General features: G+C 42.2%; 1 protein-coding gene across 2 annotated transcripts; it reads left to right on the forward strand.

Annotated features, from left to right (window-relative positions):
* Nucleotides 1-43366: 43366 nt before the first annotated feature.
* Nucleotides 43367-107339, forward strand: FSCN1 (fascin actin-bundling protein 1). 2 transcript variants are annotated; one of them, XM_075830021.1, is made up of 5 exons: nt 43377-44412; nt 77659-77815; nt 90831-90952; nt 100642-100806; nt 105004-107339. In XM_075830021.1, exons 1-5 carry the CDS (start codon nt 43611-43613, stop codon nt 105204-105206), a joined length of 1449 nt encoding a protein of 482 aa, XP_075686136.1. In that variant the 5' UTR covers nt 43377-43610; the 3' UTR covers nt 105207-107339. The 2 variants fall into 2 exon arrangements, with proteins under 2 accessions (XP_075686137.1, XP_075686136.1); XM_075830022.1 differs by lacking the exons at nt 77659-77815; nt 90831-90952 and having other exon boundaries at nt 43367-44412.
* Nucleotides 107340-144179: the final 36840 nt, after the last annotated feature.

Here is a 144179-nt window from a genome sequence, read left to right on the forward strand (position 1 = left end):
CAAGTGGTTTGTATATTAAGTGGAGTTCCAAAAACCGGATTGATTTACTGTGTTGTGTGTGACAAAGTGGGGGGCCATTGTATGTGATATATGTATTGATTGCTTGCTTGCTACAAAGTTTGCAAAAGTGACATAATTTGTAACCATTTTTCCTTTGCAGTTTCCTGAGTAGCTGAGTAAGGGGGAGGGGTTAGCTGCTACCAGGTGGTATAAATCAGGCCTCACTACTCTGTAGAGCCTGCTCTGTGGCTTGAATAGCAAGTGGTTTGTATATTAAGTGGAGTTCCAAAAACCGGATTGATTTACTGTGTTGTGTGTGACAAAGTGGGGGGCCATTGTATGTGATATATGTATTGATTGCTTGCTTGCTACAAAGTTTGCAAAAGTGACATAATTTGTAACCATTTTTCCTTTGCAGTTTCCTGAGTAGCGGAGTAAGGGGGAGGGGTTAGCTGCTACCAGGTGGTATAAATCAGGCCTCACTACTCTGTAGAGCCCTGCTCTGTGGCTTGAATAGCAAGTGGTTTGTATATTAAGTGGAGTTCCAAAAACCGGATTGATTTACTGTGTTGTGTGTGACAAAGTGGGGGGCCATTGTATGTGATATATGTATTGATTGCTTGCTTGCTACAAAGTTTGCAAAAGTGACATAATTTGTAACCATTTTTCCTTTGCAGTTTCCTGAGTAGCTGAGTAAGGGGGAGGGGTTAGCTGCTACCAGGTGGTATAAATCAGGCCTCACTACTCTGTAGAGCCTGCTCTGTGGCTTGAATAGCAAGTGGTTTGTATATTAAGTGGAGTTCCAAAAACCGGATTGATTACTGTGTTGTGTGTGACAAAGTGGGGGGCCATTGTATGTGATATATGTATTGATTGCTTGCTTGCTACAAAGTTTGCAAAAGTGACATAATTTGTAACCATTTTTCCTTTGCAGTTTCCTGAGTAGCTGAGTAAGGGGGAGGGGTTAGCTGCTACCAGGTGGTATAAATCAGGCCTCACTACTCTGTAGAGCCTGCTCTGTGGCTTGAATAGCAAGTGGTTTGTATATTAAGTGGAGTTCCAAAACCGGATTGATTTACTGTGTTGTGTGTGACAAAGTGGGGGGCCATTGTATGTGATATATGTATTGATTGCTTGCTTGCTACAAAGTTTGCAAAAGTGACATAATTTGTAACATTTTTCCTTTGCAGTTTCTGAGTAGCTGAGTAAGGGGGAGGGGTTAGCTGCTACCAGGTGGTATAAATCAGGCCTCACTACTCTGTAGAGCCTGCTCTGTGGCTTGAATAGCAAGTGGTTTGTATATTAAGTGGAGTTCCAAAAACCGGGATTGATTTACTGTGTTGTGTGTGACAAAGTGGGGGGCCATTGTATGTGATATATGTATTGATTGCTTGCTTGCTACAAAGTTTGCAAAAGTGACATAATTTGTAACCATTTTTCCTTTGCAGTTTCCTGAGTAGCTGAGTAAGGGGGAGGGGTTAGCTGCTACCAGGTGGTATAAATCAGGCCTCACTACTCTGTAGAGCCTGCTCTGTGGCTTGAATAGCAAGTGGTTTGTATATTAAGTGGAGTTCCAAAAACCGGATTGATTTACTGTGTTGTGTGTGACAAAGTGGGGGGCCATTGTATGTGATATATGTATTGATTGCTTGCTTGCTACAAAGTTTGCAAAAGTGACATAATTTGTAACCATTTTTCCTTTGCAGTTTCCTGAGTAGCTGAGTAAGGGGGAGGGGTTAGCTGCTACCAGGTGGTATAAATCAGGCCTCACTACTCTGTAGAGCCTGCTCTGTGGCTTGAATAGCAAGTGGGTTTGTATATTAAGTGGAGTTCCAAAAACCGGATTGATTTACTGTGTTGTGTGTGACAAAGTGGGGGGCCATTGTATGTGATATATGTATTGATTGCTTGCTTGCTACAAAGTTTGCAAAAGTGACATAATTTGTAACCATTTTTCCTTTGCAGTTTCCTGAGTAGCTGAGGAAGGGGGAGGGGTTAGCTGCTACCAGGTGGTATAAATCAGGCCTCACTACTCTGTAGAGCCTGCTCTGTGGCTTGAATAGCAAGTGGTTTGTATATTAAGTGGAGTTCCAAAAACCGGATTGATTTACTGTGTTGTGTGTGACAAAGTGGGGGCCATTGTATGTGATATATGTATTGATTGCTTGCTTGCTACAAAGTTGCAAAAGTGACATAATTTGTAACCATTTTTCCTTTGCAGTTTCCTGAGTAGCTGAGTAAGGGGGAGGGGTTAGCTGCTACCAGGTGGTATAATCAGGCCTCACTACTCTGTAGAGCCTGCTCTGTGGCTTGAATAGCAAGTGTTTGTATATTAAGTGGAGTTCCAAAAACCGGATTGATTTACTGTGTTGTGTGTGACAAAGTGGGGGGCCATTGTATGTGATATATGTATTGATTGCTTGCTTGCTACAAAGTTTGCAAAAGTGACATCATTTGTAACCATTTTTCCTTTGCAGTTTCCTGAGTAGCTGAGTAAGGGGGAGGGGTTAGCTGCTACCAGGTGGTATAAATCAGGCCTCACTACTCTGTAGAGCCTGCTCTGTGGCTTGAATAGCAAGTGGTTTGTATATTAAGTGGAGTTCCAAAAACCGGATTGATTTACTGTGTTGTGTGTGACAAAGTGGGGGGCCATTGTATGTGATATATGTATTGATTGCTTGCTTGCTACAAAGTTTGCAAAAGTGACATAATTTGTAACCATTTTTCCTTTGCAGTTTCCTGAGTAGCTGAGGAAGGGGGAGGGGTTAGCTGCTACCAGGTGGTATAAATCAGGCCTCACTACTCTGTAGAGCCTGCCTCTGTGGCTTGAATAGCAAGTGGTTTGTATATTAAGTCGAGTTCCAAAAACCGGATTGATTTACTGTGTTGTGTGTGACAAAGTGGGGGCCATGTATGTGATATATGTATTGATTGCTTGCTTGCTACAAAGTTTGCAAAAGTGACATAATTTGTAACCATTTTTCCTTTGCAGTTTCCTGAGTAGCTGAGTAAGGGGGAGGGGTTAGCTGCTACCAGGTGGTATAAATCAGGCCTCACTACTCTGTAGAGCCTGCTCTGTGGCTTGAATAGCAAGTGGTTTGTATATTAAGTGGAGTTCCAAAAACCGGATTGATTTACTGGTGTTGTGTGTGACAAAGTGGGGGGCATTGTATGTGATATATGTATTGATTGCTTGCTTGCTACAAAGTTTGCAAAAGTGACATAATTTGTAACCATTTTTCCTTTGCAGTTTCCTGAGTAGCTGAGTAAGGGGGAGGGGTTAGCTGCTACCAGGTGGTATAAATCAGGCCTCACTACTCTGTAGAGCCTGCTCTGTGGCTTGAATAGCAAGTGGTTTGTATATTAAGTGGAGTTCCAAAAACCGGATTGATTTACTGTGTTGTGTGTGACAAAGTGGGGGGCCATTGTATGTGATATATGTATTGATTGCTTGCTTGCTACAAAGTTTGCAAAAGTGACATAATTTGTAACCATTTTTCCTTTGCAGTTTCCTGAGTAGCTGAGTAAGGGGGAGGGGTTAGCTGCTACCAGGTGGTATAAATCAGGCCTCACTACTCTGTAGAGCCTGCTCTGTGGCTTGAATAGCAAGTGGTTTGTATATTAAGTGGAGTTCCAAAAACCGGATTGATTTACTGTGTTGTGTGTGACAAAGTGGGGGGCCATTGTATGTGATATATGTATTGATTGCTTGCTTGCTACAAAGTTTGCAAAAGTGACATAATTTGTAACAATTTTTCCTTTGCAGTTTCCTGAGTAGCTGAGTAAGGGGGAGGGGTTAGCTGCTACCAGGTGGTATAAATCAGGCCTCACTACTCTGTAGAGCCTGCTCTGTGGCTTGAATAGCAAGTGGTTTGTATATTAAGTCGAGTTCCAAAAACCGGATTGATTTACTGTGTTGTGTGTGACAAAGTGGGGGCCATTGTATGTGATATATGTATTGATTGCTTGCTTGCTACAAAGTTTGCAAAAGTGACATAATTTGTAACCATTTTTCCTTTGCAGTTTCCTGAGTAGCTGAGTAAGGGGGAGGGGTTAGCTGCTACCAGGTGGTATAAATCAGGCCTCACTACTCTGTAGAGCCTGCTCTGTGGCTTGAATAGCAAGTGGTTTGTATATTAAGTGGAGTTCCAAAAACCGGATTGATTTACTGTGTTGTGTGTGACAAAGTGGGGGGCCATTGTATGTGATATATGTATTGATTGCTTGCTTGCTACAAAGTTTGCAAAAGTGACATAATTTGTAACCATTTTTCCTTTGCAGTTTCCTGAGTAGCTGAGTAAGGGGGAGGGGTTAGCTGCTACCAGGTGGTATAAATCAGGCCTCACTACTCTGTAGAGCCTGCTCTGTGGCTTGAATAGCAAGTGGTTTGTATTAAGTGGAGTTCCAAAAACCGGATTGATTTACTGTGTTGTGTGTGACAAAGTGGGGGGCCATTGTATGTGAATATGTATTGATTGCTTGCTTGCTACAAAGTTTGCAAAAAGTGACATAATTTGTAACCATTTTTCCTTTGCAGTTTCCTGAGTAGCTGAGTAAGGGGGAGGGGTTAGCTGCTACCAGGTGGTATAAATCAGGCTCACTACTCTGTAGAGCCTGCTCTGTGGCTTGAATAGCAAGTGGTTTGTATATTAAGTGGAGTTCCAAAACCGGATTGATTTACTGTGTTGTGTGTGACAAAGTGGGGGGCCATTGTATGTGATATATGTATTGATTGCTTGCTTGCTACAAAGTTTGCAAAAGTGACATAATTTGTAACCATTTTTCCTTTGCAGTTTCCTGAGTAGCTGAGTAAGGGGGAGGGGTTAGCTGCTACCAGGTGGTATAAATCAGGCCTCACTACTCTGTAGAGCCTGCTCTGTGGCTTGAATAGCAAGTGGTTTGTATATTAAGTGGAGTTCCAAAAAGCCGGATTGATTTACTGTGTTGTGTGTGACAAAGTGGGGGGCCATTGTATGTGATATATGTATTGATTGCTTGCTTGCTACAAAGTTTGCAAAAGTGACATAATTTGTAACCATTTTTCCTTTGCAGTTTCCTGAGTAGCTGAGTAAGGGGGAGGGGTTAGCTGCTACCAGGTGGTATAAATCAGGCCTCACTACTCTGTAGAGCCTGCTCTGTGGCTTGAATAGCAAGTGGTTTGTATATTAAGTGGAGTTCCAAAAACCGGATTGATTTACTGTGTTGTGTGTGACAAAGTGGGGGCCATTGTATGTGATATATGTATTGATTGCTTGCTTGCTACAAAGTTTGCAAAAGTGACATAATTTGTAACCATTTTTCCTTTGCAGTTTCCTGAGTAGCTGAGTAAGGGGAGGGTTAGCTGCTGCCAGGTGGTATAAATCAGGCCTCACTACTCTGTAGAGCCTGCTCTGTGGCTTGAATAGCAAGTGGTTTGTATATTAAGTGGAGTTCCAAAAACCGGATTGATTTACTGTGTTGTGTGTGACAAAGTGGGGGGCCATTGTATGTGATATATGTAATGATTGCTTGCTTGCTACAAAGTTTGCAAAAGTGACATAATTTTAACCATTTTTCCTTTGCAGTTTCCTGAGTAGCTGAGTAAGGGGAGGGGTTAGCTGCTACCAGGTGGTATAAATCAGGCCTCACTACTCTGTAGAGCCTGCTCTGTGGCTTGAATAGCAAGTGGTTTGTATATTAAGTGGAGTTCCAAAAAGCGGATTGATTTACTGTGTTGTGTGTGACAAAGTGGGGGGCCATTGTATGTGATATATGTATTGATTGCTTGCTTGCTACAAAGTTTGCAAAAGTGACATAATTTGTAACCATTTTTCCTTTGCAGTTTCCTGAGTAGCTGAGTAAGGGGGAGGGGTTAGCTGCTACCAGGTGGTATAAATCAGGCCTCACTACTCTGTAGAGCCTGCTCTGTGGCTTGAATAGCAAGTGGTTTGTATATTAAGTGGAGTTCCAAAAACCGGATTGATTTACTGTGTTGTGTGTGACAAAGTGGGGGGCCATTGTATGTGATATATGTATTGATTGCTTGCTTGCTACAAAGTTTGCAAAAGTGACATAATTTGTAACCATTTTTCCTTTGCAGTTTCCTGAGTAGCTGAGTAAGGGGGAGGGGTTAGCTGCTGCCAGGTGGTATAAATCAGGCCTCACTACTCTGTAGAGCCTGCTCTGTGGCTTGAATAGCAAGTGGTTTGTATATTAAGTGGAGTTCCAAAAACCGGATTGATTTACTGTGTTGTGTGTGACAAAGTGGGGGGCCATTGTATGTGATATATGTATTGATTGCTTGCTTGCTACAAAGTTTGCAAAAGTGACATAATTTGTAACCATTTTTCCTTTGCAGTTTCCTGAGTAGCTGAGTAAGGGGGAGGGGTTAGCTGCTACCAGGTGGTATAAATCAGGCCTCACTACTCTGTAGAGCCTGCTGTGTGGCTTGAATAGCAAGTGGTTTGTATATTAAGTGGAGTTCCAAAAACCGGATTGATTTACTGTGTTGTGTGTGACAAAGTGGGGGGCCATTGTATGTGATATATGTATTGATTGCTTGCTTGCTACAAAGTTTGCAAAAGTGACATAATTTGTAACCATTTTTCCTTTGCAGTTTCCTGAGTAGCTGAGTAAGGGGGAGGGGTTAGCTGCTACCAGGTGGTATAAATCAGGCCTCACTACTCTGTAGAGCCTGCTCTGTGGCTTGAATAGCAAGTGGTTTGTATATTAAGTGGAGTTCCAAAAACCGGATTGATTTACTGTGTTGTGTGTGACAAAGTGGGGGGCCATTGTATGTGATATATGTATTGATTGCTTGCTTGCTACAAAGTTTGCAAAAGTGACATAATTTGTAACCATTTTTCCTTTGCAGTTTCCTGAGTAGCTGAGTAAGGGGGAGGGGTTAGCTGCTACCAGGTGGTATAAATCAGGCCTCACTACTCTGTAGAGCCTGCTCTGTGGCTTGAATAGCAAGTGGTTTGTATATTAAGTGGAGTTCCAAAAACCGGATTGATTTACTGTGTTGTGTGTGACAAAGTGGGGGGCCATTGTATGTGATATATGTATTGATTGCTTGCTTGCTACAAAGTTTGCAAAAGTGACATAATTTGTAACCATTTTTCCTTTGCAGTTTCCTGAGTAGCTGAGTAAGGGGGAGGGGTTAGCTGCTGCCAGGTGGTATAAATCAGGCCTCACTACTCTGTAGAGCCTGCTCTGTGGCTTGAATAGCAAGTGGTTTGTATATTAAGTGGAGTTCCAAAAACCGGATTGATTTACTGTGTTGTGTGTGACAAAGTGGGGGGCCATTGTATGTGATATATGTATTGATTGCTTGCTTGCTACAAAGTTTGCAAAAGTGACATAATTTGTAACCATTTTTCCTTTGCAGTTTCCTGAGTAGCTGAGTAAGGGGGAGGGGTTAGCTGCTACCAGGTGGTATAAATCAGGCCTCACTACTCTGTAGAGCCTGCTCTGTGGCTTGAATAGCAAGTGGTTTGTATATTAAGTGGAGTTCCAAAAACCGGATTGATTTACTGTGTTGTGTGTGACAAAGTGGGGGGCCATTGTATGTGATATATGTATTGATTGCTTGCTTGCTACAAAGTTTGCAAAAGTGACATAATTTGTAACCATTTTTCCTTTGCAGTTTCCTGAGTAGCTGAGTAAGGGGGAGGGGTTAGCTGCTACCAGGTGGTATAAATCAGGCCTCACTACTCTGTAGAGCCTGCTCTGTGGCTTGAATAGCAAGTGGTTTGTATATTAAGTGGAGTTCCAAAAACCGGATTGATTTACTGTGTTGTGTGTGACAAAGTGGGGGGCCATTGTATGTGATATATGTATTGATTGCTTGCTTGCTACAAAGTTTGCAAAAGTGACATAATTTGTAACCATTTTTCCTTTGCAGTTTCCTGAGTAGCTGAGTAAGGGGGAGGGGTTAGCTGCTACCAGGTGGTATAAATCAGGCCTCACTACTCTGTAGAGCCTGCTCTGTGGCTTGAATAGCAAGTGGTTTGTATATTAAGTGGAGTTCCAAAAACCGGATTGATTTACTGTGTTGTGTGTGACAAAGTGGGGGGCCATTGTATGTGATATATGTATTGATTGCTTGCTTGCTACAAAGTTTGCAAAAGTGACATAATTTGTAACCATTTTTCCTTTGCAGTTTCCTGAGTAGCTGAGTAAGGGGGAGGGGTTAGCTGCTACCAGGTGGTATAAATCAGGCCTCACTACTCTGTAGAGCCTGCTCTGTGGCTTGAATAGCAAGTGGTTTGTATATTAAGTGGAGTTCCAAAAACCGGATTGATTTACTGTGTTGTGTGTGACAAAGTGGGGGGCCATTGTATGTGATATATGTATTGATTGCTTGCTTGCTACAAAGTTTGCAAAAGTGACATAATTTGTAACCATTTTTCCTTTGCAGTTTCCTGAGTAGCTGAGTAAGGGGGAGGGGTTAGCTGCTACCAGGTGGTATAAATCAGGCCTCACTACTCTGTAGAGCCTGCTCTGTGGCTTGAATAGCAAGTGGTTTGTATATTAAGTGGAGTTCCAAAAACCGGATTGATTTACTGTGTTGTGTGTGACAAAGTGGGGGGCCATTGTATGTGATATATGTATTGATTGCTTGCTTGCTACAAAGTTTGCAAAAGTGACATAATTTGTAACCATTTTTCCTTTGCAGTTTCCTGAGTAGCTGAGTAAGGGGGAGGGGTTAGCTGCTACCAGGTGGTATAAATCAGGCCTCACTACTCTGTAGAGCCTGCTCTGTGGCTTGAATAGCAAGTGGTTTGTATATTAAGTGGAGTTCCAAAAACCGGATTGATTTACTGTGTTGTGTGTGACAAAGTGGGGGGCCATTGTATGTGATATATGTATTGATTGCTTGCTTGCTACAAAGTTTGTAAAAGTGACATAATTTGTAACCATTTTTCCTTTGCAGTTTCCTGAGTAGCTGAGTAAGGGGGAGGGGTTAGCTGCTACCAGGTGGTATAAATCAGGCCTCACTACTCTGTAGAGCCTGCTCTGTGGCTTGAATAGCAAGTGGTTTGTATATTAAGTGGAGTTCCAAAAACCGGATTGATTTACTGTGTTGTGTGTGACAAAGTGGGGGGCCATTGTATGTGATATATGTATTGATTGCTTGCTTGCTACAAAGTTTGCAAAAGTGACATAATTTGTAACCATTTTTCCTTTGCAGTTTCCTGAGTAGCTGAGTAAGGGGGAGGGGTTAGCTGCTACCAGGTGGTATAAATCAGGCCTCACTACTCTGTAGAGCCTGCTCTGTGGCTTGAATAGCAAGTGGTTTGTATATTAAGTGGAGTTCCAAAAACCGGATTGATTTACTGTGTTGTGTGTGACAAAGTGGGGGGCCATTGTATGTGATATATGTATTGATTGCTTGCTTGCTACAAAGTTTGCAAAAGTGACATAATTTGTAACCATTTTTCCTTTGCAGTTTCCTGAGTAGCTGAGTAAGGGGGAGGGGTTAGCTGCTACCAGGTGGTATAAATCAGGCCTCACTACTCTGTAGAGCCTGCTCTGTGGCTTGAATAGCAAGTGGTTTGTATATTAAGTGGAGTTCCAAAAACCGGATTGATTTACTGTGTTGTGTGTGACAAAGTGGGGGGCCATTGTATGTGATATATGTATTGATTGCTTGCTTGCTACAAAGTTTGCAAAAGTGACATAATTTGTAACCATTTTTCCTTTGCAGTTTCCTGAGTAGCTGAGTAAGGGGGAGGGGTTAGCTGCTACCAGGTGGTATAAATCAGGCCTCACTACTCTGTAGAGCCTGCTCTGTGGCTTGAATAGCAAGTGGTTTGTATATTAAGTGGAGTTCCAAAAACCGGATTGATTTACTGTGTTGTGTGTGACAAAGTGGGGGGCCATTGTATGTGATATATGTATTGATTGCTTGCTTGCTACAAAGTTTGCAAAAGTGACATAATTTGTAACCATTTTTCCTTTGCAGTTTCCTGAGTAGCTGAGTAAGGGGGAGGGGTTAGCTGCTACCAGGTGGTATAAATCAGGCCTCACTACTCTGTAGAGCCTGCTCTGTGGCTTGAATAGCAAGTGGTTTGTATATTAAGTGGAGTTCCAAAAACCGGATTGATTTACTGTGTTGTGTGTGACAAAGTGGGGGGCCATTGTATGTGATATATGTATTGATTGCTTGCTTGCTACAAAGTTTGCAAAAGTGACATAATTTGTAACCATTTTTCCTTTGCAGTTTCCTGAGTAGCTGAGTAAGGGGGAGGGGTTAGCTGCTACCAGGTGGTATAAATCAGGCCTCACTACTCTGTAGAGCCTGCTCTGTGGCTTGAATAGCAAGTGGTTTGTATATTAAGTGGAGTTCCAAAAACCGGATTGATTTACTGTGTTGTGTGTGACAAAGTGGGGGGCCATTGTATGTGATATATGTATTGATTGCTTGCTTGCTACAAAGTTTGCAAAAGTGACATAATTTGTAACCATTTTTCCTTTGCAGTTTCCTGAGTAGCTGAGTAAGGGGGAGGGGTTAGCTGCTACCAGGTGGTATAAATCAGGCCTCACTACTCTGTAGAGCCTGCTCTGTGGCTTGAATAGCAAGTGGTTTGTATATTAAGTGGAGTTCCAAAAACCGGATTGATTTACTGTGTTGTGTGTGACAAAGTGGGGGGCCATTGTATGTGATATATGTATTGATTGCTTGCTTGCTACAAAGTTTGCAAAAGTGACATAATTTGTAACCATTTTTCCTTTGCAGTTTCCTGAGTAGCTGAGTAAGGGGGAGGGGTTAGCTGCTACCAGGTGGTATAAATCAGGCCTCACTACTCTGTAGAGCCTGCTCTGTGGCTTGAATAGCAAGTGGTTTGTATATTAAGTGGAGTTCCAAAAACCGGATTGATTTACTGTGTTGTGTGTGACAAAGTGGGGGGCCATTGTATGTGATATATGTATTGATTGCTTGCTTGCTACAAAGTTTGCAAAAGTGACATAATTTGTAACCATTTTTCCTTTGCAGTTTCCTGAGTAGCTGAGTAAGGGGGAGGGGTTAGCTGCTACCAGGTGGTATAAATCAGGCCTCACTACTCTGTAGAGCCTGCTCTGTGGCTTGAATAGCAAGTGGTTTGTATATTAAGTGGAGTTCCAAAAACCGGATTGATTTACTGTGTTGTGTGTGACAAAGTGGGGGGCCATTGTATGTGATATATGTATTGATTGCTTGCTTGCTACAAAGTTTGCAAAAGTGACATAATTTGTAACCATTTTTCCTTTGCAGTTTCCTGAGTAGCTGAGTAAGGGGGAGGGGTTAGCTGCTACCAGGTGGTATAAATCAGGCCTCACTACTCTGTAGAGCCTGCTCTGTGGCTTGAATAGCAAGTGGTTTGTATATTAAGTGGAGTTCCAAAAACCGGATTGATTTACTGTGTTGTGTGTGACAAAGTGGGGGGCCATTGTATGTGATATATGTATTGATTGCTTGCTTGCTACAAAGTTTGCAAAAGTGACATAATTTGTAACCATTTTTCCTTTGCAGTTTCCTGAGTAGCTGAGTAAGGGGGAGGGGTTAGCTGCTACCAGGTGGTATAAATCAGGCCTCACTACTCTGTAGAGCCTGCTCTGTGGCTTGAATAGCAAGTGGTTTGTATATTAAGTGGAGTTCCAAAAACCGGATTGATTTACTGTGTTGTGTGTGACAAAGTGGGGGGCCATTGTATGTGATATATGTATTGATTGCTTGCTTGCTACAAAGTTTGCAAAAGTGACATAATTTGTAACCATTTTTCCTTTGCAGTTTCCTGAGTAGCTGAGTAAGGGGGAGGGGTTAGCTGCTACCAGGTGGTATAAATCAGGCCTCACTACTCTGTAGAGCCTGCTCTGTGGCTTGAATAGCAAGTGGTTTGTATATTAAGTGGAGTTCCAAAAACCGGATTGATTTACTGTGTTGTGTGTGACAAAGTGGGGGGCCATTGTATGTGATATATGTATTGATTGCTTGCTTGCTACAAAGTTTGCAAAAGTGACATAATTTGTAACCATTTTTCCTTTGCAGTTTCCTGAGTAGCTGAGTAAGGGGGAGGGGTTAGCTGCTACCAGGTGGTATAAATCAGGCCTCACTACTCTGTAGAGCCTGCTCTGTGGCTTGAATAGCAAGTGGTTTGTATATTAAGTGGAGTTCCAAAAACCGGATTGATTTACTGTGTTGTGTGTGACAAAGTGGGGGGCCATTGTATGTGATATATGTATTGATTGCTTGCTTGCTACAAAGTTTGCAAAAGTGACATAATTTGTAACCATTTTTCCTTTGCAGTTTCCTGAGTAGCTGAGTAAGGGGGAGGGGTTAGCTGCTACCAGGTGGTATAAATCAGGCCTCACTACTCTGTAGAGCCTGCTCTGTGGCTTGAATAGCAAGTGGTTTGTATATTAAGTGGAGTTCCAAAAACCGGATTGATTTACTGTGTTGTGTGTGACAAAGTGGGGGGCCATTGTATGTGATATATGTATTGATTGCTTGCTTGCTACAAAGTTTGCAAAAGTGACATAATTTGTAACCATTTTTCCTTTGCAGTTTCCTGAGTAGCTGAGTAAGGGGGAGGGGTTAGCTGCTACCAGGTGGTATAAATCAGGCCTCACTACTCTGTAGAGCCTGCTCTGTGGCTTGAATAGCAAGTGGTTTGTATATTAAGTGGAGTTCCAAAAACCGGATTGATTTACTGTGTTGTGTGTGACAAAGTGGGGGGCCATTGTATGTGATATATGTATTGATTGCTTGCTTGCTACAAAGTTTGCAAAAGTGACATAATTTGTAACCATTTTTCCTTTGCAGTTTCCTGAGTAGCTGAGTAAGGGGGAGGGGTTAGCTGCTACCAGGTGGTATAAATCAGGCCTCACTACTCTGTAGAGCCTGCTCTGTGGCTTGAATAGCAAGTGGTTTGTATATTAAGTGGAGTTCCAAAAACCGGATTGATTTACTGTGTTGTGTGTGACAAAGTGGGGGGCCATTGTATGTGATATATGTATTGATTGCTTGCTTGCTACAAAGTTTGCAAAAGTGACATAATTTGTAACCATTTTTCCTTTGCAGTTTCCTGAGTAGCTGAGTAAGGGGGAGGGGTTAGCTGCTACCAGGTGGTATAAATCAGGCCTCACTACTCTGTAGAGCCTGCTCTGTGGCTTGAATAGCAAGTGGTTTGTATATTAAGTGGAGTTCCAAAAACCGGATTGATTTACTGTGTTGTGTGTGACAAAGTGGGGGGCCATTGTATGTGATATATGTATTGATTGCTTGCTTGCTACAAAGTTTGCAAAAGTGACATAATTTGTAACCATTTTTCCTTTGCAGTTTCCTGAGTAGCTGAGTAAGGGGGAGGGGTTAGCTGCTACCAGGTGGTATAAATCAGGCCTCACTACTCTGTAGAGCCTGCTCTGTGGCTTGAATAGCAAGTGGTTTGTATATTAAGTGGAGTTCCAAAAACCGGATTGATTTACTGTGTTGTGTGTGACAAAGTGGGGGGCCATTGTATGTGATATATGTATTGATTGCTTGCTTGCTACAAAGTTTGCAAAAGTGACATAATTTGTAACCATTTTTCCTTTGCAGTTTCCTGAGTAGCTGAGGAAGGGGGAGGGGTTAGCTGCTACCAGGTGGTATAAATCAGGCCTCACTACTCTGTAGAGCCTGCTCTGTGGCTTGAATAGCAAGTGGTTTGTATATTAAGTGGAGTTCCAAAAACCGGATTGATTTACTGTGTTGTGTGTGACAAAGTGGGGGGCCATTGTATGTGATATATGTATTGATTGCTTGCTTGCTACAAAGTTTGCAAAAGTGACATAATTTGTAACCATTTTTCCTTTGCAGTTTCCTGAGTAGCTGAGTAAGGGGGAGGGGTTAGCTGCTACCAGGTGGTATAAATCAGGCCTCACTACTCTGTAGAGCCTGCTCTGTGGCTTGAATAGCAAGTGGTTTGTATATTAAGTGGAGTTCCAAAAACCGGATTGATTTACTGTGTTGTGTGTGACAAAGTGGGGGGCCATTGTATGTGATATATGTATTGATTGCTTGCTTGCTACAAAGTTTGCAAAAGTGACATAATTTGAAACCATTTTTCCTTTGCAGTTTCCTGAGTAGCTGAGTAAGGGGGAGGGGTTAGCTGCTACCAGGTGGTATAAATCAGGCCTCACTACTCTGTAGAGCCTGCTCTGTGGCTTGAATAGCAAGTGGTTTGTATATTAAGTGGAGTTCCAAAAACCGGATTGATTTACTGTGTTGTGTGTGACAAAGTGGGGGGCCATTGTATGTGATATATGTATTGATTGCTTGCTTGCTACAAAGTTTGCAAAAGTGACATAATTTGTAACCATTTTTCCTTTGCAGTTTCCTGAGTAGCTGAGTAAGGGGGAGGGGTTAGCTGCTACCAGGTGGTATAAATCAGGCCTCACTACTCTGTAGAGCCTGCTCTGTGGCTTGAATAGCAAGTGGTTTGTATATTAAGTCGAGTTCCAAAAACCGGATTGATTTACTGTGTTGTGTGTGACAAAGTGGGGGGCCATTGTATGTGATATATGTATTGATTGCTTGCTTGCTACAAAGTTTGCAAAAGTGACATAATTTGTAACCATTTTTCCTTTGCAGTTTCCTGAGTAGCTGAGTAAGGGGGAGGGGTTAGCTGCTACCAGGTGGTATAAATCAGGCCTCACTACTCTGTAGAGCCTGCTCTGTGGCTTGAATAGCAAGTGGTTTGTATATTAAGTGGAGTTCCAAAAACCGGATTGATTTACTGTGTTGTGTGTGACAAAGTGGGGGGCCATTGTATGTGATATATGTATTGATTGCTTGCTTGCTACAAAGTTTGCAAAAGTGACATAATTTGTAACCATTTTTCCTTTGCAGTTTCCTGAGTAGCTGAGTAAGGGGGAGGGGTTAGCTGCTACCAGGTGGTATAAATCAGGCCTCACTACTCTGTAGAGCCTGCTCTGTGGCTTGAATAGCAAGTGGTTTGTATATTAAGTGGAGTTCCAAAAACCGGATTGATTTACTGTGTTGTGTGTGACAAAGTGGGGGGCCATTGTATGTGATATATGTATTGATTGCTTGCTTGCTACAAAGTTTGCAAAAGTGACATAATTTGTAACCATTTTTCCTTTGCAGTTTCCTGAGTAGCTGAGTAAGGGGGAGGGGTTAGCTGCTACCAGGTGGTATAAATCAGGCCTCACTACTCTGTAGAGCCTGCTCTGTGGCTTGAATAGCAAGTGGTTTGTATATTAAGTGGAGTTCCAAAAACCGGATTGATTTACTGTGTTGTGTGTGACAAAGTGGGGGGCCATTGTATGTGATATATGTATTGATTGCTTGCTTGCTACAAAGTTTGCAAAAGTGACATAATTTGTAACCATTTTTCCTTTGCAGTTTCCTGAGTAGCTGAGTAAGGGGGAGGGGTTAGCTGCTACCAGGTGGTATAAATCAGGCCTCACTACTCTGTAGAGCCTGCTCTGTGGCTTGAATAGCAAGTGGTTTGTATATTAAGTGGAGTTCCAAAAACCGGATTGATTTACTGTGTTGTGTGTGACAAAGTGGGGGGCCATTGTATGTGATATATGTATTGATTGCTTGCTTGCTACAAAGTTTGCAAAAGTGACATAATTTGTAACCATTTTTCCTTTGCAGTTTCCTGAGTAGCTGAGTAAGGGGGAGGGGTTAGCTGCTACCAGGTGGTATAAATCAGGCCTCACTACTCTGTAGAGCCTGCTCTGTGGCTTGAATAGCAAGTGGTTTGTATATTAAGTGGAGTTCCAAAAACCGGATTGATTTACTGTGTTGTGTGTGACAAAGTGGGGGGCCATTGTATGTGATATATGTATTGATTGCTTGCTTGCTACAAAGTTTGCAAAAGTGACATAATTTGTAACCATTTTTCCTTTGCAGTTTCCTGAGTAGCTGAGTAAGGGGGAGGGGTTAGCAGCTACCAGGTGGTATAAATCAGGCCTCACTACTCTGTAGAGCCTGCTCTGTGGCTTGAATAGCAAGTGGTTTGTATATTAAGTGGAGTTCCAAAAACCGGATTAATTTACTGTGTTGTGTGTGACAAAGTGGGGGGCCATTGTATGTGATATATGTATTGATTGCTTGCTTGCTACAAAGTTTGCAAAAGTGACATAATTTGTAACCATTTTTCCTTTGCAGTTTCCTGAGTAGCTGAGTAAGGGGGAGGGGTTAGCTGCTACCAGGTGGTATAAATCAGGCCTCACTACTCTGTAGAGCCTGCTCTGTGGCTTGAATAGCAAGTGGTTTGTATATTAAGTGGAGTTCCAAAAACCGGATTGATTTACTGTGTTGTGTGTGACAAAGTGGGGGGCCATTGTATGTGATATATGTATTGATTGCTTGCTTGCTACAAAGTTTGCAAAAGTGACATAATTTGTAACCATTTTTCCTTTGCAGTTTCCTGAGTAGCTGAGTAAGGGGGAGGGGTTAGCAGCTACCAGGTGGTATAAATCAGGCCTCACTACTCTGTAGAGCCTGCTCTGTGGCTTGAATAGCAAGTGGTTTGTATATTAAGTGGAGTTCCAAAAACCGGATTAATTTACTGTGTTGTGTGTGACAAAGTGGGGGGCCATTGTATGTGATATATGTATTGATTGCTTGCTTGCTACAAAGTTTGCAAAAGTGACATAATTTGTAACCATTTTTCCTTTGCAGTTTCCTGAGTAGCTGAGTAAGGGGGAGGGGTTAGCTGCTACCAGGTGGTATAAATCAGGCCTCACTACTCTGTAGAGCCTGCTCTGTGGCTTGAATAGCAAGTGGTTTGTATATTAAGTGGAGTTCCAAAAACCGGATTGATTTACTGTGTTGTGTGTGACAAAGTGGGGGGCCATTGTATGTGATATATGTATTGATTGCTTGCTTGCTACAAAGTTTGCAAAAGTGACATAATTTGTAACCATTTTTCCTTTGCAGTTTCCTGAGTAGCTGAGTAAGGGGGAGGGGTTAGCTGCTACCAGGTGGTATAAATCAGGCCTCACTACTCTGTAGAGCCTGCTCTGTGGCTTGAATAGCAAGTGGTTTGTATATTAAGTGGAGTTCCAAAAACCGGATTGATTTACTGTGTTGTGTGTGACAAAGTGGGGGGCCATTGTATGTGATATATGTATTGATTGCTTGCTTGCTACAAAGTTTGCAAAAGTGACATAATTTGTAACCATTTTTCCTTTGCAGTTTCCTGAGTAGCTGAGTAAGGGGGAGGGGTTAGCTGCTACCAGGTGGTATAAATCAGGCCTCACTACTCTGTAGAGCCTGCTCTGTGGCTTGAATAGCAAGTGGTTTGTATATTAAGTGGAGTTCCAAAAACCGGATTGATTTACTGTGTTGTGTGTGACAAAGTGGGGGGCCATTGTATGTGATATATGTATTGATTGCTTGCTTTCTACAAAGTTTGCAAAAGTGACATAATTTGTAACCATTTTTCCTTTGCAGTTTCCTGAGTAGCTGAGTAAGGGGGAGGGGTTAGCTGCTACCAGGTGGTATAAATCAGGCCTCACTACTCTGTAGAGCCTGCTCTGTGGCTTGAATAGCAAGTGGTTTGTATATTAAGTGGAGTTCCAAAAACCGGATTGATTTACTGTGTTGTGTGTGACAAAGTGGGGGGCCATTGTATGTGATATATGTATTGATTGCTTGCTTGCTACAAAGTTTGCAAAAGTGACATAATTTGTAACCATTTTTCCTTTGCAGTTTCCTGAGTAGCTGAGTAAGGGGGAGGGGTTAGCTGCTGCCAGGTGGTATAAATCAGGCCTCACTACTCTGTAGAGCCTGCTCTGTGGCTTGAATAGCAAGTGGTTTGTATATTAAGTGGAGTTCCAAAAACCGGATTGATTTACTGCGTTGTGTGTGACAAAGTGGGGGGCCATTGTATGTGATATATGTATTGATTGCTTGCTTGCTACAAAGTTTGCAAAAGTGACATAATTTGTAACCATTTTTCCTTTGCAGTTTCCTGAGTAGCTGAGTAAGGGGGAGGGGTTAGCTGCTACCAGGTGGTATAAATCAGGCCTCACTACTCTGTAGAGCCTGCTCTGTGGCTTGAATAGCAAGTGGTTTGTATATTAAGTGGAGTTCCAAAAACCGGATTGATTTACTGTGTTGTGTGTGACAAAGTGGGGGGCCATTGTATGTGATATATGTATTGATTGCTTGCTTGCTACAAAGTTTGCAAAAGTGACATAATTTGTAACCATTTTTCCTTTGCAGTTTCCTGAGTAGCTGAGTAAGGGGGAGGGGTTAGCTGCTGCCAGGTGGTATAAATCAGGCCTCACTACTCTGTAGAGCCTGCTCTGTGGCTTGAATAGCAAGTGGTTTGTATATTAAGTGGAGTTCCAAAAACCGGATTGATTTACTGTGTTGTGTGTGACAAAGTGGGGGGCCATTGTATGTGATATATGTATTGATTGCTTGCTTGCTACAAAGTTTGCAAAAGTGACATAATTTGTAACCATTTTTCCTTTGCAGTTTCCTGAGTAGCTGAGTAAGGGGGAGGGGTTAGCTGCTACCAGGTGGTATAAATCAGGCCTCACTACTCTGTAGAGCCTGCTCTGTGGCTTGAATAGCAAGTGGTTTGTATATTAAGTGGAGTTCCAAAAACCGGATTGATTTACTGTGTTGTGTGTGACAAAGTGGGGGGCCATTGTATGTGATATATGTATTGATTGCTTGCTTGCTACAAAGTTTGCAAAAGTGACATAATTTGTAACCATTTTTCCTTTGCAGTTTCCTGAGTAGCTGAGTAAGGGGGAGGGGTTAGCTGCTACCAGGTGGTATAAATCAGGCCTCACTACTCTGTAGAGCCTGCTCTGTGGCTTGAATAGCAAGTGGTTTGTATATTAAGTGGAGTTCCAAAAACCGGATTGATTTACTGTGTTGTGTGTGACAAAGTGGGGGGCCATTGTATGTGATATATGTATTGATTGCTTGCTTGCTACAAAGTTTGCAAAAGTGACATAATTTGTAACCATTTTTCCTTTGCAGTTTCCTGAGTAGCTGAGTAAGGGGGAGGGGTTAGCTGCTACCAGGTGGTATAAATCAGGCCTCACTACTCTGTAGAGCCTGCTCTGTGGCTTGAATAGCAAGTGGTTTGTATATTAAGTGGAGTTCCAAAAACCGGATTGATTTACTGTGTTGTGTGTGACAAAGTGGGGGGCCATTGTATGTGATATATGTATTGATTGCTTGCTTGCTACAAAGTTTGCAAAAGTGACATAATTTGTAACCATTTTTCCTTTGCAGTTTCCTGAGTAGCTGAGTAAGGGGGAGGGGTTAGCTGCTACCAGGTGGTATAAATCAGGCCTCACTACTCTGTAGAGCCTGCTCTGTGGCTTGAATAGCAAGTGGTTTGTATATTAAGTGGAGTTCCAAAAACCGGATTGATTTACTGTGTTGTGTGTGACAAAGTGGGGGGCCATTGTATGTGATATATGTATTGATTGCTTGCTTGCTACAAAGTTTGCAAAAGTGACATAATTTGTAACCATTTTTCCTTTGCAGTTTCCTGAGTAGCTGAGTAAGGGGGAGGGGTTAGCTGCTACCAGGTGGTATAAATCAGGCCTCACTACTCTGTAGAGCCTGCTCTGTGGCTTGAATAGCAAGTGGTTTGTATATTAAGTGGAGTTCCAAAAACCGGATTGATTTACTGTGTTGTGTGTGACAAAGTGGGGGGCCATTGTATGTGATATATGTATTGATTGCTTGCTTGCTACAAAGTTTGCAAAAGTGACATAATTTGTAACCATTTTTCCTTTGCAGTTTCCTGAGTAGCTGAGTAAGGGGGAGGGGTTAGCTGCTACCAGGTGGTATAAATCAGGCCTCACTACTCTGTAGAGCCTGCTCTGTGGCTTGAATAGCAAGTGGTTTGTATATTAAGTGGAGTTCCAAAAACCGGATTGATTTACTGTGTTGTGTGTGACAAAGTGGGGGGCCATTGTATGTGATATATGTATTGATTGCTTGCTTGCTACAAAGTTTGCAAAAGTGACATAATTTGTAACCATTTTTCCTTTGCAGTTTCCTGAGTAGCTGAGTAAGGGGGAGGGGTTAGCTGCTACCAGGTGGTATAAATCAGGCCTCACTACTCTGTAGAGCCTCCTCTGTGGCTTGAATAGCAAGTGGTTTGTATATTAAGTGGAGTTCCAAAAACCGGATTGATTTACTGTGTTGTGTGTGACAAAGTGGGGGGCCATTGTATGTGATATATGTATTGATTGCTTGCTTGCTACAAAGTTTGCAAAAGTGACATAATTTGTAACCATTTTTCCTTTGCAGTTTCCTGAGTAGCTGAGTAAGGGGGAGGGGTTAGCTGCTACCAGGTGGTATAAATCAGGCCTCACTACTCTGTAGAGCCTGCTCTGTGGCTTGAATAGCAAGTGGTTTGTATATTAAGTGGAGTTCCAAAAACCGGATTGATTTACTGTGTTGTGTGTGACAAAGTGGGGGGCCATTGTATGTGATATATGTATTGATTGCTTGCTTGCTACAAAGTTTGCAAAAGTGACATAATTTGTAACCATTTTTCCTTTGCAGTTTCCTGAGTAGCTGAGTAAGGGGGAGGGGTTAGCTGCTGCCAGGTGGTATAAATCAGGCCTCACTACTCTGTAGAGCCTGCTCTGTGGCTTGAATAGCAAGTGGTTTGTATATTAAGTGGAGTTCCAAAAACCGGATTGATTTACTGTGTTGTGTGTGACAAAGTGGGGGGCCATTGTATGTGATATATGTATTGATTGCTTGCTTGCTACAAAGTTTGCAAAAGTGACATAATTTGTAACCATTTTTCCTTTGCAGTTTCCTGAGTAGCTGAGTAAGGGGGAGGGGTTAGCTGCTACCAGGTGGTATAAATCAGGCCTCACTACTCTGTAGAGCCTGCTCTGTGGATTGAATAGCAAGTGGTTTGTATATTAAGTGGAGTTCCAAAAACCGGATTGATTTACTGTGTTGTGTGTGACAAAGTGGGGGGCCATTGTATGTGATATATGTATTGATTGCTTGCTTGCTACAAAGTTTGCAAAAGTGACATAATTTGTAACCATTTTTCCTTTGCAGTTTCCTGAGTAGCTGAGTAAGGGGGAGGGGTTAGCTGCTACCAGGTGGTATAAATCAGGCCTCACTACTCTGTAGAGCCTGCTCTGTGGCTTGAATAGCAAGTGGTTTGTATATTAAGTAGAGTTCCAAAAACCGGATTGATTTACTGTGTTGTGTGTGACAAAGTGGGGGGCCATTGTATGTGATATATGTATTGATTGCTTGCTTGTACAAAGTTTGCAAAAGTGACATAATTTGTAACCATTTTTCCTTTGCAGTTTCCTGAGTAGCTGAGTAAGGGGGAGGGGTTAGCTGCTACCAGGTGGTATAAATCAGGCCTCACTACTCTGTAGAGCCTGCTCTGTGGCTTGAATAGCAAGTGGTTTGTATATTAAGTGGAGTTCCAAAAACCGGATTGATTTACTGTGTTGTGTGTGACAAAGTGGGGGGCCATTGTATGTGATATATGTATTGATTGCTTGCTTGCTACAAAGTTTGCAAAAGTGACATAATTTGTAACCATTTTTCCTTTGCAGTTTCCTGAGTAGCTGAGTAAGGGGGAGGGGTTAGCTGCTACCAGGTGGTATAAATCAGGCCTCACTACTCTGTAGAGCCTGCTCTGTGGCTTGAATAGCAAGTGGTTTGTATATTAAGTGGAGTTCCAAAAACCGGATTGATTTACTGTGTTGTGTGTGACAAAGTGGGGGGCCATTGTATGTGATATATGTATTGATTGCTTGCTTGCTACAAAGTTTGCAAAAGTGACATAATTTGTAACCATTTTTCCTTTGCAGTTTCCTGAGTAGCTGAGTAAGGGGGAGGGGTTAGCTGCTACCAGGTGGTATAAATCAGGCCTCACTACTCTGTAGAGCCTGCTCTGTGGCTTGAATAGCAAGTGGTTTGTATATTAAGTGGAGTTCCAAAAACCGGATTGATTTACTGTGTTGTGTGTGACAAAGTGGGGGGCCATTGTATGTGATATATGTATTGATTGCTTGCTTGCTACAAAGTTTGCAAAAGTGACATAATTTGTAACCATTTTTCCTTTGCAGTTTCCTGAGTAGCTGAGTAAGGGGGAGGGGTTAGCTGCTACCAGGTGGTATAAATCAGGCCTCACTACTCTGTAGAGCCTGCTCTGTGGCTTGAATAGCAAGTGGTTTGTATATTAAGTGGAGTTCCAAAAACCGGATTGATTTACTGTGTTGTGTGTGACAAAGTGGGGGGCCATTGTATGTGATATATGTATTGATTGCTTGCTTGCTACAAAGTTTGCAAAAGTGACATAATTTGTAACCATTTTTCCTTTGCAGTTTCCTGAGTAGCTGAGTAAGGGGGAGGGGTTAGCTGCTACCAGGTGGTATAAATCAGGCCTCACTACTCTGTAGAGCCTGCTCTGTGGCTTGAATAGCAAGTGGTTTGTATATTAAGTGGAGTTCCAAAAACCGGAGTTCAAAAGAGGAGTTAAAGCCCAAGTAAGTGCTCTTCTACTTCTTTATCTTTTTGATTAACACCTGTTCGCTGTTTTTTTGTAACTGGGATAATGGACAGCAAGATTGGAGGTTTTCTTCAGTGCACAGTTTGCCATATGTATGCACGACTGGAGCCGGAGTTCCAGGGTGAATATCTCTGTGGCAGATGTGAGCATATTGTTCACCTGGAAGCTCGTATTAGAGATCTGGAGGAGCAGAATGCAACACTGAGGAGGATAGACAATTTTGAACGGAGCTTGCTGCTCACAGAGCATGCAGTTAGTGGGTTACAACTGGAGGGTGAAGACATGGGTGAGCAGGATCAGGTAAGTAGCTGGGTTAATGTAGTTAGGGGCAGTAGAAAGGGGTCAAAGACAAGGAAGGCCGATCCGGTTTCTGACATTCCAGGCAAAATTGCCAAGTTGGGTGATGATGCAAGGGTGTCAGTCTCAGAAATGGCAGCCCTAGTGGATACTGATCTCCCTAACAGCCGGGAGAACAGCCCAGCTAGTAGTCGGCGGGATGGTAATGCAGGTAAGCCAAGACAATTGATAGTCGTAGGGGATTCTATAATCAGGAAGACGGATAGAATTATTTGTCGCCAAGACCACCTCAACCGAATGGTTTGCTGTCTCCCTGGTGCCAGGGTTCGGCATGTGGTGGAACGGGTGGACAAATTGCTGGGAGGGGCTGGTGATGATCCAGCTGTCATGGTCCATGTCGGTACCAACGACAGAATAAATGGTAGGTGGAGGAGCCTTAAGAATAATTTTAAAGAACTAGGCTACAAGCTGAAGGGAAGGACCTCCAAGGTTGTATTCTCAGGAATACTGCCTGTGCCATGCGCATCACAGGAAAGACAGCGGGAGCTTAGGGAGTTAAATGCATGGCTGAAGTCTTGGTGTAGAGGAGAAGGATTTGGGTTCCTAGAGCACTGGGCTGACTTTTCATTGGGGTACAAACTGTATTCTGCAGATGATTTGCACCTAAATGGAAGGGGGTCCGCTGTGCTGGGGGAGAGAATTCTAGCTGGGGTGGCGGAGTATTTAAACTAGGGCTGAGGAGGGAGGTCAATGTAGAAAAAAAAGGGGTAGCCAGGTTAGAGAGGGGTCAGACTATATTGGTGGGGGGAGAAACAGAATGTGGGGAGAGGACTAGACAACAAGATAAGGAGATCCTTTCGTTACAAAACATCAGTGTAAATAAAAAGGACCGATTAATGTCAAATCACATTTCTGATAATAAAAGTGAAAAACTGACAGGCAAGTTAAAGTGTATGTTCACAAATGCCAGAAGTCTAGCAAGCAAAATGGGGGAGCTGGAGGCCTTGATACTGGAAGAAAATATAGATATAGTTGGTGTTGCTGAAACATGGCTGGACTCTTCACATGACTGGGCTGTAAATCTACAGGGTTTTACACTTTTTCGTAAAGACAGGACAAATAGGAAAGGTGGTGGTGTATGTCTGTATGTGAGAAGTGATATGAAGGCGAGTGTGAAAGAGACAATAGTGGGTGAAGACTGTGAGGAGGTTGAAACCTTGTGGGTGGAACTAGAAAGGGAGGTAAACACTGAAAAAATTACTTTTGGTGTAATCTATAGACCCCCCAATATAACTGAGGAGATGGAAGGTCAGATATATAAACAGATGGAGCGGGCTGCACAGGCGGGTACTGTAGTGATAATGGGAGATTTTAATTTCCGGGATATTAATTGGTGTCATGGTTCGGCTTCAACTGCAAAGGGGAGACATTTCCTCAACCTGTTGCAGGAAAATTTTATGGGCCAGTTTGTGGAAGACCCGACTAGAGGTGAAGCTCTGTTGGATCTGGTCATTTCTAATAATGCAGATCTTGTTGGGAATGTCAATGTTCGTGAAAACCTCGGTAACAGTGATCACAATATAGTTACATTTTACCTATACTGTAAAAAACAAACGCAGGCTGGGAGGGCAAAAACATTTAATTTTAAGAAAGCCAATTTCCCCAGGATGAGGGCTGCAATTCAGGATATAGACTGGGAAGAACTAATGTCAAATAATGGAACAAATGATAAATCTACTTTGAGTTATTATAGTGCAAAATTTATTCCTACAGGTAATAAGTATAAACGACTCAAATTAAACCCCACATGGCTTACACCTTCTGTGAAAGGGGCAATACATGACAAAAAAAGGGCATTTAAAAAATACAAATCTGAGGGTACAGCTGTAGCCTTTGTAAAATATAAAGAGCTTAATAAAATCTGTAAAAATGTAATAAAATTAGCAAAAATACAAAATGAAAGGCAGGTGGCCAAGGATAGTAAAACAAATCCTAAAAAATTCTTCAAGCATATAAATGCAAAAAAGCCAAGGTCTGAACATGTAGGACCCCTAGATAATGGTAATGGGGAGTTGATCACAGGGGATCAAGAGAAGGCAGAGTTACTAAATGGGTTCTTTAGCTCTGTATATACAACAGAAGAAGGAGCAGCTGATGTAGCCGGTGCCAGTGCTGTTAATAGATCAGTTGATATACTGAATTGGATGAATGTAGAGATGGTCCAAGCTAAATTAAATAAAATAAATGTGCACAAGGCTCCGGGACCAGATGGGTTACACCCTAGAATTCTTAAAGAGCTTAGTTCAGTTATTTCTGTCCCCCTTTTCATAATATTCAGAGAATCTCTAGTGACTGGTATAGTGCCAAGGGACTGGCGCAGGGCAAATGTGGTGCCTATTTTCAAAAAGGGCTCTAGGTCTTCCCCGGGTAATTATAGACCAGTAAGCTTAACATCCATCGTGGGGAAAATGTTTGAGGGGCTATTGAGGGACTATATACAGGATTATGTGACAATAAATAGCATTATAAGTGACAGCCAGCACGGTTTTACTAAGGACAGAAGTTGTCAAACTAACCTAATCTGTTTTTATGAAGAGGTGAGCAGAAGTCTAGACAGAGGGGCCGCTGTGGATTTAGTGTTTTTGGACTTTGCAAAGGCATTTGACACTGTCCCCCATAGACGCCTAATGGGTAAATTAAGGACTATAGGTTTAGAAAATATAGTTTGTAATTGGATTGAGAATTGGCTCAAGGACCGTATCCAGAGAGTTGTGGTCAATGATTCCTTCTCTGAATGGTCACCGGTTATAAGTGGTGTACCCCAGGGTTCAGTGCTGGGACCACTATTATTCAACTTATTTATTAATGATATAGAGGAAGGGATTAATAGCACTATTTCTATTTTTGCAGATGACACCAAGCTATGTAATATAGTTCAGACTATGGAAGATGTTCATGAATTACAGGCAGATTTAAACAAACTAAGTGTTTGGGCGTCCACTTGGCAAATGAAGTTTAATGTAGATAAATGTAAAGTTATGCATCTGGGTACCAACAACCTGCATGCATCATATGTCCTAGGGGGCGCTACACTGGCGGATTCACTTGTTGAGAAGGATCTGGGTGTACTTGTAAATCATAAACTCAATAACAGCATGCAGTGTCAATCAGCTGCTTCAAAGGCCAGCAGGATATTGTCGTGTATTAAAAGAGGCATGGACTCGCGGGACAGGGATGTAATAATGCCACTTTACAAAGCATTAGTGAGGCCTCATCTAGAATATGCAGTTCAGTTCTGGGCTCCAGTTCATAGAAAGGATGCCCTGGAGTTGGAAAAAATACAAAGAAGAGCAACGAAGCTAATAAGGGGCATGGAGAATTTAAGTTATGAGGAAAGATTGAAAGAATTAAACCTATTTAGCCTTGAAAAAAGACGACTAAGGGGGGACATGATTAACTTATATAAATATATTAATGGCACATACAAAAAATATGGTGATATCCTGTTCCATGTAAAACCCCCTCAAAAAACAAGGGGGCACTCCCTCCGTCTGGAGAAAAAAAGGTTCAAGCTGCAGAGGCGACAAGGCTTCTTTACAGTAAGAACGGTGAATTTATGGAATAGCCTACCGCAGGAGCTGGTCACAGCAGGGACAGTAGATGGCTTTAAAAAAGGGTTAGATAATTTCCTAGAACAAAAAAATATTAGCTCCTATGTGTAGAAATTTTTCCTTCCCTTTTCCCTTCCCTTGGTTGAACTTGATGGACATGTGTCTTTTTTCAGCCGTACTAACTATGTAACTATGTAACTATGTAACTTCCACTCATTGGTATTCTGAGAACACAGGGGCCAAGGGGGATGGTATCTGCCCTTTATACTTACCTTCTGTCACAGAGGGTCGCTCACGCTGAGATGTCGGTTGAGGTTGGATGGAGGGGTCTTATTCCCACATTATCCAGTGAGGACTGGGGGGAGGCCATGGGGTCGCATCTCTTGGTCTCGCCTGCAGCGAACAATAAATTGACGCAATTGTACATCATACACAGGTGTTATATTACCCCTATCAGATTATATAGGATGGGAAGGGCGCCCAGCACATGTTGCCCTAGATGCTCTCAAGACCAGGCTGGCTTTGATCACATGATGTGGTTATGCCCAGTCATAGCCAACTTTTGGAAAGAAGTGACGCACATAATGTCCTCAATTATGACCACTCCAATCCCGTGTGAACCAGGTCTCTGCTTATTGGGGCTGTTGGGAGAAGGGACGTGGACACACTATGAGGGTATCTTCCTGCGAGAGGCCCTGTTCTTAGCCAGAAAAGCGATAGCCATCCGATGGATGGGGGACACTTTTCCGGATGCATCACAATGGAAAAGCCTGGTCAATGCTATTCTCCCATATGAAAATATAGTAAATAAGCATAGAGGATGTCAATATAAATTCTTGAAAATCTGGGGAGAGTGGTGTTCCTCACCTCTCACTTCCTTCAGCGTGGGTGACCTTAGAGAATCCTTACCACTTCACGTAGGAAGGAATTGAGATTTATTTGGCTAGGCATTAAATACCCTAGGTGTGATAATGGAGCATGGATCTGGTAAATAATTGCGACATGTATGTTTGCAGGATCACAAATAAGTGGGACACTGACCTGCCTGCGTGCAGTGAATAGTCGGAGTCTCCTGTGACTCACCTTCATGTATAAATGTAAAATGCAAACTATTGTTTCTAATGTGCATTCATGGTATGCAGGAATGTTAATGTTAATATTTTGTTTTTTACTGATGATTTCTGTATGTACTATTACAATAAACTGAGTTTAAAAAAAAAAACAGCATTTAGAAAGTTTCTTAACCCTTTAGACGTTTCACAGGAATTAATGCAAAGTAGATGTGAAATTTTCAAATTTCTTTTTTTTTTGCAGAAATTCATTTTTCATCAATATTTTTTTGTAACACAGAAAGTTTTACCAGAGAAATGCACTCAATATCTATTGTCCAGATTATGCCGTTTTTAGAAATACCCCACATGTGGCCCTAGTGCACTTATGGACTGAAGCACAGGCCTCAGAGGCAAAGGAGCACCTAGAGGATTTTGGGGCCTCCTTTTTATTAGAAAATATTTTAGGCACGTCAGGTTTGAAAGGCTCTTGCGGTGCCAAATCAGTGGAAATCCCCCAAAAGTGACCCCATTTTGGAAACTATACCCCTTGAGAAAAGTATCTAGTGGTATAGTGAGCATTTTGATTTCGCAGGTTTTTTGCAGAAATTATTGGAAGTAGGCCGTGAAAATGAAAATCTACATTCTTTCAAAGAAAATGTAGGTTTAGCTAATTTTTCCTAATTTCCACAAGGACTAAAGGAGAAAATGCACCACTAAATTTGTAAAGCAATATCTCCCGAGTAAAACAATACCCCACATGTGGTCATAAACGTCTGTTTGGATACACGGCAGGGCTTAGAAGGGAAAGAGCGCCATTTGGCTTTTGGAGCTCAAATTTAGCAGGAATGGTTTGCGGAGGCCAGGTCGCATTTACAAAGCCCTTGAGGGGACAAAACAAAGAAAATGCCCAAAAAGTGACTCCATTTAGGAAACTACACCCCATGAAGAATCCATCTAGGGGTGTAGTGAGCATTTTGACCCCGCAGGGTTTCATAGATTTTATTAGAATTGGGCAGTGAAGATATAAAAAAATCCTTTTTTTCCAATAAGACGTAGCTTTATCTCAAAATTTTACATTTTCTCAACAAATAAAGGAATAAAAGAACCCCAACTGTTTGGGCACACAGCAAGGATCAGAATGGAAGGAGCGCCATTTGGCTTTTGTAGCACAGATTTTGCTGGATTGGTTTCTTGACACCATGTCACTTTTGCAAAGCTCCGAATGTACCAGTACAGTGGAAACTCCCCAAAAGTGACTCGATTCACGAAACTACTCCCCTTGAGGAATTAATCTAGGGGTGTAGTGAACATTTTGACCCAACAGGTGTTTCATAGATTTTATTAGAATAGGACAGTGAAAATAAAAAAATATTTTTTCTTCAATAAGACTTAGTTTTAGCTGAAAATGTTTCATTTTCTTAACAAATAAATGTAAAAAAGCACCCCAACACTTGTAAAGCAACTTCTCCTGTGTACGGCAATACCCCATATATGGTCATAAACTGCTGTTTGGATACAGAGTAGGGCTCAGAAGGGAAGGAGCGCCATTTGCTTTTGGAGTACAGATTTTGCTGGATTGGTTTCTGGGCGCTATGTCGCATTTGCAAAGTCCCTGTGGGACCAAAAGAGTGGATCTCCCCAGAAGTGACCCCATTTTGGAAACTACACCCCTCAAGGTATTCACCTAGGGGTGTAGTGAGCATACTAACCCCGCAGGTGATTGGCAGAAATTGGTGTGCACTCGATATTGCAGAGTGAAAATGGGATTTTTTTTCCATGGTTATGCCAATATCTGGTGCCCTGCTTGTGCCACCATAACAAGACCGCTCTCTCATTATTATGCTGTGTTTCCCGGTTTTAGAAACACCCTACATGTGGCCCTAATCTTTTGCCTGGACATTCGACCAGGCTCAGGAGTAAAACAGTACCATGTAAAATTAAGGGCTAATTTGGCAATTTACAAAGTATTGGTTCACAATTGCAGAGGCTCTGATGTGAAATAATAAAAGAAACTGCTGAGACGTGACCCCATTTTGGAAACTGCACACCTCAAGGCATTTATTAAGGGGTGTACTGAGCCTTCCCCCCCCCCCCCCCCCACAGGCCTTTTCCATGAATGATAGCGCTGCGGAAGGTGCAAAGTCAAAATTTAAATTTTTCCCTAGATATGCTATTTCAGTGGCAAATATGTCGTGCCCAGCTTGTGCCACTAGAGACAGACACCCCAAAAATTGTTAATAGGGTTCTCCCGGGTATGGCGATGCCATTTATGTGGAAGTAAACTGCTGTTTGGGTACACTGTAAGGTTCAGAAGGGAGGTAGCGCTATTTGGCTTTTGGAGTGTGGATTTTGCTTGGTAGTAGTTTTGTTTTTGGAGTCTTACTGGTGCTTCTGTTTATAATGTGGGGGTACTTGTAAGCCGGGCGGAGTATATAAGGGGCATAGTCAGGTGGTATAATAATGGGGTAAAAAAAAACAATAAAATAATCCATAGGTATTACACTGTGACACAATCCTTTCTGCACAGGCCAATGTCGCACTAATAAATGCTCCTTACTTATTCCCCTTTTGGTCCACACTAGGCATCTTTGCAGTTTGGGGAATTTTGCTGTTAAAGTGTTGTCCTGGTATAATACGGGCACCCTCGCTTTCAGTAGATATGTTTGGGCCCTCCCCTTCCTGGTTCCCATATTTTTAAAGTTCTTTTTACACAGCGTTCACCACGCGTTATGAATTACATGTTACCTTTGTTCTATGGGTCACTCTGATTCTGGCGATACCTAATATATAGCACTTTTTTTATGTTTTACAACTTTTTGCACAATAAAATAACTTTTGCAAAGAGAATGGATTTTTTTCTGTCGCCAAGTTGTGTGAGCCATAACGGTTTTAATTTTTTCCTTTTTTTTGTTCACTGACAGCAAGCCGATCAGGCTTTGCCTCCGGATGGGGCCTAATCGGCTTCCGTTATTAGGCCTCCTGTTGCCATAGTAGCAGTCACCGGCCTTGCCATCGCATGGCAGGCTGCCGATTTGATACAAACCACTTTGATGCAGCGATCGCATTGGATCGCTGCATAGAAGGGGTTAATGGCAGGCTCCGGTTCCTGCCTTTACAGTGGATTGTCCGCTGTAACATACAGCGGACACCTACTGCTGATGACGCCGGCTCAGCTTCTGAGCCGGAAGCTGAGCCGGCGCCATCTTGCCGATGGTACCGGAAGCCTTTTGGGCCCCGCCGACGACTGGGCATAGGAGGATTTATTTGCTGGCAGACCGGGATGTAAGTATTAGGCCTCCGATCGCTTTTGCAGCCACCAGCAACCTAGCGATCACGTTGCTGGAGTGCCGTTCGCTATAAACTCCTCACATGCTGCGATCTCTATTGAACGCAGCATGTGAGGGGTTAATCGGTCGGATCGGAGGCCAGCTCTGGTCCTGGCCGATACCTCAGGGTGCCAGCTGTAACATGCAACTGTCACCCGGCGGTGATGTCGCTGGCTCAGCTCCTGAGCCAGCTCCATCTCCTTCACGCACAGTTTTGTGGAATTGCGTTAAAACACCAGTTCCCATCACGGAACTGTACGTGAAAATGCAGGAAGGGGTTAAGGACGCAGCCTGTTTTCACCTAATGGACAAGGCCATTTTTTTTCAAATCTGATATGTGTGACTTTATATGATAATAACTTTGGAATGCTTCTGTTTTTTTAAGCGATTCTGAGACTGTTTTCTCGTGACATATTGTACTTTTAGTTAGTGGCAAAATTTGGTCGATACATTCAGTATTTATTTGTGAAAGATACCAAAATTTTGAGAAAATGTTCAAAAATTCGCATTTTTGTCAATTTAAATGTATCTACTTGTAAAATAGATAGTTATACCACACAAAATAGTTACTAGTTAACATTTCCTATATGTCTACTTTATGTTGCCATTGTTTTTTGAACATTCTTTTATTTTTACAGGACGTTACAAGGCTTAGAACCTTAGCAGCATTTCTCACATTTTCAAGAAAATTTCAAAACACTATTTTTTCAGGGACCAGTTCAGTTCTGAAGTTACTTTGAGGGCCTTATATATTAGAAACCCCCTATAAAACACCCCATTTTAAAAACTGCACCCCTCAAAGTATTTCGAACAGCATTTAGAAAGTTTATTAACCCTTTTGGTGTTTCACAGGAATTAAAGCGAAGTGGAGGTGAAATTTACAAATTTATTAGATTTTTTTTAAACGTTTTAATTCATTTTTTTCTGTAATACAGAAGATTTTACCAGAGAAACGCAAATTCATGTTTATTGCCCAGATTCTGCAGTTTTTAGAAATATCCCACATGTGGCCTTAGTGTGCTACTGGACCGAAGCACCGGCCTCAGAAACAAGGGAGCACCTACTGGATTTTGGGGCCTCCATTTTATTAGCATATATTTTAGGCACCATGTCAGGTTTGAGAGATCTTGTGGTGCCAAAATAGTGGAAACACCCCAAAAAGACACCATTTGGCAATCTACACCCCTCAAGGAATTTATCAAGGGGTATAGGAGTATTTGCTGAATTTAGTGGAATTAGGATGTAAAAATTAAAATCTAAATTTTTTCCAATTAAATGTAGAAATCTTCAATATTTTCAAGGCATAAAGGAGAAAAAGCACCACAACATTTGAAAAGCAATTTCTCACTATTACGGCAATACCCCATATGTGGTTATAAACTGCTGTTTGGACCCATGGAAGGGCTCAGAAGGGAAGGAACGCCATTTGACTTTTGGAGCTCAAGTTTTGCTGGAATGGTTTTTGGTGCCATGTTGCATTTGCAAAGTCCCTGAGGTACCAAATCTGTGGAAACCACCCAAAAGTGACCCCATTTGGAAAACTACACCCCTGAAGGAATTTATTAAGGGGTATAGTGAGCATTTTGACCCCACAGGTCTTTTGCTGAATTTAGTGGAATTATGCTGTGAAATAAAAATTACTTTTCTTCTGATAAAACGTGGACATTTTCAATTTTTACAAGGCATAAAGGAGAAAAAGCACCGCAACATTTGAAAATCAATTTCTCCTGATTACGGCAATACCCCATATGGGGTCATAAAATGCTTTTTGGACACACGGCAGGGGTCAGAAAGGCAGGAGCGCTATTTGGCATGCAGATTTTGCTGGCTTGGTATTTGGGCGCCATGTTGCAAAACCCTAAAGGTACCAAAGTGCAGTGGTAGCCCCAAGAAGTGACCCCATTTTAGAAACTACACCCCTCATGGCATTTATTATTTGCCTGGACATAGGACAGGGCTCAGAAGTGAAGATCACCATGCGCATTTAAGGTCTATTTCGGTGATTTTCACACCATTGGCCCACAATTGCAGGGCTCTGAGGTCAAATAGTAAAACAAATCCCCAAATAGTGACCAGTATTTTGGAAACTACACCACTTAAGACATTTTAAGGGGTGTAGTGAGCATTTTGACCCCACAGGTTTTTTTTCATGAGAAATTAATGCACAGCATACGGTGCAAAGTGAAAATTGCAATTTCTCGCTGATATGCCATTTTAGCGCACAATATGTTGTGCCCAGTTTGTGCCACCGAAGACAAAAAATACTTCATAAAATTTTAAGCGGGTTCTCCCGGGTATGGCGATGCCATATATGTGAACATAAACTGATGTTTGGGCATGCTGTAGGGTTCAGAAGGGAGGGATTTGGCTATCGACGTGCAGATTATATTTGGTAGTAGTTCTGTTTGGGGTATTGCTGATATTTCATTTTGGCATGTGGGGGCCTATGTAATGTGTGCGGAGAACATCAGGGTATAATAAGAGGGTATAATAATACGGTAAATAAATAATAATCCGCAGATATGTGGCCGGTGACTGATAAACGGCGCCCAATCTTATCCGCTTTTGGAAAACTCTGCACATTTTGCATCGCCATATTCTGAGAGCCAGAACTTCTTTACTTTTTCTTCAGCGGAGCTGTGTGAGGACTTTTTTGTTGAAGGACAATCTGTAGTTTTCATTGGTACCATTTTGGGGTACATGCGATTGTTTGATCACTTTTTATTCAATTTTTTGGCAAGCAAGCTGACCAAAAACCAGTAATTCTGTTATGTTTTTTATTTATTTTTTTACGGCGTTCACTTTGGGCTATAAATGACCATTTTACTTTATTCTGCGGGTCGATACGATTACGGTGATACCAAATGTATATAGTTTTTTTTTACATTTGCAGCGTTTACGCAATAAAAATCACTTTTTTTTTATTTTATTTATTTCTTGTGTCGCCATATTCTGAGAGCCATAACTTTTTTTATTTTTCAATCAAAAAAGCTCTGGGAGAGCTTGTTTTTTGCCGGACTAGTTGTAGTTTTTATTGGTACCATTTTGGGTGTACTGCGACTTTTTGATCACATTTTATGCCATGTTCTGGGAAGGGTGGTGATAAAAAAATAGATTCTGGCATGCTTTTTTACTTATCTTTTCTGCGGTGTACACCGTATGGGAAAAATAACATTACAGTTGTATAGCTGGGATCGTTACGGACGCGGCAATACCAAATTTGTGTACCTTTCTTAACGTGTTAATTTTTTTCCTGTAATAAGTCTTATTATAGGAAAAAAGGCAATGTTTGTTTTTCTTAACTTGAAACTTTTATTTTTACACTTTTATTCAACTTTTTTTGTCCCACTTGGGACTTGAAGGCCTGCACCTCTGATCTTTGCTCTAATGCATTGCACTACCCTTGTAGTGCAATGCATTAGAGCGGTCAGTCATTCACTGACAGCAAGCCTATTATGTCCCATCTGTGGGCGGGGCCTAATAGGCTATCGTACGTGGCAGACCAAGAGGCTATTATTAGGCCTCCGATTGCCATATCAATGATCGGCATCGCCATGATAACATTGTGTCGATGCCCATCGCTACAAACTACTAAGATACTGCGATCGCTTTTGATCGCGGCATCTAAGGCATTAATGATAGGGATCGGAGCTAGCTTCATTCCCTGCCGTTACAGCAAGTGTCAGCTGTAACATACAGCGGACACCGGCTGCTGATGTCGCAGTCTCAGCTTCTGAGCCTGCGCCATCTTTTTTTAGCGACAGGAAGCCTTTTAGGCCCTGCCTCCGGGCGGGACCAGCAGGATTCCGTACTTGGCAGACAGGAGGCCATTGTTAGGCCTCCGGTCTGCCAGAACAGCCATAGGAACCCCGCGATTTGCATTGCAGGGTTCCGATCTGCTAGGAGACACCATAGATACAGCGCTCGCTTTTGAGCACTGCATCTAAGGGGTTAATCGGAAGATTGGAGGCTAGATCCGGTCCTGGCCATGCAGCAGGTTGTCAGCTGTAATATACACCTGACACCCACTGGCGATGGTGCGGGTTCAGCTTCTGAGCCCGAACCAGCAAAACAACGTACCCATACGTTGTGTTGCGTTAAGTCCTTAACAACAGCGACGTACCCATACGTTGAATGTCGTTAAAGGGTTAATGCTGATGATTATGGCTAACAGTTAATGAAAACCCAAAATTTAGTCTCTCAGAAAATGTTAATATTAAATAAGCCCAATTTCAAATATTATTTTTAATACCGAAAAGTAGGCCTACTGAAAAGTATGTACAGTATATGCACTCAATACTTGCACTCAGTATTTGCATGAATTACTGCATCGATGCGGCGTGGCATGGAGGCGATCAGCCTGTGGCACTGCTGAGGTGTTATGGAAGCCCTGGTGGCTCTGATAGCGGCCTTCAGCTTGTCTGCATTGTTGGTACTGGTGTCTCATCTTCCTCTTGACAATACCCCATAGATTCTCTATAGGGTTTAGGTCAGGCGAGTATTCTAGCCAATCAAGCACAGTGATACTGTGGTTATTAAACCAGGTATTTGTACTTTTGGCAGTGTGGGCAGGTGCCAAGTCCTGCTGGAAAATGAAATCAGTATCTCAATAAAGCTTGTTAGCAGAGGGAAGCATGAAGTGCTCTAAATTTTCCTGGTAGACGGCTGTGTTGACTTTGGACTAGATATAACACAGTCTCCCAACACCAACAGAAGACATGGCTCCCCAAACCATCATGGACTGTGGAAACTTCACACTGGACCGCAAGCAACTTGGATTGAGTGCCTCTCCACTCTTCCTCCAGACTCTGGGACCTTGATTTCCAAATTAAATGCAAAATTTACTTTCATCTGAAAACAGGACTTTGGACCACGGAGCAACAGACCATTCCTTTTTCTCCTTAGCCCAGGTAAGAGGCTTCGGACTTTGTCTCAAGGAATGCGACAGTTGTAGCCCATGTCCTGGATACATCTGTATGCGGTGGCTCTTGAAGCACTGACTCCAGCTGCAGTCCACTATTTTTGAATTTCCCCCAGATTCTTGAATGGCCTTTTCCTGATAATCCTTTCAAGGCTGCGGTTATCCCTGTTGCTTGTGCACCTTTTTCTACCACACTGTAAAGAATCTGCCAGGCACAGCTTCGGGGTTAACGCCCATAGATAATCAGTCTGCACCTGCTTCTATGTCTGTGAGACTGACTCCATCTTCCACCACTCAGGGTGGCAGGCTTAGGAGTGGGAGAACCTATCACAGCCTGGCCAGACGGAGCTAGCTCCCGCCCTCTGTCTATTTATACCTGCCTTTCCTGTTCCTCCTTTGCTTGTGATTCTTCTCGTTTGGTTTCCTGGCCCTGCTGCAGCTTCTTGTACCATTGTCCTTGCTTTATATTGACCCCGGCTTGCGGACTACTCTGCTGCTCTGCGTTTGGTACCTTGTACACTCCTGGTTTGACTCGGCTTGTTTACTACTCTTCTGCTCTGCGTTTGACACCTCGTACTCTCCTGGTTTGACTCGGCTTGTTCACTTCTCTTGTTGCTCACGGTGTTGCCGTGGGCAACTGCCCCTTTCTCCCCCTAGCTCTGTGTACTCTTGTCTGTTTGTCTGTCGTGCACTTATGGAGCGTAGGGACCGTCGCCCAGTTGTACCCCGTCACCTAGGGCGGGTCGTTGCAAGTAGGCAGGGACTGAGTGGTGGGTAGATTAGGGCTCACTTGTCTGTCTCCCCACCCCCGTCATTACACACACTTTTTCCTTCCTATCAACTTCCATTAATATGCTTGGATACAGCACTCTGAACAGCCAGCTTCTTTAGCAATGTCCTTTCGTGCCTTACCCTCCTTATGGAGGGTGTCAATGACTGTCTTCTGGACAACTGTCAAGTCAGCAGTCTTCCCCATGATTGTGTAGCCTACTGTACCAGACTGTTGGAAAATGTAAAGGCTTAGGAAACCTTTGCAGGTGTTTTGTGTTGATTAGCTGATGAGTGTGATTTCTCTGTATGAAATTACATTGTGAATTATCAAGCAGGATGCTGAATTACAAATATTTGTATTATGTGAAAGTGATTATAATAATGTTTCAATGATTTAATTTCTTGCAGCAGCCATCTTGTCTGGAGTTCCCATCTTGGTTCTTTTGTAGTGAATAAGAAAGTCATTGTTCCTTTAACACAAGTATATTAATGTTGATTTAGTAAGTTTCTTAGTCAGTTATCTTTGACCTTGGCTCCCATACGAAGCTTGTAGAGAAGGGACAGGGAGTGAGATGGGAGGGTTGCAAATATGCTTGTGGGAATGCCTCCCCCATCTTACAGGAACATTCTTGCCAAGAGAGATAGGCCACCTGCAAACCTGATGTGTGAAGAATTATAATGATGTATCTGGAATGTATCTTATGGTCTGCTATTGGTTGAATAAGAATTATTGTCACATTGCCTCTGATTGGTTAACCTCAAGTCTACACCCCATTTGAATGATATTATTATAGTTGAGTTTGGAAATAAACCTCCAGAGGAGTATTTTGAGCATATCAGCAGCATCTGTGTGTTTTTTCTCCTCTCTCGATATATATCGGTATGAAATATCCTGATTAGGATGCTGGATAAAGTTCCTGGCGTGAGTGTCTGTTGGAACACTCATCTAAATTTCAGTCTAATATATTTTGAGCCATTGACTTCCACGACAGGGGTCACGTGATTGATGACACACAGACACCAAACAGAATGGGAAACAAGCCCTCTGTCACATGGGGTCGTGTTGGAGCATCATCACCTGACAGAAAACTACAGGGATTCCGGCACCACGTGACGGGGTCCTCAATTCATGATTCAGAATGGAATTCAAAATTACACTACCTTAGTAAGTGAGATGTATTTTTCTGATAATATTTGGATAACCCCTTCCCGACATTTGACGTATCCATGCGCCAAAGTCGAGTAGGGGAAGTTGCTTTGGCTGCCTGGGGGCCTAATGAATTCCCCCAGGTCCGCTATCTTTGTGCACCTATTAATCCCTGCCTCCGGCAGGGCTTAACTCCTTCCCGACCGCCCACTGTCTTTTGACGTCAGGCGGTGCAGGTGCTTAGTCTACAGGGACGTCTTTCGGCGTCGCTGTAGATCAGACCGATGAGCACTCATCCTCTAAGCAGGAGCTGTAACTTACAGCTCCTGATCTTAGAGCAGCCTCCTGAGCACAGCTGGTCGGCAAACATTCGGACCCCAGCTGTTTAACTCTTTGATTACCGCGGTCCGTGACCGCGGCATGATCAAAGGGAATTCCCCTCTTTGATCGCATCACCGGAACGCTGGTGATGCGATCAAACACCAGGGAATCCCTCTGCAGTCAACCCTGGGGACCTACAAAAGACCCCAGGGCTGTCTGTTCCGTGTGCCTGCTGTTCGGGCACACTATGTGCTGCCCGATCAGCAGCCTGTGTCATAGTGACACAGTGTAATGTATTAGCATACAGGAGTATGCTAATACATTACATGTAAAAAAAAAAAAGTTACAAATAAAGTTATCCCTTGATGGGATTAAAAAAAAAAAGTAACAAAACAAATAAATAAATTTAAAAAAGTCCCAAAAAGAGTCTTTATTTTGCATAAAATAAATTTTATTTCCCCTACACTAAATAAAAACAAACAACCTACACATATTAGGTATCCACACGACCGTAATAACCTGAAGAATTAATCTAATGGGTTATTTAGGGTGAACCGTGTACGGGATAAAAAAAAACAAAAAAACTATTCCGAGAATCGCTTATTCCTATATTCACGGCGTGAAAATTTTTTTTTTACCCCCAAACTGTGGGGAAAAAAAATATACTGTTTCTCTCGCATAAAACAAGGCCTCATACAGCCACGTCAATGAAAAAATAAAAAAGTTATAGCTGCTGAAGCGCAGAGAGGCAAAACCAGAAAAATTGAGCTGGTCATTAAGGTCTTTTCAGGCCCGGTCATTAAGGGGTTAATAGGTGCCTGTCAGAATCACGATATACTGCAATACATTAGTATTTTCGCCCTAGAGCATAGTAAAAAAAATAAAATAAACATAATTGGTATCGCCGCGTAGATAAAACTCTGCTGAACTATTACAATATATCATTATTTAACCCGCGCGGTGAACGCCGTAATAAAAAATAATTGTAAACGCCAGAATCTCTATTTTTTGGTTACCTAATCTCCCACAAAAAAATGAAATAAAAAGTGATCAAAACGTCGCATGTACCCCAAAATGGTATTATTAAAAACTACAGCTTATCCCGCAAAAAAATAAGTATACGTGGCAATTGCCTTGCAGGACTTACTGTCCTGCAGAGTTGCCCTGACATCTCGGCGCTGGAGCCCCTGACGCTCTGCTCTGAGACTCAGTGCATAGCTGGGTTTGACTCTGCTGACAGCAGAGTTATACTTCGGGACGGCGTGTCGATACCGCTTCTCAGCTGACAGCTGAGCGCGGTTACAGCAGGGCTGTCTCGGCTGTTCCCCACGCTGCTGCTCTGGCACACAGGGACACCAGCGTGAGGGTACAGTTGCCTTCTATCTGCTCACACTTTGCCGTAGCAGTAATAGGTGGCAGTGCGATTGGCAACAATTTGCCTTGATTTGTTGCACTGTCACTATTTGTAAATTATGTTACACAGCACAGCAAGTTCAAATCATCTTCACTGCGCTGTTTTCCACAAAGACAGCGCAGATACATAAGTGTTTTTGACATACGGTATCATACTTCATAACACTTCATGTGAATCATAGATCAACTGCTCCTGTCTATTTTTAGACTAATCTCTCGATCTTATTGATAGATATAATTGAATTAAATACTGTGTAGCTTCCTGCCTGGTTGCACAGCAGTTATTGTTTTCTACATATACATAACTGACAGCAGTGCAATCACACACTGCTCCCCACGCTGTTGCTCTGGTCCACAGGGGCACCAGCGTGAGGGTGCAGTCAGCAGGCCTATGTTCACACTGTGCCGTGGTATAGTTGCATGGTAGTGCGATTGGCAAATTTTGCCCTGACTTGTTGCACTGTCACAACTTTACATTATTTCTATCGGCACGGTGGGTCAAAAATTCTCATAACTACGCTGCCTGATTACACGGACAGCGCAGATGCCCAAATATGTTTGCTTGACAGCACACCATTCTGTGGTTACCCACGGAGTAGTTATTGCTGTCAGCTTTATTATATAACCCACAGGTTTTGTTGATAACATAAATTTGAATTGACAGAGTGCAGCTTGCTATTATAGTAGCAAAGTAAATTTGTGTTTCCTACCATAATAATACTGACAACATAACAATCTATCAATTTACCATACATTACATGGCCAAAGGTATGTGAGTTTGGGGGTCACTCACACATACCAGTTCGCACTGGTGGACTTTTAGTGTAATTGTCTATTTTAATGCATAACAATAAAAGTTAAATATTAATAGATCACATAACTCTCTCCCTCTTTCCCCTTCCCTACATATATATATATATATATATATATATATATATATATAACTTTATGGGTGGTGTACACCAATGTGATCTGTTGTTCACAGCATTGTGTGATAGGTGGTCTTCCACACATTACTTCGCAAAAAAATAAGCCCTCATACCACTTAATTGACGTAAAAATAAAAAAAAGGTATGGCTCTCGGAATTTGGCGACACAAAATAAATTTTCTTTTTTACACTTAGGTTTTTAGTTGTAAAAGTAGTAAAATATAGAAAAAAACGTATATATTTGGTATCGCCATAATCGTATTGACCCACAGATTAGAGTTAGGCCCCATGCACACTTCAGTTTTTTCCTTCAGGGTGCTATCCGTTTTTGTCACTGATAGCACCCTGAACCCATTCATTTCAATGGGGCCATGCACACTTCAGTTTTTTTGACAGTCCGTTGCTCCTTTCCGATCCAAAGTAGAGCATGTCCTACTTTGGTCCGGGATTCCGTGCAAATCAATGGGGCCGTCAAAAAAACTGTGATCGGCTGCAGCGGTGACATGGATTGAACGTCATCGCTGGAGGCCGGACAGGAGGAATGTAAGTATGAACTTATTATTTTTTTTTAATTACATTAAAGAGGCTCTGTCACCAGATTTTGCAACCCCTATCTGCTATTGCAGCAGATAGGCGCTGCAATGTAGATTACAGTAACGTTTTTATTTTTTAAAAACGAGCATTTTTGGCCAAGTTATGACCATTTTCGTATTTATGCAAATGAGGCTTGCAAAAGTACAACTGGGCGTGTTTAAAGTAAAAGTCCAACTGGGCGTGTATTATGTGCGTACATCGGGGCGTGTTTACTACTTTTACTAGCTGGGCGTTTTGTATAGAAGTATCATCCACTTCTCTTCACAACGCCCAGCTTCTGGCAGTGCAGACACAGCCGTGTTCTCAAGAGATCACGCTGTGACGTCACTCACAGGTCCTGCATCGTGTCAAACGAGCAAGGACACATCGGCACCAGAGGCTACAGATGATTCTGCAGCAGCATCGGCGTTTGCAGGTAAGTCGATGTAGCTACTTACCTACAAATGCTGATGCTGCTGCAGAATCAACTGTAGCCTCTGGTGCCGACACGATGCAGGACCTGTGAGTGACGTCACAGATCTGCACTGCCAGAAGCTGGGCGTTCTGAAGAGAAGTGGATGATACTTCTCATCAGAACGCCCAGCTAGTAAAAGAAGTAAACACGCCCCGATGTACGCACATAATACACGCCCAGTTGTACTTTTACTTTTCAACACGCCCAGTTGTACTTTTGCAAGCCTCATTTGCATAAATACGAAAATGGTCATAACTTGGCCAAAAATGCTCGTTTTTTTAAAATAAAAACGTTACCGTAATCTACATTGCAGCGCCTATCTGCTGCAATAGGAGATAGGGGTTGCAAAATCTGGTGACAGAGCCTCTTTAAAATAGTATTTTCCGCGCGCCGAGCATGGTACTGTCCAGGGTGCTGAAAGCGTTACCGCCGATCAGTGCAGCCCATTAACTCTTTCAGCACCCTGGACAGTACTATGCTCGGCGCACAGAAATGGAAACACGGAGTGCACACGGAAACCACATGGCCGCTAAAACGGGTTCACGGACCCGTCAAAAGCGGCTGTGAAAACGTTGATGTAAGTATGCACGAGGCCTTAAAGAGGCTCTGTCACCAGATTTTGCAACCCCTATCTCCTATTGCAGCAGATCGGCGCTGCAATGTAGATAAGAGTAACGTTTTTGTTTTTTTTTAAACTAGCATTTTTGGCCAAGTTATGGCCATTTTTATATTTATGTAAATGAGGCTTTCTAAAGTACAACTGGGCGTGTTTACAGTAAAAGTACAACTGGGCGTGTATGATGTGCGTTACATCTGGGCGTGTTTACTACTTTTACTAGCTGGGCGTTGTGTATAGAAGTATCATCCACTTCTCTTCAGAACGCCCAGCTTCTGGCAGTGCAGACACAGCGTGTTCTCGAGAGATCACGCTGTGACGTCACTCACTTCCTGCCCCAGGACCTGCATCGTGTCGGCCACATCGGCACCAGAGGCTACAGATGATTCTGCAGCAGCATCAGCGTTTGCAGGTAAGTAGCTACATCGACTTACCTGCAAACGCCGATGCTGCTGCAGAATCAACTGTAGCCTCTGGTGCCGATGTGTCCTCGCTCGTCCGACACGATGCAGGACCTGTGAGTGACGTCACAGCGTGATCTGGCAGAAGCTGGGCGTTGTGAAGAGAAGTGGATGATACTTCTATGCACAACGCCCAGCTAGTAAAAGAAGTAAACACGCCCCGATGTACGCACATAATACACGCCCACTTGGACTTTTACTGTAAACACGCCCAGTTGGACTTTTGCAAGCCTCATTTGCATAAATACAAAAATGGTCATAACTTGGCCAAAAATGCTCGTTTTTTAAAAATAAAAACGTTACTGTAATCTACATTGCAGCGCCGATCTGCTGCAATAGCAGATAGGGGTTGCAAAATCTGGTGACAGAGCCTCTTTAACATGTTTTAATTGCACAGTGAATTCTGTAAAAATAGCGTGCAAAAAACCATGGAGGAATCGCTGTTTTTTCCATTTTCTACCCCAGAAATAATTTTTTCCTGTTTCCTAGTACAACTCGTCCTGCAAAAATCAAGCCCTCATAGGACTATATAGACGGAAAAATAAAGACGTTATGGCTTTTGGAAGGTGGGGAGGAAAAAACGAAAATGAAAATCTGAAAAAGGGCTGCGGCGGGAAGGGGTTAAGTGTTAGCCATAATCATCAACATTAAAAGAAATAATGCTGGAAATAGATCACTCTGTGTATAATGAATCTATATAATATACGAGTTTCACTTATTGAATTGAATTACTGAAATAAATGAACTTTTTGATCATATTCTAATTCATTGAGAAGGACTAGTACATCATCTCAGGAAAAGAGAGAGAGATTTACAATAATAGCGGTGAAACATGGGACTGTATATTACATATATGTTAGTCACATATATAATACCAGTACAGCATGGCGGTAAAGGCTCTAGTGGGCCGCGGCCGCTGAGTCTTTAGTTGTATGAAGCTTTCACTCTGACAGGATACAGCCGCAGTGCACGAAGCCACCCGATTTCCATTGTGCTGCAGTCTCCTCCCCCCGGACTATCCCGAGTTCTCCATCCAACCCCATCCCTTGGTTTCCCCCCTAAGATTTGAGGTTTCCGCCTCTGGTTGTGAGGTAATCGTGTGTTTAAATGCTGCAGACGCCAAGTGTACATCAGCAGACATTCTTCTCCCCATTGAATAACGGTTCATCTCACGTCCATCATGAGCAGCTCCGGAACCCTGCAGCTCGGGCTCATCAACTGCAACAGTAAATATCTCACTGCCGAGATGTTCGGCTTCAAGATCAACGCTTCAGCGTCCAGCCTGAAGAAGAAACAAGTGTGGCTGCTGGAGCCCGTGGGTGAGGAGGCCGTGCTGCTGCGGAGCCACTTAGGCCGATACCTCTCTGCGGACAAGGACGGACGTGTATCCGGCGAGACCGAGGTACCGGACTCCGAATGCCGTTTTCTAGTAAGCGCCCAAGGGGATGGCCGCTGGGTGCTGCAGTCTGAGGCGTACGGCCGTTACCTAGGCGGCTCGGAAGATAGAATCAGCTGCTTCTCTCCCTCCGTATCCCCCGCGGAGAAGTGGGCTGTTCACCTGGCCATGCACCCCCAGGTTACCATATACAGTGCTACCCGCAAAAGATACGCTCGCTTGGGGGCCAGTGGGGAAGAACTATCGGTGGAGCGCGATGTACCATGGGGTCTGGACTCCCTCATAACTCTCCTTTTCCAGGAAAACCGCTACAGCATCCAGACTCCTGACCACCGCCTATTAGCCATGGACGGAAGTCTGAGCAGTGAGCCGGGGCCAGCCACAAAATTCACTCTGGACATTTCGGCGGGGAAAGTTGCCTTTAGGGCGAGTGATGGGCGCTACTTAACCCCCTCCGGACCGAGCGGCATGTTGAAAGCCGGTAAGAACAGTAAGGTTGGCAGAGACGAGCTGTTTGTGCTGGAGAGGAGCTGCCCGCAAGTGGTGCTCACAGCTGGCAATGGGCGTAACGTCTCCACCCGGCAAGGTGAGTGAGAAAACCCCAACTACAGTGCTGGATGCTTGCTGGGTACCAGCCTGATTTGTACGCCTGCTCCGCCATCTGTATATGGGCATAGGGTGTATTTCTTAAACTGATAATTTGTAGTAATCTAGTGTAAGGGACTGATCATCTGCTCTGTATAATAAGGCTATGTTCACACGCTTAACAAAAAACGGCTGTAAAATACAGAGCTGTTTTCAAGAGAAACGGCTGAAAATAGGCCGTGTGCTCAGACGGTTTCCTACATCAGTGGTCTCCTTTGTGGAGAATGGAGTCTTTGTCTGCCGTTGCATAAGGTTGCTCCCCACCCATACTAAGCACATAAAAGGGTTAACCAAATCCAGAGGTCCCCTGCTTCCTTCCCAGCTACTGATCCGGTCACACATGAAGAGGGCGCTGTCTCCTTCCTGCAGCTGTGGTGTCTGAAGTGTGTGATTCTTCTAATGCTCTGCCCCCTATAGCCGACATGGCTTTATTATTCGACAATAGAAGACACTCCTTCTTTGATAACTAAGTAGCGTAGAATATACACTGTGTAATGATACCCTGAACTGTCCACCTGTGTATACCAGGGGGAACATGCCAAAAACCTAGGGGGTACCTGCACTGTCCTCATTCTGTGCATATAGTAGGTGCAGCAACGTTTGATCACAGCCCCGGGGGGATGCGGATGCGCGTGATATAATTTGGTTTGTTGTAGTCTTTACACACCCCTGTGATCAGACCTTTTCCTGTGGAAGACATTGATCCCCCACATCCTGCTGAGTCACCACCATCTGCTCGTGGTCATTAGCTGTATGGGGACTTGTGTTTTGTGAGATGAGTTTTTATTTTTGTTTTTTTTTTTCAGTGGCGCCATTCTGGGGTACATGTTTTTGTTTTTTTTTTTCTCTTTGGGAGGGGATATAAAAAAAACAGCAGTTCTGCCATTATTCTATGCATTTTACATTTAACCCTTTAGTGACCAGCCCATTTTAGGCCCTAATGACCAAGCGATTTTATTCGTTTTTCTAGTCTCATTCAAAGAGCTATAACTTTTTTTTATTTTTTCGTCTACATAGCTGTATGAGGACTTGTTTTTTGCGGGATTTGTACTTTTTAATAGCACCATTTTTGGGTACATCTAATTTTTTTATTAACTTTTTTTTGGGGGGGGGATTATAAAAAAAAATCTCAAATTCCACCATTGTTCTATGCGTTTTTAAATTGACGCCGTTCACTGTGCTGAGTAAATAACATGTTACCTTTATTCTATGGGTTGGTACGATTACGGCGATACCCCATATGCAGAGGTTTTTTATGTTTTACGACTTTTGCACAATAAAAACACTTTTGAACTAAAATTACTTGTTTTTGCATCGTCTCTTTCCAAGAGCCGTAACTTTTTTATATTTTTCCATCAATGTAGTGATTTTTTTTTGGGCTTGTTTTCTGCGGGACGAGACATAGTTTTTATTGGTACTGTTTTGGGGTGCATGGGATTTATTGATTCATTTTTATGACTTTTTTGGGGGGCGATGGAAAAAAATGACAATTTCGCCATTGTTTTTTTCGTTTTTTTTTTTTTTTTTTTTTACGGTGTTCACCTTGCGGTTTAAATTGCATATTAACTTTATTAATGGAGTCATTACGGTCGCGGCGATACCATATATGTGTACTTTTATTTATTTTTTACACTTTTACTAAATCCACTTTTTATGGGGAAAAAAATGGTTTTATTTTTTTACTGTAATTTTTATTAATCTTTATTTCGCGTTTTTCATTAGTCCCACTAGGGGACTTTACTGTGCGATCTTCAGATCACTGCTATACTGCTCTGGTATACCAGAGCATTATTGCCTGTCAGTGTAAATCTGACAGGCAATCTGTTAGGACGTGCCTCCGGCGCGTCCTAATAGGCATATGTCCAGGGCAGAACTGGGGGCTTTTATCAAGCCCCCGGCTGCCATGACAACCCATTGGAGTCCCGCGATTGCATTTGCGGGCCGCCGATGGGTGACAGAGAGAGCTCACTCCCTCTGTAAACAAGTTTAAATTCCGCGGTCGCTGTTGGCGCCATTTAACAGGTTAAACGGCCGCGATCGAAGTAAACTTCGATCGCGGGCGTTGGAGCAGGAGCTCAGCTGTCATCAGACAGCAGAGCCCCGGCTCCAGCCTGCACGGGGGATCCGTGCAGGACTTAGACTAGGCGAACGTGAAAAGGCGTCAGCCTAGCCTAAGGCCCCTTAGTGACCAATGTGAAAAGGCGTATTGTTGGTCACTAAGGGGTTAAACTACTCACTGTAAATAACTAGTTACCTTTTTTTTTTTTCCTGTCGGTTTGTATGACTACGGCAATACCAAATATGTATACGTTTTTTTTGTTTGGCACAATAAAAAAAACTCGAACTAAAATTATTTGTTTTTGTATCTCCTCTTTCCAAGAGCTACAACATTTGTATTTTTCTGTGATATAGCCGTTTGAAGGATTGTTTTTTGCGGTACGAGACGTAGTTTTCATTGGTACCGTTTTGGGATACATTGACGTTTTGGGACTTATTGACTTTTTGGGAGGGTGAACCCCCCCCCCCCCCCCAAGTCATTATGATTGCGGCAATACCACTATATAATAACTTTTTAACACTTTTGCTAAATAATACCACTTTCTACTGTTCATCTTTATTTTAAAAAAAAAAGTGACAAAATGATCGTTTTTTTACCGCTGTTTTTTGTGGTGTTGAAAATGTCACCTCTTCTTTTTTTTACCTGCTCCGGTTGTTCATCTCCTTGTTGAGATATTTCAGTGAGTAGAGAGCAGAGTTACATATTTGGTTATTAAAAAAAAGTATTTGACACATTCGATCCTATGGGCAAATGCACACAACGTGGCTTCCACGGTCCAGGCTTCTTAACCCCCTTCCCGACATTTGTCGTAAGTATACATCATGGAAAGCCAATGCTTCCCGCAAAATGTCGTATACTTACGACAAATGTTTGGCACCGGCTCAGAAGCTGAGTCAGTGCCATAATCGCCGGATCTCAGCTGTATTTGCCAGCTGACATCCGGCTGTAATGGCGGGGACCGAAATTCGCTTAGATCCCCGCCATTAACACCTTAAGTGCAGCGCTCAAACGTGATCGCTGCACTTAAGGTGTTTGCAGATCATCGGCACCCCAGCAATGAAATTGCTGGGGTTCCGGTGGCTGCCTAATACTGGCCTCCCGGTCTGCCTAGCACCAAAGCCAGTCAAGATCCGCCCGGCGGCGGAGCCTGATCGGCTTCCGTAGCCGCCGGAAAGATGGCGCCGGCTAAGGAGCTGATCCGGCGTCATCAGCGGTGCAAGTCAGCTGTATGTTACAGCTGACATCCACCTGTAACGGCAGGAAACGGAGCTAGCTCCAATCCCTGCCATTAAAGGTAATGTGTCGCTAGAAAAAAATTTTTTTTTTTAGTTAAACAATTAGTGTATAGGTGATTAAACATTGTTCTAATTTTTTTCACGAGTCAGGAAATATTATAAATTAGATTCTAATTTATAATATTTCCCAGCGCTGGTCACTAGATGGAGCAATTCCCAAAATTGCAGCATTGCATGTGGTAAAGCAACCACATTGCTTTATGCTGCAAAATTTGAGAAAACTCACTCGCTCTAGTGAGCTCTCAGAATCCCCCCCTCCTTTATCCTGGCTAGTGCCGGGAGAAACGAGGGGATTGAACGGTCAAACCTCCTACAATGTGTGTCGCCATTTTTTGAGCGAACACACAGTGTAGTAGGTTAACATACAGTAGTAAATACACAGACCTAACTTACCTGCTCCTGTCGCGGCCGCTTCCTCCGGTCCGTCCGCTCCGTCTGCTACCTCCGCTCCAAGTGCACAAGTCCGGAAGCCGCGACCGGAAGTAGTAATCTTACTGTCCGGCCGCGACTTCCGGTCCACAAGAAAATGGCGCCGGACGTCGCACAGTTCAACTTGGACTGTGTGGGAGCGGCGCATGCGCCGTTCCCACACAGACGGCGTACAGCATAGTGGATGGAACTGGCCCCGTTCGCATTCACTATGGGACTGTATGTGCCGTATTCCATGTCTGTATGTGTCGTTAATCGACACATACAGAAATGGAAAAAAAAAATGGCAGCCCACATAGGGAAGAAAAAGTTAAACACAAACACACAAATAATTATTTTTTTTTTTTAATAAAACACTAAAATCAAATTGATCTAAAAAATTTTTTTCCTGTGCCACTGGTCCTTTAACCTCTTCGATGCAGCAATCGACAGTGATTGCTGCATCTTAGCGGTTACTAGCAGATCACCAGCCCTGACAGGCAATCAGGACTGGCGACTGCTGTTATGGCAACAGGAGACACCATGGTCTCCTGCTCTCCCACTACGGAAGCCGATTTTAGGCCCTGCCAGGAGGCGAAGCCTACTCGGCTTGCTGTCAGTGAATAACTGACAGATCTAATACATTGCACTACGTAGGTAGTGCAATGTATTAGAAAAAAAAATCTGACCGTTGGACCTTCAAGTCCCCTAGTGGGACTAAAGTAAAGTGTAAAAGAAGTGCAAAAAATAAAAGTTTGAAAACAATAAAAGTTTCAAGTAATAAAATAAAACAAAACACAATCCCCCTTTTACTCTTATCAAGTCCTTTTTATTATTGAAAAATAATAAACCATACGTATTTGGTATCGCCGCGACCGTAACGACCTGAGGGATCAAAATATTATATTGTTTATTGCACGGGGTGAACAGCGTAAAAAAAAACCGTAAAAAACCTTACCAGAGTTTCTGTTTTTTGGTCACTTTGCCCTACAAATATTAGAATAAAAAGTGATCAAAAAGTCGCACGTATCCAAAAATGGTACCTATAAAAACTATAGCTCGTCCCGCAAAAAACAAGCCCTCATATAGCTCCGTCGACAAAAAAATTAAAAAGTTATGGTTCTCACAACTTGGCGACAGAAAAGACATTCTTTTTACAAAAGTAATTTTATTGTGCAAAAAGTTGTAAAACCTAAAAAAGTGCTATAAATTAGGTATCGCCGGAATCGTACTGACCCGTAGAATAAAGTTAACGTAATTTATAACGCTTGGTGAACGCTGTATAAAAAAAAACTACAAAAGCTGTGCCAGAATTGCGTTTTTTTTTGTTTACCTGGCATCCCAAAAAATAGGATAAAAGGTGATCATAAAGTTGCATGTACCCCAAAATGGTACCAATAATAACTACAGCTCGTCCCGCAACAAACCAGCCCTCATACCGCTACGTCTATGAAAAATAAAATTAGTTATGACTCCAATAAGTCAGGAAATAAAAAAATATGCAGTTGTGCCCGAGGGGAACATTTCTTCTGTTTTCAAGAGGCGATTTATCAAGGACCTAAAATTAGGGAACCAGGAAGGGGAGCGCCTAAAGATATCCGCTGGAAGCGACGGTGCCCGTATTCTACCAGGACAACACTTCCTAGCAAAATTCCCCAAACTGGAAAGGTGCGGAGTGTGGACCAAACAGGGGATAAGAAAGGACATCATTTATCAGTGCAACTCCGGCCTGTGCAGAAAGGATTGCTTCACAGCGTAACACACATCTATGGATCATTTTTTTTTTTTTTTACCCCATTATTATACCACCTGACTATGCCCCTTATATACTCTGCCCGGCTTACATGTACCCCCACATTATAAATGGAAACTTCAGCAATACTCAAACAAATCTACTACCAAGCAAAATCCATTCTCCAAAAGCCAAATGGTGTTCCCTCCCATCTGAACCCTACAGCGTGCCCAAAGCGCAATTTCCTTCCACATATATGGCATCGTCATACCCGGGAGAACCCTTTTAAAAATTTTTGGGGTGTGTGTCTCCAGCGTCATAAGCTGGGTGGGCATGACATATTTGCCACTGAATGTCATATCTAGGGAAAAATTGGAAATTAAAAATTGATTTATCCGCAGTGCAATCATTTATGGAAAAGACCTGTGGGGTGAAAATGCTCACTACACCCCTTAATAAATGCCTTGAGGGGTGCAGTTTCCATAATGGTGTCACTTCTTAGGGGTTTCTTTTTATTATTTCACATCTGAGCCTCTGCAGTTGTGAACCAATACTTTGTAAATTGCCAAATTAGGCCTCAATTTGACATGGTATGCTTTCACTCCTGAGTCTGGTCGAATGTCCAGGCAAAGGATTAGTGCCCCATGTAGGGTGTTTCTAAAACCGGGAAACCCAGCATAATATATAGAGAGCTGTCTTGTTATGGTGGCACAAGCTGGGCACCACATATTGGCATATATACGGAAAAAAAAACCATTTTCACTCTGCAACATCGAGTGCACACCAATTTCTGCCAATCACCTGCAGGGTTAAAATGCTTACTACACCCCTAGGTAAATGCATTGAGGGGTGTAGTCTCCAAAATTGGGTCACTTCTGGGGGGTTTCCACTGTTTTGGGCCCAGAGGCGCCCAGAAACCAATCCAGCAACATCTGCACTCCAAATGGCGGCCCTTTCCTTCTGAGCCCTGCTGTTTGCCCAAACAGCAGCTTATGACCACATATGTGGTATTGCCGTACTCGGGGAAAAATTGCTTTACAAATGTTGGGTTCTTTTTTTCCTTTATTTGAGAAAATAAAAAAATTTGCGCTAAAGCTACGTCTTATTGAAGAAAAAGGATTATTTTTATTTTCACTGCCCAATTCTATGAAACATCTGTGGGGTCAAAACGCTCACTACACCCCTAGATGAATTCCTCAAGAGGTGTAGTTTCCTAAATGGAGTCACTTTTTGGGCGTTTTCATTGTTTTGTCCCCTCAGGGGCTTTGCAAATGTGACCTGGCCTCCGCAAATCATTCCTGCTAAATGTGATCTCCAAAAGCCAAATAGCGCTCTTTCCCTTCTAAGCCCCGCTGTGTGTTCAAACAGCCGGTTATTACCACATGCGGGGTATTGTTTTACTCGGGAAAAATAGCTTTGCAAATTTTATGGTGCTTTTTCTCCTTCAGTCCTTGTGGAAATGAGAACAAATTAGCTAAACCTACATTTTCTTTGAAAATATTTAGATTGTCATTTTCACGGCCTACTTACAACCATTTATGCAAAAAACCTGTGGGGTCAAAACACTCACTATACCCCTAGATAATTTCCTCAATGGGTGTAGTTTCCAAAATGGGGTCACTTGGGGGTTTCCACTGTTTTGTTCCGTCAGGGGCTTTGTAAATGTGACATGGCCTCCGAAAACCATTCCTGCTAGATTTGAGCTCCAAAAGCCAAATAGCGCTCTTTCCTTTCTAAACCCCGCCGTGTGTCCAAACAGCCGTTTATTACCACATGTGGGGTATTGTTTTACTCGGGAGAAATTGCTTTACAAATTTTGCGGTGCTTTTTCTCTTTAAGTCCTTGTGGAAATGAGAAAAAAATCGCTAAACCTACATTTTCTTTGAAAAAATTTAGATATTAATTTTTCACGGCCTACTTCCAATAATTTCTGTAAAAAACCTGTGAGGTCAAAATGCGCACTATACCCCTAGATAATTTCCTTGAGGTGTGTAGTTTCCCAGATGGGGTCACTTTTGGGGGATTTTCACTGTTTTGGCACCACAAGAGCCCTTCAAACCTGACATGGTGCCTAAAATATATTCTAACAAAAATAAGGCTCCAAAATCCACTAGGTGCTCCTTTGCTTCTGTAGCCTGTGTTTCAGTCCAGTAGCACGCTTGGGCAACATGTGGGATATTTCCTAAAACTGCAGAAACTGGGCAACAAATATTGGGTTGCATTTCTCTGGTAAAACCTTCTGTGTTATAAAAAAAATTGTATTACAAATTTATTTCTGCAAAAAATTTCTGTAAATTTCACCTCTACTTTGCTTTAATTCCTGTGAAATGTGAAAAGGGTTAAGACCTTTTCTAAATGCTGTTTTGAATACTTTGTGGGGTGAAGTTTTTAAAATGGGGTGACTTTTTGTGGGTTTCTAATATATAAAGCCCTCAAAGCCACTTCACAACTGAACTGGCCCCTGTAAAAATAGCCTTTTGAAATTTTCTTGAAAATGTGAGAAATTGCTGCTAAAGTTCTAAGCCTTGTGATGTCATAGAAAAATAAAAGGATGTTCAAAAAATTATGCAAATATAAAGTAGATATATGGAAAATGTTAATTAGCAACAATTTTGTGTGGTATAACTGCCTGTCTTACAAGCAGATACATTTAAATTGAGAAAAATGCTAATTTTTGCAATTTTTCACAAAATTTTGGTCTTTTTCACAATTAAATACTGAACATATAGAGCAAATGTTGCCAGTAACATAAAGTCCAATGTGTCACGAGAAAACAATCTCAGAATCGCTTGGATAGGTGAAAGCATTCCGGAGTTATTACCACATAAAGTGACACATGTCAGATTTGAAAAATGAGGCTGTCAGGAAGGTCAAAAGTGGCTAAAGAGGGAAGGGGTTAAAGAGGCTCTGTCACCAGATGATCAAATCCCTATCTCCTATTGCATGTGATTGGCGCTGCAATGTAGATAACAGTAACGTGTTTTAGTTTTTTTGAAAAACGATAATTTTTGGCCAAGTTATGAGCAATTTTATATTAAGAATGAGCCTTTCTAATGAACAACTGGGCGTGTTTATTTGTTTTACTGGCTGGGCGTTGTGAATAGAAGTGTATGATGCTGACGAATCAGCATAATTCACTTCTCATCGTTACCACCCAGCTTCTGGCAGTGCACAGACACACAGCGTGTCCTCGCTCGTCCGACGCGATGAAGTTCCTGTATGAGGAAGTGACGTCACAGCGCGATCTCGCAAGGACAAGCTGTGTGTCTGTGCACTGCCAGAAGCTGGGTGGTAACGATGAGAAGTGAATGATGCTGATTCGTAAGCATCATACACTTCTATTCACAACACCCAGCTAGTAAAACAAGTAAACACGCCCAGATGTTACAAACACAATACACGCCCAGTTGGAAATAAGAGAAAATACGCCCAGTTGTCCATTAGAAAGGCTCATTTGCATAAATATAAAATTGCTCATAACTTGCCCAAAAATGATCATTTTAAAAAAAACAAAAAACTTTACTGTTATCTACATTGCAGCGCCGATCACATGCAATAGGAGATAGGGATTTGATCATCTGGTGACAGAGCCTCTTTAAAGTCAATGCACATCGTGTGTGTGTGCATGGTCCATGATGTCAGACAGCTACGGTGCACGAGGCCTTAGTATACCAAAGCATTACTGCGTGTCAGTGTAAAACTGACAGGCATCTATTAGGCCATTCCTCTGCCCTAATAGGCATATAGCCTGAGGGTCCTTTTGTTAAGCTCCCGGCTGCCATGGCAACCCATCAGAGGCCCGGGATCCCATTGCGGGCCACCGATGGGTGACAGAGGGAGCCCACTACCGCTCTGTAAAACACTTAGATTCCACGGTCGCTATTGACCGCCACATCTAAGGGGTTAAACAGTCGCGATCAAAGGAATTTTGATTGCTACCATTAGTGCAGGAGCCAGACTGTCGTCAAACGGCCAAGCACCCACTTCAGTTTGGATGGGACACCTGGGCAGGACTTAGACTAGACCGCCATGAGAAGGCAGCAGCCTAGCCTAAGGCCAGATAGTGACCGCCATAAAAAGGCATATTGGTGGTCACTAACTGGTTAAATATTGATGGGTTACAGGTGTTTGGGTAAACTAGGCCAGTGACTCCCAACATTTTTATAACTAGTAGCCCGTGAAAAATGTTCCCTTCAACTACCCCATCCCTCCTGTAAAAATGTCTGCTCTACTGCTGTCTTTCAGGGAATTCCCAACCAGGTTCCATGAGGTCCAGTGTTTGTAAACCATGAACTACTGTACACCGTGTGAACAGGGCCTAATTCTCAAGGAGTGTTTTGCAGGCAGAAATAATCTGCCTCAAAATTCCTTCATGGATTTTGACCTGCCTGCACTTTCCTGCACTTTCCTGCAGCACCGCAAAAAAAAAATGTTCTGCCTCCCATTGATTTCAATGAGTGGTCAGAGGTGGAGCCGCAGCAAGAAAAGATGTGCCGCTCCCCCCTGCGATCAGCTAAAAGCCGGGGGGGGGGGGGGCGGCGCCACCGCCGCCTCCACCAACCATTGAAGTCAGTGGGAGGCGGGTACTCGCACGTTTTTTGGTGCGGATTCCAAAGTGGTTTCCGCGTTAAACTCTGCGTCAAGAAAATGTGTGAACTGGTAGACTCCTTTTTTTTTTAATTTTTTTTTTATTTATTTTTTGGTTCACAGAATGTTTGGTGTGTGTGTATAACCAGTAGTTCTCATCACAAGTCACAGCACAGAATGGTAGTGAGATTTCTTCTGTTTTTATAAAGACCATCCCGTTGCTTCCGAAATGTCCCTTATGTTTTTTGTTTTTTTTTATCTGATCCATCAATTTTGTATTAATAAATTTATTGTATTTCTTCAGAATGTGCCAGCCTTCCATCTGAGTTGTATGTAGCAGCAGCGGTCATTATGGACTGCTGCACCACGCAACTCCAAATGTGCTGGTGAGGAAAGTCTTTGACCGTACCAGCACATGGAATCCCACTTAGCTACCATGTACTAGGGAGGAATATTTCAACTTTATTCCAAATATATTAATAGGCCTGCTATCTGATGCGTCCAACCCTTTTGTATATGGACGTTTTAATATTTTTTTTGGAGTAAAGTTGGAATGTTACTTACTTTTTTAAACCCAGCGCTGAATCAAGTTTCAATTTTTCTGCTTTGATCTAAATCGTGTGCCGCCACGAGGATCCATGCGCTGTCTGGGCTCGGACATAGGATCGGTGAGCTGGAGGATTCCTCCCCCATTTACTTCTACCATGTACTACCTATCCATTCTGCGTTGAAAAACCTGTGTAATTTCTGCAAAACAGGAAATGCAGCAGATTTGAAAAATTCACAGTAACGCTGGAATCCGTTATGGATTTTGTACACTGCAGGGTCGAGTTATTAAAACTGATGTTTTATACACTGGTCTTAGTTTGAAGGCCGCAGGAGTACAATGTGGGTAAATGTATTAAAAGGTGCACAAATCTTAACCGCTTCCCGACCGCCCACAGTAAATTCACGTCTGCACTTGCTGGGCTCTGTGCAGCGCCAACGTGAATTCATGGTGGGTGTTAAAAGCAAGATCCGTGTGTCTCAGAGTAGGACTTACACCCGGATCGCGCTGTTATCCCCTACCTCTGGTCCCGGAGACATGATCGGGACCTAATTGGTTCAGGTCCCAGTCATGTGATCGCAGGGAAAGTTTGTGGTAGCAACGAACTGGAAAGTTTGTTACTACAACAATCTTTCCCGGGGACCGATTGTGGGTGCTGCAATCGGTTATAAGGCAGAACCCCGGAGGCCATACAACAGCACACGGGTCTGCCAAGCACGGCAGCCTATGAGAACCAGTCGGAGGCCGGTCCTCTTAAGCTTTCTGTCAGTGTGACAGTTTATAACACGTTACACTACCTATGTAGTGTAATGTATTATAGCAGCGATCAGTGCTGCAGGTCTTCAAGTAAAAAGTAATAAAAATGTTTAATAAAAGTGTAAAAATAAGTAAGTTACAAAAACAAAAAATGTTTTTTTTCCTATAATAAGTCATTTTAAACATTTAAAAAAAAGTACACATATTTGGTATGACCGCGTTCACAACGACCCAAACTATAATATTATTTTTCCCGCACAGTGAACACCGCAAATAAAATAATTTAAAAAAACTGTCAATCACAATTTTTTTTTTTGGGTCATCAACCCTCTCAAAATATTGAATAAAAAGTGATCAAAAAGTCGCATGTCAAAATAGTACCAATAAAAACTACAACCCGTCCCGCAAAAAACAAGTAGTTACACCGCTTTTTTGGCTGAAAAATAAAAACTTATGGCTCTCAGAATATGGTGACGCAGAAAATTAATTATTTTATCAAAGTGATTTTATTGCGCAAATGCCACAAAACATAAAAAAAAGATACCATATATATATGGTATCGCCGTAATCGTATCAACCCGTAGAATAAAGTAAAATGTCATTTATAGTGCACAGTGAACACTGTTTTTTGTGACTTTGCTTGCCAAAAAAAAACCAAATAAAAAGTGATAAAAAAATCACATGTACCCTAAAATGGTACCAATGAAAACTACAGATGGTTCCGCAACAAATAAGTCCTCGCACGGCTCCGGTGAAAAAAGAAAGTTCTGGCTCTCAGTATATTGCAACAGTAATTGTGCAGTGTCCAAAAGCAGATAAGATCAGGCGCCATTTATCAGTGCGACATCGGCCACATATCTGCGGATTATTATTTATTTACCGCATGATTATACCCTCTTACTATGTCCTGATGTTCTCCGCACAGATTACACATACCCCCACATCAAACTGGAATACCAGCAAAACCCCAAACAGAACTATTACCACGCAAAATCTGCGCTCCAAAAGCCAAATAGAGCTCCCTCCCTTCTGAGCCCCACAGCGTGCCAAAACGCCAGCTTACGTCCACATATATGGTTTTATATCTGGGAGAATCCGCTCAACATTGTATGAGGTATTTGTCTTCAGTGGCACAAACTGGGCACAACGTATTGTGCATTAAAATGGTATATCAGTGGAAAATTAAAATTTTCACTTTGCACCATCCGCTGCGCATTAACGCCTTCGCGCACCACGACTTAATAGCATGTCATGGTGCAGGGGGGTTATATATGGAGCGGGCTCATGCGCTGCGCCCGCTCCCTATTCTGCAGGTGTCAGCTGTGTATTACAGCTGACACTTAGGACTAACTAACAGGAATACCGATCGCGCTGTTACAGGAGCCTGTAAAAATTATATTCTACTTCTATTATATTGTACCAGCGACCTAATCGCTCATTCCAGTCCCTTTAAGGGACTTTTGGGAGGTTTCCACTGTTTTGGTACCTCAGGGGCTTTGCAAATGCGACATGACACTCAAACCATTCCAGCTAAATTTGATCTCCAAAAGCCAAATATTGTTCCTTCCCTTCGGAGTCCTGCCATGGGTCCAAACAGCAGTTTATTACCACGTATTGCTGTAATCAGGACAAATTGCTTTACAAATTTTGGAATGAGTTTTCTCCTTTATTCATTGTAAAAATTACACATTTCTATGTTTTTTCAGAAAAAAGTAGATTTTCATTTTCACTGCCTAATTCCACTAAATTCACCCAAAAAAACTTTGGGGTCAAAATGCTAACTATACCCCTAGAAAAATTCCTAGAGGTGTGTAGTCTTCAAAATGGGGTCACTTTCGGGGGGTTTCTACTGTTTTGGTCCCTCCAGGGCGTTGCAAACGCGACATGGCACTGAAAACCAATCCAGCAAACTCTGCGCTTCAAAATCCAAATGGCGCTCCTTCCCTTCTGAGCTCTGCCGTGGGTCCAAACAGCAGTTTAGTACCACATATGGGGTATTGCCGTAATCGGGATAAGTAGCTTTACAAGTTTTGGGGTGCTTTTTTTATTCTTCCTTGCAAATATTTTTTTTATATATTTTTTTCAGGAAAAAAAAGCAGATTTTCACTTTCACAGACAAACTCCAATAAATATAGCAAAAGACCTGTGGGGTCAAGATGCTAACTGCGCCCCTAGATAAATTCCTTGAGGTGTGTAGTTTCAAAAACCGTGTAACTTTTGGGGTGTTTCCACTGTTCCAAGACCTCTTCAAACCCGACATGGTGCTGTCGTGGAAATCCATCGCTCAAAATATATTAGACTGAAATTTATACGAGTCCCAACAGACTCTCAAGGCCAGACTCCATTAGTCAGAATCCTAATTAGGATATTTCACCGATATATATCGAGAGACGAGAAGAAAACACACAGACACGCTGAAATGTTCAAAATTCTCATCTGAAGGATTTATTACCAAACTCAAACTGTTAAACTGAAATTCAGAAGGGGTGTAGGCTTGAGGTAAACCAATCAGAGACAATGTAACAATATTTGTTATTCAGTAAAAAGCATACAATAAAATACATCATTATAATTCTTCACACATTATGTTTACAGGTTTCTTATCTCTCTTTTGGACAGAATGTCCTCGTGGAGATGGGGGGAGACCTTCCCTCACGCATACTTGCCATCCCCCCATCTCACTCCCATCTCACTCCCATCTCACTTCCTGTCCATCTTCGCATGGGAACCAAGGTCAAAGATAAAACATACGAAATCAACATTACTTGTATTAAAGGAACAATGACTTTTCTATTCACTACAATAAAACCAAGATGGGAACTCCAGACAAGATGGCTGCTGCACGAAACTAAATCATTTAAACATTATCATCACTTTCACATAATACATATCTTAGTAATTCGGCCTCCTGCTTGATAATTCACAATGTAATTTCATACAGAGAATATAAGCAAATAAATCATCCTTCACAAACCTCCCTTTTTCTCATATTAAATTACAGAAATTATATATTATGATTATGAAAGTCAAACAATATATCAATAGGGCCACAACTAATATGATGCCATCACCAATGTCCGGTTAGGGTATGGGGTCCCACCAGTGTATCGACAAGTCATGTACATCATCGTCCTCTTCTTCTCCTGTCTTCTGATTAGAACACTTGATACTGCTGACGGATTCACTCAGGTCTTTGGTCTTTACTTGGAATTTTGCTGATGTCATCACGACTTGATTTGGTCCTTTTCATCTGTCAGACACCGTCTCTTTTAGTTTACGTCACCGGGCTATACACAACACCTCATGCTGTGAGCCTGGTGTGAGATCCCACGTAGGCGGATTAGTGGGGTGTTATTGTGACCCCACAAACCCTCCGCTCATCTGTCTTCTTACTTGTCTGGGCGGCTGCTTGGAATTGTGACACTGCCGTCAGTTCATGACAAACGCGTTGTACTGGCTCCGGCTGCGCCTGCCGCACTTCAGTAATGGAGTTCATCGTATTAAAAATCTTTTAGTTCATGTTTACTGGCACTTTCTGGGGAACCCCAACCCTTGTCAATTGTTACTAATCTGGTGATAACATCTACGTACTATAAAAGTTGTTCTAAGTACATACAATAACAATGTCAGGCCCTTAAACTAAATCAAACAAACAAACACCTTTTATATAAGAAAAACTTCTCTGTTCCAATGGACAGGGCACCTAGAAGATGTGTAATTATTGGGTACATTTCATATGGTGTCACGCTTTCCAGCAGGATTTGTACGTTGATCTGAGCTGATTGCCTGGAACATTTCCAGCTCACCAAAATATACACAGATTCCACATGTTTATCTGACAAATGTCACAAACCAATTTTTCTTACTCTAATTTGTATTGCATGGGGAGGCCTCTCAAGGTCTGTTCTCTTTGTGGGAGGCGGGTATGATAAGGTTGGCACCGGTCTGCCAGGACTGTTCTGTAGGCAAATCAAACAGCTCTAACAGAATTTAGCAGCAACAGCTGTAAAGCCTGGGACATACCAATTAGATCTCACCAAATCGATCCTTGCAGTCTTGGGGCATATGTGAGATCATACACCATCAATGCAAAAGCCATCAAGAGTGCCTTGGGTCTTACCGGTTCACGTTCCCTTATCCGTCCACATTCTGTTAGAATCTGGTTCTCACGCCTTCCGCTCCCAGTTGGACTCGTCCTATGGAGAACAAGCTTTTTCATTGTATAAACATTAATTGATCTTAATCAAATAATTAATTTGAAGAAAAACATTAACAAATAACATCTTTACATCAAACGTTCACATTGAGCAATAACTAGAAATGATACATGCAAACTCATTTTTCTTCTTTATATATATATATATATATATATATATACACACACACACAAACACTGCACAGAATTTTCCTTTCACAATAACAACGACAAAAAACAAATAACTAAAAATGTTTTCAAATGGGAATATTCCACTTCTGTACCTTTTTATCTGACGCATGACTCTAATAGTCCAATGCTAAGGCTGATCCAGAACTTTACATAAAACTTAACTTCAGTATTTAATATTCCCACAACACTTCTTAAATACAATTATTAAACAAACTAACTTTGGAATAACATCTGGAGAACTGCTGATATCGTATTGTACAAACATCAGGTCAATACTTGGGATAACACTATTCCCCTGTCACTTACACACAACGTCTGCAGTGTGGAAAATACAGGCCGGGCTTCAGGCCTCCCTGAGAACAGGTCTACACACACGAGCACCGCGTCATACACTTCTACCTCGGGTAGTTGTATGTTCTGCAGTCGCTGGGACGGGTAATCTGGCCGGGCTGCACTTTTCACAGGTACCTTTGCTGTTTTACCTATGTCATGCCATGTGCACATCATGCAGGCTGCTACAAACCTAGTGCTTGCATTATTGTATCCAGGGACAAGCCAATTTACTGACACCTGGCTGCATATACCCTTGTTGTCAGTTCTGTTTTCTCTTGCTCTCTCAATTGGCTTACCCAATGATCCAATAAAGTTCCTACTACCAATGGGCCCATAATTGTGGGCGATGCCAAAAGCGTACCTAGAGTCAGTGTAAATGTCGGCCGTCTTACCTTCTGCCAGGTTACAGCCTCAGCGAGCACCTCCAACTCCGCTCCTTGAGATGAACAAGAAGGTGAGAGTGGTTTCTGGGTAATTTACCTTGTGCCTCGTATCCTGTTCTACACATGCTGTATATGATAAAGTATGTCTACATTACAAATTTACATTGGAAACCCATGTCACATATAGATAGAACATTTCAAAAGGGTGGAGTTTTATTGTTCCACATTTATCTGATGATCCAGAACACTTGTAAATCCCACCCACCAGGTCCTGTAAATACCTGATTAATACAAAAACAAACAAAATATGTTACTGAAATCTGGCATAAAAGAAACAATATTCAAACAATTTTTTTTGTTTTGCCTTCTCCCCATCTAAATCTGTAAAGACTCATCTGTGAGTGACGTCACCTCACCTCCTGTGTAAATTGGCTGGAGGGGGATCTGGAACCATCTACACAGAAAAACCTCAAAATATAAGTTACTGTCATACACATTTAATCTGGGTTACTCCTTGAAACTCATACACATTTTGTAGATCTCCTAGAACCAAATTCATTAATTCAAAACAAAATAAAACACAAAACAAAACTACCTGATCAGTCCCTTCACCATTGGGAAATCTTCAACCCTTTCTCAGCCACTGGGATAGGGCAGTGCTTGGCATAGCTCCCTCTGGCTGTGAAGGGGTCATAAAATTGCCTGTAAAAAGGAGAACAAAAAACAAAAACTACCTGATCAGTCCCTTCAACATTCCCTCCTATTTGGACTCTGCGAAAGTAATGTAGCAGGGTTCAAAACTACATATTAACATAATGAGATTAGGCACTCTATCGGGGGGGGGGGGGGGGGGGGGCACTAGTTTAATCCCCTGTAATACACAACAGCCTGGAACAAAAAAAGATGACTTTCTCCTGACAAAAATACATTTTATCTTTAAAATGACCTGCAACCATTTACCTGTAAAACATCTCACATTTTTAAAAAAAAAATAACATTTAGGCAGCACTATAGCACGTGCCTCATGTGTGAAAACAAAAACAAAACAATTGTAATTAGTTATTCAATAACACAGAAAATAATATATCTGGTAATATTAATTACTGCAAACCAATAAGCTGTACATAAGAATAGGGAACAGAGGGGGCACATACATGTTCAAGACCCCGTGCCTCACAATATCTGTAGTTTAATACATTTGAATCAACATCAAAACATTCCAACAATAAATCTTATCACATTATAACACATTAATCTGCAGTGTAGCTTTTATCTTTCTACAAACAGATCCAGCCGGCTGTAATATTTTTCTCGCTTGGTGTAGTTACAGACGACTGCGCTGCGCGAAAATAAAACACGTTCCATAAAAAAATGAAAAAAAAAGTAGAACTGATTTTAACCCCATACACAAAACACTAACATTTTTAGACATTACTGCTGTTAAAAATAGGAAACATACAATATAGTTCTGCTTTTATTGTGGCCATTAGTTTCAAACTTCAGACATGTTACATTACACACATCACACAGATGTCTCATCACATCACACATGTTACATTACACACATCACACAGATGTCTCATCACATCACACATGTTACATTGCACACATCACACAGATGTCTCATCACATCACACATGTTACATTACACACATCACACAGATGTCTCATCACATCACACATGTTACATTGCACACATCACACAGATGTCTCAGTACATCACACATGTTACATTGCACACATCACACAGATGTCTCAGTACATCACACATGTTACATTGCACACATCACACAGATGTCTCAGTACATCACACATGTTACATTGCACACATCACACAGATGTCTCAGTACATCACACATGTTACATTGCACACATCACACAGATGTCTCAGTACATCACACATGTTACATTGCACACATTACACTCCCCCCGTTCTGACCCACGTTAGTCACTGCAATGTACCTGGCTGCTCCGTTTTCTTCACTCTTCCAATGAAAATTTACACCTGTATTTAAATTGTCCTTTCTCACATGCAAACATCCTTCTTACGGCTGCCAGCCTTTTCAACAATTTTTTTCAGTGTGTTATTTTGCCTTCACATACTTTATAATTAAAGCCCCAGCTCCTTTTGCTCATTCTAATGTTGGCCGGGACCAGTGCCCCAAAGCATCTTTGTCCAACTTCCTCCTGACCCCATGGTCGGAGAGCAGTAGGGTGATTTCCGGTAAATCCCCCACCTCCAGGCAAACAGGCCACGTTTGCCGACAGATATCTCAGACCAGTCTATCTCCTAGACTGTCTTACCAATACGATATCACAAGTCGTTCCTCCAGACATTCTAGCAGTAGGATCCTCTGATCCCTCACTGGATTGAACATCAAGAACAGACAAAATGCTGCCAATCAACAATTACAAGAGCAAATTCTTCAACACAATCGACATTCATGAAACTCCATTGATTCAAGCAGGAGTTGGTAACACTTCACTTATGCAGAACACTTGCTGCCGGGGTGTGTCTTTCAGTTCATAGAGCCCATGATGTAACATATATCCCAAACTCTTTCCTCTAGCACTTTGCAATGGTTTCACATGCAAATTATATTTGGTAACATATATATATTATCCTCCCCGCTCAGCCGTTCACTCTGTGGGTTGTAGTTTAGGGGGTTGTCATCTATGTTGGTGATAATTTCTTTACGGGCTATGGGTCTGAGCCAATACCAATGTCCTTCACTGTAATTACTACTACGACACAGGTGGCACCTGGGATAAGTGTCAGGGTCATTCAATGAATACAGGATGTTATATTACAACGGTATTCAATCCAGCGGTCTGATGTTATACTACTACAGACTTAATTACTTGGATGTTATTTTACATCAAAGTGTATATGCCGGATTATCATGTGCTAGAAATCAGTCTGTACTGATTCCCACCTTATGCCAGTCTGGCAATGCATACAACTGGTTTATGGACCCTTACACACAATATCACTGGCTGGCAATGCGTTAGGAAAATATAAATGATTTTCTAATACAGTATTCAAAGTTTTCCCTGTTGCACTGGGTAATGGTATTTAGTGCAAATTCAATATAGACACAATTGCTTCTCCTTGCACTGGATTCTACATTATCAGGACTTAACCATTGAAGCCCCTGTGGTACTACATGATATTACTCACAACTATCTCACCTACAAACAGTCAATACCTCCCAACTATAATCCCAGACAAACGGGTAACAGAACAACTATTAATCCTCAACAATTTTACACAACTAAATAACAAATAACGCTACAACAAAGCAGCAAGCAGAAGTTTTGTTTTTTCCTCACAGTCCAAAACAACTCTTTGCATTTCAAATACTTCACATGTGAGTTACAACTTCTCTCTGCCATGCGCTACGTCACTGCATTCCAAAGGCTTCTCACAATTTTTCCTGGTTAACTATGTATTTGCTGGCAAAAATTCTCTCATGTCTTTCATATCAACAGTTTAAGATCACGTACACACCTGCAATCCTTCATCACACAAAAAGCTTCAACATACCTTTTTGGATCCATCTTGCAACCCACTGACTAAGGAGTCTCGTCCATAGAAGTGACGTTCTGACAGCTGGATTCCAAGGCTTACGCAATACATGTGTGAATGGTGTAAGAATAAGCTCCTTACCTACCGCGGTTTTTGTAATTCACAGATGCAAAGCCAGACCTCTCCAGTGACAGCTTATCAGACGTGCAATCTTCCTGGGTTTTATCGGCACCATTACTGTCGTGGAAATCCATCGCTCAAAATATATTAGACTGAAATTTATACGAGTCCCAACAGACTCTCAAGGCCAGACTCCATTAGTCAGAATCCTAATTAGGATATTTCACCGATATATATCGAGAGACGAGAAGAAAACACACAGACACGCTGAAATGTTCAAAATTCTCATCTGAAGGATTTATTACCAAACTCAAACTGTTAAACTGAAATTCAGAAGGGGTGTAGGCTTGAGGTAAACCAATCAGAGACAATGTAACAATATTTGTTATTCAGTAAAAAGCATACAATAAAATACATCATTATAATTCTTCACACATTATGTTTACAGGTTTCTTATCTCTCTTTTGGACAGAATGTCCTCGTGGAGATGGGGGGAGACCTTCCCTCACGCATACTTGCCATCCCCCCATCTCACTCCCATCTCACTCCCATCTCACTTCCTGTCCATCTTCGCATGGGAACCAAGGTCAAAGATAAAACATACGAAATCAACATTACTTGTATTAAAGGAACAATGACTTTTCTATTCACTACAATAAAACCAAGATGGGAACTCCAGACAAGATGGCTGCTGCACGAAACTAAATCATTTAAACATTATCATCACTTTCACATAATACATATCTTAGTAATTCGGCCTCCTGCTTGATAATTCACAATGTAATTTCATACAGAGAATATAAGCAAATAAATCATCCTTCACAGTGCCTAAAATATATTCTAAAAAAAGGAGGCCCCAAAATCCACTGGGTGCTCCTTTGCTTCTGAGGCCTGTGCTTCAGTCCATTATCACACTAGAGCCACATGTAGGAGATTTCTAAACTGCAGAATCTGGGCAATAAATATTGAGTTGCATTTCTCTAGTAAAACCTTCTGTGTTACAGAATATTTTTTATTACAAATGAGCAAAAAAAATAAAATTTGTCAATTTCCCCTCTACTTTGCTTTAATTCCTGTGAAACGCCTAAAGAATTAAGAAACTTTATGAATGCTGTTTTGAATACTTTAAGGGGTGCAGATTTTAATATGGGGTTTATCTAGTACATAAGGCCATCAAAGCTGCTTCAGAACTGAACTGGTCCCTATAAAAATAGCCTTTTGGATTTTCTTGAAAATGTAAGAAATTGCTGCTAAAGTTTTAAGTCTTGTAACATCCTAGAAAAATAAAATGTTCAAAAAACTATGCAAATATAAAGTAGACATATGGGATATGTGAAATAGTAACTATTTTGTGTGGTATTCCCATCTGTTTTACAAGCAGATACGTTTAAAATTAGAAAAATCATAATTTTTACATATTTTCTCAATTTTGGTGTTTTTCACAAATAAGCAATGAATTTACTGACCAAATTTTTCCACTAACATAAAGTACAATATGTCACGAGAAAACAGTCTCAGAATCGCTTGGATAGGCAAAAGCATTCCAGAGTTATTACCACATAAAGTGACACATATCAGATTTGAAAAAAATGGGGCTGGTCCTGAAAGGGTTAATAAATTTGTCACCTTTTCTGTCAGAGTGGCAGAAAAGGAAGATCTACTTCAGCTATGAGCTGGCGTAGATTTTCCCGATCATTTTTGGCATAAATTATAGTATATGTGCGGTAAGCTCCACCCACTTTTTGTTCTGAAAGTGACACATGTGTGGTATAAATGCATGAAAAGTCGCAACTTGAATTCTCAATCAGAAGTCTGCCCCCCTCCTCGCAACAACAAAGGAGTTGTCAATCCTATTAGGATATATGGGTGTCGTGGAGTGAGGGCTGTTGCTTTAGTTCTACTTGCCCATCCATATATTACAATGAATGGCCAGCATGATCTACTAAACTTCTCCAGCAGGCAATAAATATACCATCAATGTCTTTGTGTGAAAACCCCTTTAACCCCTTCCCGCTCCTGGACGCACTATTAGGTCATGGTAGCTGTATCGTTCACGCTCCATGACCTAATAGTACGTCACGGGAGTAACTGCCGTTTTCCCGACACATGCAGGAGCTGTGACAGCTGCTGTCTCGTTCAGCAGTTGCCGCAGCTCCTACAGCAGGGACCGATCGATGTGTCCCCGCTGATTAACCCCTTAAAAGCTGCGTTCAATAGCGATTGCGGCTTTTTAGGGGTTAAACCACCATCGACGGCCCGCTACACGATAACTGCAACCGGACGCATTACAATGGCGTCCGGCTATGCCATAGACGGAAGCCTTGTGGGTCCTAACAGTCAGGACCCATTATGCTTGCTGACAGCTCTAATACACTGCACTATGCAAGTAGTGCAGTGTATTAGAATAGCGATCAGAGCCTCCTGTCCTCAAGTCCCCTAGTGGGACAAAGTAAAGGAGTAAAAAAAAGTTGTGTAAAAATAAGAAAAAAGTTTTAAAAGTAAAAAAATCCCCCTTTTTCCCTTTATCAGTCATTTTATTATTAATAAAAATAGATAAATAAAGAAATAAACTATACATAATTGGTATCGCCGTGTCCGTAACGGCTTGACTACAAAATTATTTCGTAATTTATCCCGCGCGGTGAACGCCATAAAAGAAAATAACAATAAACCGTACCAGAATTACAATTTTTTTTTATTTTTGTCGCTTCACCTCCCAAAAAATGGAATAAAGAGATTAAGAAGTCGCATGTACCTAAAAATTGTACTGATCGAAACTACAGTTCGTTACGCAAAAAATAAGTCCCCGCACGGCTTTCTTAATGGAAAAATAAAAAAGTTCTGGCTCTTAGAATATGGTAACACCAAAAGTAAATGATTTTTACAAAGTATTTTATTGTGCAAACGCCATAAGACATAAAAAAAACGAAACATATGGTATCGCCGTAATCGTATCGCCCCGCAGAATAAAGTGAATGTCATTTATAGCGCACGATGAACACTGTAAAAAATAAATAAATAAATACAATAAAAAAACAATAGTAGAATTGCTGTTTTTTAGTCACCACGCCACCTAAAAATAGAATAAAAACTGATCGAAAAGCCGCATGCACCCCATGAAAATGGCAATGAATTCCTCAAGGGGTCTAGTTTCCAAAATAGGGTCACTTTTGGGGTGTTTCCAATGTTGTGGCACCACAAAACCTCTTCAAACCGGACATGGTGCCTAATAAAAAGGAGGCCTCAAAATCCACTAGGAGCTCCTTTGCTTCGGAGGCCGGTGCTTCAGTCCATTACGGCACTAGGGCCACATGTGGGATATTTCTCAAAACTGCAGAATCTGGGCAATAAGTATTGAGTTGCGTTTCTCTGGTAAAACCTTCTGTTTTACAGGAAAAAATTGAATAGAAAGGATTTTCTGACAAAAAAAAGAAATATGTAAATTTCACCTCTACTTTGCTCTAAATTCCTGTGAAACACCTAAAGGGTTCATAAACTTTCTAAATGCTGTTGTGAATACTTTGAGGGGTCTAGTTTCTAAAATGGGGTGTTTGATGGGGGTGTCTAATATATAGGCCCCTCAAAGCAGCTTCAGAACTGAGCTGGAACCTAAAAAAAATAAATGAGGCAATACTTCGCTTCTTACATTATACTGATAATGAGCCGTGCCCACCCAGAGACGACCCCAGTTTTGACTGTTTATATAAACGGAGACCCCTATTAGACTGTTTAAGTGCCTGGTTTTCCCAAGTATACACCCCCGAGAAGTGTATTTCTATTGATGAGTCCTTGGTAGATTTTAAAGGGAGGGTTCAATTCCGCCCGTACCTGCCGAGTAAGAGGGCAAGGTGTGGCGTGGAGATGTATAAGCTGTACGAGAGTACATCAGGGTATACTTACAAATTTAGGATATATGAAGGGAAGGACAGCAGTATTCAGCCCCCACTATACAATATACCCCCCCCCCCTCTTACTGGGAGTTAATGCAAAAATTGTGTGGGATTTGGTGCACCCACTGCTGGACCAGGGTTACCACCTCTACCTGGATAATTTTTATACCAGCGTCACACTCTTCAAGTGTCTCGCTTCCAGAAGTAATGCGGCACTTCTCAAAGAAATCTGAGAGGCCTCCCTAAGACTCTGCTTGGGCAAACACTCAGAAGGGGTGAGAGCAGGGCACAATCTAGCAGCAACATATTGTGTGTCAAGTACAAGACAAGAGAGATGTCACACCAGTACTCATGTACGAGGTACCAGTACAGAGACCCCCAAACCAGGCACTATCCTGGACTACAGTAGGTATGTGGGATCAAGTCCTGAAGTCCTACAGCGCCATGCGGAAAACGAGGGTGTGGTATAAGAAGCTGGCCGTGCACATCAAGAACCTAATCTTTAGGGAGCAAGAAGGGGGGCACCCAGTACTTCTGGAAGCGAGGCCACACGCATCGTACCAGGGCAACACTTTCAAGGAGAAGTTCCCCAAACTGGCAAGAAGGGAAAAAGTCAAAAGAGGTGCAAAGTCTGCTATAAGAGGGGGATAAGGAAGGACACAATATATCAATATGACACGTGTCCCGAAAAAACAGGGCTCTGTATGAAAGTGTTTTAAAATTTATCTTACATCCCTTAGATTTTGAATCTACCCTGACGCACTACGCACAGCTTATCCCCCTCATCTTTCCCTTCTGAGCCCTGCTGTGTGCCCAGGCAGCTGATAACAGCCACATGTAGGGTATTGCCATACCCGGGAGAACCCACATTACAGTTAATGGGGTGTATATCTCTGGTGGTGCATGCTGGGCACAATATATTGGACACTGAAATGGCATATATATATATATATATATATAATTGCAAATCACACTGCACCGTCTGCTGAGCATTACCTTTTACACAATACCTGTGGGGTCAAAATGCTCACTACACCCCTAGATGAATGTCTTAAGGGTGTCGTTTTTAAAACGGGGTCACTTCTCGGGGGTTTCAACTGTACTGGTACCTCAGGGGCTTCTGCATACATGACTTAGCACCAGAAAAGCTCCAGTAGGCCAAATGGTGGTCCTTTCCTTCTGAGCCCTCCCATGGGCCCAAACGGCAGTTTATCACCACAATTGGGGCATTGCTGCACTCAGGACAAATTGGGCAACAAAGTGGGGTATTTTGTTCCCTGTAAAAATAAGAAATTTTAATCAAAAATGATAACTTATTGGAAAAAATTAGCTTTTATTTTTTTATTTCACAACCCAATTCAAATACGTGCTGTGAAAATACTGTGTGGCCAAAATGGTAACAACAACCGTAAATCAATTCCTTGAGGGGTGTAGTTTCCAAAATGGGGTCACTTTTGGGTGATTCCTACTGTATTGGCACCTCAACACCTTCAAACCAGGCATGCTGCCTAAAATATATTCTAATAAAAAAGAGGCCTCAAAATGCACTAGGTGCTTCTTTGCTTCTGGGGCTTGTTTTAGTCCATGAGCGCACTAGAGACACATGTGGGACATTTCTAAAAACTGCAGAATCTGGACAATACATATTTAGTAGTGTTTCTCTGGTAAAACAAATTCTTGAAGAAAAATGAAATTTGCACATTTCACCTCCAAGGTTTAAAGGGTTAAAAAAAACTTTCTAAATGCTGTTTTGAATACTTTGAGGGGTCTAGTTTTTAAAATGGGGTGTTTATGGGGGTTTCTAATACATAGACCCCTCAAAGCCACTTCAGAACGGAACAGTTACCTTAAAAAAAAAAAAAGCTTTTCACATTTTCTTAAAAATATGAGAAATTGCTGTTTATGTTCTAAGTCTTGTAACGCCCAAGAAAAAAAAAAATGTTCAAAAAACTATGCCAATCTAAAGAAGACATGGAAAATGTGAACTAGTAACTATTTTGGGTGGTATAACCGTCTGTTTTACAAGCAGATGCATTTAAATTCAGAAAAATGCTATCTTTTTTTTTTTTTTTTTTTTTTTTTCTTTTTCTCAACATTTTTCGCTAAATTTTTGCAATTTTTCACAAATACACAGTGGTAATATTTGTTCGATATATTCACTAACATAAAGCCCAATATGTCACCAGAAAACAATCTCTGAATCTCTTGGATTGGTTTAAGCATTCCGAAGTTATTACCACATAAAGTGAAATATGTCAGATTTCAAAAATGGGCTCTGACCCTTAAGGCCAAAACAAGGCTGCGTCCTTAAAGGCATGGTGTCGCCCCAAAAACATGTTTTTTTTTTAAAATTTAAACATTTAGTGTGTGGGTGATTAAACATTGTTCAAATTTTTTTTATTTTTTTCGCGAGTCAGGAAATATTATAAATTTTTTCAAATTTATAATACTACCCATTTTTGGTCACTAGATGGAGCTGTTTGGAGCTAGTTCCCAAAATTGCAACATTGGGTTAAAAGCTATCGCTCTAGTGAGCTCTCAGCATCCCCCCCTCCTTTATCCTGGCTAGTGCCGGGATAAACGAGGGGTTTGAAAGGTTTAACCTCCTACACTGTGTGTCGCCATTTTTTGAGGTAACCCACAGTGTAGTAGGTTTACATGCAGTAGTAAACACACACAAACACTAACATACATTGAAATCGCTTACCTGCTCCTGCCGCCGCGGCCCGTCCGCTCCCTTTGCTGCCGCTGTTCCATGTGCACTTGTCCGGAAGCCGCGACCGGAAGTAGTAATATTACTGTCCAGCCGCGACTTCCGGTCCACAGGAAAATGGCGCCGGACGGCGCCAATTTCGAATAGGACTGTGTGGGAGCGGCGCATGCGCAGTTCCCACACAGACGCCGTACACGGCAGTCAATGGGACGGGAGCCGTTCGCAGTCCCTATGGGACTGTGGCTGCCGTATTCCATGTCTGTGTGTGTCGTTAATCGACACACACAGAAATGGAACAAAAAATGGCAGCCCCCATAGGGAAGAAAAAGTGTGAAAATAAGAAACAGTAAAACACAAACACACAAATGTAAATAAACGTTTATATTAAGGCACTAACATCTTTAACATATAAATAAATTATTTGTGATGACACTGTTCCTTTAAGGGGTTAATAAGATATTCTTATTTTACATCTGCCAAATTTAGTACTGATTTTTTTAATCTGGCAGTGGCAGCAGAGAATTGGTTAATACTCTTAGCCCTTATTCACACAATTTTTTTTGGGGCGTTCATCTGGTCGCACGGCTCTCATAGAAGTCTATGGGGCCGGCTAATTCATGGCAATCACTGGAATGTGTCCCGAGTCACGGCTGTGTCTACCGTCGCTCGCTCTCTCCTCACAGCGCAGGGTGCATGTGAGGAGGAGGAGTTTATGCCATTCGGACGAAGCGCTGTATGCTGCAGGTAAGTTTCTACAACGTGGGGGTGCCCTTATACAGGGGTACTGTGTGGCGGGGCCGGGATGTACAGCAGATGGAAGCGGGTGCTGTGCTGGCTCCCTTCCCCTGCTTGTTTTAAAAGCGCCCTGGCCCGGCGACACCTCCGATGGCGCAGCTACTCCTGTAGCGACGCGACTATAGCAGAGCAGGGAGGTATCTCCCTGCTCTGCTATATGCTAGCCCCACTTTAGCTCCCTGAAGTAGCGGAATCCCGGTGTGTTTGGGGATTCCGCTCCTGGACAGAGCGCTTGATGTCTCTGTACATATATGGACAGTGACATCCGGGGCAACTCCTGAAGCGGAATACCCGAACACTCTGTGACCGGGGATTCCACACCAGGAGAAGCCAGTAACGTTCAGTGTCCATAAATGGACACAGACGACAGGGGCTTTTCCTGAAGTGGAATCACCGGCTACATGGGGATTCCACTTCAGGAGTTGCCCCTGATGTCACTGTCCAGATATGCCCGGAACGGATGCAAACCGGCCGGGAAAAAACTGCCAATTTTATTGGCCGACACTCAGACCCTGTAGTGTGAATAAGGCCTTATAAGTTATACTTTATTACATCTTTTACCGGGGCTTGTCAGACTGTCTGTGTGTCAAGTTTGCTGCCTACAGTTAGTGGGCTATGCATTGAAGTATATGCTGGTACTCTAGCCAGGTTAGTTAAATTCTGTGGTGATGGAAGAGAGGGCAGGTATAGATGTTTCAAGTCAAAAGCATGTACATTTTTGATAGGTAGCTAAAGGTGATGGCAAGGTATAGGAAATCTGATCTTCACCTTTTGTGTTTTGTATCTGAATTAAGCAGCTCCACTACGCTATTTCCACATCATTGACTGAGTTACCTCCTTGATATGTTGGTAAAGCTCTGTTCACCTCACGTTTTATTTGTTTACGTTCAGTAAAAACATGTCCGTAGGACTCCATTGTCAGATGGAGCTTGAGTGTCCTTTCGGCCTCCGTCTGCCCAGTATACCCTAGTATACTTTGAAAAATTCCACTTTGCTTTAATTCCTGTGACACGCCTAAAGGGTTAAGAAACTTTATAAATGCTGTTTTGAGTACTTTAAGGGGTGTCGTTTTTAAAATGGGGTGATTTGTGGGGGTTCCTAATATATAAGGCCCTCAGTCACTTTAGATCTGAACTGTTCCCTAAAAAAATAGGCTTTTTAAATTTTCTTGGAAATGTGAGAAATTGCTGCTAAACTTATAAGGCTGCGTTCACACGACCTATATTCAGACGTAAACGAGGCGTATTATGCCTCGTTTTACGTCTGAAAATACGGCTCCAATACGTCGGCAAACATCTGCCCATTCATTGGAATGGGTTTGCCGACGTACTGTGCCGCTTGAAGTCCATGAAGAGCAGCTCAAGATTATGGGCGTCAAAGACGCCTCGCAAAATGCGAGGAGGAGCATTTACGTCTGTTTTCAGGAGAAAACAGCTGCGTCGTTTCAGACGTAAAAGACAGTTCTCGTGTGAACATACCCTAAGCCTTGTAACGTCCTAGAGAAATAAAAGGATGTTCAAAAAATGCCTACATAAAGTAGACACATGGGAAATGTTAACTAGTAACTATTTTGTGTGGTATAACTATCTCTTACAAGCAGATACATTTGAATTTGGAAAAATGCAATATTTTGCACATTTACTTTTTAATTTTGGGGTTTTTCACAAAAAAATATTGACTTTATTAACCAAATTTTTTTCACTAACCTAAAGTACAATATGTTACGAGAAAACAATCTCCGAATCGCTTGGATAGGTAAAAGCATTCCGATAGTATTACCACATATAGTAATAGGTTTTAAAAATGAGGCTGTCATTTGGTCCAAAAGTGGCTGCAGCGGGAAGAGGTTAAATGCAACATTTTAAAGGGGTTTTGCTATTGGACATTAAGGACATCAACAGGATGTCCTAAATGTCATATGCAGGTCCCACCTCTGGGACCCGCATCTATCTCTGGAACGGGGACCTTTAACCAGTTCAGGACCAGGCTATTTTTAGCCTTCAGGACCAGACACCGTTTAGCCCTTTTTAGCATGTGTTAGTTAAAGGGAATGTGACGCTAGAAATTTTTTTTTTCTGTTAAACAATTAGTGTGTAAGTGATTAAACATTGTTCTAATTTTTTTATTTTTTTCACGAGTCGGGAAATATTAGAAATTAGATTCAAATTTATAATATTTCCCAGTGCTCGTCACTAGATGGAGCAATTCCCAAAATTGCAGCATTGCATGTGGTAAAGCAACCACATTGCTTTATGCTGCAAAATTTGAGAAAACTCACTAGCTCTAGTGAGCTCTCAGAATCCCCCCTCCCCTCCTTTATCCTGGCTAGTGCCGGGAGAAACGAGGGGATTGAACGGTCAAACCTCCTACACTGTGTGTCGCCATTTTTTGAGCTAACACACAGTGTAGTAGGTTTACATACAGTAGTAAACACACAGTAAAACACTTACATACACAGAAATAACTTACCTGCCGCTCCATCCGGTCCGTCCGCTCCGTCTGCTGCCGCTGCTTCAAGTGCACAAGTCCGGAAGCCGCGACCGGAAGTAGTAATCTTACTGTCCGGCCGCGACTTCCGGTCCACAGGAAAATGGCGCCGGACGTCGCACAGTTCAACTTGGACTGTGTGGGAGCGGCGCATGCGCCGTTCCCACACACGGCGTACACCATAGTGGATGGAACGGGCCCCTATGGGACTGGAGCTGCCGTATTCCATGTCTGTATGTGCCAGTATTAGGCCTCCGGTTGCCATTGCAGCCACCCGGAACCCCAGCAATTTCATTGCTGGGGTTCCGATGAGCTGCAAACAGCTTAAATACATTTAAGGGGTTAATGGCGGGGATCGAAGCTAATTTCGGTTCCCGCCATTATAGCCGGATGTCAGCTGTAAGATACCGCTGACATCCGGCGCCGACTCAGCTTTTGAGCCTGTGCCCAAATGTCGGGAAGGGGTTAAAGAGTTTGCTAAGAAGGATTGACTTATGTATTAGAAAACTAGTAGAAGAACATATTTTCTTTTCATAAACTCTAAAGTCATCGTCAATCGGCGCTCGTTTGCTCCGGTCACAAGGAGCTATGGATGGGGACGAGCGGTCGTTACTCCGATTGCTCGTCTCCATACGTTATTATAATATCTGCAGCACGTCTCCCTATTTACACAGGAAGATGTGCTGCTGACAACAATATTTAACTTTTTTAAAACTATACGATCAGCAGATGTACAAGCGTTTGCTCGTTCATCTGCTGATCGCTGCCCTGTTTATACAGGGCAATTATCGGCAATGAGCATTCTGTAAACTCTTCTCTGCCTGATAATCGGCCAGTGTAAAACCCCCTTAAAGAGGTTGGCCAGGAATTATTTTTTTTTCTCCCCAGACCCCCCGCCCCCCATGGTTTGCCTTCCCTAAAACCCCCTACATACTTTCTAAGCAGTTTCTGTTTGATCTGAATCATCCCTGCTACTCTTTTTGTTTGTTTACATTTCTTGCTTCTGTTCCTGTCTTGTAACACACCATACCCATGATCCCTTGCTGCATCTGAAGAGACTGCTTACATCCCCCCCCCCTTCCTCCCTCCACAGCATCTCAGCTATTTGCATACTGACACACCCCTCTATGTTCACCGGGTCATTCCCTCCTCTTATTAGAGGCACCCAGCTCCCTGCACAGTCACACACACCCAGTAATAATCACACTGGTGGGATGGGGGTTATATACAGGAATGTTGTAGTTATACACCCGGATGATGGTTTATAAACCGGGATGATGATGTAATACACAGGGATGATGGGGGGGTTATACACAGGGATGATGTAACTCAATCATACCTGTATACAACCTATGGAGTGTCTTGAGAGCGGTACATCTACAGGTATGGGTGCACTAGAACCAGGGGCGGACGCCATTGCCGACTCAGATGGCGGGCTGCCTATTAGACGCTGTTATGGTACGGAAGGTTAAAGGAAACATACAAGAGCTGGATCGCGTGATATACCAGAAGTTCTAATCTTCCCTCGGCATGTCCGACAGTACAGGGTTAGTGAGCGTAATTACGGGCGGTCGTCTAAAGTTGTACTGAGCACCGAGAAAGTGCTGCCTTGCGCTGTCATGCCAAAGCCACAGCCCATTTTTTTTTTATATTAACCTGCAAAGTGAATGAATAGAAGAGAAATCAAAATCAAATAAATATTTGGTGTGACCACCCTTTGCTTTCAAAGCCGCATCAATTCTTCTAGGTACACTTGCACACCGCTTTTGAAGGAACTCTGCAAGGAGGTTGTTCCAAACACCTTGGAGAACTAACCACAGATCCTCTGTGGATGAAGTCTTCCTCAAAACCTCCTGTCTCTTCATGTAATCCCAGACCGACTCTATGCTGAGATCAGGGCGCTCTGGGGGCCATATCCGCACTTTTAGGGCTCCTTGTTCTTATTTACGCTGTAGACTGTTGCTAATGACATTGACTGTATGCTTGGAGCCGTTGTCCTGTTGCAGAATAAATTTGAAGGGAAGTAAGCATGCGTTTTATTTTTTGATCTGCTGCACTAAGTTTTCATGAACGACTACTGCGTCTATGGTCCTTAACATGGCCCGTTTTCTGCTTCAAAAGAGCTCAAACAGCAAATCTTGAATGACCAGTCTGCTTTGAAAGCTTTGCCTGGGGGAGACATTGCTGATGCAGTCTAAATACTACCTTGTGTCTTGTTGCTGTGCTCAGTCTTGCCATGGTTGACCTGTGACCTGAAACGGCCTTCCATAACCCCACACTTTGTAGCAGAGTTTGGCTGTTCCTCACCGAGTTTAAGCCTCCTACACAGCTGTTTCTGTTAGGGTATGTTCACACGGCAGCGTCCGAAACGGCTGAAATTACAAGGCGGTTTTCAGGAGAAAACAGCACCGTAATTTTCAGCCGTAATGGCATGTTGAGGCGCTTTTTGCGGCGTCCATTACGGACGTTAAATGGAGCTGGTTTTCCATGGCGTCCATGAAAAACGGCTCCATATACGTCTGAAGAAGTGACAGGCACTTCTTTGACGCCCTGCGTTTTGACAGGTCTATCCTGTACATTAATATGTAAAATGGGACTACTACTTTAACATTTTACTTGGCTTCGATCCTATTTTCTCATATTGCAATCAAAACTGAGAAAATTAGGAACTTTTTAACTGGAGTGTGAAAGGCTATGTTCACATCTGCATTAGTTATTCCATTGTTCTGTCAGAGAAGCTGAACAAGGGAATAACCGAAAACTCTGGTTCCGTTGCACCACAGACACCACTGGCAGTGACTGAACTCCTTCACTTTAATGGGTTTTGTCTGTGTCCGAGGTTGTACTGGAAAAAATAGCACTACTTCTGGTATTTTTTGCTAAATCTGCGACCGAGGCCTCTAACTGAGCCTCCAACGCAGATGTGAACAAGGCCTAACCGTTTGACTCATAAATATGAAACCTTATACACCCAAACATATGTCAAGTGTATTTAGGTTTAGTTCTTTTTGTTTTGTTTTTTTAAGATCAAGATGGCTGACTAGACTTCCACTAGATAATGTTTTGTAGTTTTCCTGTGCGCATTAAAATAAGTGTCAATTGTTCTTGGGAGGCAAGAACATTTTGTAAAATTTGAATTACAAATTCCATAACCCTTTCTTTTTAGGAATTGATCTGTCTGCGAACCAAGATGAAGAGAGCGATCAAGAGACCTTTCAACTGGAAATCAATAAGGAGACAAAGAAGTGTGCCTTCCGGACTCATACTGGAAAATACTGGACACTGTCAAGTAATGGCGGAATACAAGCAACTGCTTCAACTTTGTGAGTTTTTACATGGTTTACCAAGTTTTCCAGATGTTTGTGGCACAAACTGGTTTTACAGTACATAAACTAGTTTTTAATTCTATTTTACTCCCAGGCCTTTTAACTCCTTAACCCCTTCAGGACCCAGCCTGTTTTGGCCTTCAGGACCCAGCCGATTTTTATTTATTTTTTTTTTTTTTAAATCTGAGGTGTTACTTTATGTGGTAATAACGTTGGAATGCTTTTACTTATCCAAGCGATTCTGAGATTGTTTTCTCATGACGCGTTGTACTTTATGTTTGTGAAAAAATTTTGCTGATGCATTTTTCTAAATTTATAGGTATCTGCTTGTAAAACAGATAGTAATACCACACAAAATAGTTACTAGTTAACATATCCCATATTTGTACTTTTGTGTTTGCATTGTTTTTTGAACATCCTTTTATTTTTCTAGGACGTTACAAGGCTTAGAGCTTTAGCAGCAATTTCTCATATTTTAAAGAAATTTTCAAAAGGCTATTTTTTTCAGGGACCAGTTCAGTTCTGAAGTGGCTTTGAGGGCCTTATATATTAAAAAATCCCCAGAAGTCACCCCATTTTGAAAACTGCACCCCTCAAGGTATTCGAATCAGCATTCACAAAGTGTTTTAACCCTTTGCTTTAATTCCTGTGAAACGCCTAAAGTAGGTGAAATGTAAAAATGTTATTTTTTTTGCCGAAATTAATTTCTAATCCATTTTTTTTTTTTTTTTTTTTTTTTTGTAACACCGAAGGTTTTACCAGAGAAACAAAACTCAATACTTATTGCCAATATTCTGCAGTTTTTAGAAATATCCCACATGTGGCCCTAGTGTGATAATGGACTGAAGCACCGGCCTCAGAAGCAAAGGAGCACCCAGTGGATTTTGAGCCTCATTTTTTTTTTTTTTAGAATATATTTTAGGCACCTTGTCCGGTTTGAAGAGGTCTTGTGGTGCCAAAACAGTGGAAACACCCCAAAAGTTACCCCATTTTGGAAACTACACCCCCTCAAGGAATTTATCTAGGGTTATAGTTAGCATTTTGACCACACAGGTTTTTCGCTAAATTTATTAGAATTAGTCTGTAAAAATTTAAATCTACTTTTTTTTTTCTGAAAAAACATAGAAATTTTTAATATTTACAAGAAATAATAAAGAAAATGCACCCCAACATATGTAAAGCAATGTCTCCCGATTACGGTAATATCCCATATGTGGTAATAAATTGCTGATTGGAGCCATGGCAGCGCTCAGAAGGGAAGTGGCACCATTTGAATTTTGGAGTACGGATTTTGATGGATTGTTTTTCGGTGCCATGCCGCCTTTGCAACGCCCTGGAGGGACAAACAGTGGAAGCCCCCCAAGTTACCCCATTTTGGAAACACCCCTCAAGGAATTTTTCTAGGGGTATAGTGAGCATTTAGACTCCATGGGTCTTTTGCAGAATGTATTAGAATTAGGCGGAGAAAATTAATATCACAATTTTATTCCACTAAAATGTTGAATTTTCTCATTTTCACAAGGGATAAAGGAGAAATAAACAACCAATTTTTATAAAGCAATTTCTCCCGGGTACGGAAATACCCCACATGTGGTCATACATTATTTTTTTTTCATTAGAAATGAATTAACCCTTTCAGGACTGATCCATTTTTTGCTTTCTTATATTCGTTTTTCACTACCCGCCTTCCAAGAGCCATAACTTTTTTCTTTTTTCGTCAGAGTGATGTGACGGCTTATTTCTTGCGGGAGGAATTGTAGTTTCTATTGATACCATTTAAAGTGCCATAAAAAGTACTGGGAAACGGAAAAAAAAATAGGAAAATATAGTAATATAGGAAAAAGAATCTGAATCCATTTTTTTGGGTTTTCGTTTTTACAGCTTTCGTCGTGCGGTAAAAATAATATCTACAGCGATTTTGGTGGTTTAAATGTAAGTTTTTTACGGTGCTCACCGTGCGAGTTAAATAATGGTATATTGTAATAGTTCGGGCTTTTACGGACGTAGCGATATCAATTCTGTTTATTTTTTTACATTACTTTAGAAGAAAAATGGGAAAAGGTTTTTTGATTTTGAGTCCTCAGCGAAGGGTCTGAGAGACAGATTTGTACGGAGAGGTTATCCGAATCATGTGCTTAGAACTGCATATCAACACGCTCTGGGTGCCAATAGAGATTGCTTGTTAAACCCCAAAGTACACCCAGTACAGGATGAGACAATCAGAGTGATAGGTACCTACGATGCTGCCCATCGTGAGGTTAGGAGGATACTCCCTTTATATTGGGATATCCTTAAATCAGATCCAGATGTAGGCAGCTTGGTAGGGGACAGACCACTTATCACCTTCAAAAGAGGCTGGAATATTAAGGATAGGCTAGTGCATAGCCACCTTGAGGTTAAAAAACAGTACCTGGTTGTCATCTAATGTCAAAGGTACGTTCAAATGTGGGCGATGCAAAGCCTGTTGCTCTATTCTCAATACCGCAAGTTTATCAGTACAACCACAGGTGAAGCCTTCTATACAAGATCTTTCATTAACTGCTTGACAAAAGGAGTAGTTTTATCTGATTACCTGTGTCTGTGGTATACAGTATGTTGGGAAGACTAGGCGAGAATTCAGACGGAGGATTAAAGATCACATCTGTGATATTAATAGGAAGGAAGATACCTCAGTCTCTAGGCATGTATGGGAGCATCATTCTGGTGATCCCATTGTCCTCAAGTTCCAGGGGATGGAACACATTGAGCCAATTAGAGGGGGTGACTGGGACAAAAGTATCTTACAGAAGGAAGCCCAATGGATCTTCAGGATGAAAACAGTCAGTCCATTGGGGCTTAATGAATATTTATCCTTCCTTTCTTTAGCTTTCCACAAATGTATGTTTGCCATGAACATCATTGTTAGTACATCGATCTGAAGTTTTTATAAAAATGTAGCTCTGGTGGTTCTATATAGGTTCCTTCTATGAACCCTATTGTAATAGCAAGATTTTGCAAGAGGTCACAATTTACAATGTTTTCTCTATTCCTAATGCTTACTGAGATCTGTTGTCATTGGTGCTCTATATTTGGTTTTGCATCTTACGCACCAAATTGCATTCATGTGTAATCAGGTGCTAGACAGGGTATTGCCATGGGCATTTATCCTAACTGATCCCCGCATCATAGACACAGATAATCCTGTTCTTATGTAGCAAACGTATTTGTAAACCGCCTGAAACTCCCCTAGTAACTGCTGATGCTCTATGCATCTCTCGGATTGGCGGCTGTTACCATAGGCAGGTCGTATCGGTGGGCGTGACTCACGCGCTGGGATACACCGATAGGCTGGGTCTGAACAAACACACCTTTCATGTAGGAGGGGCTAGCTGTATACGTTTTGTGAGTCTCCGGCGCGCGCTAGACCAGGTATCAGTGTCTCCGTGCGTTCCGGAGAATACACAAATTCAGCAGCATAATATGTGCTGTATGGTTGCTGCTTAATCTAGTACAAGCAATTAACAAAACCCCTGAGCACACTTCCCTGTGTTCAAAGGGTTGCAGAAACGCGTTGGGATATTGCTGGGAAATTGCTTATTTGTGGCAAACAGACCACATGTATTATTGCTAGGTTCTCTGTTCATGTTCCAAGCGGTGCACACAGCATCAGTGCATATGGAACATTCATATGAGGCTGGGCTATTTTGTGTCGTTATGGCAAACAAACGCGTAGTGTGATTCACTACCCCTGTCTGGTGTTGTATCGATATAGAGGTGTACCAATTACTACCTTTTTCTGACACTTGATCAGGGACCTGTGTGTCTGTTTTGCCAACGCCTATTCACAGAAATTTTGGCATGAGTGCCCGATTTTAAGTACTACGCTAATAAAAATATTTTAAACATTTATTTAGGCAGGACTTTATAAAACAAGCCGTCCCGCAGCGATCTCAACTAAAAAATAAAAAAGTTATGGCTGTCAGAAAATGGCGACACTAACATGATTTTATTTTTTATTATTTTAGAAAAGAGTATTTTTATTGTGGGAACGTAGTGAAATGTAAAAAGATGATATAAATTTGGTGTCGCTGTAATCGTATCGCCCCGCAGAATAAAGTTAACATGTTGTTTATACTGCACGGTGAACACTGTAAACAAAAACTTGCTAGAATGGCTGTTTTTTGGTTTCCTCATCTCCCAAAAAATGGAATAAATAGTGAGAAAAAAAATCGCATGTACCCCAAAATGGAACCAATAAAAATTACAGCTCGTTCCACAAAAAACAAGCCCTCACACAGCTCCGTCAACGGAAAAATAACACGTTCTGACTGAGCTCAATGATGCTAAATGACGGCCCAGGCTCATTTTTAGGTCCAGTAGAATTTCACTAAATACCCCACATCGTCATTTGGTGGACCCTGTAGATGCAGCGGAGATGAGGAAACTTTAGGGCCTTGTGCGCCTTATAGGGCTAGTGAAGAAGTCAAATATAAGGCAATACTGGAGCGCAGATATTTAGTATAATACCCAATAAACCCGGCCTATTCATAAAGGATTGGTTCAAAGCGTACCACACCAATCTATGGATTATTCATTCACCCCATTATTACATCATCCTATGACCTGGTGCACTCCGCCCAGCTTACATATACCCTGATGTACTCCGCCCAGCTTACATATACCCTGATGTACTCCGCCCAGCTTACATATGCCCCCACATTATAAGCTGAAATACCACTAAAACACCAAGCAAAATCTGCGCTTCAAAAGCCAAATGGTGGTCCAACTGAGCCTGACAGTGTGCCCAAACGGCAATTTATGACCACATATGGGGTATTACTGTATTCTGGAGAACCCACTTAACAATTTGATGTGTGTCTACGGTGGTACAAGCTGGGCACAACACATTGGGCACTGAAATGGCATATCTGTGGAAAACAGCAATTTTCAATCTGCAACATCTATTGTTTACTCATTTTTGCAAAACACTTGTGCGGTCAAAATGCTCACTACACCCCTAGATCAATTCTTTGAGGGATCTAGTTTCCAAAATGGGGTAATTTTTCTGGAGTACCACTGTACTGGTACTATAGCTCAATGCAACATGGTGTCAAAAAACGAATCTTGCAAAATCTCCACTCCAAATACTAAATGGCGCTCCTTCCATTTAGAGCCTTGCTGTGTGTCCAAATAGCAGTTTATAACCACATGTGGGGTATTTCTGTACTATGGAGAGAATGCTTTACAAATGTTATGGTGCTTTTTCTCTTTATTTGTTGAGAAAATGAAAAATTTTGAACTAATGCTACGTGTTATTGGAAAATGTAATTTTTCATTTTCACTGCTCATTTGTAATAAAATCTATGAGACACCTGTGGGGTCAAAATGCTCACTACCCCCCTAGATTAATGCCTCAATGGGTGTAGTTTGCCAAATCACAGAAAAAGGCCATACTTACAAATGGACACAACCAGGTCAGAAACGCTGATGAAGGAATGAGCAGGTGCTTTAAATGATAATAGCCACTCCCACTGGTTTTGAGGGGCGTGGCCATTTGTAAGTATGGCCTTTTTCTGTGTTTTCGTATATGTCCCCTTGTTTTTATCGGTTCTGTTTGTACATCAGGAACGTTCTGTTCCATTTAAGGAGTTAGGGACTCGCAAGTCTGGGGATCCTTGTCGTGGATTGCGAGCTTGCGTCCTTTTGGCCAAAAATGATTACTAATACCCCAGGTATTTTTCATTATTACATATATTTGCTTCTCTTGGACACAGCCGGGTCTTTGATGCTGGGAGAGCATGGTGTGTTGTTGTTTGGCATAGCAAGCAGGGTAGCCCGCTCTATGAACTATCAAGGCGTCACAAATAGGCTTCTACCTGGCTATATACGTTGTGCCTCATGACGTACACACTATCCCTCCATGTTTCACACACTTGCACCTCATTATCCATTTATTTCTATTGAGGCACTTCACTCATTACTGCCCCCTATATTTCACTCATAGTATTACACTTGCACACACACTATTCATTTATTATTTCTTACTACACATCCCATACACCACTCCCCTCAAGACCAGTGGGGGTGGCTATTATCATTTAAAGCACCTGCTCATTCCTTCATCAGCGTTTCTGACCTGGATGTGTCCATTTGTAAGTATGGCCTTTTTCTGTGTTTTCGTATATGTCCCCTTGTTTTTATCGGTTCTGTAGTTTGCCAAATGTAGTCACTTTTTGGGAGTTTCCACTGTACTGCTACCTAAGGGGCTTTGCAAAAGCGACATGGTGCAGAAAGACCAATCCAGCAAAATCTGCTCGCCAAATGGCACTCCTTCCTTTCTGAGCCCTGATGTGTATTCATACAGTGGTTTATTATCACATATGGGGTATTTCCGTACTTTGGAGAAGTTGCTTTTGTTTTTGCACCACAAGACCTCTTCTAACCTGACATGGTGCCTGAAATATAATTTAAGAAAAGGAAGGCCGAAAAATCCACTAGGTGCTCCTTTGCTTCTGGGGCTTTTGTTTCAGGTCCGTAGCACACTAGGGCCACGTGTGGGATATTTCTAAAAACTGCAGAATCAGGGCAATAAATATTTAGTTGTGTTTCTCTTGTACAAACCTTCAGTATTAAATTTGCAAATTTCCCTTCCACTTTGCTTTAATTCCTGTGACACGCATAAAGGGTTAAACTTTAAGGGGTGCAGTTTTTAAATTGGGGTGATTTGTGGGGGTTTCTAATATATAAGGCCCTCAAAGCCACTTCAGAACTAAACTGGTACCTGTAAAAATAGCCTTTGGAAATTTTCTTGAAAATGTGAGAAATTGCTGCTAAACTTATAAGCCTTGTAACGTCCTAAAAAAATAAAAGAATGTTCAAAACGATGCCAATCTAAAGTAGACATATGGGAAATGTTAAGTAGTCACTATTTTGTGAGGTATAACTATCTGTCTTACAATCAGATACAGTTGAATTTAGAAAAATGCTAATTTTTGCAAATTTTCTCTACATTTTGGTGTTTTTCACAAATAAATATTGAATTCATCGACCAAATTTTTTCACTAACATAAAGTACAATATGTCATGAGAAAACAACCTCGGAATCGCTCGGATAGGTAAAATAATTCTGGAGTTATTACCACATAAAGTGACACATGTCAGATTTAAAAAATGAGGCTGTCATATGGTCCAAAAGTGGCTGCGTCCTTAAGGGGTTAAATGGTGCCAATATAAATTACAACTTCTCCCGCAATAAAATAAGCCCTCACACTACTCCATTGACTAAAAAATAAAAAAAAGTTATGGCTCTTGCAAGGCGGGGAGTGAAAAAGCAAACTGGCTTAGTCCTGAAAGGGTTGAGGTATTTTCACACGCAGTGTATTTCGGGGGAATTTACGCCTTGAAAAACGGCTGAAAAAATGGAACCTAAATGCCTACAAACATCTGCCCATTGAAATCAATGGGAAATACATCATTTAGTTCATACGGGGCGTCTTTTTACACCTCTGTTTTAAAAAACTGAGCGTAAAAAGACGCTCTGTAAAAAGAAGTGCATGTCACTTCTTGAGGCGTTTTTTGGAGCTGATTTTCCATTGAACACTATGAAAAATGCCTCAAATTAAAAGCAGCTCCATTTTCAGCTTCAAAAACGCCTGAAAATCAGAGGCTGTTTTCTCTGTAAACCGCTCCGTATTTTTAGAAGTTTTTTAATTTGTGTGGGAACATACACTTAGGGACGTGTGCGTGTATACACATACACGTACACGCACTGCGCAGTGAAGGAAGGTATTCGATCCTTTGCTTTATGTGCATGTGCGCCTGAAGACGCCGAACTCCTCTCAGTAAGGGTCTATTCACGCGGCAGCGTCCAATACGGCTGAAATTACGGAGCTGTTTGCTCGTACTCCCGTTTTTCGCGGCGTCAATTACGGAATCTGCCTCAGAATTCCTGCGCTTTTTCTGGTGCGTTTTTCGCCCACAGCCATTGAAGTTAAAGCAAGGACCGCGGGCAAAAAAAACGCTCAAACTAGCCCCGTGGGTATTTCTGCCTCACAATTGATTTCAATAGGAGGTCAGAGACCAGGACATGCTGTTTTGTTTTTTTTTTGTTTTTTCTCTCCCTGTGAGTGGCTAAAAGCTGCCTGTGGAAAAGTACTCCTCTGCCTCACATTGAAATCAATGGGGGGGGGCTATTTTGGCCGTTCTTTGGCGCTGATACCAACGCAGTTTCCATGTCAAAATCGGCACCAAAAAACTGAACAGGCTCTTACCTAAAACAGACTGTTTTTACCTGGGCAGGTTTGGAACACTAAACCCCAGCAGCATAACAACACCCTGGTGGTTTAGTGCCTCCTAACTAAATTAAAAGTGAACGCGTCACTAGGTTTGATCGGAAGAAAAAGAGAAGCTCTTCATGTGTGGGGACATTAGGTTGTCCAAGAGGGGGGCGGGGGTTTAGGGTTATGCTGACCTATTATAGTCGTGCAGTGAAAAACAACTACTCAACACGTGTTATATAGTCAATATATCCCATCCACAGGCTTGAGTCTTTCCAAGGTCTTTCTAAGGAAGCCTGTAAGGTCTTTTCACCTCAGCGTTTGTTTGTTTTTTTATTAATGGATTCCGCCTGGCTTTTCAGTCGGAGGAACCCATCAACGAAAAGGCAACAACTGCGCTATTGATTCTGTCCAAAAAATGGAAACCTTTACAGAACTGAGACAAACGGAAACCATTCGCAACGGAAGCATTACCATTTGAAAGCAATTGTAATGCAAACGGAAGCTAAATATTTCAGTTTGCCTTTCCGTTGATGGGTTCCTCCGACGGAAAGATATGACGGAACCATCAACGGAAACTGAACGCTGATGTGAAGAGGCCCTAATTCAATAGAAAGAAATGAAAAGGTTCCGGCTCAAAATTCATTTTAGATATTTTTAGTAATAAAACACTTTTAGGGTATGTTCACACGCAGTGACTAAAAACGTCTGAAAATATGGAGCTGTTTTCAAGCGAAAACAGCTCCTGATTTTCAGACGTGTTTGTAACAACTCACGTTTTTTGCGGCGTATTTTACGGCCGTTATTGGAGCTGTTTTTCAATGAAGTCAATGAAAAACTCCTCCAAACACGTTCCAAGAAGTGACATGCACTTCTTTTTCATGGGCGTCTTTTTACGCGCCGTATTTTTACAGCGACGCGTAAAATTAAGCCTCGTGGGAACAGAACACCGTAAATCCCATTGCAAGCAATGGGAAGATGTTTGTAGGCGTATTAGGGGCGTTTTTTCAGGTGTAATTTGAGGCGTAAAACGCTTGAAAACACTGCGTGTGAATATACCCTAATACATGAAGACAAAAGAGCCTGTGCATTTTTCCCTGTGCAACAGCGCCGCAGAGTCTAAGGGTATGTTCACACAGCAAACTAAAAACTGCTATAAAATACGAAGCTGTTTTCAAGGGAAAACCGCCTCTGATTTTCAGCCGTTTTTTACGTACGTTTTTGGAGCTGTTTTTCTCCTGAGACCATGAAAACCGGAGCAGTTTTTTGGAATTTTTTCACGAGCGGTTTTCACAAACTCCTCGTAAAAAACACCCCGTCTGACCGAAACGCCGTTTTTCCCATTGAAAGCAATGGGCAGATGTTTGGTGGCATTCATCTTCCGTCTTTCTGGGCATTTTACGTCTTTCTGGGTCAACGTACCCTAAGAGGAAGGCCTGATTCAGACGAACGAGTGCAAACTCTAATGTGAAAAACGGCCGTTTGATCACGTCCGATTCTTCTCACCCGTGCGGTACCAGTTTTCACGGATCCCTCAGTGACTTGAGTCTGAGGGATCTGTGAAAACAGACAAATAGGCCCTTCACACGGTCCGTTTAAAACAATAGCCGTGCGTACAGCCCCATTGAAATACATTTGTCCATGTGATTGCTGTTAAAAAAACATCCGTCACACGGACGACATTTACGTTCGTCCGAATAAGGCCTAACAACTCCTTTTTAACACCTTAACGACCGCCCACCGTCTTTTGATGGCAGGCGGTGCACGTCTTTTTGGCGTCGCTGTAGAAACTCCTGTGAGCACTCTAAGCAGGAGCTGAAACTAACGGCTCCTGATCTTCGAGAAGCCTGCTGAATACAGACTGGTTTAGAAAACATTTGGAACCTAGCTGTTTAACCCTTTGATTGCTGCAGTCCGTGACCGCGGCAAGATCAAACGTAACTCCCCTCTAGTCATCGGAAACTCGGTGACGTGATCAAATACCGGGGAATCCCTCTGCTGTCAGCCCTGGGGACCTGCAAAGGACCCCAGGGCTGTCTGTTCAGTAAGCCTGCTGTTCGGGCACACTATGTGCTGCCCTAACAGCAGCCTGGGTCAGTGACACAGCATACTCCTGTATGCTAATACATCATGCTAATACATCATGCTAATACATCATACTAATACATTACAAGTAAAAAATAAAATTATAAATAAAGTTATCCCTTAATGGGGTTAAAACATAAAAAAAGTCCCAAAAAGTAATTATTTTGCTTAAAAAAATATTTTATTGCCCCCTACGCTAAATAAAAACAAAAAACCTACACATATTTATCTAAACGACCGTAATAACCTGAAGAATTAATTGAATGGGTTATTTTGCATGAAACGTGAATGGGATAAAAAAAACAAACAAAACAATTCAGAGAAACGCTTTTTCTTATATTCACGCCGTAAAAATAAAAAAATGTCTACCTCCCGCATAAAACAAGGCCTCATACGGCCACGTCAATGAAAAAAATAAAAAAGTTATGGCGGCTGAAATTCAGAGAGGTAAAAACTGAAAAATGGAGCTGGTCGTTAACCCCTTCCCACCGCAGCCGCTTTTGGACCAAATGACAGAGCCTTATTTTAAAATATGACGTGTTACTATATGGGTATGTTCACACGGCGGGGGTCCGTAACGGCTGAAATTACGGGGATGTTTCAGACTGAAAACATCCCCGTAATTTCAGCCGTACCGGCATGTGCAGGCGCTTGAACGCCGCGTCAATTACGGCCGTAATTAGCGCTGCTATTCATTGGAGTCAATGAATAGCGGCTCCAATTACGGCCAAAGAAGTGACAGGTCACTTCTTCTACGCGGGCGTCTATTTGCGCGCCGTCATTTGACAGCGGCGCGTAAATATACGCCTCGTGTGAACAGACAAACGTCTGCCCATTGCTTTCAATGGGCAGATGTTTGTCAGCGCTATTGAGGCGCTATTTTCAGACGTAATTCGGGGCAAAAACGCCCGAATTACGTCCGTAAATAGGCCGTGTGAACATACCCTATGTGGTAATAACTTGGGAATGCTTTCACCCATCCAAGCGATTCTGAGATTTTCTCGTGACATATTGTATTTTGTTAGTGAAAAAATGTGGTCGATATATTCAATGTTTTTTTTGGTGAAAAACACAAATTTTGAGAATTTTCAAAAAGTAAGCATTTTCTAAATTCAAATGTATCTGCTTGTAAGACAGATAGTTATACAACCCAAAATAGTTACTAGTTAACATCACCCATATGTCTACTTTAGATTGGCATCGGTTTTTTGAACATTTTTTATTTTTCTAGGACGTTACAAGGGTTATAAGTTTAGCAGCAATTTTTTCACATTTTCAAGAAAATTTCAAAAGTCCATTTTTTTTAGGGAACACTCCAGTTCTGAAGTGGGTTTGAGGGCCTTATATATTCGTAACCCCCACAAATCACCCCATTTTAAAAACTGCACCCCTTAAAGTATTCAAAACAGCATTTAGAAAGTTTCTTAACCCTTTAGGCGTTTCACAGGAATGGAACGGAAACAGTAAAAGCACGCAGCGTATCCATCCTGTGTGTCGCAGGGAATTCCTGGCGAAAAACTGCCTAAAAATGTGGTGCAGTATTTCGCTCGGAATGTCAGATGCGGAAAATTCTCATCTCAGGGGACCGCTTCAGCCTGTGACTGGCTGCAGGGGCAGTCACCTGAAGTGAAGCGTCATCCCAGGAGGCCGGCCTTATGATGTCACTTTGGCCGGCCTCCTGGCATGACGTTTCATCCTATGTGACCACCGCTACAGCCTGTGATTGGCTGCCGTGGTCACATGGGATGAATAGTCATCCCTGGAGGCTGCGCTGGAGGGAGGAACACAGACTTCTGGGCAAGTATCAGGCTTTTTCTTTTCTTTTCTGAATTGCATTTTTGCGGCGGGATCGCTGCGAACCCGTCGCAGAAAGATGCAACCACTTCTATTTAATAATAAGCTGCTTTTACGCAAATACAATTGACATGCTGCGGAATAAATTTCTGCAGCATAGGTGCATTTCTGAGAGGTTTTTCCGCAGCGTGTGGATGAGATTTGTTCAATCATACCCACTTTGCTGCTACTGTATTCTGTGTCTTTACCGTCCGCAATTCCAGACGGGAAAAAACGCAACAATTCGCAATGTGTGATCAAGCCCTTAAGGTTCTTATAATTTCAGCTATACACTATCTGGTTGTTGGCAAAAGCAGACCTCTAGAAGGATCTCCTAACGTTAAGGCCTTATTCACACGAACGTGTTTAAACGTCCGTGTGACGCCCGTTGAAACATAGGCCGTCCCACGGACCTTTGTAAATCAATGTGGCCGTTCACACAGCCGTTGTTTCAACGGACCGTGTGAAGGGTCTGTGAGAAAATAGGACATGTCCTATTTTTTTCACGCATCCCTCCATAGACGACTCTGGGAGATGCGAGACATCGCGTCCTGCGGCGCAGAGCGCGGATTAATCTCCGATGTGAAAAACTGCAGTTTTTCACGTCCGAGATGCGCAACGCTCGTGTAAACAAGGCCTAACTTAGTGCATGTGTTCCAGCTATTTACTATTCTGATTTCCACACCCTCCGTTTGTAACCAAGAAGATGATAAAGAAAATGCGTTTTTGTTTTTCGTTATTTTGTTCTAAAACACTGCTAGACTATATCAATTATGTTCATTTCTATATTCATTAAATGTTGTATATGCATCACAATTTAAATCTGTTCTTGTTCAAAGGAGTGACAATTGTTACTTTAACATTGATTGGTGCGATCGACGGATTACCTTAAAGGCAGCAAATGGAAAGTTTGTGATTGCTAAGAAAAATGGTCAGCTGGCTGCATCTGTGGATTCTTCTGGTGAGCATTGTAATTTTTTTTTTTTTTGCCTTCATATAGTCCTATTCAAGTTTTTAACTTTTTTTTTTTTTTTTTTTTTTTTTGCATTTTTTTTTTCCCCACTATGGACCTTTCAAGACAAAGGGGCGCTCGCTCCATCTGGAGAAAAAATAGAGTTCAATCTCCAGAGGCAACAAGCCGTTTGTACGGTTAGAGCAGTGTTGCTGTGGAATAGCCTAAGGCCTCATTCACGCGACACGGTTGCTGGGTGCCGGCCTTTCATAATAGATGGTCCCGGCCGTTCATATTATTAGGAATAATAGACCCCTAATGGGGCTATTCACACGACCGATTTTTTTGACGGCTGGGAAAACCGGCCGTCAAAAAATAGAACATGCTCTATTTTCGTCCGGGTATCCTGCTGCCCGGCTCCCATAGAAGTCTATGGGGCCGGGTAATACACGGCCATTACCGGAATGTGTCCCGAGTGATGGCCGGGTTTTCCGTGGCTTGCGCTCTTTCTCCTCCTCACAGCGCAGAGTGCATGTGAGGAGGAGGAGGAGTTGATGCCATTCGGACGAATGGCTGTGCGCTGTACACTGTGTGGCAGGGCCGGGGTGTACAGCAGGTGGAGGGAGCACTGCGCTGACTCCCTTCCCCTGCTTGTTAAAAGCGCCCTGGCCCGGCGACACCTTCCATGGCGCCGCTAGCAGCTGCTGCGGCTGCTACTACTGTAGCGACGCCACTATAGCAGAGCAGGGAGGTATCTCCCCGCTCTGCTATGTGCTAGCCCCACTTTAGTGTTTTCGGGGATTCCGCTCCTGGACGGAGCGCTTGATGTCTCTGTCCATATCTGGGCAGTGACCATCAGGGGAAACTCCTGAAACGGAATCCCCGAACACATGGGGATTCCCCTTCAGGAGTTGCCGCTGATGTCACTGTCCAGATCTGCCCGGCCCGAAACGGATGCAAAACTTTATGCAAACCGGCCGGGCAAAATGGCCGATTTTACCGGCCGACACTCTGGCTCGGGCGGGACCCGGTCGTGTGAATCCCTTCTACCTAAACAGTTGTTTTAGCAGAAACCGTTGATGGCTTGTAGATAGGCTTCTGATTTTGTAGAACAAAATAACCTCTTTGTTTATGTAAATATATAGAATTCTTGTTTTAATGTTCTAGTCTAGACAGATTTAGGTCATGCATTATGTTTCCGCATCAGGATAAACATGAATATGAAAATATGCATTATTTTCTGATTTCTGTGCTTCTTTTTTCAGCTTCCTATGGATAAGGGACTGAAATCCCAATTGTACTGTAAGTTGCCACAGTTTTGCGGTACAAAATTTGCACCACAAATCGGCAGCAATTCCGCAACTTCTGAATGTGGCCTAATAAATTGTTCTTTTATATTTGTGAAAAAGCACACGAATAGGCAAAAAATTTAAGACTATACTCTAGTACCTATAGAAAAATCAGTTTGAGGCTCGTGTCTATATTCGGCCATACACTTTACATATCAGTGCAATAAAATGGTCAGAGTTCTGCGGACAATCTGGAAATGTGCAGAACCTTACACTATAGACTGCCGATTGCATCTAACATAGTTACATAGTTAGTACGGCTGAAAAAAGACACATGTCCATCAAGTTCAACCAAGTGAAGGGAAAAGGGAAGGAAAAATTTCTATACATAGGAGCTAATATTTTTTTGTTCTAGGAAATTATCTAACCCTTTTTTAAAGCCATCTACTGTCCCTGCTGTGACCAGCTCCTGCGGTAGGCTATTCCATAAATTCACCATTCTTACTGTAAAGAAGCCTTGTCGCCTCTGCAGCTTGAACCTTTTTTTCTCCAGACGGAGGGAGTGCCCCCTTGTTTTTTGAGCGGGTTTTACAAGGAACAGGATATCACCATATTTTTTGTATGTGCCATTAATATATTTAATCATGTCCCCCCTTAGTCGTCTTTTTTCAAGGCTAAATAGGTTTAATTCTTTCAATCTTTCCTCATAACTTAAATTCTCCATGCCCCTTATTAGCTTCGTTGCTCTTCTTTGTATTTTTTCCAACTCCAGGGCATCCTTTCTATGAACTGGAGCCCAGAACTGAACTGCATATTCTAGATGAGGCCTCACTAATGCTTTGTAAAGTGGCATTATTACATCCCTGTCCCGCGAGTCCATGCCTCTTTTAATACACGACAATATCCTGCTGGCCTTTGAAGCAGCTGATTGACACTGCATGCTGTTATTGAGTTTATGATTTACAAGAACACCCAGATCCTTCTCAACAAGTGAATCCGCCAGTGTAGCGCCCCCTAGGACATATGATGCATGCAGGTTGTTGGTACCAAGATGCATAACTTTACATTTATCTACATTAAACTTCATTTGCCAAGTGGATGCCCAAACACTTAGTTTGTTTAAATCTGCCTGTAATTCATGAACATCTTCCATAGACTGAACTATATTACATAGCTTGGTGTCATCTGCAAAAATAGAAATAGTGCTATTAATCCCTTCCTCTATATCATTAATAATTAAGTTGAATAATAGTGGTCCCAGCACTGAACCCTGGGGTACACCACTTATAACCGGGGACCATTCAGAGTAGGAATCATTGACCACAACTCTCTGGATACGGTCCTTGAGCCAATTCTCAATCCAATTACAAACTATATTTTCTAAACCTATAGTCCTTAATTTACCCATTAGGCGTCTATGGGGGACAGTGTCAAATGCCTTTGCAAAGTCCAAAAACACTAAATCCACAGCGGCCCCTCTGTCTAGACTTCTGCTCACCTCTTCATAAAAACAGATTAGGTTAGTTTGACAACTTCTGTCCTTAGTAAAACCGTGCTGGCTGTCACTTATAATGCTATTTATTGTCACATAATCCTGTATATAGTCCCTCAATAGCCCCTCAAACATTTTCCCCACGATGGATGTTAAGCTTACTGGTCTATAATTACCCGGGGAAGACCTAGAGCCCTTTAACATTTAGGCTTCTCACTGGAGGAGTAGTACTGTCTGTCTACATTATTTGGGCACACGAGTTATGGCACTGTTATAGTACTGGCGCTTTATGGTTGGCAGATTCAGGCCAGTGCATGACTTGGGCGCAGGTCAAAGTATTTTTCCCACCTTAAACATTCATGGCCTATTCTTGTGATCTGCCATAAATGTCTGATACAAGTCCCAGCTGTGGAAATATCCCTTTTAACTCAGCTCGGCCTAGAGATGGTCATGTGTGTCTCTGACACCCAGGATCCACCTAATATCAATCACATCTAAGTACAGAACTAATCGTGATCAATATTGAGTGGATCCTGGGTGTCAGACATGCAGGTCCTGCTCTCGGCTGAACTGATGAACGTGGCTCAGACTGCGCGATATAGTATACACAGAAGCTGTATCCTAAAGTGAAAACAAATTTTAATAAATTGAAAAGTTTAACCTCTTCCTGCCGCAGCCACTTTTGGGCTTACTGACCTCCCCATTTTTCAAATCTGATGTGTCCCTTTATGTGGTAGTAACTTTGAAATGCTTTCACCTATCCAAGCTATTGTGAGATTTTCTCATCACATATTGTACTTTTATGTTAGGGGTAAAATTTGGTCAATAAATGCATTGCTAATTTGTGAAAATTAGCATTTTTCTAAATTTGAATGTATCCGCTTGTAAGATAGTAATATCACACAAAATAGTGACTAACATTTCCCATATGTCTACTTTAGGCCCTGTTCACTTGGAGTTATTTTGCAGGCAGAAAAAATCTGCCCGCAAAAGTCCTTCAGGAATTTCCTTCACCTCCACCTTCCATTTGAAATCAATGGGAGGCGCTTTCGGATGTCTTTTGGTGCTGATTCCAACATGCTTTCCGCGTCCAAATCGGCGTATAAAAACTCAGTCTGAACTGGGCCTTGTGTTGGCATAGTTTTTTGAACGTCCTTTTTATTTTTCTAGGACGTTACAAGGCTTAGAAGTTTAGCAGCAATTTCCCACGTTTTCAAGAAATTTCAAAAGCCTATTTTTATCGGGTCCAGTTCTGAAGTAGCTTTGAGAGGCCTATATTTTGGGAAACCCCCATTTTAGAAACTACCCTTCAAAGTATTAAAAACAGCATTTAGAAAGTTTCTTAACCCTTTAGGCGTTTCACAGGAATTGAAGCAAAGTGGAGGTGACATTTAGATTACATTCACACGACCGTGAAAAACGGCAGTGTAACGGCCGTTTTCAGAAAAATGAGGTTCTATGGGTGTATTCACATAGCCGTTTTTTTTAACATGTCATGTCCTATTTTTGACCGTTTTCACGGTCAGATGTCTCCCATAAATGGATCCGTTTTAACCAGCCGTTTTTTTAGGAAGCAATCCTTGTAACGGCCGGTAAAAACTGATCCTGGCCGAGGACTCCCTGCACACAGCACTACTTTGAGCACTGAGCCCAGGGAAGCCCTTGACATTACTGTCCATATAAGGACAGTGATGTCGGGCTTTCAACAATAGAATCCCCGGCCAGAGCATCACAAGATCTCTGGCCGGTGACTTCAGTCTTGTATATAGCACCCCTCCACATTGATAGCTCCCCCCTGCCTGAAGATAGCACCCCCCCCCCCCACATTCCCCGTAGATGGCACCACTGTATCTTCCTGTAGGGGCGTAATCCCTGGCAGCCAGACCCCGCTCTGGCAGGGGATTCCGCTCCCGGAGAAGCCCCCGGCGTCACTATCGATATATGGACAGTGACGTCAAGGGGTTACTCCTGGAGCGGAATGGCGCCATCTACAGGGGGGGAGTGCGATCTACAAGGGGGGGTGGTGCTACTGTCTACAGGGGACACTGGCACTATATACGTGAGCACTGGGGCACTGTGCTGCTGTGGGCACTGTGGTGCTATGTGGGCACTGGCCCTATGTGGGCATTCTCTACAGTGGGCACTGTGGCACTATCTACAAGAACATTACAGCACTATCTACATGGGCACTGTGGTGTTTTAAGGGGGTTGGGACAAAAAAAACCTGACAAATAAAAAATAAATAGGAAGTCGGCAAAGAACTGGAAGTCGCATGTTGCTATGCAACAGGACAAACCGGAAAAGACCTACTGGCATCGACCGCGCATGACAGAACGCAGCCCGATAAGCGCCTCACGTTGTCTAGCAACAGGATAGGATGTTCATTGAAAAGATAGCCAGATTCGTGAGTCTACATATTACAATAGCCAGATAATGTATTGTGTGGGAATGTTCTACTAGGTGAATAAATTGGGAAAATCTTCCCATAGGACTAAAAGTTAAAAAAATGGCAAATGACGGAGATATATGGAAAATGACAGTATTATACATGTCAGGTGTTCGGATATTTAATATATTTAGGAAACCGCATGCCAAAGTTATGGTCCACAAGTGGATACGAGGAAATATGTCCACATTTATGTGTTCAATAAGAACCGCAATCCGGGTTCGTGGGAATCCCATGAACAACTTTCGTGGACGTGGTACATCACACTAAAACCAAAACAGACCTGCTACGCAGCAGCACAATGCTGAAACTGTTTAGCGAGGGGAAAAGATCTATATAAAGAAGTACATATATCTTAACACCATTTGCCATAAATGAACAAAAGAAAAACCTAAAAGTGTATATATACATAAAATTTCACACTTGTAGAACAATCCCAAGGATTTTATTCATTTGTTTATTTAATAAAATATTATATTGACTTTATTTTTGCACACTTTTATTTTATTTTACTGGGGGCTGCCATGTTTTATTTCATCTGTGTATGTCTCAACGACACATACACAGATGGAATACGGTGCATAGGGCACAATGAACGCCTCCCGTTCATTGTATCCTCTGCTTCTGCTAGCTCACTCTGTACTGCACAGATCAGAGCGACCCACCATAGAAGCTGGTTTTTTGTTGGGAAAGCCGGCGCCATGATGACCGGCCGCACTGCAGGTAAGGTGTGCGTTTGTCTGTCTCTCTCTCAGCCCCCCGTGCCCCCCCCACCCTGCACACCTGCTGTAAATGTGTGCGTGTGTAGCAGAGCTGTGTGTATAGCAGAGTGGGATTGTGAGAATAACTCCTTGTGTAGGTTAAAAACCTTGAAGCGGTGCTGGTCCCTTAAAACGTAGTGTCGCATAGTGAAGAAGCAGACACTGTGTAAGTCAAATAGTCTATGATACAGGCGACGTGTTTTGGAGCCGAACCGGCTCCTTCCTCAGGCAGTATCAGTGTGTGTATCAGAGCTGTGTGTGTGTGTATCAGAGCTGTGTATCAGAGCTGTGTGTGTGTCAGAGCGCTGTGTGTGTATACACACACACAGCTCTGATACACACAGAGATGATTCACGATGTGCGCCGGGTGTTTTTTGTTTTATTCTCCTTGTCTACTGACACACACACACAGCTCTGATACACACACACACACAGCTCTGATACACACAGAGGTGTGTGTGTGTATATGTATATTTATATATTAGTGTGGGGGGGGGGATTGCTTTACAAATGTTAGGGTTCTTTTTCTCCTTTATTTGTTGAGAGAATGAAAAGTTTTGAGCTAAAGCTACGTCTTATTGGAAAAAAACATTTATTTTTATGTTCATGACCCAGTTCTAATACAATCTATGACACGCCTGTGGTGTCAAAATACTCACTACACCCCTAGTTAAATTCCTCAAGGTGTGTAGTTTCCCAAATGGTGTCAGTTTTGGGGAGTTCCCACTGTTTTGGTCCCACAGGGGCTTTGCAAACGCGACATGGTGCCATGAAACCAATTCAGCAAAATCTGAGCTCCACTAGGTGCTTCTTTGCTTCTGAGGCCTGTGCTTCAGTACATTACCACACTAGGGCCACATGTGGGATATTTCTAAAAACTGCAGAATTTGGGCAATAAATGAGTTGTTTCCCTTGTAAAACCTGTTTTACAGAAAAAAAAATGCTTAAAAATGAATTTCTGCAAAAAAAAAAAAAAATTAATTTGTAAATTTCACCTCTACTTTGCTTTTACTGAGGCTCTGTCACCGGTTTATAAGTACCCTGTCTCCTACCTTATCTTCTTATTTTGAAAAACTATAATTTTTTTAGCAAGTTATGAACAATTTTAGATTTATGCTAATTAGTTCTTAATGTCCAACTGGCTGTTTTTTTACTTTTTACCAAGTGGGAGTTGTAAAGACGTGTATGACGCTGACCAATACGTATTATACACTTCTCTTCATTCCAGCCCAGATTGTTCCACTGCACAGCGTGATCTCGCGAGATCACACTGTGACAGGACTTCCTCCCACAGGTCCTTCACCAGAGCGATGGAAGATTCAACAGACATAGACTCCAGCCGTGCCAGGAAGTTTATCGGAATCTGCAGCGGCTGGAGGCGATATCTGTTCAGTTTTCCATGGCTCCGATGAAGTACCTGTGGTGGGGGAAGTCCCATCACCGCATAGCCTTACTCTTCGTATCCACATACCCTTACTCTGCGTATCCACCCTGTGTGAACTTAGCCTATTCCTTATCTGTTGCAGAAATGCTGCAGATTTTCTCCCCAGAGTGCATCCATTACAATAGATGAATTTCACAGCTAAATCTGCATTAAACTCATTCAGATCTCTAGGCCGGTTCACGTGTTTAATATTTACGTGACGTGTACTCCCAGCCTAAGGCTTCAGTTAGTTTGTGTCATTAAATTTGATACTTACTGTAATTTTTGTATTGTAATAGTGCTGTTTTGTTTTGTTTTTTTGTATTCGATTCATTTACAAAAAACTGCTGCCAGCAGAATAATTCCTTTAAATCCAACTGCCAATAACTAGATAAATTAACAAAAAAATAAATACTTTTTATTGTGCTACTATAGAGCAAAAGACTGACTACACTGATTGATTAAAATGAATATCACCTCCGTTTAGGTTAGAACTGACTGTGCACATTAAACCACGTGTGTATATTGTATTCAGTGTTGCTCGTGGCTGCAGACCAGCGAGTCAAACACCTAACATATGTGGAGAGCAACGGAGGCACATATTAGATTAAAAATTGGTAGTATCAGAGCCCCCCCGACATGTTTCGCTGTGCTATACAGCGTCCACAGGGGTTCAGGGGCTTAATGACATTGCGCCAAAAATACTGGGCTATTTTAAGCTGTCCGGGAAGAACAGCTGAGAAAATCATGCCAACCAATTGTATGCCATCATTGTGGCCAGGCCCCCAAGACGGCCTGATCGACATCACTGCAGGCCAATCGGTGACCTACCACCGAAGACCAATGGGAGGAGCACTACGTCTCCGTCCAATGTTACACAGAGGGGAGAGACATAGTTCCCACCCCCTCCGACGGACGCCAGAGGCAGCCAACTAGGAGGGACTAACGGCAGAGCCGTAACATGTGTCCACCCCCCTTGCATTCCCCCATGTCAGATTTCATCATAAATCATATTTACAACACGTTATATATTGTTTATATCTAGCAGCACTATATAAGATAGGCCGCCAGGTTTTTACTGCACAAATGTGCTAGATTTATTGAGATTTTTCAATGGGTCAAATACGTAAAGGGAAGGGACACAGCCACCCAACCCCTTGGACAAACATGGGAGGCATCACGGTGGGGCTAGGACAAGTGTCCGCCCCCCGTGTGCAATTGCATTTACCGAAGACCAGTGAGAGGAGTACTACGCCTCCGTCCAATGTTACACAGAGGGGAGAGACACAGTTCCCACCCCCTCTGACGGACAACAGAGGCAGCCAATTAAGAGGGACTAACGGCAGAGCCGTAACATATGTACGCCCCCCGTGCATTCCCCCCATGTCAGATTTGGCATGATTTTCTCAGCTGTTCTTCCCAGACAGCTTAAAATAGCCCAGTATTTTCGGCGCAATGTCATTAAACCCCTGAGGACGCTGTATAGCACAGCGAAACATGTCGGGGGGGGGGGGCTCTGATACTACCAATTTTTAATCTAATATGTGCCTCCGTTGCTCTCCACATATGTTAGGTGTTTGACTCGCTGGTCTGCAGCCACGAGCAACACTGAATACAATATACACACGTGGTTGAGGCTGGGTTCGCACTACCTATTTTCAGACGTAAACTAGTCGTATTATGCCTCGTTTTACATCTGAAAATAAGGCTACAATACGTCGGCAAACATCTGCCCATTCATTTGAATGGGTTTGCCGATGTACTGTGCAGACAACCTGTCATTTACGCGTCGTCGTTTGACGGCTGTCAAACGACGACGCGTAAAAATACAGCCTCGTCAAAACAAGTGCAGGACACTTCTTTCAGACGTAATTTGAGCCGTTCTTCATTGAACTCAATGAAGAGCAGCTCAAAATTTATGGCTGTCAGAGAAGCCTGGCAAAATGCGAGGAGGAGCATTTACGTCTGAAACGAGGCAGCTGTTTTCTCCTGAAAACAATCTGTCTTTTCAGACGTAAAAGCCTGCTACCGTGTGCACATACCCTTAATGTGCACAGTCAGTTCTAACCTAAACAGAGGTGATGTTGTTCATTTTAATCAATCAGTGTAGTCAGTCTTTTGCTCTATAGTAGCACAATAAAAATTGTTTATTTTTTTGTTCATTTATCTAATTATTGGCAGTTGGATTTAAAGGAATTATTCTGCTGGTAGCAGTTTTTTGTAAATATATTGTCCTTGATTCCTACCAACTGCTGGGGTCTTTTTCTCTTATGTGTTTTTGTATTAGATTCGGAGCAATTCCTGATGAAGCTTATCAATCGTCCTTTAATTGTCCTAAGGGGAGAGCATGGCTTTATAGGGTGCCGTAAAATGACTGGGACACTAGATTGTAACCGATCGATTTATGACGTTTTTCAACTGGAATTTAATGATGGCGCATACAATCTTAAAGGTTGGTATTGTTGAAATGTAAAGTGTATGTATCCTATATTGCTGCTTGTTATGATTATTGGATTCTTGATTTGTTTAACCCCTTCCCAACACTTGCCGTATGAATACGTCATGGAAAGCTAATGATTCCTGCATTTTGCCATATCCATATGCCAAATGCTTGGCACTGGCTCAGAAACTGAGCTGGTGCTATCAGCGCCGGATGTCAGCGGTATCTTACAGCTGACATCCGGCTGTAATGGCGGGGACTGAAATTAGCTTAGATCCCCGCCATTAACCCCTTAAATGCAGCGCTCAAACACGATCGCTGCATTTAAGGTGTTTGCAGCTCATCGGAACCCCGGCATTGAAATTGCCGGGGTTCCGGTGGCTGGAATGACAACCGGAGGCGTAATACTGGCCTCCCGGTCTGCCTAGCATGGAAGCCGTTCAGGACCCGCCTGGCGGCGTAGCCTTAGCGGCTTCCGTAGCTACCAGCAAGATGGCACCATCTCAGGAGCTGAGCCGGCGTCCTCAGCGGTGGATTTCAGCTGTGTGTTACAGCTGACATCCACCTGTAAGGGCAGGAACCGGAGCTAGCACCGATCCCTGCCATTAACCCCTTAGATGCAGCGATCGAAATCGATCGCTGCATCTTAGCGGTTGCTAGCAGATCGCCAGCCCTGACAAGCAATCAGGGCTGCCGACAGCTGCTATGGCAACAGGAGACACAATGGCCTCCTTCTCTGCCATTATGGAAGCCGATTAGGCTCCGCCGGGAGGCGAAGTCTAATCGGCTTGCTGTCAGTGAATAACTGACAGATCTAATACATTGCACTACATAGGTAGTGCAATGTATTAGAAAAAAAAAAGTCAGACAGTGGGACCTTCAAGTCCCCTTGTGGGACTTGGAAAAAAAGTGTGAAAAAAATAAGTTTGAAAACATAATAAAAGTTTCAAGTCCTAAAATAAAACAATCGTCCTGTTTCCTTATCAAGTCTTTTTGTTATTGAAAAAAAATAATAAACCATAGGTATTTGGTATCCCTGCGACCGTAACTGCCTGAGCTATAAAAATATATAATTTATTGCACGCGGTGAACAGCGTAAAAAAAATACCAGAATTTCAGTTTTTTGGTCACTTTGCCCTACAAATATTGGAATAAATAGTGATCAAAAAGTCGCACGTATCCAAAAATGGTACCTATAAAAACTATAGCTCGGCTCGCAAAAAACAAGCCTTCATACAGCTCCGTCCACTAAACAGTTATGGTTCTCACAACTTGGCGACAGAAAAAATACATTCTTTTTACAAAAGTAATTTTATTGTGCAAAACGTTGTAAACGATAAAGTGCTATAAATTAGGTATCGCCAGAATCTTACTGGCCCGCAGATATAAATTACATGTTAACTTTAAACGCATGGTGAACGCTGTATAAAAAAAACTATGCCAAAATTGCGTGTGTTTTTTTGTTACCTGGCCTCCAAAAAATAGGATAAAATATGATCAAAAAGTCGCACGTACCCCAAAAATGGTGCCTATAATAACTACAGCTCGTCCCGCAAAAAAACAGCCCTCATACCACTACGTCTATGAAAACATAAAATTAGTTAAGGCTCCAATAAGTCAGGAAATAAAAAATATGCAGTTGTGCAGGTCCGAGGTCACTTCAAAGTACCTTTTTTTTTTTTTTTTTTTTTTTCTTTTTTTTTTTTTTTTTGCAGCTTTTTTTCTTGTGAAACCGTCCATCTATTTTCTCACACTTCCTGATTCTGGCCAGTTGCTAGGGGCGTGTCTTACTGTGGGTGATGTTACGGTTTGTCTGTAATGAACGCTGAGGTGATCATTACAATACTGTGAGCGTGCACTGAGCTATGCACAGCAGCACAACACATTATATACAGAGATGTAAATATCTCTGCACACTCCAGAGGAAAGCAATCAGAGGTTTTCTTTTCACTTTCCCTGGCAAGTGCAGAGAAGATAAGACAGGACGGCAGGGTGATTGGAGGGGAGGGGGACTGACGGAGCAGTCCTAGTCTTATCTGATGCCAATTAGCAACTCAGATTACAGTGTCCTGAGACTGGGAGAATCAGAGACCAGTGTACACAGTCTCTTCCATGAACTGTATAGTACATAGAGGCAGACAGACCTTCCTGACGTCACGATGGGACCACCACCCACCTGTACTCACAGGCAGCAGAATTCGTACACTGATACATTCACACAATGTACGTATTTCTGCTAGCAACAGGAGACATACAAAAAATAAGATGTGGTAGAAAAGTGTCACAGTGGCCATTTAAAACATAAAACAAAAAGGAGCCCAAATTCATTAACCCCTTATAATGTGGTGACCGAGCCTCTAAGTGCCCTATCTCCTATATAAGGAGATTGGCGCTATAATGTAGGTGACTAATGCTTTTTATTTAGAAAAACAATCTATTTGAAACCACTTTGAGCGATTTTTAGCTTTATGCTAATGAGTTTCTTAATGCCCAAGTGGGCGTTGTACAGAGGAGTGTATGACCCTGACCAATCAGCATCAAGCACTTCTCTCCATTAATTTACACTGCACTAGCGATATAGTTATATCGTTATGTGCAGCTACATACACAAACACTAACATTACTGTAGTGTCCTGATAATGAATATACATCACTACCAGCCAGGACGTGATGTGTATTCAGAATCCTGACACTTCTGAATCTTTTCTGTGAGATTCCAGCAAGGCAAGCGTAATCTCGTTTGAAATGACAGGTTACATCGTAATCTCGCGAGATTACGCTTGCCTTGCTGGAGTCTCACAGAGACGCTACAGACATGTCAGGATTCTGAATAAGCATCACGTCCAGGCTGGTAGTGATGTATATTCATTATCAGGACACTACAGTAATGTTATAGTGTGTGTATGTAGCTGCACATAACGATATAACTATATCGCTAGTGCAGTGAAACTGAATGGAGAGAAGTGTATGATGCTGATTGGTCACTGTCATACACTCCTCTGTACAATGCCCACTTGGTCTAACGTAAAAACACGCCCACTTGTGCATTAAGAAACTCATTAGCATAGAGCTAAAAATCGCTCAAAAAGTGGTTTAAAATAGATCGTTTTTCAAAATAAAAAGCATTACTGTCACCTACATTACAGCGCCGATCTCCTTTATATAGGAGATAGGGCACTTATAATGTGGTGACAGAGTCTCTTTAAGGACACAGCCACTTTTGGACCCTATGACACAGCCTCATTTTTTAAATCTGACATGTCAATTTATGTGGTAATAACTCTGGAATGCTCTTGCCTATCCAAGCGATTCTGAGATTGTTTTCTCGTGACATATTGTACTTTATGTTCGTGAAAAAATTTGGTTGATAAATTCAATATTTTTTGTGAAAACTCAAATTTAGCGAAAATTTGCAAAAATTAGCATTTTTCTAAATTCAAATGGATCTGCTTGTAAGGGCGGATTTAAAGGAGCGTGTGCGTTTTGCGCACGCAAAAAACACGGCGTTTTGCGTGCGCAAAAGGCACTTAACAGCTCCGTGTGCCATCATATAGGATGCGCGGCTGCGTGATTTTCGCGCAGCCGCCATCATTATGACACTCTGTTTGGATGTTTGTAAATAGAAAAGCACGTGGTGCTTTTCTGTTTGCAAACATACTTTTGACTGCTGTTGCGCGAATCGTGCGCGTCCCACGGAAGTGCTTCCGCGCCTGATTTTCACGTACCCATTGACTTCAATGTGTGCGTGATGCATGAAAAACGCAGAAATATAGGACCTGTCGTGAGTTTTACGCAGCGGTCTCACGCTGCGCAAAAATCACTGACCGTCTGCACTGCCCCATAGACTAATATAGGTTCGTGTGAGGCGCGTGAAAAACATAAATCTTCTCTCCACAGCGCCCACTTGGTCAAAAAGTAAAACACGCCCAGTTGTCCATTAAGAAAGTAATTCGCATAAATCTAAAATAGGTCATAACTCAGAAAAACTACCATTTTTGACGAAGTAAAAACACTGCTGTAATCTACATTACCGTGCCGATCACATTATGTAGAAGATAGGGCACGTATAATGTGGTGACAGAGCCTCTAAGTAAATTATTTTCTCATCTGATACTATGGATTGAGGTATTGTGACATGTTATGCTGTAGAGGGTCAGAATTGTATATGTTTTTTTTGACTTTTTTATACTTTTTGTATTTTGTCCTTAGATTCTACTGGGAAATATTGGACCGTCGGAAATGATACCTCGGTTACTAGCAGTAGCCCATCCCGGGTAGATTTTTTCTTTGAGTTTTTTGACCAGAACAAGGTAGCAATCAAGGTGAATGGCTTCTACCTGAGAGGAGACCATGCTGGTGTTCTTAAAGCCAATGCAGAGTCAATTGATTCCTCCACCTTATGGGAGTACTAACGACCTGTAACCTGTGGCCTCCGTCTATAGCTTCATCTGGATTTGTACTACACATTCTGTGTTTCTTGTGCCTATATCTTTCTCAGCAGAACGTTTCATATGCATTAAACTTTGGTCACTTAAAGGAGTTTTTTTTTTTTTTTTTTTTAGCAGGTATATTTAATTTACCAAAATGACTCTCGCTCAAATAAAACTTTCCAATTGGATGCTGTGTATTTTATATACATCAAATTATTAATGCAGATGCTTTCATTCATCTCTATTTTGTAACCGTTTGCTCCATAACGTAAATTCAAAAGTGTAAGTGCATTGTAGTCTCTTTAGAATACAACTTTAAAAATCTAATTCAGACACCTACTAATGTATTTTCGTTGATCATTAAAGTGATGGATGCAAAAGTGTCTGCTGTTCTAGAGTAACACATACTAAAGGTTGAGAAACGTTGCCACATAAAACACCATTATCCACATGACATTCTGGTAGACCAATCAACTGACATTAGATTAAGCCTCTGTTCGCACTCTGCAGTCAACTTGTGTATTCTGCCATTGATGTGAAATGGCATGGTTTTTGCCATGACTTTACAAAAATTGCTTAAAAAATGGCAAATTGACCGCGATGAGTGAACACAGCATGTGGCAAATCTTAGCAAGACTGGGCCCAAAACAAACGGACTTCAGTCTTTGAAGATTTTTTCTGTTTAGCTTTATAATCACATGGGTTCAAATAAGAAATAAATCTGATCAAAGAAACAAGCTCGCTTAGAGGTCTTGCAAATGACCAGAGCAGTTTTAGTTAAATGATATGTAGTAAAACCTGCTTGAAAAAAACACTTAAAAAATTAATAAACACTTGGTCTTCTATAAACTGGTGCCAATCTTTAAGAAATTAAATGCAGACACAGGTCATCAGCTATTGTATAATATACACACTATTTGCATATTTTACCCATTAGCTTACTCCATATAATGGTGCTAAATATTTATGTAAATACAATGTTTTTCATTTTTTTATTGGCTTCAGATAATGTTGACATTATCTCAGTATTATGAATGAGGTGTAAACATCCATTCAAGATGGTCAGCAGGTATGGAGTTCTGGGAGTTGACACTACAGTGCCAGTACCAAGTTCACCAAACTTTGTATAGGTGCAAAACTTACATATTGAGAATCTAGAACATGATCACTGCATATACTTTTCAATATAGAATGTTTACAATGTTCATCTGTAAATTATGGCAAGGCTCCCATTTGTGGAGCGGTTTGGTCATGTTGGGCCCAGCTGAAACTGCTGTTTTGGTGCAGGTCTTCTCAAGAAGGGTTCTTTTATTTTTTTTTCTCAGCGCTTCCCTTTACAGAGTCAGAATTAAATTATACCATTCTGGCTGGCTACAGAGATACCACCAGGGGGAGATTTGGGGCTATCCGTGTACATGGATTTTTACATCTGGGATCTGTGGAATTCCATGGCATTTCTTGAGACCAATCATTGCTAATATTTTTTGAATGCACTATTTGCACAACTATCAATTTTTTTTTTTTTGTTCCTGGAAATAGTCTGGACTGAAAGGCAGGCCCACCTCCTTCATTTTTATGTTCTCGCAAAATTCTGATATAGGCTTTACGCTATGTCTAGTGTCAGTCTTTTTGCTGCTGCCGTATTCACATTGACATGGCAGGATTTAGTTCCTGTATTTTTTTTCCTTCTGGGCATTGGAAAACTGGTAGTTGGGAATAAAATAAACCTAGATATCTGAGTCATAGGTAGTGAGTCTTTTCTGCAACTTTAGGGAAAATAACAGTGTTATGTATGGAATTTAGTTTTTTTTGTCCTCCTTTTTGTATAAACATTTGTACTTAGAATTGTCATTCATATAATTTACTACACTAGAATTGGATTTTTATAGAGATCTTGAATTGTAGTAAAAATGTCTGTCTAATCATGTATCTCTTACCTCCCAATGGGTAATCAACAAGTCCACCTGTGTTTTAAAGATTTTTGTTTTAAGTGTTAATGTAAAGCTCCAGACAGTCCCAAGCTCTGTTACTTGTGACCGTGTGCTGTATTTTTGTTTGGCTGGTATGTAAATTTGCTATATACTGGCTGCATTTAAATAAAGTAAATAAATTGGATACATTTTGTTTTCTGTATTTATTTTCCAACCTACATGTATTTGGTCTTGTTTTTCGCAAAACATTGGGCTTCCATATTGTGTAAAAAATAAAATTAATTGTAATGATGGGGGTAGGGAAACGGACAAGTGAGCCCTAATCTACCCGCCACTCTGTCCCTGCCTACTTGCAACGACCCGCCCTAGGCGACGGGGTACAACTGGGCGGCGGTCCCTATGCTCAGTAAGTGCACGAGACAAACAGACAAGGGTACACAAAGCTAAGGGAAATGGGGCAGTTGCCCACGGCAACACAGTGAGCAACAAGAGTGGTGAACGAGCCGAGTCAAACCAGGAGTGTACGAGGTACCAAACGCAGCGCAGGAGAGTAGTCCGTAAGCCCGGGTCAGTATGGAGCAGGATCAAATAGTTAGAAGCTGTAGCTGGGCCAGGAAACCACACGAGAAGAATCACAAGCAAAGGCGGAACAGGAAAGGCAGGTATAAATAGACAGAGGGCGGGAGCTAGCTGAGTCTGGCCAGGCTGCGATAGGCTCTCCCACTCCTAAGCCTGCTATCCTGAGTGGTGGAAGATGGAGTCAGTCTCAGAGACATAGACTCAGGTACAGACTGATTACCTATAGGCGTATACACAGAAGTTGTGCCTGGCAGATCCTTTACATTAATAGATATATTTTACTTTTTTGAAAATATAGAAGGAAAAATTTGATTTTAGGTTTTTTTTTATGAAGAATTTATTTTACATTTGGTGCATGCCACTAGGTAAACACTCCTGAATACATATTTGGCAACTTCTGAGGTCTTCAGCGATACCAAATATGTGTGCGTTTCTTACAGGCTGGGCGCAAGGCAAGTTTACAATTAATGGTTCGCAAACTGGCTTTTTGAGAGCAATTTTCCAAAGTTGACGAGTCTATGGAGGGATGCGTGAAGTGCAAAAAAAATAGGACATGTCCTATTTTGTCACGAACTCTTCACACGGTCCGTTGAAACATGTGATTACATAGGTCCATATGATGGCCATTGCCTTAACGGCTGTCACACAGACGTATAACACGGTTGTGTGAATAAGGCCTAATACCGTGAACCGGCGCTACAAGTGTCGACCATTCAGTATGCTCAGTGACAGGAATGAAGGGAAAGCTGCGCTCGTACGGGCCCTGATCGATTAGATATTGATGGCCTATCCTGAGAATAGGCCATCAATCGTTGGGGACTGGAAAACCCCTTTAACCTGTTAGTGACTGCCAATACGCCTTTTCACATCGGTCACTAACGGGCTTTATTCTGATGCATAAGCCTTTTTACGGCACTGCATCAGGATAAATAAACAGAGCAGGGAGCTGTCAAATCTCTCTGCTCTCAACTGCCAGAGGTAGCTGGGGGTGTCCCTGCTCGAACGTGTGAGATCTATATAAGTATCGATCTCACCCGTTTAACCCTTCAGATGCGGTGCTCAATAGCATGCACCGCGTCTGAGTGGTTTTGCAGAGAGGGAGGGAGCTCCCTCTCATCCCACTGACACCCCGCAATAAGATCGCCGAGTGTCTGTGTCTTTGATGGCAGCCGGGGGCCTAATAAAGGTCATGACCTAGCATATGCCTGTCCGTTTTAAATGGACAGGCAGTAATACACTGCAATAGAAAAGTATTGCAGTATAGTATAATAGCGATCGGAGAATCGAATATTAAAGTCCCCTACTGGGACTAGTAAAAAACTTAAAAAATAAAAGTTAATAAAAAAAATAAATATTAAAAACCCACTTTTTCCCCTTACAAAATGCTTTACTATTAAAACCAAAATAAAGTAAAAAAAAGTTACACATATTTGGTATCACCGTGTCCGTAACGACCCCGACTATAAATCTATTACATTATTTAACCCGCATGGTGAACGCCGTAAAAATGTAATAAACTATGGAAAAATTGCTGTTTTCTGTGAATCCTGACTTTAAAAAAATGTGATCAAAAAGTCGCATCTACTCCAGAATGGTACCAATAAAAACTACAAGTATTCCCACAAAAAAAAGCCCCCCTACAACTGCATCGGCAGAACAATAAAAGTTATGGCTCTTCAAATATGGAGACGCAAATATAAATTTTTTAAAAAAAAGCATTTTTACTGTGTAGAGGTAGTAACATTTCAGGGTTTTTTTTTTCTATTCCCCCCCCCCCCCCCCAAAATAAGTTAATCAATAAATATGTACCTCCAAAATGGTGCTATTAAAAAATACAACTTGTCCCGCAAAAAACGACCTTATACAGCTATGTCGACGCAAAAATAAAAGTTATAGCTCTTGGAATGCGACGATGGAAAAACGTAAAAAATGGTTTGGTCATTAAGGTTTAAAATAGGCTGGTCATTAAGGGGTTAACACTCCCCAAAATTTTATTTATGGAAATTACTCGCCCCCCCAAGGTATTAATTTAACATCATAGATTTAAAAATCTTCCATGTAAAATGTATGCAGCGTGCGGATGACATTTTACAAATCTTATCTACTTGCCTCGTACTGTAATCTGCAGATTTTACCTGCGCAATTCTGCGTGTAAAATCACCCGAAGCCTGGGGCTACATGGTGACTTTGGCTGCGACATAGGTAGAGAGACACAGCTAAAGATCACTTACTTTCATTAACTGCGATGTATGCTTTGGGACATTGCGACCTGCAGGCAACTGCGACACGACAGTTTGGATTTCTTGCAACTGAATTTCTCGGATGTCGCGTCAACTTGCGCGTTGCGACACAACCACATTGGCTTTTGATACTTGCAATGTAGGCTACAGTACATAGCGATCTTTGGCCGGGCGACGTGTCGCGGCCAACGTCGCCATGTATCATCTAGCTAGATAGAAAGACAAATATATTGAGAAAAAAAATAATTTTCTCCCAAATACAGCCTGCTCGTGTGGGAGAAGATATAACTGGTGATCAGTGTGACAGGCTGTCACAGCAATCACGTGACCAGAGACCACACTGAGTGGTCTCTGGATGGAGCTCCATCATACAGCGGTCTCCAGCCAGCTGTATCATGGAGTGCATAAGTCAGTGCGCAAGCGCTGCTGGGAGGAGCAATGAAGTTTTGTGATACAGTTGTCTAGAGACAGCTTATATCACTGCAGACCTCACAGTCTGTGTTTAAATCTTTATGATGGGGTGGGGTGCCTACAGGGGGCTGTGTGGCACTACCTACAAGGAGACTGTGTGGCACTACCTATAAGGGCTGTGTGGCACGGTCTAAAAGGCAGAGGTGGGGGTCTGTATGGCACAGTCTACAAGGAGGTGTTGGGGGATTATGGCACTGTCTGTCTACAGGGAAGCTGTATGGCACAATCTACGGGGGGCAGCTGTGTGTGGCAGCCAGGGAGAGGGGCATTATATTGTGTAGGGGCACTAGTGGGCAATATACTGTGTGTGGCACTTAGGGGGCATAATACTGTGTGGGCACAATTAGAAGACCAAATACTGTGTCCTTGAAGGGGTTATAATATATATTAAATATTCTGTATGGGGGCACTAAAGTGGCATTATACTGTGAGTGGGGCACTAGACAGGGCATTATACGTATAATGTTTTTATGATGGGGTGGGGCGCCGAAAGATCATTTCGCACAGGGCGCCATCTATCCTAAGGCCGGCCCTGGATGAAGCAATCTGTATCTTGACTCTTAACGCATTAAATACACCGTGGCAAACTTTAACTTGACTTTTTCAATGGCTTTTGTTGTGTGATATCACGCTGCAGCAAGTTATTAGTCAAGATAAAGATGGCTACATCTGTATATCTATGTCTACAACTATATCTATTTATAGATCTTTATCTTTCTATATCTATCAGCTCTATCTCCATGCTATTTGCTCTAGCTACCGGCTCTATTATCTCTAGCTGTATTAGGCTTCGTTCACATATGCGTCAGGGCTCTATTCTGAAGTTCCGTCTGAGCTTTCCGTCAGAATGGAGCCCTGACAAACAAACGGAAACCATAGGTGATTTCGATGATGACTGATCCGGTGCCAATGGTTTCCCTTTGTCTCTGTTGTGCAAAGCTTCCGTCGTTTTGACGGAATGTATAGCATAGTCGACTACGGTATTGAATCCGTCAAAACAACTGAACCCTTGCACAACTGAGACAAACTGAAACCATTGGCACTGGATCAGTCACCATTGAATTCAATAGTGATGGAAACGGAAACCTACGGTTTACGTTTGTTTCAGTCAGGGCTCCATTCTGACGGAAAGCTCAGATGAAACGTCAGAACAGAGCTCTGACGCATATGTGAACGAAGCCTTAGGGCCTGTTCACATCCGTGTTGGCTTTCCGTTCCGGGGTTCAGTCGGAGGTTTCCGTCGGGTGAACCCCGCAACGGAAAGTCAAACTGAAACCATATCAATGATGACGGAAACATTGCTAATGGTTTCCGTTTGTCATCATTCCGGCATGTTTCCGTTTTAATGACAGAATCAATAGCAGGGTCGACTGCGGTATTGATTCCGCCAGAAAAACGGAAACCTGCCGGAATGGTGACGAACGGAAATCATTAGCAATGTTTCCGTCACTATTGATATCAATGGTGACAAAGGGAAGCTGTAGTTTCAGTTTGACTTTCCGTTGCGGGGTTCACCCGACGGAACCCCGGAGTGGAAAGCCAACGCTGATGTGAACAGGCCCTTAGAGCTACAGCTACCAGTTTTATTAGCGATTTCAGCTCTGAGCTCTAGCTCAATTATCTCGCTCTCCATTAGCTCTGTAGCAGCAGGCAAAATGCAGTTAGAGACAGTGACACAGAAGATATTTTCCAAACATGTGCTTTGCCGGTTTTGTTTTGTGACCAAATTAAAATGTACAGCTTTCACATTTAGGCACAAAACACAAATGAACTTCTGCTCGGCTAAACACCAACTTAAAGGGAATGTGTTGCCAGCAAAACATGTTTTGTTTTTTTTTTAGTTAAACAGTTAGTGTATAGGTGATTAAACATTGTTCTAATTTTATTTATTTTTTTCACGAGTCAGGAAATATTATAAATTGGATTCAATTTATAATATTTCCCAGCACTGGTCACTAGATGGAGCCATTCCCAAAATTGCAGCATTGCATGTGGTAAAGCAACCACATTGCTTTATGCTGCAAAATTTGAGAAAACTCACTCGCTCTAGTGAGCTCTCAGAATCCCCCCCTCCTTTATCCTGGCTAGTGCCGGGAGAAACGAGGGGTTTGAACGGTCTAACCTCCTACATTGTGTGTCGCCATTTTTTGAGCTAACACAGTGTAGAAGGTTAACATACAGTAGTAAACACACTGAAACACGAACATACATAGAAATAACTTACCTGCTCCAGTCGCCTCCGGTCCATCCGCTCCGTCTGCTGCCGCTGCTCCATGTGCACAAGTCCGGAAGCCGCGGCCAGAAGTAGTAATCTTACTGTCCAGCCGCGACTTCCGGTCCACAGTAAAATGGGGCCGGACGGCGCGCATTTCAAATTGAACTGTGTGGGAGCGGCGCATGCGCAGTTCCCACACAGCGGCGTACACGAAAGTGGATGGAACGGGCCCCGTTCGCAGTCCCTATGGGACTGGAGCTGCCGTATTCCATGTCTGTATGTGTCGTTAAACGACACATACAGAAATGGAAAAAAAATGGCAGCCCCCATAGGGAAGAAAAAGTGTAAAAATAGAAAAAAGTAACACACAAATTAATCCAAACGTTTTTAATAAAGCACTAACATCTTTAACATATTAAAAAAAAAATTGTGGTGACACTGTTCCTTTAACTCGCTTTTTCCCTTATACGAGTGGCATACTATCAACCACCGAAAAACTAAAACAGTGTGTTAACTCACCCAAACATCACACGTCCAGCAGACCTCAATATTACTTTTTTCCAGACAGACAGGTTCTGTCTTTTCACACGGCTCCCTCAAGTACACAGAATGCCTACCTTTTAAAGGGAAGGTGTCACGAAAAAAAAAAACATTTTATGTTATTGCTTTTAGTATGTCATTAAAATAAATGTTATTTATTTGTGTTTTTGTGTTCTTTGTTCTTTCTTTTACTTCTCTATGGGGACTGCCATTTTTTTTTTCATCTCTGTATGTGTCGATTAACGACACATACAGAGATGGAATACGGCACATACATCCCGATAGAGAATGTGAACGGGAGCCGTCTGTGTTGGAACGGCACATGCGCCGCTCCCACACAGTCCAAAAGGAAGGTCTTCGGCAAAGCGACATCCGGCGCCATTTTCATGTGGACCAGAAGCCGCGGCCGGACAGTAAGATGACTACTTCTGGTTGCAGCTTCCGTCCATATGTTACATAGTTACATAGTTACATAGTTAGTACGGCTGAAAAAAGACACATGTCCATCAAGTTCAACCAAGGGAAGGAAAAATTTCTACACATAGGAGCTAATATTTTTTTGTTCTAGGAAATTATCTAACCCTTTTTTAAAGCCATCTACTGTCCCTGCTGTGACCAGCTCCTGCGGTAGGCTATTCCATAAATTCACCGTTCTTACTGTAAAGAAGCCTTGTCGCCTCTGCAGCTTGAACCTTTTTTTCTCCAGACGGAGGGAGTGCCCCCTTGTTTTTTGAGGGGGTTTTACAAGGAACAGGATTTCACCATATTTTTTGTATGTGCCATTAATATATTTATATAAGTTAATCATGTCCCCCCTTAGTCGTCTTTTTTCAAGGCTAAATAGGTCTAATTCTTTCAATCTTTCCTCATAACTTAAATTCTCCATGCCCCTTATTAGCTTCGTTGCTCTTCTTTGTATTTTTTCCAACTCCAGTGTATCCTTTTTATGAACTGGAGCCCAGAACTGAACTGCATATTCTAGATGAGGCCTCACTAATGCTTTGTAAAGTGGCATTATTACATCCCTGTCCCGTGAGTCCATGCCTCTTTTAATACACGACAATATCCTGCTGGCCTTTGAAGCAGCTGATTGACACTGCATGCTGTTATTGAGTTTATGATTTACAAGTACACCCAGATCCTTCTCAACAAGTGAATCCGCCAGTGTAGCGCCCCCTAGGACATATGATGCATGCAGGTTGTTGGTACCCAGATGCATAACTTTACATTTATCTACATTAAACTTCATCTGCCAAGTGGACGCCCAAACACTTAGTTTGTTTAAATCTGCCTGTAATTCATGAACATCTTCCATAGTCTGAACTATATTACATAGCTTGGTGTCATCTGCAAAAATAGAAATAGTGCTATTAATCCCTTCCTCTATATCATTAATAAATAAGTTGAATAATAGTGGTCCCAGCACTGAACCCTGGGGTACACCACTTATAACCGGTGACCATTCAGAGAAGGAATCATTGACCACAACTCTCTGGATACGGTCCTTGAGCCAATTCTCAATCCAATTACAAACTATATTTTCTAAACCTATAGTCCTTAATTTACCCATTAGGCGTCTATGGGGGACAGTGTCAAATGCCTTTGCAAAGTCCAAAAACACTAAATCCACATCGGCCCCTCTGTCTAGACTTCTGCTCACCTCTTCATAAAAACAGATTAGGTTAGTTTGACAACTTCTGTCCTTAGTAAAACCGTGCTGGCTGTCACTTATAATGCTATTTATTGTCACATAATCCTGTATATAGTCCCTCAATAGCCCCTCAAACATTTTCCCCACGATGGATGTTAAGCTTACTGGTCTATAATTACCCGGGGAAGACCTAGAGCCCTTTTTGAAAATAGGCACCACATTTGCCCTGCGCCAGTCCCTTGGCACTATACCAGTCACTAGAGATTCTCTGAATATTATGAAAAGGGGGACAGAAATAACTGAACTAAGCTCTTTAAGAATTCTAGGGTGTAACCCATCTGCTCCCGGGGCCTTGTGCACATTTATTTTATTTAATTTAGCTTGGACCATCTCTACATTCATCCAATTCAGTATATCAACTGATATATTAACAGCACTGGCACCGGCTACATCAGCTGCTCTTTCTTCTGTTGTATATACAGAGCTAAAGAACCCATTTAGTAACTCTGCCTTCTCTTGATCCCCTGTGATCAACTCCCCATTACCATTATACCATTATCTAGGGGTCCTACATGTTCAGACCTTGGCTTTTTTGCATTTATATGCTTGAAGAATTTTTTGGGATTTGTTTTACTATCCCTGGCCACCTGCCTTTCATTTTGTATTTTTGCTAATTTTATTACATTTTTACAGATTTTATTAAGCTCTTTATATTTTACAAAGGCTACAGCTGTACCCTCAGATTTGTATTTTTTAAATGCCCTTTTTTTGTCATGTATTGCCCCTTTCACAGAAGGTGTAAGCCATGTGGGGTTTAATTTGAGTCGTTTATACTTATTACCTGTAGGAATAAATTTTGCACTATAATAACTCAAAGTAGATTTATCATTTGTTCCATTATTTGACATTAGTTCTTCCCAGTCTATATCCTGAATTGCAGACCTCATCCTGGGGAAATTGGCTTTCTTAAAATTAAATGTTTTTGCCCTCCCAGCCTGCGTTTGTTTTTTACAATATAGGTAAAATGTAACTATATTGTGATCACTGTTACCGAGGTTTTCACGAACATTGACATTCCCAACAAGATCTGCATTATTAGAAATGACCAGATCCAACAGAGCTTCACCTCTAGTCGGGTCTTCCACAAACTGGCCCATAAAATTTTCCTGCAACAGGTTGAGGAAATGTCTCCCCTTTGCAGTTGAAGCCGAACCATGACACCAATTAATATCCCGGAAATTAAAATCTCCCATTATCACTACAGTACCCGCCTGTGCAGCCCACTCCATCTGTTTATATAGCTGACCTTCCATCTCCTCAGTTATATTGGGGGGTCTATAGATCACACCAAAAGTAATTTTTTCAGTGTTTACCTCCCTTTCTAGTTCCACCCACAAGGTTTCAACCTCCTCACAGTCTTCACCCACTATTGTCTCTTTCACACTCGCCTTCATATCACTTCTCACATACAGACATACACCACCACCTTTCCTATTTGTCCTGTCTTTACGAAAAAGTGTAAAACCCTGTAGATTTACAGCCCAGTCATGTGAAGAGTCCAGCCATGTTTCAGCAACACCAACTATATCTATATTTTCTTCCAGTATCAAGGCCTCCAGCTCCCCCATTTTGCTTGCTAAACTTCTGGCATTTGTGAACATACACTTTAACTTGCCTGTCAGTTTTTCACTTTTATTATCAGAAATGTGATTTGACATTAATCGGTCCTTTTTATTTACACTGATGTTTTGTAACGAAAGGATCTCCTTATCTTGTTGTCTAGTCCTCTCCCCACATTCTGTTTCTCCCCCCACCAAAATAGTCTGACCCCTCTCTAACCTGGCTACCCCTTTTTTTTCTACATTGACCTCCCTCCTCAGCCCTAGTTTAAATACTCCGCCACCCCAGCTAGAATTCTCTCCCCCAGCACAGCGGACCCCCTTCCATTTAGGTGCAAATCATCTGCAGAATACAGTTTGTACCCCAATGAAAAGTCAGCCCAGTGCTCTAGGAACCCAAATCCTTCTCCTCTACACCAAGACTTCAGCCATGCATTTAACTCCCTAAGCTCCCGCTGTCTTTCCTGTGATGCGCATGGCACAGGCAGTATTCCTGAGAATACAACCTTGGAGGTCCTTCCCTTCAGCTTGTAGCCTAGTTCTTTAAAATTATTCTTAAGGCTCCTCCACCTACCATTTATTCTGTCGTTGGTACCGACATGGACCACGACAGCTGGATCATCACCAGCCCCTCCCAGCAATTTGTCCACCCGTTCCACCACATGCCGAACCCTGGCACCAGGGAGACAGCAAACCATTCGGTTGAGGTGGTCTTGGCGACAAATAATTCTATCCGTCTTCCTGATTATAGAATCCCCTACGACTATCAATTGTCTTGGCTTACCTGCATTACCATCCCGCCGACTACAAGCTGGGCTGTTCTCCCGGCTGTTAGGGAGATCAGTATCCACTAGGGCTGCCATTTCTGAGACTGACACCCTCGCATCATCACCCAACTTGGCAATTTTGCCTGGAATGTCAGAAACCGGATCGGCCTTCCTTGTCTTTGACCCCTTTCTACTGCCCCTAACTACATTAACCCAGCTACTTACCTGATCCTGCTCACCCATGTCTTCACCCTCCAGTTGTAACCCACTAACTGCATGCTCTGTGAGCAGCAAGCTCCGTTCAAAATTGTCTATCCTCCTCAGTGTTGCATTCTGCTCCTCTAGATCTCTAATACGAGCTTCTAGGTGAACAATATGCTCACATCTGCCACAGAGATATTCACCCTGGAACTCCGGCTCCAGTCGTGCATACATATGGCAAACTGTGCACTGAAGAAAACCTCCAATCTTGCTGTCCATTATCCCAGTTACAAAAAAACAGCGAACAGGTGTTAATCAAAAAGATAAAGAAGTAGAAGAGCACTTACTTGGGCTTTAACTCCTCTTTTGAACTCCGGTTTTTGGAACTCCACTTAATATACAAACCACTTGTATGTTCAGAAGCAAGGACTAGGAGCAGAGGCAGGAGCAGGTAAGTTATGTTTGTGTATGTGATATGTGTGTATGTTCGTGTTATACTGTCTGATTACCACTGTATCTAATCCTCCTACACTGCATTCGCTCAAAAAAATGGCGGCACACAGTGTAGGAGGTTTGAACATTCAACCCCCTCCTTTCTCCTGGCACTAGCCAGGATAAAGGAGGGGGGATTGTTTGAGCACACTAGAGCGAGTGTGTCTTCTCCAATTTTGCAGCATAAAGCAGTGAGGTTGCTTTACCACATGCCAATGCTGCAATTTTGGGAATTGCTCCCTCTAGTGACCAGCACAGGGAAATGTTATAAATTAGAATCTAATTTATAATATTTCTTGACTTGTGAAAAAATTAGAACAATGTGTAATCATTTATATACTAACAGTTTAACTAAAAAAATATATATATATTTTTCTAGCAACACATTCCCTTTAAAGCCCAGTCATGAGCTGAACTGCAAATCCTGTGTTGCAGAGAAAAACCTGTACTGGACAGGGAGGGAATGATAGGCCCCACTACCAACCACTACTATCATTCCATAAAAATCCCGAACTTGGCAATTGCTAAAACCCTCTGCAATCTACTCCTGGCTAAGAATAGTGAGCTGTTCCTGGATAAGACAAATACTTCCTGGAGCATAGTACACATATGGGAAGAAACTGGGGGAAATCTAGCAATCCCCGATCACTTTTCCTGTCACGGTCTCACTATGTATGTGTGTGCACACGCGCACACACACAGACATAGACTCTCTCACACACACTATCATCTCTGTCCCCCTCTCTAATCTCTATCCACTCTCTAATCGCTCTAGTCTTACTCTAATTTATCATCTTTATCGCCTCTCTAATCTTTCTATTGTCTCTCTACCCCCTCTCTATTCATACTAGCATGGATTCATGAAAAACAGCATGTGCCTAACATGCTCGGTTTCTATGAGGAGTGAAGTGCAAATCTGGATGTTGGTCATGCGGCTGATGTGATATATTTGGAATTTGCAAAAACATTTGACACTATTCCACACAACAGTCTTGTTCTGAAGCGACAGGGTCTGGTGGACTATGTATGCACGTGGATAAAGAATTGGTTAAGGGACATAAAAGAAAGTAGTTATAAATGGTACTTTCTCAAAATTTGTGGAAGTCAGCAGCAGGGTACCACAAGTTTAGGTGTTAAGCCTAATTCTTTATAATGACCTTGTGGATGGGATTGATAGCAAGGTGTAATTTTTTACTGTTGATACAAAACTTTGTAGGATACTTAAAACACAACTTGGCTATAAAATATTACAGAAAGACCTAAATAAACTGGCAGCATGGGCAAAAACATGGCAGATGAAATTTAATGCTGATCAATGTAAAGTAATACACCTAGTACGCAATGATAGTAGTCATGCATATACATTAACCTGTTGCGCACCTGCGCCGCAATAGTACAGCACACGCCGCTTATTGAAGCAGACCAGCGCTGTACTATTGCGGAGCAGGAATAACCGGTCACTATGTGAAATCACATAGTGATAACACAGCGACGGCAGCTCTCATTGACAGCCAACTGTCTCTGTTACCGGCCTGGGGACCAATCAGTAGGCCCCCATGCCGGCGATTGCTGTAATTGGTCCGTCTTCAGAGACTGACTAATCACAGCCGTCTGTGACATAGTCTACAGGAGAAAGCTCCTGTCACTTTCTCTGATCTCATTTCTGTGAGATCCGTGAGGAGATGAGAAAGACATGTAAAAAAAAAAAAAATACCAAACTTTTTATTTACCTCTTCCCGCAAATGGGTGTATAGTAATGCCCTGAGGATGAAACGGGCACAGGAGCTGTGCGCGCTTCATCTTCAGCGGGTGTCGGCTGTAATATACAGCTGACATCCCGCTGCAACGGCGGCGATCACTATTCTCTCCGATCACTGTCGTTTAACCCCTTAAAGGCTGCTGTCAATAGCGGTATTTAAGTGATTGATACAGAGGGAGGGGGATCACTGCACCCATTGGCCCCCTCGCAAAAAATCGCGGGGTGCCGATGGTTGCTATTGCAACCAGGAAGTGTAGTAACAGCTTCCTGGTCGGCCAGGGACGGAAGACTATTAGGTCCTGCCAAAGGCAGGACCTAATAGGCTGACTGTCAGTTGTAAAATGACAGTTACAATACACTGCTCTACATAAGTAGTGCAGTGTGTTGTACAGGGTTCAGAAGATCAGATCTTCAAGTCCCCTAGTAAGTGTAAAAAAAAAAAACGTTTTAGAAAAATAAATACGGTAGATAAAAGTTTTATCTAATAAAAACTAATAATTATTATTCATCTAAGAAAAACCCGCCCTGTTTCCTTGATCAAGTCCTTTTATAATTAGAAAAAATATCAAAAAACTACACATAATAGTTATCGCCGCGTTCGTATCGGCCTGAACTATAAAAATGTCACATTTATCCCGCACGGTGAACACCGTAAAAAAATAAAATAAAAAACAATGGCAGAAATAGCTTTTTTGTTCACGTTTCAAAAAAAATGGAATAAAAAGTAATCAAAAAGTCGCAAGTGCCCCAAGAAAGAAAGAAATAATCCCTCACTTCGGCCGTCGACAAAAAAATAAAAGTTATGGCTCTCAGGATATGGTGACACTAAAACATTTTATTTAGTAAAAGGCGTTTTTATTGTGTAAACGTAGTAAAACATAAAAACAATGTACATTTGGTATTGCCATATCGAACCGCAGAGTAAAGTAAACATGTTTTTTATACTGCAGAGAGAACGCCGTTAACAATTTATAAAAAAAGTGAGAGAATTTCTGTTTTATGGTCTCCTCACCTCCCAAAAAATAGAATAAAAACTGATCAAAAAAAAAATCGCATGTACCCCAAAATGATACTAATAAAAACTACAGCTCGTCCCATGAAAATCAAGCACTCACACATCTCGTCAACGGAAAAATAAAAAGTTATGACTCTCGGAACGCAATAATGCAAAACGACGGCCCAGACTAATTTATATGTGCAGCAGTTCTTCAACTAAAACCTCACGTGATTATTTGCAGCCCCCACTGGTAGACCCTGTAAATGCAGCGGAAACTATGACATTTTGGGGTCTGTGCTATATATGAGGCTAGTGCAGAAGTCAAAGATTAGGCAATGCTGGAGTGCGGATATTTTGTACAATCCCACGGACACCCTTTAGAAGTGCGACCCCTGCACCCAAAAATCTGGCCTGTGCATAAAGGATTGGTTCAAAGCGGACGTCACTATCCATGGATCATTTTATTATTCATTTACCCCATTATTACATCATCCTATTATGACCTGATGTTCTCCGCCCAGCTTACATATACCCTGATGTACTCCGCACAGTTTACATATACCCTGATGTACTTCATCCAAATTACATATACCCTGTTGTACTCCGCCCAGATTACATATACTCTGATGTACTTCATCCAGATTACATATACCCTGTTGTACTCCGCCCAGATTACATATACCCTGATGTACTCCACACAGCCTACATATACGCTGATTTACTCCACACAGTTACATATACCCTGATGTACTCTGCCCAGATTACATATACCCTGTTGTACTTCATCCAGATTACATATACCCTGTTGTACTCCGCCCAGATTACATATACCCTGATGTACTCCACACAGCCTACATATACGCTGATTTACTCCACACAGTTACATATACCCTGATGTACTCTGCCCAGATTACATATACCCTGATGTACTTCATCCAGATTACATATACCCTGATGTACTCTGCCCAGATTACATATACCCTGATATACTCCGCCAAGTTTATATATACCCTGATGTACTCCATCCAGTTTACATATACCCTGATGTACTCCGCCCAGCTTACATATAACCTGATGTACATATGCCTCCACATTATAAACTGAAACACCAGTAAAAGACTAAACAAAACTACTACCAAGCAAAATGTGCTCTCCAAAAGCCAAATGGCGCTCCTTCTAGGCCTGGCAGTGTGCCCAAACGACCACATATGGGGTATTACTGTACTCTGGAGAACCCACTTAACAATTTATGGGGGGTGTGTCCCCAGTGGCACAAGCTGGGCACAACACATTAAGCACTGAAATAGCATATATGTGGGAAATGGCAATTTTCAATCTGCAACATCTATTGTGTACTAATTTCTGCAAAACCTGTGAGGTCAAAATGCTCACTACACCTCATGATAAAATTCCTTAAAGGGGTGTCGTTTCCCAAATGGGGTAACTTCTAGGAGGGTTTTCACTGTACTGGTACCCAGGGGCGTAGCTAGGGGGGGGCAGGCGGGGCATGTGCCCCGGGCGCAGTTCATTGTATAATTGTACGTGTGTCGCAAGGACACAGGTACAATTAGAAGCAATGAATGACCGGGCACTTTCCGTGCCCAGCCATTCAGCGCCTTTCCACGAATGAAGCAACTGGTACCTTTTGTACCAGTGAAGCTTCCGTTGATGAAAGGCGCTGACTGACTGACAGGGAAAGTCATCCTGCCCAGCCAATCAGCGCCTTTCATAGATGCTGCGTTCAACCCCGAGGAGACCTGCGCAGAAGAGAGCAGGTCTCCATGGCTGCCGGACGGCGTGGGAGCGGGAATAAGGTGAGTTTGAATATTTATTTATCTTTAAAATTGTAATAGAACTGTGTGGCTGTATCTGCGGGGGGGGGGGGCCTTTATCTACAAGGGGGACTTTATCTACGGGGGTGTCTATCTACAGGGGGACTATATCTACAAGGCTGGGCTATATACAGGGGGACTTTATATAGCCCCCCTGTAGATATAGTCCCCCTATATATATTCCGGCCCTGTAGATATAGCCCAGCCCTGTAGATATAGCCCACCCCTGTAGATATATTCCCCCTGTATATAGCCCACCCCTGTATATAGCCCACCCCTGTAGATATAGCCCCCCTGTAGATATATTCCCCCTGTATATAGCCTACCGCTGTATATAGCCCCCCTCTGTAGATATAGCCCCCCTCTGTAGATATAGCCCCCCTCTGTAGATATAGCCCCCTGTGTATAGCCCACCCCTGTGTATAGCCCAGCCCTGTAGATATGGTCCCCCTGTAGATATGGTCCCCCTGTAGATAGCCCACCCCTGTAGATATAGTCCCCCTGTAGATATAGCCCACCCCTGTATATAGTCCCCCTGTAGATATAGCCCCCCTGTAGATATAGCCCCCCTGTAGATATATTCCCCCTGTATATAGCCCACCCCTGTATATAGCCCCCCTCTGTAGATATAGCCCCCCTGTGTATAGCCCACCCCTGTAGATATAGCCCCCCTGTGTATATCCCAGCCCTGTAGATATGGTACCCATGTAGATATGGTCCCCCTGTAGATAGCCCACCCCTGTATATAGTCCCCCTGTAGATATAGTCCACCCCTGTATATAGTATCCCACAAATAGCTCCCCCTATAGTGCTCCACAGAAAGCCCACCCCTGTATATAGCCCCCTTGTACATATAGTCCACCCCTGTATATAGTGCTCCACAGATAGCCCACCCTTGTATATAGTATATACAGGGGTGGGCTATCTGTGGAGCACTATATACAGGGGTGGACTATCTAGTGGAGCACTATATACAGGGGTGGACTATATGTACAAGGGGGGGCTATATACAGGGGTGGGCTATCTGTGAAACACTATATACAGGGGTGGACTATATGTGGAACACTATATACAGGGGTGGGCTATATCTACAGGGGGGTCTACATACATGGTTGGGCTATCTGTAGAGCTCTATATACAGGGGTGGGCTATATCTACAGGGGGCTATATACAGGGGTGGGTTATCTGTGAAACACTATATACAGGGGTGGACTATACGTGGAGCACTATATACAGGGGTGGGCTATATCTACAGGGGGCTATATACAGGGGTGGGCTATCTGTAGAGCACTATAGGGGGAGTTATTTGTGGGACACTATATACAGGGGTGGTCTATATGGGGGCACTATCTACAGGGGCTCTATGGCAGGCACTATCTACAGGGGGCTCTATGGCAGGCACTATCTAGAGGGGGCACATTGTGTGTGTGGGACATGGTGTATGGTGCTATTATAATTAGAGGTGCACTGTATGGCGCTATTATATTTAGGGGCATAGTATGTGGTATAATGATAACTTTATATTTATTTATAGGTGCAGAAATGTTGGAAAAGTGAGAAGCTGAAGACATGTGAGCGGCAAACTGCAGAAATGGGCTGTGACAGGGAGAATTCATCATAGAGGTCTGGACCGGATGGAGAGAAAGAACTAGAATCTGAGACGTCACCGGTGAGTCACTTAATGTAAATGTTCATTCTGCCTCTAATCAGCACTGTAGTCACTGTATGTTCTGCAGCGAGATGATGGGTGGTATGATTATGATAGGATTTATTTTTTGGTGAAACGGCATCTCCCAGCATATCCTTATCATTGTTCGGGCCATGCTGGGAGCTGTAGTTTTACGCCATACAAAACTATACGGCAGGGGTTGCACTAAATTGAGCTGTATTTGTGCTGGTGCTGTATATATGTAATGAGCTTGGTTCTGGGGCTGTATTTATGTACTGAGCACTATACTGAGAACTATATTGCTTGTGAAATGTACAAATATTTTTATGCTCGCGTTACATAAAAAGAAATGACACGTCGATTGGTAGAGAAAACAAACACGGCGAGGGGGAAAGAGATGTCGGGAAAGAGGTTGGGGGGGGGGGCGCCAAACTGAATCTTTGCCCCGGGTGCTGGAGAACCTAGCTATGCCTCTGCTGGTACCTCAGCGCAATGCAACATGGCGTCAAAAAACTATTTTGTAAAATCTCCACTCCAAAAACGAAATTGCGCTTTTTCCCTTTAGACCCTTGCCGTGTGTCCAAACAGCAGTTTACAACCACATATGAGGTATTTCCTTACTCAGGAGGAATTGTGTAACAAACTTTGGGGTGTCTTTTCTCCTGTATTCCTTGTGGAAATGAAAAATTATGAGCTAAAACTACATATTATTGGGAAAAAATATATTTTTCATTTTCACATCCCGATTCTAATCAAATCTATAAAACACCTGAGGGATCAAAATGCTCACTACACCTCTAATTCTTTGAGGGGTATAGTCTCCAAAATGGGATCACACCTGGGGAATTTCTACTGTACTGGTACTTCAGGGGCTCTGCAAATGTGACATGGCCTCCAGAAACCAATTCAGCAAAATTCAAATGGCGCTCCTTCACTCCGGAGCCCTGCCATGGGTCCAAACAAAAGTTTATTACCACATATGGGGTATTCCTGTAATCATAAGAAATTGCTTTACAAACGTTGGGTGCTTTTTCTCCTTTATTCCTTGTAATAATTAGAAAATTCTATGTTTTTTTCAGAAAATAAGTAGATTTTCATCTTCACAGACTAATTCCAATAAATTCATCAAAAAACCTGTTGGGTCAAAATGCTAACTATACCACTAGAAAAATTCCTTGAGGGGTGTAGTTTCCAAAATGGGGTCACTTTTGGGGGGTTTCCATTGTTTAGGTCCCTCCAGTGCATTGCAAAAGCGACATGGTACAGAAAACCATTCCAGTAAAATCTGCGCTCCAAAATCAAAATGGCGCTCCTTCCCTTCTGAGCACTGCTGTGGGTCCAAACAGCAGTTTATTAACAACATATGGGATATTTCCGTAATCGGGACAAATTGCTTTACAAATTTTGGGGTGCTTTTTCTCCTTTATTCCTTGCAAAAATTAGAAAATTCTATATTTTTCCAGAAAAAAAAGTATCATTTCATTTTCACAGACTAATTCAAATAAATTTAGCAAAAAAAATCTGTTGGGTCAAAATGCTATCTATAGCCCTAGATAAATTCCCTGAGGGGTGTAGTTTCGTAAATGGGGTCACTTATGGGGGTTTCCACTGTTTTGACACCACAAGACCTGTTCAAACCTGACATGGTGCCTAAAATATATTCTAATAAAAAGGAGGGCCCAAAATCCACTAGGTGCACCTTTGCTTCTGAGGCCGGTGTTTCAATCCATTAGCACACTAGGGCCACATGTGGGATATTTATAAAAACGGAAGAGTCTGGCCAATAAATATTAAGTTGCATTTCTTGGGTAAAACCTGTATTACAGGAAAAAATGTTTTACAAATTAATTTTGGCAAAAAAAAATGAAATGTATAAATTTCACCCATAATTTGCTTCGATTCCTGTGAAACACCTAAAGGGTTAAAATACTTTCTGAATGCTGTTTTGAATATTTTGAGGGGTGCAGTTTTCAAAATCAGGTGATTTATGGGTGTTTCTAATATATAGGTTCCTCATGCCACTTCAGAACTGAACTTGTCCTTGAAAATATAGCCTTTTGACATTTTCTTGAAAATGTGAGAAATTGCTGTTAAAGTTCTAAGCCTTGTAACGTCCTTGAAAAATAATAGGATGTTCAAAAAATGATGCCAACATAAAGTAGACATATGGAATGTGTGAAATAGTAACTTTTTTGTGTGGTATTACTATCTGTTTTACAAGCAGATACATTTCAATGTAGAAAAATAATAATTTTTGCAAATTTTCTGAGATTTTTGGTGTTTTTCACAAATAAGCAATGAATTTATCGACCAAATATTTCCACTAAGATAAAGTACAATATGTCACGAGAAAATAATCTCAGAATCACTTGGGTACATCAAAGCATTCCCAAGTTATTACCACATAAAGTGACACATGTCAGATTTTAAAAAATGGGTCTGGTCTTGAAGGCCAAAATGAGCTTGGTCCTCAAGGGGTTAAAAGGGGATAATGAAACAAAAGAAGGACCTGGGTGTTCTGGTTACAAATAAGCTAAGTAGAAGCACTCAATGTCAAGCACCAGCTGCAAAAGCAAATAGGATTTTGGGGTATATAAAAAGAGAGATAAAAACCTGTGATTCAAATTTAATATAAACCCCTCTATAAATCAATTATAAGGCCACACCTTAATTATGAAATTCAGTTTTGGGATCCATATTGTAAAAAGGATATAGGAGGACTGGAGAGGTTTCAAAGGTGGACGACTAGATTATTAAATGGCTAGAGCAATTGGGCTTGTTCAGCTTGGAAAAAACACACCTTAGGCAGAGACGTAGCTAGGTTCTCCAGCATCCGGGGCAAAGATTCAGTTTGGCGCCCCCACCCCCAAACCTCTTTCCCGACATCTCCTTCCCCCTCGCCATGTGTGTTTTTCCTAACAATCAATGAGGTGTAATTTTTTTCAATTTTTTTTTTTATGTAACTCGAGCATAAAGCCATTTGTACACTTTACAAGCAATATAGTTCTATATACAGCACCAGAACTAAGCTCATTACATATATACAACACCAGAACAAAGCTAATGACATATATACAGCACTAGAACAAAGCTCAGTATATATATATATATATATATATATATATATATATATATACACACAACACCAGAAGCAAGCTCAGTACATGTATACAGTGCCAGAACCAAGCTCAGTACATATATACAGTGCCAGAACCAAGTTATGTACATATATACAACACCAGAACCATGCTCGATACATATATACAACCCCTGAACCAAGCTCGGTACATAAATACAGCCCCAGAACCAAGCTCAGCACATAAATACAACACCAGCACGAATACAGCTCAATTTAGTGCAACCCCTGCAGGATAGGTTTGCACTAAATTGTATACAGCCCCCAGCATGACCCAAACAATGATAAAGATATGCTGGGAGTTGCTGTTTCACAAAAAAAAACATACCACCCATCATCTCGCTGCAGATGATACAGTGACTACAGTACTGATTAGAGTCAGAATAAACATTTAAATTAAAGAGGCTCTGTCACCACATTATAAGTGCTGTGAGGGTTTAGCATCAGGAGAGGTTGGTACAGCGGTTTATTAGTAGCCAGAGACAGGGACACTGTGCATTAAAGTTCATAACAGGGCTTTGCCTGTGTTTTATTCTTGTCAAAGAAACAGCCTCTTGTGCAACAAGGCAAAATACAAAATAAATCCTGCTTGGCTGAGCACTAACTAAACAAGATATTATCTAACTATACCAAGTGCCTTCCTACCAGGCACTGGACACAAAGTAACACAGGTCTTTACTCACATAGAATACAGGCTACTCCAGACTTAGTAGTCTCCGGTCTGAGTCAGGGGTGAGACTGACACACACTGTGTCTGCACCTTTTTTATACACAGGCTGCAGGTGTAGCTAATTGAGCAGCAGCCTTGTCCTACAAACAGAGATGGACTAGGGATTGGGGAACCCGCCCTGCTCTTCCCCAATCCAACTCCAGGCCCTTTTTCCGGCTTTTCCTTAAGCCGAGATTGGAAAGCTAGAGCTTTCTATTGCAAAAAATACTCATTCCCTGGAGCCTAGGATATATATGACAGGATTCTAGGGGAAATGTACCTTCCCTCAATGACTTTACCTGTCACTGTCTCACAGTGCCCTATCTCCTACATAATCTGATCGGCGCTGTAATATAGATAACAACAGTGGTTTTTATTTTGAAAATATCAATTTTGAGCAAGTTATGCACAATTTTAGATTTATGTTAATTACTTTCTTAATGGACAACTGGGTATGTTTTTACTTTTTTACCAACTGGGTGTTGAGAAGTGTATAACGCTGACCAATCAGCGTCATACACTTCTCTCCATTTATTTTTAGCAGTACTCGCAACACAGCGTGCTCTCGTGAGATCATGCTGTACTGTCGCATACTCCCACATTAACTTTACCGAAGTATCTTGAGAGTGAATAGACATTGCCTCCAGCCACGACGCAATGTCTATTCACACTTCCGACACTTCGGTAAAGTTTCTGTAAATGACAGCACAGCGTCACCTCGCGAGATCACACTGTGCTGTGTGAGTTAAGTCCCACAGAAACTTTACCGGAGTGTCGGGAGTGTGAATAAACATTGTGTCCTGGCTGGAGGCAATGTCTATTCACTCTCAAGACACTTCGGTAAAGTTAATGTGGGAGTATGTGATAGTACAGCGTGATCTCGCGAGTACTATTAAAAATGAATGGAGAGAAGTGTATAACGCTGATTGTCAGCGTCATACACTTCTCTTTACAACGCCCAGTTGGTAAAAAAAAAAAGTAAAAACACACCCAGTTGTCTATTAAGAAAGTAATTAGCATAAATCTAAAATTGTTCATAACTTGCTCAAAACTGATCGTTTTTCAAAATAAATAATCTGGTGGCAGAGCCTCTTAAAACCGGTTAGTGACCGCCCCATAGTGTTTTTACGGCGGCCACTAACGGGCTTTATTCCGATGCAATAGTCTTTTTACGGCGCTGCATCGGAATAAATAAACAAACAGAGAAGGGAGCCGTTAAATCTCCCTGCTCTCAGCTACCAGAGGTAGCTGAGGGCTGGGGGCATCCCTGCTCGACCGGGTGAGATCGATTTTAGTATCGATCTCACCCGTTTAACCCCTCAGATGCGGCCCTCAATAGCAAGCGCCGCATCCGAGTTGTTTTGGAGAGAGGGAGGGAGCTCCCTCTTATCCCACTGACACCCGGCGATAAGATTGCCGGGTGTCTGTGTCTCCGATGGCAGCCGGGGGCCTAATAAAGGCCCCCAGGTCTGCCTGTAATGAATGCCTGCTAGATCATGATTCTGGCATGACCTAGCAAATGCCTGTCCGTTTTACAAGGACAGGCATGATATACTGCAATACAGAAGTATTGCAGTGTATTATAAATGCGATCGTATAATCGCATGGTGAAGTCCCCAAGTGGGACTAGTAAAAAAAAAAGTTTAAAAGTGGAAAAAAAAATAATTAAAAACCCACTTTCCCCCTTACAAACTGCTTTATTATTCAAAAACAAAATAAAGTAAAAAAGTTCTACATATTTGGTATCGCCGTGTCCGTAACGACCCCGCCTATAAAGCTATCACATTATTTAACCCGCACGGTGAACGTCGTAAAAATAAATAAATAAAAAATAAATAAAAAAACATGCATTGCTGTTTTCTTTGAATCCAGCCTTAAAAAAATTGTGATAAAAAGTGATCAAAAAGTCGCATCTACTCCAAGATGGTACCGATAAAAACTACAAGTCGTGCCGCTACAAAAAAAAGCCCTCATACAATTGCATCCGCAAAAAAATAAAAAAGTTATGGCTATTCAAATATGGAGACACAAAAACAAATCATTTTGAAAAAATGTGTTTTTACTGTGTAAAAGTAGTAAAACATACAAAATCTATACAAATTTAGTATTGTTGCAATTGTAACAACCCGCTGAAAAAAGTTATTGTGTCATTTATACCACACGGTAAACGGCGTAAATTTAGGACGCAAAAAAGTGTGGCGGAATTGCTGTTGTTTTTCTATTCCCCCCCAAAAAAGTTAATAAAAGTTAATCAATAAATTCTATGTACCCCAAAATGGTGCTATTAAAAATGACAACTTGTCCCGCAAAAAACAAGACCTTATATAGCTATTTCGACACAAAAATAAAAATTGTTATAGCTCTTTGAATGAGACGATGGAAAAAAAAAATGGCTTGGTCATTAAGGTCTAAAATAGGCTGGTCATTAAGGGGTTAAGTGACTCACCGGTGACTATCTCAGATTCTAGTTGTTCTTTTTCTCTTTTTTCCTTCATCCGGTCAAGACCTCTATGATGACTTCTCCCGGCCACAGCCCATTTCTGTGGTTTGCAACTCAGAAGTCTTCAACTTCTCACTGTTCAAACATTTCTGCACCTATACACAAATATAAAGTTATCATGGTGCCAGACACTTAAATATACTAGCACCATACACTGTACCTCTAATTATAATAGCACCATACACTGTCCCTGATTATAATAGCACCATACACTCCAACTCTAATTATAATAGCACCATACACTGTGTCCCACACACACACACGCACGCACACACACACACACACACACACACACACACACCATGCCCCCTGTAGATAGTGCCCCCCATAAAGCCCATGTAGATAGGGCCCTACATAGATCCCCCTGTAGATAGTGACCCCCCCCATAGAACCCCTGAAGATAGTGCCCCACATATAGACCCCTGTAGATAGTGTCCCACATATAGTCACCCCTGTAGATAGTGCCCACTTACAGCCACCCCTGTAGATATTGCCCCACGTGTAGCCCCCCAAGTAGATAGTGCCCCCTTGTAGATAGTGCTCCACATATACCCACCCCTGTAGATAGTGCCCTACATATATCTCGCCCTATAAATAGTATTCCACATGTAGCCCACCCCTGTATATAGTGCCTCACATATAGCTCCCCCTATCGTGCTCCATATATAGCCTACCCCTGTATATAGCCCCCCTGTAGATATAGCCCACACCTGTATATATTGTCCAACATATAGCCCACCCTTGTAGATAGTGTCCTACATATATCTCACCCTATAAATAGTGCTGCACATATAGCCCACCCCTGTATATAGTGCCACACATATAGCTCCCCCTATAGTGCTCCACATATAGCCCACCCCTGTATATAGCCCTCCTGTAGATAGAGCCGACCTCTGTATATAGCCCCCCTGAAGATAGATCCTACCCTCTGTAGATAGAGCTCCCCCTGTAGATAATGTCACTTACCTTTTTATTAGGATAAAAAAAAATACGTTACACACAGACCTGCTCTCTTCTAATATTCTCGCGCTGCTTGCATTGTTGAAAGGCGCTGACTTACAGGGCAAGTCATTCTGCCCTGCCAATCGGCTCCTTTCATAGACACAAGCGGCATGATGCCGTCATCGCACCGCTTGTGTCTTTGAAAGGCGCTGATTGGCAGGGCACTTTGACTTGCCCTGTCAATCAGTGCCTTTCAACGATGCAAGCGGCGCAAGTAGGTAATCTCGCCGCTTCAGTCATTGAAAGGCGCTGAATGGCCGGGCACGGAACGTACCTATATATTTCTCCCCCTATAAATAGTGCTCCACATGTAGCCCACCCCTGTATATAGTACCTCCCATATAGCTCCCCCTATAGTGCTTCATATATAGCCTACCCCTGGCGCCGCCCCCACCTTCTCTCTTAGATGTGCCATGGGCACATGCCCCGCCTGCCCCCCTACCTACGCCCCTGCCTTACGGGTGGTCTCATTAACATGTATAAATATGTGTGGTCAATACAAAGAACTAGCACATAATCTGTTTTTTCAAAGGACTCTACAAAGGAAATTCATGTGGGTGGAGGTAAAAAGTTTCAGACATCAATATAGGAAAGGGTTCTTTACAGTTAGAGTAGTCAAACTATGGAATGCCCTACCCCAAGAGGTAGTAATGGTGGCTACTATGTCAGCATTTAAAAAAGGCTAGATGATTATTTACTGACAAATGGCATTTAGGATTATATTTAATCAAGCAATAAATGATGTTTAATTGATTGATTGAGAAACGTTGGACCTGTGTCTTTTTTTTCAACCTAGGTAACTGTAATAAATGAGGACCCTGAATAGGGATTTTGTTCCATAAACCGGTAATGAAACAAATTATCCTCTATCATCTCTTTATCCCCTCTCTAATTTATCTATCATTCTAATCTCTCTATCCTCTCTCTAATCTCTCTACCATCTCTCTATCCCCTCTATAATCTCTCATCCCTTTTTTCCTCTCTCTATTCTTTCTATCCCCACTAATTATTCTATCTCTAATCTCTCGATCATCTCTCTATCGGCTCTCTAATCTCTCTACCATCTCTCTATCTCCTCTATAATCTCTCATCCCTTTTTTTCCCCTCTCTATTCTTTCTATCCCCTCTAATTATTCTATCCCATCTGTAATCTCTCTATTATCTCCAATCTTTCTATCATCGCTCTATCATCTCTCTAATCTCTATCATCTCTACATCCCCTCTCTAATCTTTCTATCCCTCTCTCTAATCGCTTAATCATCTCTCTATCCCCTCTCTATTTTTTTTCTATACCCCTCTCTAATCTCTACATTCCTTTTCTATCCCCCTTTAATCTCTCCCAAGAGGTAGTAATGGTGGCTACTATGTCAGCATTTAAAAAAGGCTAGATGATTATTTACTGACAAATGGCATTTAGGATTATATTTAATCAAGCAATAAATGATGTTTAATTGATTGATTGAGAAACGTTGGACCTGTGTCTTTTTTTTCAACCTAGGTAACTGTAATAAATGAGGGCCCTGAATAGGGATTTTGTTCCATAAACCGGTAATGAAACAAATTATCCTCTATCATCTCTTTATCCCCTGTCTAATTTATCTATCATTCTAATCTCTCTATCCTCTCTCTAATCTCTCTACCATCTCTCTATCCCCTCTATAATCTTTCATCCCTTTTTTCCTCTCTCTATTCTTTCTATCCCCACTAATTATTCTATCTCTAATCTCTCGATCATCTCTCTATCGGCTCTCTAATCTCTCTAGCATCTCTCTATCTCCTCTATAATCTCTCATCCCTTTTTTCCCCTCTCTATTCTTTCTATCCCCTCTAATTATTCTATCCCATCTGTAATCTCTCTATTATCTCCAATCTTTCTATCATCGCTCTATCATCTCTCTAATCTCTATCATCTCTACATCCCCTCTCTAATCTTTCTATCCCTCTCTCTAATCGCTTAATCATCTCTCTATCCCCTCTCTATTTTTTTTCTATACCCCTCTCTAATCTCTACATTCCTTTTCTATCCCCCTTTAATCTCTCCATACCCTCTCTAATCCTTCTATCATCTCTTTTCCCTCTCTCATCTCTCTATCCCCTCTCTAATTTCTGTATTATCTCACTCTCTCCTCTGTAATCTCTATCATCTCTCTAATTTCTCTATCCCTCTCTATCATCTCTCTCTATCATCTCTCTATCCCCTCTCTAATCTTTGTATTATCTCTCTATCCCCTCTCTAATCTCTGTATTATCTCTCTATCCCCTCTGCAATTTCTCTATCCCACTCTATAATATCTTTATACCCTATCTTTTTTTTTTGTTATAATATAATGTTTTTATTGTTGTTGATTTAAATAACAAAATATTCCATACTACATAACAAAAAAATGAAGAAAATATTCAGAGTTCACATTTATATTAAACAAAATATTATGTAGTAAAGACACTATCCCAAAAGTCAATGTTTGAAAATCAACAGTCCCACCCCCCTAAAACCCTGTAAAATTTTGAGGGGGGAGAGAGAGAGAGAGAAAAAAAGAAAAAATAATAAAAAACGAATAAATACACAATTATAGTATAAAAAACAACACATTACTCCTCAAACAACTACTAACATTTTAAACCAGCCCTAAGGTCTTTTTCTGTTTGGGGGATAGTTCCATTATCCATCTGTTCCAAATTTTATAAAAAAAAATAAAAAATTCCCTTCCTCTTTTACTTAGCGTCAAGTAATATGATCTTTCTAAAAGCATCGCTCTATTCACCTTATGGTGCCATTCTACTTCCTATGGGAAATCTTTTGAGATCCATTTATAAATGATAACAAATCTTGCCAGAAACAAAATCTTTCTAATTAGTTTGCTACAACCACAGTCCTTCAAAAGACCGGAGATGCCAAAAATAAATAGCATCAGTTCGATTGGAATCTCTTTCCGAATTAATTTAGAAATAGATGCTGCTACTCCACTCCAGTATCTATGTAGTGGATAAGATCCACTTTTCAAACATTCTAATGATTGAAAAGGTGTAAGAACAAACCGTGATTTATATTGAATGGCCAAAAAGGCGCGTTTAATTTGAAAATATCTAAACAGACCGTAATCAGGGACCTTGTACAGTATCTGCAGTTCCATAAAAGTTTTTAGTTGTGCATTATTAAATAAATGTGATATCTTTGTGATGGAATGCTTTTTCAAATACAGAGTCCGGAAGGCTGTCAAACTCCCCAATATTCATATTGTCCCATAGGGGAGTGACTTCAATAAAGGTATTATGTTTTTTCAATGAGTTTTGACCCATTGATGGTTATCGTAAATAGGCCCAAGTCCCACATCGGGGGAATTCAGAACCCCGGCTTACAGAGCTTAAAATATATTAGACCATTTGTCCCCTAGTGTTTTCAACAGAAATCTATTAGCCCCCAGGCCCTCCCAGTCCTGGTACTGTTGGAACTGAGAAGCTAAAAAGTACTTCCTCCAATCAGGAAGGGGAAAGCCCACTTTGGTTATCGGTAAGGTAAGAACAGAGTATTTAATGCAATATTTTTTTTTTCCCGTTACAAATTAGGTCATTAGCGATAGCTTCTAGAGTTTTAAAAAAAATTCCCGGTAACCATATCGGACAGTTGGAGAAAAAATTTAACATTTTAGTTAAAAAAAAGATTTTGAACAGTGCAATTTTTGCAGCTCTGGTCAATTGTAACTTATTCCATGCTTTAACTTTTCCCATCAAAAATGCAAACAGAGGAATTATATTCAGTGTAATGTAGTCTGCGGGGGTCCCTAGAAGTTTTTACACCTAAATATTTTCTTGTGAAAAGACAGAAAAAGAAAGAGAACGGCGCTCCTCTAAGGTGATAACGTTCAGATCAAAAAATTCAATTGGTAACAGATGGAATAGAGCTCACATTAGTAAGTTGTGGAGTGTCGTTAGCACAACTTAACTTTGTAGCTTGTAGGTACTTGTACCCTTTCAGGCTTAATCACACTGTCCTTGCCTCTGGAGCCATAACCGCATCGAGTGAATCCATCTTGGGAATCCTCTTCCTCGTGGTTTTGAAATGAAGCAGACTTTGAAGAATAAAATGCTCCTATATACGGGCGCTCAGGTGTGAATAGAATGTTTCTTCCACTAAATCGTCAGTTTTAAAGCAACGATTTTATTTAAAATACAGAAAAAACAATAAATAGGCTGTACTGAAACGCATTTCTATTTTTCTTTATCAAAGATTTTTATTTTGAAAATAAAATAATACAAAAACATTTCACGGTTTGTGCAAAAAAGTAGAAATTTGTACGCAGTACAATACATTCCAGTGAAGCATCATAGCATAACAACAGTATTCGTATACATATATATATATACAAGTATAAGAACAACAATAGGAGGTAGCCTCCTACCTATCGGAATTGAATGATAAGAGAGATATAACGGCAATAACAGTATCATGTTCGCATTAAATCAGTGCAATAGTCAGGGAGACCGCCCCCCCCCCCCCCCAGTAAAGTGAGAAGTGACACATATAAGAGCACTTTTGAGTATATGGACACACCACACATAACATCAGACCACAAAGGGAAAACACATACAGACAAAAGACAAAAGACAAAAGCGCCTCATGTAGGTGCTATGATTCATTCAGAACCTACCATCCAACCAGAGAGGTAGATCAGTACCATCCCGGAATCCAGACCACACTATCCAATTCTGGACGAAAATCCCGGATTTGCCCCTATCCACGGACAGCAACTACTCCATCCTCATGATCCCATTCACCTCTGTTACCCATTCCGCCAGGGACGGTACAGTATGTGATTTCCAGTGACGAGGAATCACCGTTCTCGCTGCAGTCAAGAAATGTCGAAAGATCCCCCTTTTGAGGTGTGGGAGTGAACCCGGAACCATAGAAAGCAAGCCTATGGAAGCCGAGGTTGGGACCTCAGTATGGAAAAGCTTGTTGCCTAGATCAAAAATCTTCCCCCAAAAGGGACGTAGCATGGGACAATCCCACCAAATATGCAACATAGTTCCAGGAGCCCCCCCACACCTCCAACAATCAGCAGACACATCGGGGTATATCCTGTGCAACAAAGTCGGACAGCGGTACCACCTGGTAAGTATTTTGTAATTCTTTTCTTGTGCAAAACAAGACATCGGTAACTTATGAGCTAACAGGAAGGCGGTACCCCACTCTTCCTCAGAGTGTCTAACCCCCATTTCCTCGTCCCATGCGGCAGTGAAGGATAATTTAGAAAATGCAAATTTCGGCAGAAGGATCCCATGTAGGTGAGATAACACATGAGAAGGGGATGTGGGCAAGGACAAGTAGAGTTCCAGAGGAGTCTTATCCTGTAGAAAGACCATACAATCACACATGGAAGAGATATAGGACCGTAACTGCAAATAGTTGCACCAGGTTGACCTCCTTCCCGGGCAGGTAGCCGATACATCTGTCATTGACAACATGGCACCGTCTGGAGTGAGGGTCTCAGATATACATCCACCATTTTCTCTCTCCCAACAGAGGAATGTATCAACACCCTCCGCCGGAGGGAAAGAAGGATTATCAAATAGAGGAGTCAAGGGACCCGGGCGATGAACAAGGCCCGTAGTGCCCAAGATCCGTTCCCATACCATGAGAAACTGACGTGTGAGGAAAGGTAGAGGGAGAGTTTGTCTCTGAAGGAATGACAGCCACGGTAGAGAGGATAATGCAAGAGGAGACATAGCCTTTTCCATGCGCACCCATTGCTTACCTGACTCCGACGGAACCAATCCACTACTCTCATAATTATCGCCGCTTGATGGTATCGTTTAAAGTCTGGGAGACCCGCGCCCCCTGTCTACTTTTGGTCGGCTAAGGACAGCATACCGGATACGGGGCTTAGAGGAGCCCCACACAAACTTAGTAATGGCCCTATGTAAAACCTGGAAAAAACTGGATGGTACTGCAATAGGGACGGTCTGGAAGGGATATAAAAATTTGGGCAAGACATCCATTTTGACCGCATTGATACGTCCAAACCACGACATGCGGCTCCCGCCGTATTCCGCCAAGTCCTTCATGGTGCGCTGTAGGATGGGCGTATAATTCAGAGCATACAAGTCTGACTGTTGTGTAGGGACATGTATCCCTAGATATTTTAAAGATTTAGGTTGCCACCTGAACGGAAAAACCTGAGCAAGATGGGCAGCTAGAGGTTGATCCAAAGAGATATTCAAGGCCTCCGATTTAGAGTAATTGACTTTAAAATTACTTAGATGGCCAAAGCACTCAAACTCCTCCGTCAGGGATGGCAAAGAAATCATGGGAGTTGTGATGAATACCAGGAGGTCATCCGCATATAACGCCAATTTATGATGCCGTGAGCCAATGCGTATACCGTTAATATTAGGGTTGTTCCGCAGCGCCACGGCCAGGTGTTCCATGACCAGAACATACAAAAGAGGCGAAAGTGGGCACCCCTGTCTCGTGCCATTAGCAATAGACAGAGGATCAGATAATAGTCCGTTGACACGAACTCGAGCAGAAGGCCTTTGGTACAAGGCCATTATCCTATCCACCGTGGTGGTGCCAAGGCCCACCTGTGTCAGGACACTGCGGAGGAACACCCAGTGCACTCTATCAAAAGCCTTTTCGGCATCTATCGAGAGTAAACACATCGGTATCTTACGGGACTGGCAGTACGACGTCAAAAGGAGGGTTTTGTTGGTGTTATCCCGGGCTTCCCGACCACATACAAACCCCACCTGATCATCCAAAATCAAGCCTGGTAGTAACGGCGATAACCGAGAGGCAAGCAGCTTCGCGAAAAGCTTCACATCTACATTAATTAACGATATGGGCCTGAAGTTTGCGCACATCGTTGGGTCCTTGCCCGGTTTTGGTAGAAGAGTTATATGAGCCTCGAGGGATTGAGGCGCAAAGGGACACGAGGAGGACACCGAGTTAAAAACTTTAGTCAGAAAAGGAGCCAGTTGATCTTTAAATGCCTTATAAAATTTGTTATTAAACCCATCTGGCCCCGGGCTTTTGCCCAAGGGCGACTCTCCAATAGCACGCTCCACTTCGGTTTCCAAAAAATCCTCCTCAAGCTCCAAAGCCACCCCCTCCTCCAAGGTCGGCAACGCAGTATCATGAACATAGCGGTCTATTTTATCCCGTAACGATTCTGCCTGCATATCATGAAATTGGCCTTTAATATTGTATAGCGCCGAATAATAGCGTTTAAAGCAGTCAGTAATACCGACCGGGTCATGAACCTCAACACCCGAGGGAGATGAAACTTTAGGGATATATGACGCTTGTGTACGGGGATGCAGTATCTGTGCCAGTGACCTACCGCATTTATCTGCATATTCATATGCGTGCTTGCGCATCCGATCCCTGAACCGAGCATGCGACTGATCTATCAAAGAACGCAAGGATTCTCTCGCTGTAGTGAGCTCTGCAAAAATCTGTGAGGATGGAACCCGTTTATGACATGATTCCAAATCCCGTATCTGAATCAGGAGACGTGCAATAGCAAACCCCTTTTCACGCTTCAACCACGCCCCATGTTGTATGAGTACCCCTCGAATGACACACTTCAGTGCCTCCCACTGGAGTGGCAAGGGAGTAGCTTCATGTTCATGAACCTCAAAGAAACCGGTAAGTGAATCTTTAATGGCTGCCACGCATACTGCATCCCTCAACAAGTTGTCATTAAGTTTCCAGGATTGGAAATTAGGCCTTGAATTAGGAAATGTAAGGGTCAGAAACACAGGTGCATGGTCCGACCAAATCATAGGGCCCACGTCAGAGGTAGGGTGCCAGGTAAGCAAGTGGTGGCTGATCAAAAAAGCGTCTATCCTACTGTACATATTATGCAATGGGGAGAAATAAGTGTATTCTCTTACCTGAGGATGAAGGATCCTCCACACGTCAATCAACTGCATGGAATGCATCACATTTTTCAGGGCCCCCAAATGTGACTTAGGAACAACAGACCTGCCCGAGGAGGTGTCAAGTCTGGAATCAAAAGTCAGATTAAAATCACCTCCAACAATTAGAACGCCCTCAGTGAACTCCTCCAATTTCCTTAAGTACAATCGGCCTACTCGTGCCTGGTCCTTATTGGGGAGGTATAGATTAGCCAAAGTAAAGATCTTGTTACTTATGGATAGTTTGAGAAAAACATATCTACCATCCGGGTCAACCAAAACATCCAGAATTTTATGCGAGAGTGACTTATGAATACCTATACTGGCACCCTTGGACTTGGATTCCGGGTTGGTACTGTGGAACCAGGCCGGAAAATATCGGCTCGTGAACTGTGGCGTATGGCCCGTCTGAAAGTGAGTTTCTTGCAGGAACAAAATATGTACCCGCTCTTTATGCATGTTATATAGAATTTGTGAGCGTTTTTCTGGGACATTAAGCCCCCTAGCATTAAAGGTGCAAGTCTTCAATTGTGCCATTGCCACCACTCACTGAAGGAGCTCGTAGAGCAATGTGCTAAGTAGAGGCGCGACGAACAACAGGACAAACAAGGAGGGGGAAGACAACAACAAAGACAAACAGAAAGGTGAAATAATCACCTACTCCTTGAGCTACTCAAGGAGAAACAATCAAGAATACACCGGATATAACCAGTGAGTCCCTAAGAGGAGAAGTGTCAGGACAAGGTCTAGCCAGTGCCCCGCACCCCCCAACCCAGTGCAAATATCACACATCTTAGAACCAACACTTGAACGGAAAGAACATCAAGGCAATTAGCTCAATATCATGAGAGAGTGAAATAATGGCCGACATTTGGTCAGGATCAAAACAGAGATGCCTACATAACAATACATTCCCGGAAATTTACACAGTTACCGCATGGATGCACAGGCATGTAATTAGTAACAACGTATATAATCACATAGCATACATGGTGCAGTAGTACTGGCAGCTGGCAGCTGAAGAACATTAATCCTGGGTAACTGATCAATCTGAACACCTGCAGCCCCTATCTAGGGCGAAAGAACAAGCATAACTGGGTATTATAAGACACACATCAGACCTTCGCCTCACAAGATATAAGCAGTAACATTAGAGCTTAACCGGCCTAGGCCGACTGATGGCTGACCAAGAAACCTCTATACAAAATCACAGCGGATCAGCATGTCGCCCCCCAGGACGACCCATAGGAGAAGCGGGAGAACGACCACGTCGGCGTGGCCTTGAGCGCTGTGGTGGAAGAGGGACATACGGCCAATCAGGCAGGGAAACTCTCGGCACCTGGAGGGCAGCACAGAAGTCTGGGATATCCCCTGGGTCTCGAACACTCAGCAATGTCCCATCTCTGCGGACCTGTAGCTGGAAGGGGTGACCCCAGGAATAGGAGATCTCATGCTCTCTCAGCACATCCGGTAAGGGACGAAGCACTCGGCGTTTGTCCAGGGTCATCTTGGACAGGTCGGATAACAACTGGATCTTGACCCCTTGTAATAAGACTTCTCCTTTATCTCGGGCCTTCCTCATGATCTGCTCCTTCAGAGAGAAAAAATGGACACGGCATAGCACATCTCTAGGCCTATCAGGATCCGGGATACGAGGGCCAAAAGTCCTGTGAGCCCTATCCAGCTCCAATGGATCATCAGCAGGACGCTCCAGCAGGGAGTTAAACAAAGACTGTAAGACAGGTATGAGTTGCCCCGAAGATATATCCTCAGGAATGCCCCGGAGCCGAATGTTGTTACGGCGATTCCGATTCTCATGATCTTCAGCCAGGTTAAATAAAGCATGAATCTGCTGGAAGTGATGATCCAGCCGTTCTGCATGAGAAACTTGCTGCTGTGTAACAGATGAAACATCGCTTTCTATGCGCTGAACTTGATCGGACAATTGAGAGACATTAGTCGTAAGAGCCTGTATCTCTGATTTATAAGTCATCTCAATACGATTCACATAACGCTCCATGTCCTGTTTAGTGGGCAATGTGGCGAGCTGTTGTCTCAGGCCCTGTAAATCATCGCCCATGCTAGCAGAGCCATTAATGTGAGGGGAGAAATGAGGCTCCAGATCCCGAGGAGACGCAGGCATTGATGCAGACCCCAGCATGCCAGAGGATGAGGAATGAGAGACCCGGGCGCCATGACTGACCCCACGTGGCGAGCAGGACGGAGCGGGAAGCGCCATGACAGTTCCAGAAGGGCCCATCTCCACCCCAGCCAGCAGGGAAGGAAACGAACCCTGGGAGCCAAAGACCGGAGAGGGGGTACTGTCGGTACCTGATGCTGCAGCCGCAGTAGCAACTCCCGACGAAGACTCCTCTGCAAGCGGGAATCCTGGTACAGTTCGTCTCCCCTCCAACGGTGCCATCTTGGGAGACGGCCCGGCAGCAGCGTCGGTGAGAAATCGCTGAATGGAGCCGGCTGAAGACATCTGCCTCGTACAGTATGGAGTCCCCGTGGTTGCCTTAGATTTCCTGACCATTTAGGAAGGTTCAAGTGTGTCTTATAGTATGCTTATGAGCGGGTTATGGAAGTGCAGGAACGGAGCTCTCAAGCAGCACGTCTGGTCAGCGCCATGTCCAAGCCACGCCCCCCCTGAAACGCATTTCGACCACGCACTGTGGTCTTCGTCAGGCATATAAGTTTTACTAAAAACAACATCCTAAATACTCCAGTCGTGTGGTTCACGTCCAGGTCAAACAGTCAGGGTTAAAGTTCGTTGTGGGCGTTTCATCACAGGTACGTGTATGTTTTTCTTTAATTCCGTCTTCTATTACATTATATTTCACTTAATTTATTTTGAAGTTTAAAGCATAAACTTCAAATTAAATTAAGTGAAATATAATGTATGTTATTATATGCCTGACGAAGACCACAGTGTGTGGTCGAAACGCGTTGCAGTACAGCCTATTTATTGTTTTATCTGTATTTTTATTCAAATCGTTGCTTTAAAACTGACGATTTCATGGAAGAAACATTCTATTCACACCTGAGTGCCCGTATATAGAAGTATTTTTTTCTTCAAAGTCTGCTACACCTAAATATTCAAACACCTCAACAGAGTTCAAGGAAGAAATCTGATCAGGGTTAACCTCAGCCGAGATATTTAACATACTAGATTTTAAAAAATTAATTTGAAGGCCAGCCCGCTCACCAAGCTCTTGGTATAACCGAATTACATAGTCGACCAAAGATACATCCCCTATAAACAGAAGAACATCATCTGCGTTTAACAAGATTTTATCGACCTTATTACCCATTTGAAAACCCACTATATTCTCAGAGGTTCTTATATTCATTGCCAAAACCTCAATTACTAAAGTAAATAAGAGAGGGGATAGAGGACAACCCTGCTGCACTCCGCTTTCTAAATAAAAGTAAGTTGATTTCTGACCATTCATGGGTACTTTGGCCTTTGGTTGCCTATACAGTACATTAATAAAAATGTATGCATTTTTCCCCGATACCAAAACAACCCATAATTCTAAAAAAAAAAACGCCATTCGACTGTATCGAAAGCTTTCATAGCATCGATTGAGAGGATAGCACCCTTCTTAGCGTACACTTTCCCATATTCTAAATTAGCAAACACTCGTCGGACATTCTTTACCATAACCCTGCCTGGAATAAACCCGGTCTGGTCTGGGTGAATTATACTATTCATAACCTTCATCAGTCTGCCAGCCAGAACCTTGGCCAACAGCTTGACGTCAGTATTCAAAAGTGAAATAGGCCGGTACAATTTCGGCAAGAGTGGGTCCTTATCTTTCTTAGGGATCACAATAATTTCTGTGGCCTCCATAGATTCGGGAAGCCTATCTATTACATTGGAAAAATGTGCTGTAAAGGATCTGCCAGGCACAACTTCGGGGTTAACGCCCATAGATAATCAGTCTTCACCTGAGTCTATGTCTCTGAGACTGACTCCAGCTTCCACCACTCATACTGACCCTGGCTTACTGACTACTCTCCTCCTCTGCGTTTGGTACCTCGTGCTCTCCTGGTTTGACTTGGCTCGTTCACCTCTCTGGTTGCTCACGGTGTTGCCGTGGGCAACTGCCCCTTTCCCTTTGCTTTGTATTCCCTTGTATGTTTGTCTCGTGCACTTACTGAGCGTAGGGACCGCCGCCCAGTTGTACCCCGTCGCCTAGGGCGGGTCGTTGTAAGTAGGCAGGGACAGAGTGGCGGGTAGATTAGGGCTCACTTGTTCGTTTCCCTACCCCCGTCGTTACATGTGCTGTTTCCACTAGAATAGGGATTCATTTATCCTGGTATAGGTTATATAGTTCAAATGGAATTCCGTCTACCCCCACAGCTGTAACGTCTATGGCTGAGGGCCGTCGTTCAGAATTACCCTCTGACGGCCCCGGCCATGGACATCTGTGTTCTCGGCGACATCTCCCTCCAGGGAGATATCGGAACTGACTTCCGGGTTCTGGGACTTTTTCCCACAGAGCGCCCGCGCGTGCACGGCCTTAAAGGGCCAGTACGCGTCCAGCTGTCATTATTCTAAAATTAGCCAAGAATGCAGCTGGACCTGTAGATAACGCCATACAGCCCCCTTTGTAGATATCTACAGAGGGGGCTGTATGGCGTTATCTACAGAGGGGGCTGTATGGCGTTATCAACAAAGGGTGCTGTATGGCGTTCTCTACAGAGGGGGCTATATGG

The sequence above is a fragment of the Rhinoderma darwinii genome, chromosome 6, assembly GCF_050947455.1.
Source record: "Rhinoderma darwinii isolate aRhiDar2 chromosome 6, aRhiDar2.hap1, whole genome shotgun sequence".
Classification (NCBI taxonomy): domain Eukaryota; kingdom Metazoa; phylum Chordata; class Amphibia; order Anura; family Rhinodermatidae; genus Rhinoderma; species Rhinoderma darwinii.

Coding starts and splice junctions, on each gene's coding strand:
- FSCN1 (XM_075830021.1), top strand. CDS start 43,611: ATGAGCAGCTCCGGAACCCTGCAGCTCGGGCTCATCAACTGCAACAGT. Junction 44,413..77,658: donor TAACGTCTCCACCCGGCAAG/GTGAGTGAGAAA, acceptor CTTTCTTTTTAG/GAATTGATCTGTCTGCGAAC. Junction 100,807..105,003: donor TGGCGCATACAATCTTAAAG/GTTGGTATTGTT, acceptor TTTTGTCCTTAG/ATTCTACTGGGAAATATTGG.